The sequence below is a fragment of the Hibiscus syriacus genome, unplaced genomic scaffold (assembly GCF_006381635.1).
Source record: "Hibiscus syriacus cultivar Baekdansim isolate YM2019G1 unplaced genomic scaffold, ASM638163v2 tig00109945_pilon, whole genome shotgun sequence".
Classification (NCBI taxonomy): domain Eukaryota; kingdom Viridiplantae; phylum Streptophyta; class Magnoliopsida; order Malvales; family Malvaceae; genus Hibiscus; species Hibiscus syriacus.
Genome location: NW_024062535.1, coordinates 3,156,216 through 3,300,394, shown reverse-complemented (window position 1 = coordinate 3,300,394; position 144,179 = coordinate 3,156,216). Strand labels below are relative to the sequence as shown.

Sequence of the window (144,179 nt, the reverse complement as noted above, 5' to 3'; positions counted from 1 at the left end):
TTGAAAATAATGAATTTTTATTTGATAGATATGATATAATGATGTATTGATCTCACCTCACTAGTATTATTTCCTTACTAAGTAAATACTTAACGTGTGATTATTTCACCCGTAGGTTTTAGCAAGCAGAGTAAGGAGTGCATCTGACATCAAAAATTGATAGTCGCCTCATCAGTAACTGTAGGACAGCTATGTCGGTTTTTTGGATATTATTAGTCGGCATGTAATAGAATTACGATAACTCTCTGAAAAGTAATTAACTTATAATGATGTAGAAAGGATAAAATGTTTGAAAAGTAAATTTTTGTTTATATGCTAATGTTTAATGAATGTTTTATTAGTATTAAATTAAAATATTTTATGAAAATAAACAAAATTTTTTGAGTTTTCAAAAGAAGAAATGCTTTACAAGTGATGTGACATCATTATATCATGTACGGAAAGGTATATGGGAAATGAGCATTACATTTATTGGTATCAGAGCTATAGGTTTAGCCGATTCTTGGCTGAAATCGAGTGTATTTTAATGTAAAAAGGGTTTACATGCCACTAAGATGTCAATGTTACTAATAGGGTATAGTTAAAATGTGATTGATGTCTCTCCTTACTAAATTAAGTATTATCCTTATGCATGTTATATTAGATGTCGGATTCTAAGAATTCGAGAAGAGTGGCTGAACGAGAGAATAGAGATGGATTGGGTAGTGAAAGCTATGAAGAGAATATTGAGCATCCGATTCCATCTGAAAACGCCAGCGTACCGACACAGCAGTGTATGCCCGTGCCAGAGTTTGGAGCTTTTATGTAAGCTCTCGATGCCATCTTGAAACGGTTCCAACCTCCTCCACCTCCTCCTTTTCCTCCAGCACCATGAATGTTAATCCAAAAATAGTTAAGAAGTTTGAGAGCTTTTAAGTTTCAGGGAGAAGAGGGTAAAGGTCCGATGGACGCTGATTTATGGTTAAACGATGTTATGGTGATGATGGAAAGTATACATTTCTCAGATTATTAAAAGTTGGGCAGAGTTGTATCATTACTCTGAGGATCAGTTTGGGTGTGGTGGTCAAATACTACAATGTATGCATCACCTGGACAAGTGACATGGAAATTCTTTCAAGATGAGTTTAAGAACAAATTCATCGAGGAGTAGTTTATGAGGTCATTACTGCTGAAGTTTCTTAATTTGAAACAAGGCGATCGAGTAGTACATTAGTATGAGGCTGAATACATCAAGCTTAGTCGTCATGCTACTTAGGTAGCTCCTAATGATAAAGCCTGACATGATTGGTTCAATGAGGGTCTGAGGCCTAAGTTGAAAGAGATGATTTTGGCATTAAACTTGCCAAGCCTACAAGAAGTTATAAATCAAGCTAAGGCTATTGAAATAGCTCAAGAGAAGACTCTAGCAGCGGAGCAGAATATGAAGACGTAAAAAAGAGATTGAATGTCTTCAGCTTCCCATCATGCTAAGAGAGGCAAGGGATCGAGTTTCTGATATACTAACAGAGATATTTTTGTTGCAGCTTCTCAGAAAACTAAACAATCACAATCTGTTGCTGCTAGCTCAGGTAGAGCATATGTAGAAACAACTAATCCATGTTAGACATGTGTAATATTTCAAAGGGGACTGTGTAGATTGCTCTCTGGTGCTTATTTTATTGTGGAGGAATGGGTCACTATGCTAAGAATTGTCCACAGAAATTCGGAGAGATCAGTGCAAACTGAGAGATCAGTAGCAATACCTAATAGAAACAAAGGAAGATCCGACGGTCAATCTGAGTCTAGCAAGCGATAAGAGACTTAGGGAGTGGGCCAAATTTATAACGTTAAGACTAATGAGGATAGGGATGACTCGAAGATCATAACAGATATTGTTGAGACGTTTCTCTGCCCTGGCGATGGTGAGTGCAAATAATACACCTAGATGGTGTAACTAGTCTCGAAAAAGTAAGTGCTTATCTTCCATGAATCAGATTAAACACCTAATTATAGAGTCACCACCAATCTTTTAATTCAGTGAGATTGGTCACCAAAATGTCATATTATTTTAATAAAAATTCATAAGAATATTATTAAAATAATACAACTGGGGTCTACTTTACCAGAAAAATGAGTTCCGGAGTCGGTTACGTATGGAAAAGAATTAGCACTCCCACAACGCCCAAAACTAGTACCAATATTTATTAATTAAATGTCTTTGCAGTAAATGATAAATTTGTTTTTAATTTAATTTGCAAATAATAATAAAAAATAGAAATATTATTTCATACCAATAATCATTTTAAAATACCTTTGTAATTAATTAAGAAAATATTTAATGATCTATTGTATGAAATAATACAACTTAAATACATATATAAAACAATGATTAATATAAGAATCAAAATTATATGTTATTATATGAAAATTATCTCATACTTTATATTAAAAATATAAATATAAAAAATTAAAAGATATTAAAATAGGATGACTAAATTATAAAGTAATAAAACTATAATATCTAATTCAAAATATTATAATTATAATTACTAATAATAATTTAACCATAAATAATAATTAGGATTAAAAAATAAATAATTTAAAATTATAGTGACTAAATACGTAATTTTCCCTAAATATATAAATATACAAATAGGGACTAAAATAAAAATAAAACCAAATCTGAATGCCAAATTGGAATGAGTAAAAACCTGATAAAGTGATCAAATTGGAAAGCGTACAACATTGCAAGGACCACGAGTATGATTTACGCCTGTTAAAATTACACTGAACCCCTCTCCAAAACAACATAGTTTTGGGGAGGGTATTTAAAGGCCCTAACCGACCATTTATGGCCATTTCTCCCCATTTCTCTCATTTAGCTTCTATCTCTTAGAGAGAGAATCTCTTAAGTCTCTCTAGGATTCCCTCACTGGAGGGAATCCGTCCACCAATCGGCCACCATACACCGCTGATCGCCGCCGCCGATGGCTGGATTTTACAAAATTACACCAAATCGAAGCCCTATTTTTCCTACACCCAAATCCGTCCTTTACCCTTTCTAAAAATCCCTCAATGGCTCTAGATCTAAAGAAAACCGAAGATTTTACCTTTGGTTAGCAACGGTTTCTGGTGGCGTTGAGGACTCCTCGATAAGTTTCCCTTTTCGCTTTTCCCTTTTCCCTTTTCCCTTTTCCCTTTTCCCTTTTCTTTCCTTCGTAGTTTACTACTATTTTTGGTAGTCTCTCTGTTGTTGTTGTTGGGATACTTTGTTGTTGATGTGTGTTGCTTCTCTTACAGGTTAGGCCTTTTATAGGCCTCGATCATCGTTCATAATGATGGCTCTACCCGGTGAGTCACCGGATCTACAATGGTGACTCACCATAGTGAAGTGAGTTGTGCGGTTCTCGTGCACCTTCTGGAGTCTTCCATCAAGTCGGTGGTGGTGTGACAGCGTCGGAGTAGAACACTTGGACAGTTGTGGATCGTCGGTGGCACTGGAATGATAACCCTAGGGTAATGACGAAACCCTAGGGTTTTTGGAAGCTTTATCTGGACCCTCCATTTTCACCTTAATCGAACAGATGAGGAGGCTAGCGACGCTGGAGACGTTTGGAAACCCTAGCAGAAAACCCTAAATGGGTTTCGGGCCTACTTGGCTAACTTATTGGACTTCCGAGTCAATTTGTTGGGCTTCTGGGTCAAATATGTTGCTTCTCGGGTCTGGACCTCCAATTTGTATTTGGGTATGGGCCTGGATCTACTTGTTTGTTAGTCCTCTAGTTTGTAAATCAATTAGGCCTTCAGTTTATTGTATTGGGCTTTGTAAATGGGCCTCCATATCATTGTATTATTTATAATAATAATAATAATAATATACTAATAACATTATAATATATATAATAATATATTATTATAAAAACTCGGACGAAAACAACTATCAACAGCTTCCCCTCTTTGCTTTTTTTTTATGTTAACGAGAATAAAGCAAAGATAAAAAGACAAGAAGTTTTCGTCCACTTGACTACAAATTTTGATAAAAAGTCGTTCCACTACTCTTCCGTGGAGATTAAAATTAAAGAGTGTAAACATCCTACCCAAAGGTCTGACGGATGGCCTTAAGGACTTCTCATCTTGCTCGAAAGACTGATAGATAACCTGAAGGATTTAAACATCATGCTCGAAAGACTTACAGATGACCCGAAGGATTTAAAAATTCGTGATAAATAATTTACTAAGTAAAAGATTTCTTATTTTTCAAAAAAATTGTTTTCTAGAACATTAAATGAGAAAACTTTGAAAATCGCTATCTCATTTTCATGCGAAAATCATATGTAAAACATCGTACCCAAAGGTTTGACGGATGACCCTAAGGACTTATCATTTGGCTCGAAAGATTGGTAGATGACCCGAAGGATTTAAGCATCATGCTCGAAAGACTTACAGATGACCCGAAGGCTTTACAAATTCACGGAGAATAATTTATTGGGTGAGAAACTTCTTACTTTTCAAAAATTTCATTTTTGGAAAAGATTGAATAAGAAACGTTGAAAATCACTTTCTCATTTTTCAAGACAACTTGTTAGTTTGGGCATGGCAAAAAAATAATGCTTCTTCCATGGATTGCGTCCATCTTTTCTTCAAATGTATGCCTCTCTAAACATGACTCATGTGATTTGGATTTTACCTTATACTCGTAAGGTATTTTGTCCCTGCATCTTTTAATGAGAAATATATTTATGCAAATGCAATGAAATGCATGATCTTTATGCAAATGATGTTCTTATAAATGCAAAATATCGATTCAATCCTCAATTGATTCGATCATTCCTTTTCTGAATAATCATCTAATCATATTGTATCTTTGTATCTTCTTTTGTCATTTATGGATTCTTTCCATACTTAGAATTATGACTTTGTTGCCCCACTTTTCTTGATAACACTAGCTGTCTCTATCTAAACTTGAGTAGAAATCTAATAAAGCTTTGGTCTTTGAAATAAAAATCTATCGTCTTTGGAGAATGTAGAGATGACTATGCTAACTCAACAGAGATTAATCAGGATATCAGCCATGTCTGTTCTGATTTGACTCTTGAAACACTTTACAAAAAAGATTTATCCTAATCCCTTTCATGTCTTCTCATCTAATCAAATTTAATAAAAGGATTTATCCTAATTCCTTTCATGTCTCCACATCTAATCAGATTTCATAAAATGATTTATCCTAATTCCTTTTATGTCTCCACATCTAATCATTTCTCGAACAAGGTTCTTCATATCATATTATGTCAAGATGCTTAACAACAACTCATTGTTAATTCTTAGTTGGCTCTACTAGTTTCTTGTTGTTAAAGTTGCAACGTTATTTCGTGGAAAGATTTCTTCATCATTTTTCATTTTTGACCTTGGGATTGAAAAGGGTAATTTCATGTTAAGTCAGCCACATGATCGCAACATTGGTTCAACACCATAATTACTGGTTCATAAAACATTTGACAACACATTCATCTTTTCCTGTGGTTTCTGTGGGGATCTCTCCACCAGGGAATTTTTTGTATGGTGTTTAAATCTTTCAATGTCACAATTATACTTCAATAAAAATACAAATGGGATACTTTCACATGTTAGCACCATATCAAGGAACATTTGATAACACATTCATCCTTTCTTGTGGCTTCTGTGAGGATGATGTAACCGCATGGTGGACAAAATAGTGATGTATGATCAACTTAATTGTCATTTTTTTACCATTTTCAATCTTCATACCTTTCTGTTTCAGGAGATATATTTGCTCAAATCGATGATTTTTTCATAGGATGATAAGGGTCCAACATACTCCAGCATTTGCTTTTTCTTGGTGTGAGCCTTCAAAAATGTTCCAACATTGATGTGATCGTTCAAAATATCCTGTTGGATTCCTTTTTTCTGAAATAGGCCTTCAGTATGCCTTACATATATTATTTCTGACGGAAATGGGCCTTCAGCATGCCCCCACATTCCAAGTTGCAATGTCCATTCATGTTTCTCGTGATTCAACTTTGATAATGTCCCATCATGGGTACTTGTTGCTCTATTATTTCCAGATTTCTTGATCTTGAAGGCTCTCATTTTAGTTCTTACAGCTTAAAAAGTGAACAATCTTTCTGACATAAATGTTTGAGATATGTGCCTCTTCCGAATGAGATGATTATCTTCTTTGTTTGGTAGTTACACATGGAATATTATAAGTCCAATTCCCTAGACTTTGGTTTCTCAAGCTTCTTGCTTTCAACAATGTGAAATGCTTCATCCTTTTGGCCTTGCTAATTATTTTTCTCAAATAGGTAGAATAGGCATCAACTTGACTCAGGGTCCTTTCTCATTTGAGACAATCTTGTTTGAAAATACTCTTTCTCCTTTCTTTTCAAAGAATGAAAGAATTTTAGAAAATATTGTTCCTTCAGGTTCACAATAGAATCAAAACATAAGAATGAATTCAAAGAATATCAAAAGAATCAATAACTTTTACTATTTCAGAGTTATAGTTCTTTGACAAGTATCAAGATTGAGAGGTTAGTTTCAGGTTGGCTTCCCTATTTTCTATGGTTACATCTTAATGAAAATGTGACTCCTCTCTCGCTCTTTGTGAACATTATCACATGCCTCACTTTCTTGACTTGGTATCTTTAACCGGATACGTACAAAATGACACAATCTAGTATAACAATTACTAGACCTTCTAAAATACCTCCATTTCAATTCTCTAAAATCTTTGATCCTACCCAAAGCAACTTGAAAACATCGATCTAACAAAGAGATTTTTGTGTGCACATGTGTGAAATAGACTATAACAAGTATTTTTTCACTATCTTACAACTTCTTCTTTTTCCATTTTGGCCAGCTAAATTTTGTTTTATCGAAATTAGCCTTCATTGGGCTAGCTGAAGGGTTCATTTCATCCTAAAGTCTTCGACTTGATAATCACAGTGGAACAAACATTGAACTGTCAGGTACCCGAACAATGTCATGTTTTGAACATATTCTATTCATAAAGTCGGGGCTTTTGAGTTTCCTTTAGAACCGATTGCCTTAGTGGAATAGCTCAGCTTTTATTGAATACATGACTCTTACTTTTTTAAAAGAACTTGTTATAGTCTATGTGTTATTTGAACGTCAAAAATCTCATTACCAAATTTTAATTTACAAACAACTAACTTTGACCAGATTTGTCAAAGTTTCATCATCAAATCTCATTAATAAAAAAGTAATATAGTTAGCTTCGTAATGTTACACAAAAGATTTCCCACGTTGTATGCTTCTAAATATCAATACCAAGCCTTTTGTCTAATTTCTTATATTAGAGAAGGCTCTCTCATATTTGTGGAAAGGGTAGTATTTGGGATGCATTTTTTCTTATGTAAGGTCAGGGTCTTTTTTTTCTGGTACTCAATCTTGATACTTTTGTCAAAAATGTATAACTCTAATTGTAAAGATATTTTTAATCTAATGATACTCAAAGAACTTCAAGATTTCAAAATTGATTCAATGTTCATAACCTTAAAAGCAAAACACTTTCATTACAAAAGTGGGGGGAGAAAGGAACAAAAACATATTCAAACAAGATACTGCAAATAAGATAAAGTTCCATGACTAATGAAATGATCTCTTCTTTGATCAAGATACCACATTACTGTGATGACTATTAACTTAATCATTCTTTGATGCCCCACTTGAGTTTGTCATCCATTGTTACACAAATTCTTGTGTCAATGTCTCATTGTTAACAAGCATCTCCATCTCCTTTAACAGTGGTCTACAATTCCCAGTAGAATGCACAAATACCCTAAATGAAAATCACAAATACTATTCAGATCATAGCTATGAGCAAAAGGTTTGGTGGCACTTTCGTTGGCCTCAGTATGATGTATTGACCTTTAATCATATTAGGGTATAACTCTGTGATAGAAATTTGGAAAACTTCCAAAGTATTTCTTGATCGTGGGATTTTTCTTTGGTTGGTCCAAACCACTAATTGCTCTTTTTCTTTTGCGATTGCAGGGACTCTGGATGTGACATTCATTCACATCATCAGATTTTTCTTTTTGATAAAGTAGGCTTTCGGATGTGACTTGTAAGTTTCATTCTCTGATTGCATTTTCAATCAATTCTCCACTTGTCACAAGATACTTAAATCCATCCCTTGAACTTACCAGTATTAACTCATAGAAAGGAGCTAGAAGGGAGTCATGAAACATATATGATATCTCTCATTCTATCATGGGAGGTTGAACTTGTGCTACCACTCCTCTCAATCTTAAGGTATAATCTTTAAATCCTTCCTTGGCTTTCATCCTTATTTCTTGAAGATCTTTACGTTTGGGAGCTAAGCTTTTAACATATCAAAATTGTCCCAAAAATGCATCAACTAAATCAACCCAGCTCTTGATCTGTTCTTGGTCCAAATGATTATACCATACTACTGCTCGCCCAACGAGACTATCATAGAAGGAGTGAACTAACAAATCATCAAAATTTAGGTACCCTTCTATTTTTCTGCAGAACATCCTTAGGTGGACTAAAAGATAACTGGTGCCATCATATTTCTCAAAATCATGCATCCTGAATTTATTGGAAATAACCAAGTCTGGAACCAAACTAAGTTCTCTTGCTTCTAGTTCTTCGTGAGAGACATTAACATCTTTCATAGCTCTGATTATTTCCTCCATCTGTTTAAATTCATCCTCATATTGTGCATAGTTAATGAGGCTATTCTTTGGATTCGAATGGGGTGCCCCAGGGTTTGTTATCATCATCGATACATTAACCTGGTAGTATTTTTGCTCTTTAGCGATCATTTCTTCTTCATTAGCAGTCCTATTTTCCATTACTTGGACCATATGATTCAATCCATCTTGTAAAGATCCCAATGTTTCATTACTCGTATCTTGATGTACCCCGTCAAATTGTTCTTTCAGTTGATCTTGCAATCCCTCATGAAGTTGCCCCATTGTTTCCATGATGACATAGTAATATGAACGGATGATCTCTGTTTTACTGTTACAAAACCTTTCATGAATTATTTATATGTATGTAACAATATTTGAATAAATAAATGTGATGTAAATGCAAAAATGCAAAAATGGGAATGCAATTTGTGCAATGCAAATGTATGTATGCAAAAGGTATTATTCAAGAGTGATCATCTTAAAAGAACTTTTATTGAACACAAAGGTTTCGATACATCAAACAAATTTTTACATATAAGGGATAGCTATAACTCCCAATTTCTCTATTTCCCTAAAAATCCAAATTAATTTCCACTCGTGTTCATGTATAGAGTTGTCATTCTGCTTTAACTCATGTGTAAAACCATCTAAATCATTCAGTTCATTGCTCGCTTGGGCAGCAACTTCCTTTATGACATTATCTTTTTCGTTCATTTTATATGTCAATTCCTGTATTTGAAATAATATTGTTCATTTTTCCTATTAAGGGAATCTTTACGATCAATAATATCTTGTACAGGATCCAAAAATTTCATAAATTTCTTATTTTTGGTTTTAGTGTCTTCTAGTTCAACTTCAATTCCACACTGATGGACATGATGTGAATCCTCCATTTTGATTATGACCTTATTCAAAACTTGATTTTCGGCTTGACATCTTTCCAACTTGATGTCGGTTGTATCCGCATTTCTTTTGCAACACGTAGATCATGAAAAAACTTCTTACCATGATATTTATGTTTCTTGTAATTCTTTTTCAGTTTAGTGACCCCTGTTATCCACTCTTCTGGGGTATTTCCCAAACTGACCTTTTGAAAGGCTTGACTGATTCTTTGGAGATCTTCACGCATAGTTTCCATTTCTGCCTTCAATTTATTATTTTCAGTTTCCAAATGACGTATTTGAGCCTCATTCTTCAGCGGATTTCCTTCATTCTCGATGCTTTCGCTATTATTCTTACCTTTGACTACTTCTGGTATCAACTTGTCAAGATAATCAGTGACCAAACTAGATTGATCCTGAGTTTCTAAAGCTGGGAAATGACTCTTAAATGATGATGAATTCTGAATACATGGTTTTTTTTCATCTCTGGGAACTTTTACAATTATTTCCTTAGGGTCTCCTGACGAATTATTGGTATGGATTGTGACTGTGCAAAATTTATTACATTAGTTAAAATTAGAAATCCCTTGTATATATGAGATTGCAGGATTAGGTTCATTGAGCTCTCTTTCCATTTGTGTAGGAATCTCTTTTTGATTAGTCAAACAGATATTTTATCCATCATCTTGGACATTTTCTGCTTTATCTCTTGTATCTCCTTTCGCACTTCAACAGACATATAATCTTTTGGCACATAGCTCTCTTCTATCCTCAAATTTTCATCATAATGCCCTTCCCTTGCTGTGCTGTAGTTTACTTGATCATGAAACCCTTTATTTCTGATAATCTCTCTTGAATCAATACCTTCTGATTATGTCATGATTATGCAATGCGATCAAAAGAATTTAATATAAACAAGTTAGGGAAAAATAAGATCAATATAAAAAGAATCGTATTTGCAAATACATCCTATCTTCATGCTTTCTAGTTCCATGCTTTGTTTGGAAAAATAACCTAACCGCATGATTTATAGTTCGTATGCATTTATTCATAAAATAAAATAATAATGCGTAAATTACAAGACTCAACATGCTTTTCCTTTGTGTACTTAATCTTACAAGACTCAATCGGGTTAGGCCATACCTAGACTCTAGTTCTAGGTTTTGTTATATGGGTTTTAGCTCTAGAGTAAGAGGGGTCAACGAATTATCCTTTATTGGTGTCCCCTTAGACTGCCAAGCCCTCAATCCTAGTCCGTTACAGACTTTCGGATTAAGTTCAATTCGAAGGAACACACTTCCTTAAGCCCATACGGAGGTGAAAACCACACGGGGAACATAAGGTGTGAGCTCAAAGAATAGTCCCCTATCCCATACGGAGGTGAAAATGACACGAGGGAATAGTTTCTCATTCACTTAAACAGGATAAGAGCGGGGTTTTAGCTCATGTCATTAATGTAGTGCACAGTGGGTGGGAAAAGCATAAAATAAAAATAATATAAGTCTATTATTCTATTCTAATGGCCCAAATTTTAAATCTGTACACATAAAAACAAAAAGTTAGTAAAATAATAAAAATAATTAAAACAAATTAAAACAAGTTTATTATTTACTGCAAAGACAAATAATTAATAAATTGGTGGCTGGACTCTTATTTTTTTAAAAACATCCCCAGAGGAATCGCTAAGCTGTCGAGATGTTTCTCTGCCCTGGCGACAGAGAGTGCAAATAGTACACCCCAGATAGTGTAACTAATCTCGAAAAAGTAAGTGCTTATCTTTAATGAATCAGATTAACACCAAATTGTAGAGTCGCCACCAATCTTTTAATTCGGTGAGATTGGACACCAAAATGTCATATTATTTTAATAAAAATTCCTAAGAATATTATTAAAATAATACAACTCTGGTCTGCTTTACCAGAGAAATGAGTTCGGGAGTCAATTACGTATAGGAAAGAATTAGCATTCCCACAATGCCCAAAATTGGTACCGATATTTATTAATTAAATGCCTTTGCAATAAATGATAATTTTTTTTAATTTAATTTAAAAAATAATAATAATAAAATAGAAATATTATTGCATACCAATAATCATTTTAAAATGCCTTTTTAATTAATTAAGAAAATATTTAATGATCTATTGTATGAAATAATAAAACTTAAATACATATAAAAAATAATGATTAATATAAGAAGCAAAATTATATGTTATTATATGCAAATTATCTCATACTTTATATTAAAAATATAAATATAGTAATAATATAATAAATTAAAAGATATTAAAATAGGGTGACTAAATTATAAAGTAATAAAACTTTAATCTCTAATTAAAAATATTATAATTATAATTACTAATAATAATTTAACAATAAATAATAATTAGGATTAAAAAATAAATAATTTAAAATTATAGTGTGTAAATACATAATTTTCCCTAAATATACAAACATACAAATAGGGACTAAAATAAAAATCAAATCAAATCTGAATGCCAAATTGAAATGCGTAAAAACCTAATTGAGTGACCAAATTGGAAAGCGCACAACATTGTAAGGACCACGAGTATGATTTACCCCTGTTAAAATTACACTGAACCCCCTCCCCAAAACGACGTAGTTTTAGGGAGGGTATTTAAAGACCCAAACCGGCCATTTATGGCCATTTCTCCCCATTTCTCTCATTTAGCTTCTCTCTCTTAGAGATAAGCTCTCAACTCTCTCTAGGATTCCCTCACCGGAGGGAATCCGTCTACTGGTCGGCCACCATGCACTGTCGATCGCCGTCACGGTGGCCGAATTTTACAAAATTACACCAAATCGAAGCCCGATTTTCCTACACTCAAATTCGACTTGTACCCTTTCTAAAAATCCCTCAATGGCTCTAGATCTAAAGAAAACCGAAGATTTTACCTTCGGTTAGCGACTGTTTCCGATGGCGTTGAGGACTCCTCGGTAAGTTTCCCTTTTATCTTTTTTTCCTTCGTTGTTTACTACTATTTTTGGTAGTCTCTCTCTGTTGTTGTTTTTGGGATACTTTGTTGTTGCTATGTGTTGCTTCTCTTGCAGGTTAGGCCTTTTATAGGCCTCCATCGCCGTTCATAATGATGGCTCTACCTGGTGAGTCACCGGATCTATAATGGTGACTCACCATAAGGCAGTGAGCTGAGCGGCTCTCATACACTTTCTGGAGTCTTCCATCAAGTTGGTGGTGGTGTTACAGTGTCGGAGTGGAACACTTGAACGATTGTGGATCGTCGATGACACTGGAATGATAACCATAGGGTAATGACGAAACCCTAAGGTTTCTAGAAGTTTCATCTTGGCCCTCCATTTTCACCTTAATCAAACAGATGAGGAGGCTGGCAGCGCTAGAGACGTTTAGAAACCCTAGTAGAATAAATAGGTTTTGAGCTTGATAGGCCAACTTATTGGACTTTCGGGTCAATTTGTTCGGATTCTGGGTCAATTTGTTCGGTTTCTGGGTCAAATATGTTGCTTCTTGGGTCTGGACCTCCAATTTGTATTTGAGTCTGGTCTTGGATCTGCTTGTTTGTTGGTCCTCCAATTTGTAAATCAATTGTGCCTTCGATTTATTGTATTGGGCTTTGTGAATGGGCCTCCATATAATTGTATTATTTATAATAATAATAATAATATACTAATAACATTATAATATATATAATAATATATTATTATAAAAACTTGGACGAAAATAACTGTCGACAGGTACATTCCATCTTTTTGATGAGCTTGTATTTGTTTTAGCTGACCCTTGTTCTACACACTCTTATATTAGTAAAAAGTTGATTAGAGCTAGAGGAATTCCTTTAGAACCAATCTTTATTAAGATGATAGCGGTAAACCCCATGGGTCATAGTACAAGAGTAACTCGGGTATGTAGGAAATGCTCGATAAAGATTCAAGGGGTTGTGTTCTTGATGGATTTTCCCTTCGATGTGTTTGAAATCACTTTGGGCATGGATTGGTCGTCTCCACATCATGGATGGGTTGATTTTTGCAAGAAGCGATTATTCTTGAAGGATGCGGAAGGCTCCGAAATAGTATTGATTAGCGAAAAAGCAAAATCATCATTCAATGTGATATCAACCATGACTACAAAGAAAATGATATGAAAGGGATGTATAGCTTTTCTAGCTAATGTGATACACGCTCGAAAGATGGAAGTGAGATTAAACGATATAAAAATGGCTGTCCCTTTTTCCCATATGTATGGGGTAAGCGGGAGGTAAGATAGTAGGCTACCCCCAACACCAGGTTGAGAGCAACTTCCGTAAGAGACCTCCGAATTATGAAATGCCTTCCGTGGGACTCGATCCCACGACCTCAAGGTTAAGAACCATGTGCTCTACCAACTGAGATTAAATGATATCCCAATAGTTAAGTAGTTTCCAGAGGTTTTTTCAGAGGAATTATCGGGTTTACCTCCAGATAGTGAGGTGGAATTCAGGATTGAAGTTTACCCAGGTATCGAACCTGTTTCTATGGCTCCGTATCGAATGACTCCAATTGAAAAAGAATAACGGGTCTATTCGGTTATGTATTGACTATTGTCAATTAAATAAAGTAATGATAAAGAACAAGTATCCTCTTCTAAGGATTAATGATATGTTTGATCAACTAAAAGACACAACGGTGTTCTCCAAGATAGACCTAAGATCGGGGTACCACCAATTAAAGATCAAAGAGGATGATATTTCAAAGAAAACTTTTCAGACTCGGTAGAGACACAACAAATTTGTGGTGACGCCATTTGGATTGACTAATACTTCTACAATATTTATGGACTTGATGAACAGAGTATTCCAACCTTACTTGGATCAATTTGTGGTGGTATTTATAGATGATATTTTTTTGTATTCCAAGTCAAGAGATGAACATGATGCTCATCTTCGAGTGGTTCTTCAGACACTTCGTGAAAAGAAGTTGTATGTGAAATTGTCCAAATACGAATTTTGGTTAATTGAGATTGCTTTCCTTGGTCATATAGTCTCTGCGGAAGGTATAAGAGCATATTCCAAAAAGATTCAAGCTATAGTGGATTGGCAAACCCTAAATAATGTTTATAAAGTTCAGAGTTTCTTGGGGCTTGCTAGTTATTATAGATGGTTCGTGAAGAACTTCTCAATGTTAGCTTTGACACTAACTAAGTTATTACAGAAAGATATGCCTTTTGTTTGGATGGAGAAATGCCAAGAAAGTTTTGAAATGCTAAAGAGAATAGTAATAGAGGCCCCAATGCTTGGACAACCTGAGTGAGGTAAAGACTATGTCATTTTCAGTGATGCATCCCGTAATGCACTGGGATGTGTGTTGATGCAAGAAGGGAAAGTTGTGGCTTATGCCTCATGATAGCTAAAGAATCACAAGAGAAATTATCTGAAACATGACTTGGAATTGGCAGTATTTGTGTTTACTTTGAAAATTTGGCGTCATTATCTATACGGTAAGCGTTGCCATGTTTATACGGATCACAAGAGTCTAAAGTACTTGCTGACTCAAAAAGAGATGAATTTGAGATAGATAAGATGAATTGAGCTTTTAAAAGATTTTGATTTGATAATCGATTATCATCCAGGAAAAGCTAATGTGGTAGCTGATGCACTCAGTTAAAAGACTTTTGCAGCTCTATGGGCTTTGGATGTGCGTATGTCTTTAAAGGAAGATGATGCCTTGAATGCTAAACTTAAGTTAAAGACGATGCTTTTGGATCGGGTAAAAGAGCTGCAAGGCTGAGATGAGAAATGCTTGGCGAGAATGGATCAGGTCAAAAAAGAAGGGGTCAAAGACTTTGTAATGAGGGAGGATGGATGTTTATATTATCGTGGAAGATTTTGCATTCCCGACAATAATGAACTAAAGAAAGATATTCTATCTGAAGCACATTTTATTCCTTTGACGATGCATCCAGGAGGGAATAAGATATACCGGGATCTAAAAAGTCATTATTGGTGGTCTGACATGAAAAAAGTTATATAGGAGTTTGTTGCAAAATGTTTGACATGTCAGCGAGTGAAAGCTGAACATCAAGTGCCTTCCATATATCCATTCCTGAGTGGAAGTGGGAACGAGTTACAATGGATTTTGTTTCGGGTCTACCTTTGTCACCAGGTAAAAAGGATTCGATATGGGTAATTGTGGACAGATTGACCAAGTCAACTCATTTTATCCCAGTTCTAATAGATTACTCAATGGATAAGTATGCAGAGTTGTATATTAAAGAGATAGTTAGATTGCATGAAGTGCCTATATCGATAGTGTCCAATCGAGACCCAAGGTTTACTTTAAGATTCTGGAAGTCTTTATATGAGACATTGGGTACTCGATTGAACTTCAGCACTACTTTTTATCCGTAGACAGATGGCCAGACAGAACGAACTATTCAGATATTATAGGATATGCTAAAGGTATGTATGATTAAATTTAAAGGATCATAGGAAAGGTATTTGCCTTTAGCGGAGTTTGCTTATAACAATAGTTACCAATCGAGTATTAAGATGGCCTTGTATAAAGCTTTGTATAGGAGGAAGTATTGAACCCCATTAAGTTGGTTTGAACTAAAGGATCGAGACCTAGTTGGTCCGGAGTTGATAAAAAATGGAGGAGAAAGTGAAAGTTATCCAGGACAATCTAAAAATAGCCTCCGATCGACAAAAGTCTTATACTGATTTGAAAAGAAAAGAAATTGAATTTCAAGTGGGAGACAAGGTATTTCTGAAGATATCTCCTTGGAAGAAAGTATTCAGATTTGGGCACAAAGGAAAGTCGAGTCTGAGATTCATTAGACCTTATGAGAATTTGAAAAGGGTAGAACCAGTAGCATGTCAATTAGCTTTGCCTCCAGATATGGACGAGATCCACAATGTTTCTCACGTGTCAATGCTTAGAAGGTACCGATCAGATCCATCACATATCATCACACACGAAGAAATAGAAATCCGACCAGATTTAACATATGAGGAAGAACCAGTTCAGATCTTGGTTAGAGAAAACAAGAAATTGTGTAACCAGAGGATTCCTTTAGTTAATGTTCTCTGGCAGAACCATAAGGTAGAAGAAGCTACTTGGAAAAGCGAGGATGACATAAGGAAGCAGTTTCTACACCTCTTCGTTTCATCTACTTCTTTAAATTCGAGGATGAATTTTCTTAAGGGGGAGAATTGTAATACTCAAAATATCAGGTCATTGACTTTATTCAAAAGATTTAAAATTGGAGGATTAATTTGAATAATTATAAGGGATAAGAAATGATTTAAAAATAGTGTTTAAGACCAATTAGTAACAATGGATGAATGAAAAGGGCATTTTGGTCCTTTAAGTGGAAATAAATTTAAAATTCATTTTATTAGGGATTTAATAAGGGAAAAAGGGGAAAGTTAAAACTAAGCCATCTCTTTTTTCTTCTTCTTCTTCTCGTGTTCACGTGCTCTCCCCAAAGCCAAGGTAAGTTTTCTTTGAGTTAGTTTATTCTTTAGTTTATGGACAAGTTTTGAAACCTTAAGTGATATAGAGGCTTAAGGAAAGTTCAAGGATGATTAAAACTAAGTGATTAGTGAAATATTTGAGATTGAAGGAAATGGGTTTTTGAATGATATGTTGGAATATGAGTTTTTAATGATGTTTACTAGTATATTTAAATTGTAAAAGAAGTAAATAAGAGATTAGAAGCTTTGGATGTGATTAAAAACATGTTAGAAAAAGTGGTATGATTCTTGGTTTGAGATGTTCTTTCGAGATTTTAGATGTTATAAAGAGCTAAATGAAGGAAAGTTAGTTAGGATAAGTAAAGAAGAGTTTAATAGTATTGTTGGAAGTAAATAAGGGAATTTGACCAAATTTGGGTAAAAATCGAGCTGAAAAATGGAAAATCTGGGTAAGGGTATCGGTACTGGAAAAACAGTACCGATACTATAGGTTTAAATTTGGAGAAATCAGATGAATAATATCGATATTGATGCAATTAGTATCGATATTGATGCAATTAGTATCAATATTGATGTGGGTATCGATACTATGAGGAAGTATCAATACCATGGATTCCAGAATGCAAAAATGATATCGATACTACAAGGGAGTATCGACACCATGATATAGAAGTATCGATACCATAGTAGGGGTATCGATACTATTGAGTCTAGAAAATTAAAATTGGACGAATTTTGATAGAATTGAATATAATAGTACTTTTAAGTATTATTAAAAGTATATATGTTAGAGAGTATACAACATTGGTATGGTATGTATACTTAATGGATGCTTGTGTAGATCGTAACCAAGCTCCCGAGTCATGCAAGAAAAAGGGCAAAGATAAAGTTGCCGAATAGTTGGACATCCTTAAAGCATACTAGGTGAGTGCATTTATTATGTACATTAAGAGTTATAAATGCATGTTGTTAAAGGCATATGTTGCATTTGTATACCAGTACTATGTGTACTATAGGAACTAAGTATGCAACACACAGAATTCATCATATGTTGATGAACGATCGGATAGGAACTAAGTGTGCAACCCACATAATTCATAATGTGTTTATGAACGAATGTATAGGCACTAAGTGTGCAACCCACATAATTTAAAATGTGTTTACGAACAACCGTATATGCACTAAGTGTGCGACCCTCATAATTCATCATATGTTGATGAACGACCCCCCCATATACACTAAGTATACAACCCTCAAAATTCATAATGTGTTTATGAATGACCGTATAAGAACTAAGTGTGCAACCCACGGAATTCATAATGTGTTTATGAATGACCGTATAGGCACTAAGTGTGCAACCCATGAAATTCATCATATGTTGACGAACGACCTTATCGGCACTAAGTGTGCAACCCACGTAATTCATAATATGTTTATGAATGACCGTATCGACACTACATGTCCATCTCAAAGAAATTATAATGATTTGAAAATTTTTATTTGATAGATATGATATAATGATGTATTGATCTCACCTCACTAGTATTCTTGCCTCTCTAAGTAAATAGTTAACGTGTGTTTATTTCACGCATAGGTTTTAGCAAGCAGATTAAGAAGTGCAATTGACATCATAAATCGATAGTCGCCTCATCAGTAATTGTACGACAACTATGTCTATTTTGCTGATATTATTAGTTGGCATATAATAGAATTATGATAACGCTCTGAAAGGTATTTGACTTATAATGATGTAGAAAGGATAAAATGTTTGAACAATAAATTTTTGTTTTATATACTAAATTTTAATGAATATTTTATTAGTATTAAATTAAAATGTTTTATGAAAAGAAACAAAATTTTACGGGTTTTCAAAGGAGGAAATGCTTTAAAAGTGATGTGACATTTGTATCTCGTGTACAGAAAGGTATACGAGAAATGGGTGTTACAAAGTTTCCAACAAATAACCTGCTAAATAGTATTTCATACACCTAGTATACATATAAATCAGTATATTCCAAAATATCCATTCACAGCCCAATGTATGATAAATGAGAATGCAAGGTACACAATAACATGAAACTAACCATTTTCGGTATAGTATTCCCGTACGACTACCATCCTTGGACACAAAGTGCCAGAGTACACAAAGTACTACTACAAGTACACAAAGTACTACTCTAAGTACACAAAGCACTCTTAAAAAATGCAATAATGCATTTTCTAAAATCGATAGATATCCATCTCACACCAAGTATGCCAATTACATACCTAGTGCTACAGTACACAAAGTACTATTACAATACCACCTTATTTATGGTATTATTATTGCACCTATAACTCTCCATATACATACAATAGGATTTAAAATCCAAATCATAGGTTAAACATTTATTCTAAACCGTCAATAAATAATAATTTGTATGAAACACATCCATTCGTTTTAGGGCAGTTCATACCCTAAAATCATTTTCATAAACTTTATGAAAATATTTCAAAATACGGTAAAACATACTTTTATAAAAACATTCGAGGTTGGTCATCATAAGTCATCCTCATATCGTATAAGTACATCATAAATGCACTCACATGGTATGCCTCAATATGATGCCTCACTGTAGTCTGAATATTTCGTAACTTTATTATTGCCTTTTTGTTTGCTTGTCTCACGAATTTGATTACGATCTACACAAGTATCCATATTCACACATACAAATATAAAATACATGTTAGTATCCTTACTAACATTTATTCAAAATAATAATACTTAATAGTACAATTATTTTTGAATTCTTTTAAAAATCAACCTATCTTTTCCTTTTTATTCATAATGGGCCCTTGTCATAATTTCTTCAATTCAGTCCCAAATAAGCCCATTAAATTTCCAGCATTAAATTTACAACCCAATATCTTAACAATACCATAATTACCACTTAATCCACTAACTTTCTTAATATTCACCATTTTGTTCTTAAACTTTGCCAACTTTCCAAAATGGTTTAATTTCACATTCTAACTTCAATTCCAACCCTCAAACAGTAATTCCCAATAGTAGATATCAATTACTGAGTAATAACACAATCATCTCATGACTTTTAAAAAATGTCGAATAGGTCTCTTAACTTTTGAAAAATTACATTTTGGCCCAAAATTTTTCTAAGGATTGTATAACCTTCCAAATATCATATTTAAGCCATGTAAATTTTTCTATAATTTTTCCTAACCTATTACCTCTTGGCCGAATGCTTTAGGTGTAAATTTCTCATGATTTTCACTTGATTCAAGCATGAAACCAACCTCTATTCAACACTTCATGACCTCTAGAATCAAAACCCTAACTTAATTTCATCAAAATACATCTTTCCCCTAAAGTTACGGTTTGGACGAATTCAACATAGGCTTATTTAGCCATGTACAAGTGATTTTAATAAACGATCATGCTTGTATATGATTCTATAACCTCAACAACATCATAATCCTTCATCAAATTCATAAACCCTAATGTGAACACAAACCTTAAAATTTGGAATCTTTAAACACAAGAAAGATTAGCATGAAATATTGGTACCCAATGAAAGAGTTTTTCACGTAGAACAATTTTCTATTTCACGACATAATCCAAAATCCAAAGAAAATTACACAAAAGTAAAAAAGAAATTTTATCTTACATTAGGATGGTGTTCACGGATTAAAGATGAACATAGGCTAAGTTTCATGAAATTTCTAAACTTAATTTCAGTTAATTTATCCTTATTTAAGTGGTGAAACTAACATCGAAAAGTTCTTCACGAACCCTCGATAATAACCATCAAGTCCCAATAAACTCTGAACCTCATAAATATTCTTTAGGGGTTTCCAATCCACTATAGCTTGAATCCTCTTGGGATCTACTCTTATGCCTTTTACCGAGACAACACGGCCAAGGAAAGCAACCTCTGCCAAACAGAATTCACACTTGGACAGTTTGACATACAAAATTTTCTCTCGAAGAATTAGAAGAACAATACGAAGATGAGCATCATGCTCTTTCCTCGACTTTGAATATACCAAAATATCAGTAATAAAGACCACCATATATTGATCCAGGTAAGGTTAGAATACTCAGTTCATCAAATCCATAAATGCTACGGAAGCATTAGTGAAATCGTAAGGCATCACCAAAAATTCGTAGTGTCTATACCGAGTGTGAAAAGTTGTCTTTGGAATATCCTCCTCTTTAATCTTTAATTGGTGGTATCTTGACCTGAAGGTCTATCTTAGAGAAAACTGTTGTTTTTTTAGTTGATCAAACATATCATCAATCCTCAAAAGAGGATATTTGTTCTTTATTGTTACCTTATTTAACTATCGATAATCTATACATAATCGCATCGACCCATCATTCTTTTTTCACAAAAAGTACAGGTGCTCTCCAAGGTGAACATAGAAATAGGTTCAATACCTGGGTAAACATCAATCTTGAATTCCAACTCACGGTCTGGAGGTAAACCCGATAATTCTTCCCGAAAAACTTTTAGAAATTCTTGAACTATTGGAATATCATCAAATTTCACTTCCGATATATGAGTGTCTATTAGATTAGCCAGAAAAGTTGTACACCCTTCTGACATCATCTTCTTTGAAGTCATTGCTGATATCACATTGGATGGTGCTTTCGCTTTTTCACCAATTACTATGATTTCTGAACCTTCCACATCATTAAAAAATAATCTCTACTTATGATAATCAACCCATCCATGATGTGAAGACAACCAATCCATGCCCAAAATAATCGCAAACTCATCGAAAGGCAATTCCATCAGATTCGTTGGGAACACAACCCTTTGAATCTTTATTGGACATTTTTGTAGATATTTGAGTTATTCTTGCACTATTACTCATAGGGTTTACTAGTACCATCTCACTAAAGTTTGGTTCAAATGGAATTCCTCTAGCTCTAATCAACTTTGTACTAATATAAGAGTGCGTAGAACCAGGGTCAAGCAAAACAAATACAGGTTCATTAAAAAGATGGAATGTGCCTGTTATAATCTCTGGGTCATCCCGATCCTCATTGGTCTTGATGTTATAAACTTTGGCTACTCCCCATATCTCGGATCACTGGATTGAATCATATTATTCTCCAGATCTACCTCTTCCTTTACCTCTCTGAGGTGTTGATGTTGATCTCTCATTTTGCACTGATTTGTCCCCGGATCTCTTAGGACAATTTCTAACATAATTGCTCGTATCACCACAGTTCAAACAGGCACCACTATCAACTCTGCATACTCAAACATATAATTTGCCAAAGGTCTGACATGGGGTAGTTGATTCTCTGGATGCTTTACCTGAACTACTTGCAAAAGACTGAGATTGTTTACCCTTATGTGAAGTTGCAGCAGAACCATATCTATTATTATATCGAGAACCTAAACCATATCTATAAACGCAAACCATGCTCTGCTGCTAGAGTCTCTTCTTGAGCTGCCACATTGGCCTTCTCTGGATGATAATCGATTTTCACATCATAGTGTTTTAAAAGATCGATCCATATTCTCTGCTTCAAGTTCAACTCTTTTTAAGTCAACAAGTACTTTAGACTTTTGTGATCTGTATAGCACCGTTCACCATATAGATAATGACGCCAAATCTTTAAAGAAAACATGACCACTACCAATTCTAAATCATGCGTCAGGTAATTCCTCTCGTGAGCCTTTAACTTTCTCGAGCCATAGGCCATAACTTTCCCTTTTTGTATAAGAACACATCCCAAACCGTTATGAGATGCATCACCAAAAACCACATAGTCTTTACCCAACTTAGGTTGTACAAACACTAGTTCCTCTGTTAAGATCTTCTTTAGCATTTCAAAACTTTCTTGACATTTCTCCGTCCAAACAAAAGGTACAGCTTTCCTTAACAACTTGGTTAGCAGTGAAACTAACATTGAAAAGTTATTTACAAACCCTCGATAATAATCAACAAGTCCCAAGAAACTCTAAACCTCATAAACATTCTTTGGGGGTTTCTAATCCACTATAGCTTGAATCTTCTTGGGATCTACTCTTATGCCTTCTACTGAGACAACATGGCCAAGGAAAGCAACTTCTGCTAACCATAATTCACACTTGGACAGTTTGGCATATAATTTTTTTCTATCGAAGAATATGAAGAACAATACGAAGATGTGCATAATGCTTCTTCCTTGAATTTGAATATACCAAAATATCATCAATAAAGATCACCACAAATTGATCCAAGTAAGATTGGAATACTCAGTTCATCAAATCCATAAATGTTTTAGAAGCATTAGTCAAACCGAATGGCATCACCAAAAATTTGCATTGTCTATACTGAGTCTAAAAATCTATCTTTAGAATATCCTCCTCTTTAATCTTTAATTCGTGGTATCTTGACTGAAGTTCTATCTTAGAGAACATTGTTGTGCCTTTCAGTTGATCAAGCATATCATCAATCCTTGGAAGAGGATACTTGTTATTTATTGTTAAACTGTCGATAATCTATACACAATTGCATAGACCAATCCTTCTTTTTCACAAAAGGTACATGTGACCCAAGGTGAAACACTAGGTTTGATGAATCCTCAATCGAGCAGCTCTTGTAACTGGGCCTTTAATTCTCTTAGCTCAGTTGGGGCCATTCGATATTGAGCAATAGAAACATGTTCAGTACTTGGGTAAACATCAATCTTGAATTCCACCTCACGGTCTGGAGGTAAACCCGATAATTCTTCCCGAAAACTTCTGGAAATTCTTGAATTATTGGAATATCGTCTAATTTTGCTTTCGATATCTGAGTGTCTATTACATTAGCTAGAAAAGTTTCACACTCTTCTGACATCATTTTATTTATAGTCATTGTTGATATCACATTGAATGGTGCTTTCGCTTTTTCACCAATTACTATGATATATAAACCTTCCCCATCCTTAAAAAATAATCGCTTCTGGCGACAATCAACTCATCCATTATGTGGAGACAACCAATCCATGCCAAAAATAATCTCAAACTCATCAAAAGGCAATTCCATCAGATTCACTGGGAACAAAACCCCTTGAATCTTTATCGGGCATTTTCTATATATTTGTGTTACCCTTGCACTATTACTCATAGGGTTTACTGCTACCATCTCACTAAATATTGGTTCTAATGGAATTCCTCTAGCTGTAATCAACCTTGTACTAATATAAGAGTGAGTATAAACAGTGTTAACCAAAACAAGTACATGTTCATAAAAAAATGGAACGCACCTGTTATAATTTCTAGGTCATCCTGATCCTCATTAGTCTTGATGTTACCCATGTCTCTGGCTGCTGGATTGACTCATTATCCTCCGAATCTACCGCTTCCTTTGTCTATCTGAGGTGATGCAGCTGATCTCTCAATTTGCACTGATTTGTCCCCGAATCTCTTAGGACAATTTCTAGCATAATGGCCCGTATCACCACAATGGAAACAGGCACCACTATCAACTCTGCATACTCCACCATGTAATTTGCCACAAGTTTGACATGGGGTAGTTTGTTATCCGGATGCTCTACCCGAACTAGCAGCAAAATATTGAGATTGTTTACCCTTATGTGAAACTGTAGCAGAACCAGATCTATTATTATATCGGGAACCTGAACCCTTACCTCTCTTAGCATAATGAGAAGTTGAGGATGCTCTGAATCTCTTCCAAGTCTGCAAGCCCTGCTCTGCTGCTAGAGTCTCTTCTTGAGCTCTTTCAAATTCTTTAGCTCAGTTTATCACTTCTTACAGGGTAAGGAAGTTTAAAGCCAACATCATCTCTTTCATCTTAGGCCTCAATCCCTCGATGAACCAATCATGTCGAGCCCTATCATTGCGAACTACTTCAGTAGCAAAATGACTTAACTTGTTATACTCAGCCTCGTACTCATGTATTGCTCGATCACCTTATTTCAGATTAAGAAAATTCAGCAACATCGCCCGCATAAACTGCTCACCGATGTACTTGTTCTTAAATTCATCCTGAAGGAATGACCCTTATTCTACCACACACGGGCTGATCCTCAAAGTAAAGATACAACTCCGTCCAACTTTTCAGAGTCTGAGAAGTGAAGATTTTCAAGCATCACCTTGACGTTGTTTAACCATAAGTCAACATCTATGGGACCTTCATCCTTTTCTCCCCTGAACTCAGGTGCTCTCAAACTTTTCATCTCTTTCGAGATTAACATTCGTTGTGTTGGAGGAGTAGGGGAAGGCGGAGGCGGAGGAGGTTGAAATTGAGTCAATATCACATCGATAGCCTGCATAAAAGCTCTATGATCTGGCACTAGCATACCCTGATTTTTAATATAAAATCATATAAAATTTAAAATTTGGAAAGTTTAGAATGAATCATATAAAATTTGGAAACCAAAACAATAGGTCTCAATCTTGGAATATGGCATAACCAGCAAAACATTCATAAAATTTCCATGATATTGTCCATCACTTGAAATACAAGAAAGTGTCATACAATTAAAACATTGAAACAAATAATAACCAAAAGAGATGATAAATTTAAAAATTTAGAACAAACCGCAGAAAGCACTCGATCCTTGTGAATAAAATTGTTGAAAGGTCCTGTTTCTCTTGACTGGCTGATAGACTCAAATAAGTCATCCCTACCAGCCATGCAAGTGGCAAGCATCGACTTTCCATAGTTTACAGTTTCTCGAATCACATGTGCTATAACATGAACTCGTGCACCATCATCCAAATTTCCATACTGGGATCGTACAAGAAGCAAAGACCTACACATCATGTTATTTTAATATCCATCCTTAAAACTAAAATAACCTGTTGTATGACACAAAATTTAGAGACCTGGGAATAGGGTAAACACTAATACCAGATGAAGAGTTGTAGTCTATTTTTGCTTTCCTCATCATCGGTTTCCACAAAGAAAGGTAGAAGTGAAATGAATCGTTGGACACATCCTGATGCTCTTTCTAAGGAAGATTTGCAGAGATATGCAATTAATAGTCGAAACACAATTCTTGGACACCTTTCCCCCTTAAAGTCATAGCTTTATCAGCATTTTTATTTGTTCCTCCACTCAATGCATTGCCAAAGCCTCCGGATAAAACAACAGCAGCCATTTCTGTGGCAGGGATATTAAGAGATTCTACCAAGTCGCGTGCTCTTTGGCCCAAAGATGGACCGCCTGATATGGTAATTCTAGGCATCATTTTGCTCAGACCCTTTCCATTCATCACACAAATAACAATCCATAAATTGTCCAATAAGTTCCACCACTTGTCATTAGTTATGTCATCTTCAGTTGTTATTGATTGCTCGGAAGCCAATTGGTTTCTGACAAAGAAAGCTCGTCAATGTCGTGCAAAATAAAAGCAAAACACTATACAGTGACTACACAAACAAACTAATACCACAAATTGAAGAAATCACCAAATCTCAATAAACTATGCTTATTGAATTCCAACTAAAGCACAATATATTAGTTCCAAAGGCAATGGATAAAATCGAGCTAGCTGTAGCCATACACTTTGTCATCAAATTCTCCTCGCAAGACCTCATGTAATAAAGTCGTATAATCCTTTAGGCCTTCTACCATTACAGAATCCATAAATGACTCTGAACTAATAGATGGAAACTGTAAGGAAAAAATATAAAAATTAACATCATTCACTTGTGGAACAGCAAGATAACAAAACTGTCTGGCCTAAAATATTTATATGTTAAGAGTTAGTAAAACAAATCTTGATTAGTTGTTCATGACAAAATTGAAATCATAAATTTCTAGATGTTTTACTGTCTCAATTTCATATATTTGCAACAAACTAAAAGATTGAAATGATACCAGAAGTTTATTGCTAATTTCAGAGATAAGCATCTCATCAACCAAACGAAGAAAGTACAATATGTTGTCACGACAAGGATGTGAACTAAAAATATTCCCCTTGGAGGATAAATTACTAGCCGTTGAGTCAAGTTGTCATATACGTAAATCAAGCATCGGCATGATGCGCTACCCTAAAAATAATAGAAATCAAAGTAAATTATCCACCAATGGGCTAAAAAGATCTTAAATAGAAAAAATTAAATGAATATGCTCAGTAGTATGGTAAGAAGTTTGACGTACTTGCTCACAGTGCAGAAGAAGAAAATTCACAGTTCCCTCTAATTGTTGCCATCCACCTTTTATAAGTTTAATGTAGCGACAAAGGACAATAGAAAACACCTTAACCACAAGAGTTTTTTCATTTTCCTCGTCGTGATCATAATATCTTGAATCAGTCCTATAGTGTTTTACAACATCAAGTGTCACAGAAGCTGTTAACCAAGCATTCCAACCATATTCCTAATGTAAAACATGAAAAATTTAGAAACATTTTTAAAAGAAGACATTGAACAAATACATATGAATTATTAATTGTATGCAATACCATTAATGCTTCTATATTCAAAGAATTTGATTCAATAAGGTCAAGTAGATCTCTAATTATTTTTATTCTTGCAGATTCATCTTTGCAGCCAGATAGGAATCTGAAAATCAGAACCAACATTTGAGAAAGGGAAAAGTGAGAATTTTTTCCTCTCGTCCTCAGCCTGTTTATCATACTAGTCTTTTGTAATACCTGTAAACAAACAATTTCGAGGGACATGTTAGGTTTGGAAAATTATCAGAGTTATCCAAAACAGAGGCACGTGTTAAGAACAGCAAAAAGAAAAATTTAAACATACTAAACTAAAAGACAAATGAGATAAAATTTTCTCCATGATTGGTTGATCACCTGTTTGGGGCTAGCACCACCTATGAAAACGTCAAAGATGGTCGCACACAAATTGTCCGTCTGTGAAAACTTAAAAAAGCTGTCAGATATAGCTGAGAAAAGTGGTTGCAACCTTGAGCTGAATTTCTTGTTGTTTTCTGAAAGAGGTTTCGTTCTTCCTAGAAGAAGATTGAAAAACCTTGTCGCCTTTTTCTCTGATGGAAAACCAACCAAAAGTCTTCCCAAAAATTGTAAGCTGAGCATTCTAAATGGCTCATATTCCCTATGCAAAACAAAATTGGACAGTCACTATAAGACAACAACTCTTATTCATTGATTTAAAATAGAGCATGGTTATTGTTTCCCATCAATGCATTTCAAGCCTCCTAGAAGAAGGAAAATTCATTGATTTGTGAAACTATAAGCTCAACCATCAGTGTGAAAATACTTAAGCATGCACTTGGTTCATAAACATGAATATTTTCAGTAACTGCATATTGTTCTAATTAACAGTTAGAACAAAAAAATAATTTTAGAGTTCTAACAAAATTGCAATATGTAATAGCATCAGCATAGAATGAAAAAGATAAACATATCAAACAAAAGAATATTTTATTTTAAAATTGAAATTAATAGAAACATAATACGAAGATGTTTTAGAAAATAAGCATAATCTCTTCGCTAAAGATTGCAGCTTGTAGGGGAGAGATATCGAAGACATATGGCCAATTAGGATTTGTGTGGTTTATGCCAGGAGGAGGAAGACATAATTCATGCTTTACGCCGTTGTTCCTTTACTTTCGATATATGGCGTAAGTTGATTAACCCGGATAAGTTACATTATTTTATGGAATTACCTTGTCAGGAGTGGCTTAAAATGAAATGCTCAAGGCTATGATGATTTTCCTTTAAATAGCCGTTACTGGGACTTGCTGTTCGTTATTGTATGCTGGAAGATTTGGAAGCGACGATGTGTTGTTTTATTACAACAGGATTACGTGGAGCGGGGTGATTTGTTATCTCATTGCTTGCGGTTAAAGGATGTAGGTTATACGATAGAACTATATTGTATATTAGTTTGTAACCTAATAGAATTCTAACTATTAGAAAGGATAACTTCTAAGTAGTTTGCTTTTATTAGGAAACTTAGCTCTAACTTTGAGTAAAATTAAGATCTATCATTTTCTAATAAAACCATTATGGAGTTTTTTCTTTTCCTCAAAATATGCTGTGTACCGTATTCAACATGGTATCAGTTGGGCAATCGGTCCCTCTCCTCTACCCTTGCTGATCGCACACTTTCTTCTACCCTTGCCGATCGCACAAAATGTTTCCCCACCCTAACTGCCGATTATGACTTCCGCCTCTTCTACATCGGATGTCACCTCGAAAACCTTACCTCCATCGTCTACCTTGAACTTCTCCGATATCTCTTCTGCTTCCATCACATGTCACCGTTTGAATGGTGAAAACTATATCGCTTGGTCTCAATCTATCCACCTATACTTATACGGTCAGCGCAAGCAGCACTATTTGCTGGAGACCACACCGATTCATGCTACGACGGATCCTGAGTATGCGACTTGGTTCAGTGAGAATGCCATGATCATGTGCTTGTGAAACAACAACTGAAATTTCGAGTGCTTGTAAAACCCATCTCCCGTATCCATTTTTGTACAGGAGATACAAATGTCACATCACTTTTAAAATATTTGCTAATTTAAAAACCCTTAAGCAGTGTTTGGTTAGGGGAATGTTTGATTCTCATGGGAATGGAATCCACATTCCCCCGTTTGGTTAGTCGGGAATCTCATTCACGGTAATGTAAGATTACCAATAGTGAATTTTTTGGGGTATATTACTGGGAATGTCATTACCTCTCTTTCTTTAGGTATTGTTAGATTACCGGCGTTTTGGACTAAAATGCCCTTAATTTTTTTTTCAAAAATATCATTCTTCTGTCATTGAATAATAAAAATTCTATGAAGGTTAAATTATAAATTTATCCTTAAACTATTTTAGATTTACAAAAAAATCTATAATTAAAATTTTATATGAAGTTCAGGGGTTAGAATAAAATTTTTCTCTTTCAATAAACTTTTTTTATTTTCAATTTTGTAAAAAAAAATTATATAAATTTTATGAATTTAAATTTTTTAAAGAAAATATATAAATATTTTCCAACTTGTTAAAAAACAAATATATAATAAGGACAATTTGGTCAAATATACATTTCAATAATCTTTTATTCCTTTAACCAAACTCGGTAATCTTACATTCCTGCTAAACCAACCAAACACAAAATACAACATTCCCAGTAATCTTGTTTCCTGGTAATCTTACATTCCCACTGGTAACCTTACATTTCGTGAACCAAACGGATCCTTAAAATTTTGTTTCCAAATTTCTTAAAACATAACATTTGTTTTATGTACAACTAAAATATAATTTGAAATATGTTACGAGGTTCTATTTAAAAACAATTCAGAGCATTTTTTGTACTTTAATTACATGGCAACTAAGTTTTTAAAAATAATATAATACTCATCTTCCGTATACCTATCTGTACACGAGATATGAATGTCACATCACTTTAAAATAATGTTTGTCATTTGAAAACCCGTAAAAATTTGTTTCAATTTGATGAACCATAAAATAGGATATTTTTAAAAGCAACATACTAAAATTTTCACTTAATTACATTACAAAATGTTTACCATAATTTAATAGCATGCCAACTAAGTTCTTAATTTGAATAAGATTGTCCTACCGTTACTGATGAGAGTCAACTTTAATTGATGATACCCGCTGCTACTGCTACACTCCTTACTTAATTATCTTCGTCTTTACCTACGAGTGGAAACAACACACGTTAAGTATTTACTTAGTGAGACATAATATTATAAAGTAACCTTTATATATTTATAAAGGTGTCTTTTTATATTTATTTTGTACTAAATCGTATATTCGTTAAGGATTCTATGATCCTCCTAATTTAAACTGTATTTCATTCACAATTATCTTAAGTATTTTAGTATGCCTAGCATACCTATCCTCCTCTATATTTTCTTCTCCATTTATCTCTTTAGTCCTAAACCTTTATTTTCATTAATAACATCTCATCATGCTTATAATACACTATTATACCATTTCCATTATGACATCCTTTCATGCCTGTTATGTTCTGTATACGTTTTCTTTTATAACATACATTCATACTAAATATGCACTGTTGTACATTATATATATATATATCATCCCTTCATATCACTTATGCACCATTCATATCAAAATACATTAAAATTTCTTTATCCTCTTACTCATCATTGTTTAACCCTTTATCGAACTGGCATAATTGACACCTTTATGCCAATTGCACAGTTAAACTATTTTTCTTTTACTCAACGGTACTTAACCATTCATCTAACTGGCATATTTGACACATTTTTTCCAATTTCACAGTTAGGCCTCAAAGACACCTAGTCCTTCATCTGGCTGGCATATATGACACCTTTTTGTCATTTACATAGTTAGACCTTTACATCTTTTATTTTGGAATAGCTTCTATTCTAATACTTACTTTTAATATCAATTAACTCTCTTTTAATTTATTATAAACCTTATACATTTGCACCCTTAATGCTCACATGGTAATTTACCAATTTATTATTTCTATTCATTTACATAATCTATGTGGTGGGCATACCCATTGCCAATATATAGATCCATTTTTTCTTATTATGAGATTCTTACATTTATACACAAATGTTTCTTATATAGAAATTCATACACTTAGTATGATTTCCTTATCGTTATAGCACACAAAGTGCCCTTGTCTGGAAATTCATACACTTAGTATTATTTCCTCTTTTATCTTGATGATGCACCCATATGCATTTCAACTTTGGCATCCTTTCATGCCAATAATGCACCCATATGCATTATTTTGTTATGCTGATAATGTACCCATATACATATCAACTAAGGCATCCTTTCATGACATTAATTCACATATATGCATTATTATTTTATGCCGATAATGTACCAATATACATATCAGCTAAGGCATCCTTTCATGCCATTAATGCACCCATATGCATTATTCTTTTATGTCGATAATGTACCCATATACATATCAGTTAAGGCATCCTTTCATGCCATTAATGCACCCATATCAATTATTCTTTTATTCATTAGTTTTAGAGCATTTCATACTCTGAAACTCATGAATACAATTCTTTCCATACCTTAAATAAAATTTAGTAAATATTGTAAGACCTACTTTACAATTTAAATATTTTAATTGTATTGATTTCATACAATAAATGTACTCACCTTGGCCTTTCTTGATTCGAGTCAATACTAACCCTTTATCTCTCTCTCAATCATTCTAATTCTTCGATTGTTCTAGAACAGAGTTACTTTCAATATCTACATAATCATACATTAATACATATCAGTATTCCAAATGGCATACTCTAATCTTTTATTTCTTAACTAAAAAGGAAAGGCGAATTTCATTTCTTGTTTAAGTAGGTATCGGTACCCTCTATAGGGTATCGGTACATCCCTTGAATGAGGTATCAGTACCCTGCCTAGGTATCTATACCCATATTACATTCGATAATTTTTCGTTCAAGATGGTATCGATACCTTCGTTAAGGTATCGGTACCCGTGGTATCGATATAGTTCTTTATGTATCGATACCCTTTGAATGTCTTCCTAAATTTTACTCTTGAGGTATCGGTACCTGATGAATGGGTACCGATACCCTTTACCCAAAAATCACTTTTTAGGCACAAAAATTCATTGTTTTCATCTTCAATACTTCATTTTCCTCCCCTTTCATGTTCTTAACTCACATTCATATACTTAAAACCATTTATACTTATTTATCACATCTTAAACCTCAAAATCCTATTCTCTACATGAAATTCAAAAATCATACTCAATTTCCAACATGTTTTAAATCTAATTCTAACACTTAATATTCCTTAATTTCACTAATGACAAGCCAATTTTACCAATAAACATCCATAAACACTCCTATATTAACATCTCATTTAAAAACCCATTTTATAAAATCTCTTATATTTCTTCCATTTCTTAGTTTTAATCCCATTTAAACCTTCCTTAAGCTTCCACAACACTTAAGGTTTTAAAACTATATCATAAATTAAAGGAAAAACTAATAAATTGAAGGTTACCTTTGGAGCTATGGAGAAAAGCAAACCCACGGGAAGAATAAGAAGAATGAACTAGCTTCTTTTCTTCTTTTTCCATTTTTCTCTTACTTTTTATATCTTATAAATAAGAATTTTAAATTCATTTTTTTCTTTAAGGGACTAAAATGCCCTTTAAACCATCCCTTGTTACAATTTAGTCTAATTCACTAATCCAAATCATTTTCTCATCTTTTACCAATTATTCAAATAAATATTCAAATTTTAATTCTTTTCAATTTAGTCTTTGACCTAATATTTGGGGTATTACAATTCTCCCCTCTTAAGAAAATTCATCCTCAAATTTTAAAACTTTATGCTCTTACCTTAGTACTTCAACTAGAGAAATTATTTTGTTACGCATTTTCTGGATTTCTCTAATCCAAATCTGTATTGTTTCTTTTTCATAATTCAACTTTAATCAAATCCCCATTTCCCAAAGTAAAAACATGAAATGGATTTGATTGGTCATTAATAAGAAATGAAACATCCAAACATTATAGGTCTTGTGCGTTTCAAAACAATACTTCCAGAAAAACTTTATCACTTTTTTGCCACTCAACTACTTTTCTCTTTACATCAACATAAGACTTTTGTAATTAGCACCACTATAACATCGCTCACTATACAATTAATGATATCAAATCTTTTAAAGTACTTGACTACGACTGACTCTAAATCATGTATAAATAATTCCTATTGTGAGTCTTTAACTTTATTGAGGCATATGTCACGACTTTACCTTGTGCATAATCACACTTCCTAACCCGTTGATAAATGCATTAGTAAAAACTACATAATATTTACCAACTCCAGTTGTATAAATAATGGTATCTCTGTTTCTATCCTCTTTAGTATTTCAAAACTTTTCTGACTCTTTTTCGTTCTACAAAAAGACATCTTTCCTTAAAACTTGATTATCCGTAAAGCTAACGTCGAAAAGTTTTCCACTAACTTTCAATAGTAAACGGCAAGCCCTAAAGAAATCCAAACTTCATAATCATTCTTTGGGAGTTTTCGATTTAATACAACATGAGTTTTTCTTAAGATTTACTCTTATACCTTATGCCAAAACAACATGGTTAAAGAAACCATCTTTGCTAACTAGAATTTCACATCAGAATATTTTGGCAACCAGTTCTTCTCTAGAAGAGTTTTATTTAACCGTCAAAACCTATATATAACCACATAGATTTATCTTTCTTTTTGTTAATAGCACATATACTTCCCAAGATAAAATACTCGAGTTGATAAAACTTTTCTAATTCAACTCTTATAATTAAGTCTCTAATTCTCTTGACTCACTTAAGTTATTTAATACTAAATCATAGAAACATGTTCAATACCTTAGTAACTATTAACCTTGAACTATACCTTTCAATATAGATATAACTTAATAAATTTACCTACAATGACATCTATAAATTCCCAAATTTTTGTGAGATTATCAAACAATTCTACTTTAATTATTTTAGTATCCATATCATTAACCATAAAAGCTATATATATATATATATATATATATATATATATATCTTTCTAACATCATTTTCTTTACCATCATTATCGATATCATCTTGAGCGATGATTTTACTTTCTCACTAAAAACTATAATTTCCATAATCTCTACATCTTTCTGGAATAATCTTCTCTAAAGACAACAACTTATTTCCAATATGATTTTAACTCATCAAATGAAAATTTCATTGGTTCATTGGAAACTTAGCCCCTAATTTTTTTTATCATTTATTTACTACATGTCCAACTCATCTTTGCACCATGACCCAATAGGGTTTATTGTTATCATCTCACACGAGATTAAGTTAAATAGAATACTCTTATTTTAAAATCTTTCATTTCCTTTTTAAAGTAATACATATAACTTTTTCGGATTCCTTTAAAATATTCTCGAGCAGTTAAAACATATTCCATTTCAACTATGAAAATCTAATTATCGACATCATTTAATAAGAAGACTTGACAAGTTTGTAGTGAAAACCTCATAGCAATTAATGCTAAAATTATATTAGTAACCAATTTACTCTTTTTCCTATCATTCTGAACTTGCCAGTTTTCCAAGTTCTTGAGAATTAAATCTCAATTTTAAATAATAATTCATTTTCACAATTTACTTTCTAAAAATAACTCTATTAGATTCATAAAACGTAACATTTATTCTTAAACAACTCATGCTCAGTTGATCCACTAACAACTCCTCTTTCTAAAAACTTTTAGCGGTCAATGTACTTACCGCTTATTCATTTTCTCTTACTCAAATTAACCATACCTTACACACTTTAATGCTTCACTTAATTATTTCGCATTTGCAGAAACTTTGTTAAACGCTGGGGCATATTTATTTTTTTCTAGAGAATGGAGGAAAATCCCTAACAACTTTTACCCTTCTAAGACATGATACTGAAGTCATGTCGGATTCTTTTGGGTCGAATTTAATCTCAACCTTCTTTTCAATATCATCTACTTTTGTCCTTTGTTTTCAACATCTATTAGAAGATATATACAATAATAATAATAACACTCAATTTAGTAAGAAGTGGCATCTATCACACTCTAATTGACACTATATCAGTAACTTTGACAATCTTAATTGCATGTAATCCTTTTTCTCAGTTCAATTAAACCTGGTTTTGGTTGAGAATCGGCTTAACCTATAGCTCTGATACCAATAAATATAACACACATCTCCCGTATACCCCTTCGTACACAAGATATGGATGTCAACCCATTTTAAAATAATGTTTATCCTCTGAAAACCCGTAAAAATTTGTTTCAACTTGATGAACCATAAAATAGGATATTTTTAAAAGGAACATACTAAAATTTTCATTTAATTACATTACAAAATGTTTATCATAGTTTAATTACATGCCAACTAAGTTCTTAATTTAAATAAGATTGTTCTACCGTTACTGATGAGAGTCAACTTTAATTGATGATACCCACTGCTACTGTTACACTCCCTACTTAATTATCTCCGTCTTTACCTACGAGTGGAAACAACACACGTTCAGTATTTACTTAGTGAGACATAATATTATAAAGTAACCTTTATATATTTATATAGGTGTCTTTTTATATTTAATTTGTACTAAATCGTATATTCCTTAAGGATTCTATGATCCTCCTCATTTAAATTGTATTCCATTCACAATTATCTTAAGTATTTTAGTATGCCTAGCATACCAATCCTCCTCTATACTTTTCTTCTCCATTTACCTATTTAGTCTTAAACCTTTATTTTCATTAATAGCATTCCATCATGGTTATAATACACCATTATAACATTTCCATTATGACATCATTTCAGGCCTTTTATGTTCTGTTTACATTTTCTTTTATAGCATACATTCATACTAATTATACATTGTTGTACATTATATATATATATATCTTCCCTTTATATCACTTATGCACCATTCATATTACAATACATTAAAATTTCTTTATCCTCTTACTCATCATTGTTTAACCCTTTATCTAACTGTTATAATTGACACCTTTATGCCAATTTCACAATTAAACCATTATTATTTTTTCCAATTTCACAGTTAGGCCTCAAAGACACTTAGTCTTTCATCTAACTGGCATATTTGACACCTTTCTGTCATTTACACAGTTAGGCCTTTACATCTTTTTATTTTGGAATATCTTCTATTCTAATACACTTTTAATATCATTTAACTCTCTTTTAATTTATTACAAACCTTATACATTTTCACCCTTAATTCTCATATGGTAATTTACCAATTTATTATTTATGTTCATTTACATAATCTATGTGGTTGGCATACCCATTACCAATATAAAGATCCATTTTTTTCTTATTATGAGATTCTTATGTTAATACACATATATTTCTTATACGAAAATTCATACACTTAGTATGAATACCTTATCATTAATACACATATTTCTATACGAACAAAACTTAGTACACTGAATACCTATCATTTTAGCACACAAATGCCCTTATCTGGAAATTCATACACTTAATATGATTTCCTTATTATTTTAGCACACAAAGTGCCCTTATCTGGAAATTCATACACTTAGTATGATTTCCTCTTTTATGTTGATAATGCACCCATATGCATTATTCTGTTATGCTGATAATGTACCCATATACATATCAGCTAAGGCATGTTTTCAAACCAATAATGCACCCATATGCATTATTCTTTTATGCCGATAATGTACCCATATATATATCAGCTAAGGCATCATTTCATGCCAATAATGCACCCATATGCATTATTCTTTTATGCCGATAATGTACCCATATACATATCAGCTAAGGCATCATTTCATGCCATTAATGTACCCATATGTATTATTCTTTTATTCATTAGTTTTAGAGCATTTCATACACTGAAACTCATGAATAAAATTCTTTCTATACCTTAAATAAAATTTAGTAAATATTGTAAGACCTACTTTACAATTTAAATATTTTAATTGTATTGATTTCATACAATAAATGTACTCACCTTGGCCTTGCTTGAATGGAATACTAACCCTTTATCTCTCTCTCAACTGTTTCTAATTCTTCGATTGTTCTGGAATAGAGTTACTTTCAATATCTACATAATCATACATTGATACATATCAGTATTCCAAATGGCATACTCTAATCTTTCATTTCTTAACTAAAAATGAAAGGCAAATTTCATTTCTTGTTTATGTAGGTACATCCCTTGACTGAGGTATCGGTACCCTGCCTAGGTATCGATACCCAAATTACATTCGATAATTTTTTGTTCAAGTTGGTATCGATACCTTCCTTAAGGTATCAGTACCCGTTGTATCGATACAGTTCTTCATGTATCGGAACCCTTTGAATGTCTTCCTAAATTTTACTCTTGAGGTATCGGTACCTGATGAATGGGTACCGATACCCTTTGCCCAGAAATCACTTTTTAAGCATAAAAATTCACTCTTTTCATCTTCAACACTTCATGTTTCCTCCCCTTTCATGTTCTTAACTCACATACATATACTTAAAACCATTTATACTCATTTATCACATCTTAAACCTCAAAATCCTATTCTCTACATGAAATTCAAGAATCATACTCAATTTTCAACATGATTTAAGTCCAATTCTAACACTTAATATTCCTTAATTTCACTAATGACAAGTTAATTTTACCAATAAACATCCATAAACACTCCTATATTAACATCTCATTTAAAAACCCATTTTATAAAATCTCTTCTATTTCTTGCATTTCTTAGTTTTAATCCAATTTAAACCTTCCTTAAGCTTCCATGGTTTTAAAACTATATCATAACTTAAGGAAAAACTAATAAATTCAAGGTTACCTTTGGAGCTATGGAGGAAAGCAAACCCACGGGAAGAATAATAAGGAACTAGCTTCTTTTCTTCTTTTTCCCTTTTCCCTTACTTTTTATATCTTATAAATAAGAATTTTAAATTCATTTTTTCTTTAAAGGACTAAAATGCCCTCTAAACCATCCCTTGTTACAATTTAGTCTAATTCACTAGTCCAAATCATTTTCTCATCTTTTACCAATTATCCTTACTTTTTATATCTTATAAATAAGAATTTTAAATTCATTTTTTCTTTAAAGGACTAAAATGCCCTCTAAACCATCCCTTGTTACAATTTAGTCTAATTCACTAGTCCAAATCATTTTCTCATCTTTTACCAATTATTCATATAAATCTTCAAATTTTAATTCTTTTCAATTAGTCCCTAACCTAATATTTGGGGTATTACAAATAACACAGATTATCCTATTGTTACTAACGAGTCAAACCTTAATTGATGATAACTACTGCTACTATTGCACTCCTTACTCGACTAATCTCTGCCTTCACCAACGTGTGAAATCAACACATGTTAAATATTTACTTAGTCAGACATAATATTGTAAAGAAACAATAATGTATACATAAGTATATCATGATTTCTTGGTTTCAAACTAATTCATATCATCCATAAGGATTAGTTAGGTTGTTATTATCAAAACCAAATTTCTTTCGTACTATCAGCATAAATATTCTTAGTATGTCCAGTATACCTTTCTTTATGTACATTTTTCTAATTATTCTTTAATAATTATTCATTATTTTTAATTTATGGCATCCTTTCATGCCTTTAATGCACAGTTGTGCATTTTATTTATGGCATCCTTTCATGCCTTTAATGGATCGTTATACATTTCATTTATGGTATCATTTCATGCCTTTAATGTACCATTATGCATTTCAGTTATGGCATCCTTTCATTCCTTTAATGCGCTGTTATGCATTTCATTTATGACATCCTTTCATGCATTTAATGCACTGTTATGCATTTCATTTATGGCATCCTTTCATGCCTTTAATACACCATTATGCATTTCATTTATGTAATGAAAACATATTTAATACCATAAAACATACATTAAATTAAATCATTCTAATTTGAATCATTGTGAATCTTTTTCATCTCAAATAAATACAAATGTACTCACCTAATAATCCTCGCTAATAAGATGTAATGATGTCGGCTACTCATCAACTTTATCTTTGCCCTTTTTCTTGCTAGATTCAGGAGCTTGATTATGATCTACACAAGCATCCATGAAAGATATATACCATACCAAATATTAGTATATTCCCTAACCTTTATACTTTAATAATACTCAAAAGTACTATTATTTCAATTTCTATAATAATTTCAACTTATCTTATAGTTCCAGACTCAATAGTATCGATACCCCTACCATGGTATCGACACTTCTATACTATGGTATCAATATGCCCTTCTAGTATCAATACTATTTCTATATTCTGTAATCCATGGTATCGATACCTTTCTCTTAGTGTCGATACTTCTATATTATGGTACCGATGATACTCCCTTTCAGTATCGATACCATTTTTACATTCTGGAATTCCCTAGTATCGATTTCTTTCTCTTTGTATCGATACCCAAAGCAGTATTGATACTAATTGCATCAGCATCGATATTAATTGCATCAGCATCGATACTAATTGCATCAGTATCGATAATGTTCATCAAAATTCTTTAAATTTAAACCTGTAGTATCGGTACTGTTCTTCCAGTACCGCTACCTCTACTTAGATTTACCATTTTCAGACCGATGTTTACTAACTTTTCTTTTAAATCCCTTACTTTTACTTCCAACAATACTATTAAACTCTTCTTTACTTAACCCAACAAATATTCCTTCATTTAGCCTTTTATAACTTCTAAAATCTCCAAGGAACATCTCAACCCAAGAATCGTACCACTTTTCCTAACATGTTTTTAATCACATCTCAAGCTTCTAATATCTTATTTACTTCTTTGACAAGTCAAATATACTCATAAACCTCAATAAAAACTCATATTTCAATATTTCATTCAAAAACCCATTTTCTTAAATCTCATATTAAAACATCCACCTATTAGTTTTACTATGCTTAAACTCTTCCTTAAGTTTACACATCACTTAATGTTACAATAACAAACTAGAATCGGAAGGGAAAACTAGTTAAATGAAGTTTTCCTTTTGCTATTAAGGAGAGCAAAACCCACGGGAGGAAAAACAAGAGGAGTAAGTAACTTAACTTAATTTTTAACTTTCCCTTTTCTTACATCCCTCATAAAAGAAATGACTAAAGGACCAAAATGCCCTTTTAATCATCAATTTCTTATTAATTGGTCTTACTCATTCATTCCTGACACTTTAACATTTATCAAATTAAATCCTCAAAATTTTAAATTCTTTCAAAATAGTCACTAACCTATCATTTGGGGTATTATAATTCTTCCCCTTAAGAAAAATTCATCCTCGAATTTAAAGAAATACCTGAACCGAAGAGGTGTGGAAATTGTATTCTCATATCCTCATCTCTTTCCCAAATAGCTTCTTTAACCTTATGATTCTTCCAGAGCATTTTAACTAGAGGAATATTCTTGTTACGCAACTCCCTGTTTTCTCTAACCAAGATCTTCACTGGTTCTTCCTCATAAGTTAAATCTGACCGGATCTTTATCTCTTCAGGCGCGATGATATGAGATGGATCTGATTTGTACCTTCTAAGCATCGATACATGGAAAACATTATGGATCTTGTCCATATCTGGAGGTAACACTAATTGATAAGCTACGTTTCTGACCATTTTCAAGATCTCATAAGGTCCAATGAATCTCGGACTCAACTTTCCTTTTTGCCCAAATCGTAATACCTTCTTTCAAGGCAATACCTTCAAAAATACTTTGTATCTCACTTGAAATTCGATTTCTTTTCTTTTTAAAACAACATAAGATTTTTGTCGATCGGAGGCTATCTTCAAATTATACTGGATAATTATTACTTTCTCCTCTATTTCATTCATCAAATTCGGGCCAATTTAATGGTGTTCGACATTTTCTTCCATATAAAGCTTCATACGGGGTCATCTTAATACTTGACTGGTAATTGTTGTTATAAGCAAATTTAGCTAAAGGAAAATATCATTCCCATGACCCTGTAAATTCCATTACACATACCCTTAGCATATCCTCTAGTATCTGAATGGTTCGTTCTGACTGCCCATCTGTCTACGGATGAAAAGTTGCGCTAAAGTTCAATCGAGTACCCAATGCCTCATGAAAAGACTTCCAGAATCTTGAAGTAACATTGGGTCTCGAACGGACACTATTGATATATGCACTCCATGCAATCTAAATATCTCTTTTATAAACAATTCTGCATACTTATCCATCTATTAATCTACTCGAACTGGAATAAAAGGAGTTGTCTTGGTCAATCAATCTATAATTACCTATATGGAGTCCTTTTTACCTGGTGAAAAAGGTAGCCCTGAAACAAAATCCATTGTGACTCATTCCCATTTCTACTCATGAATGGATATCGGTTGTATCAATCTAAAATGCACATGATTTTTAGCTTTCACTTGCTGACATGTCAAACATTTTGCAACAAACTTTGATATAGCCCTTTTCATACCAGACCACCAATAACAACTTTAAATCATAATACGTCTTATTCCCGCCTAGATGCATCGTCAAAGGACTATAGTGTGCCTCGTAAAGAATATATTTCTTCAATCCCTCATTTTTCGCAAATACAAAGTCTTCCCCGATAATATAAACATCTATCAGCCCTCATTTTAAATTCTTTAGTTTCTTCTTTTTCTATTTGTGCCATCCTTGCCAAACAATTCTCATATTGACCTTGTAGCTCTTTTACCCGATCCAAAAGCATTGGCTTTAATTTAAGTTCAGTAATCAAGGCACCATCTTCCTTTAAAGACAGATGCACATCGAAAGCCCGTAAAGCTACATAAGTCTTTCGACTGAGTGCATCAGCTACCACATTAGCTTTTCCTGGATGGTAATTAATGATTAAATTATAATCTTTTAAAAGCTCAATCCATCTTCTATGTCTGAAATTTAGCTCTTTCTAAGTTAGCAAGTACTTTAGACTCTTGTGATCCATGTAAACATGGCAACGCTCATTGTACAGATAACGACACCAAATTTTCAAAGCAAACACTACCGCTGCCAATTCCAAGTCATGTGTCAGGTAATTTCTCTCATGATTCTTCAGCTGTCTTGAGGCATAGGCCACAACTTTTCCATCTTGCATCAACACACACCCTAGTCCATTATGGGATGCATCACTGAAAACTATATAATCTTTACCTAACTCAGGTTGTACAAGCACAGGTGCCTCTGTTACTATTCTCTTGAGCCTTTTAAAACTTTCTTGGCATTTCTCCGTCCAAATAAAAGGTACATCCTTTCATAACAACTTAGTTAGTGGAAACGTTAACATTGAAAAGTTCTTCATGAACCGTCTATAATAACCAGCATGCCCCAAGAAACTTTAGACTTCAGAAACATTCTTTAGGGTTTGCCAATCCATTATGGCTCGGATCTTTTTAGGATATACTATTATGCCTTCTGCAGAGACTATATGACCAAGGTAATAAATCTTAGATAACCAAAATTCGCACTTAGTCAATTTGGCATATAGCTTCTTCTCTCGAAGTATATGAAGAATCACCCGAAGATAGTCAGCATGTTCCTCTCTTGACTTGGAATATACCAAAATATCGTCTATGAATACCACTACAAATTGATCCAAGTAAGGTTGGAATACTTGGTTCATTAAGTCCATAAATGTTGCAGGAGCATTAGTCATTCCAAATGGCATTACCACGAACTAATAGCGTCTGTACCGAGTTTGAAAAGCTGTCTTGGAAATATCGTCCTTTTCGATCATTAATTGGTGGTACTATAACCTCAGGTCTATCTTAGAAAACACTGTTGCACCTTTCAGTTGATAAAAAAAATCATCAATCCTCAGAAGAGTATACTTGTTCTTTGGCGTTACTTTATTCAATTGATGATACTCAATACATAACCGCATAGACGCATCATTCTTTTTCACAAATAGAACCGATGCTCCCCAAAGAGAAACATTGGGTCTGATAAATCCCTTATCAAGTAACTCTTGCAACTGGGCTTTTAATTCTCTTAACTCCGTTGAAGCCATTCGATACGAAGCCATAGAAACAGGTTCGGTACTCGGGTAAACCTTAATCATAAATTCTACTTCACAATCTGGAGGTAATCACGGTAACTCCTCGGGAAAAACATTTGAAAATTCCCTAACCATGGAAATATATTTTACTCTAACTTCCAATATTTGAGTGTCTATCACATTGGCTAGAAACATTATACATCCTTTTGACATCATTTTTCTTGCAGTCATGGCTGATATTACATTTGATGGTGATTTCACTTTTTTACCAATCACTACGGTTTCTGAGCCTTCTACATCTTTTATAAACACCTGTTTCTTACGAAAATTGACCCATCCATAATGTGGAGACATCCAATCCATACCCAAAATGATTTCAAATTCATCGAAGGGTAACTCCATCAAGTTTGCCTGGAACACAATCCCTTGGATCTTTATAGGGCATTTTCTAAATACCCGAGATACTTTCGCACTGTGACTCATAGGGTTTACTACTATCATCTCACTAACAATTGGTTCTAAAGGAATTTCTCTAGCTCTAACCAACTTTGTACTAATGTATGAGTGTGTAGAACCAGGGTCAACTAAAACAATTACAAGCTCATCAAAAAGATGGAAAATATCTGTTATGATTTCGGGGTCATCCCTATCCTCATTGGTCATAATGTTGTAAATTCTAGTGACTCCCCGAGACTCTTGTCTCTGCATTGAATCGGATTGTCCCCTGGATCTACCCCTTCCTCTGCTTCTATTAGAGGCTACCACCAATCTTTCAGATTACGCCGAGTTATCCCCAGATTTCTTAGGATAAATTCTGGAAAAGTGACCAGTCTCGCCACATTGGAAACAAGCTCCATTGAGAAGTTTGCATACCCCACGGTGCAATTTACCACATGTTTGACATGGAGTCCTTTCCCTAGATGTTCTACACGAGCTAGCAGCAAAAGATTAGATTGCCTATTTTTCTATGAAGCTGCCGCAGAACTATCTCTATCAGTATATCTGGAACTGGAGCCCTTGCCTCTCTTAATATGATGGGGAGTTGAAGGCATTCCCACTATTTTCCCTGTCTGCAAACTCCACTCCGCAACTAAAGTCTCTTTTTGGGCTCTTTCAATAGCCTTGGCTCGATTTATGACTTCTTGCAAACTTGGGAAGTTCAAAGCCAACACCATCTCTTTCAATTTTGGCCTCAAACGCTCTATAAACCAATCATATCGTGCTTTATCATTTGGAACTACTTCAGTAGAAAAACGACACAACTTGTTGTACTCAGACTCAAACTCATGTACGGCTTGATCACCTTATTTAAAATTAAGGAACTTTAACAGCATTGCTCGTCTGAACTGCTCACCCACATACTTGTTCTTAAATTCTTCCAGGAAGAATTACCAAGTCACTTGCTCCAGTGGTGCATACATCGTAATATTTAACCACCCTACTCGAGTTGATTCTCTAAGTAAAGATACAGCTCCACCCAACTTTTTCAGATCCGAACAGTGAAGACTTTTGAGCATTAATATAACATCATTTAGACATAAGTCAACCTCCAAAAGACTCTCACCCTCTTCTCCTTGGAACTCTGGAGCTCCCAAGCTTTTCAGCTCTTTTAGGATCAACATCCTCGGTACTAGAGGAGCAGGGAGAGGTTGAAATTGAGTTAGTATGGCATCAAAAGCTTTTATAAAAGTTAAAAAATCAGGCATTGAAATCCCCTGATGTGCAGGCGCACTAGCATTTTTAGATGGGATCAACTGTTCACTATTAGCTTCGTAATTTTTGCTACCAGTTCTTTCTCTCATCTCTTGTTCCCCCATTCTTTGTGAGTTCAAAGATTTTGACATCTATTAAGATATACATAATAATAAGATTACAATTAGTAAGGATGTCATCATTCATACTCTAATGCTACCATATCAGTAACATTGACAATTTTAATGGATGTAATCCCTTTTTCTAATTTCAAATAAATCAGTTTCAACCGAGAATCAGCTAAATCTATAGCTCTAATACCAATAAATGTAACAACCATCTCTCGTATCCCTTTCCGTACATGAGATACAGATGTCACATCACTTTTAAAATATTTCCTCATTTAAAAACCCTTAAAATTTTGTTTCCAAATTTATTAAAACATAATATTTGTTTTATGTATAGCAAAACATTAATTTGAAATCTGTTACGAGGTTCTACTTAAATACAATTCAAAGCATTTTTTGTACTTTAATTACATACCAACTAAGTTTTTCAAAATAACCCAGATTGTTCTATTGTTATTGACGAGTCATCTTAATTCATAATAGTTGCTGCTACTGTTGTACTCCTTACTCGGCTAATCTCTGCCTTCACCTACGCGTGAAATCAACACACATTAAATATCTACTTAGTGAGACATAATATTGTAAATAAACATTAATGTATACATAAGTATATCATGATTTCTTGGTTTCAAAATAATTCATATAATCCATAAGGATTAGATAAGTCCCTATAATCTAAACCAAATTTCTTTCATACTATCATCATAAATATTCTTAGTATGTCCAACATACATTTCTTTATGGACATTTTTCCCATTCTTATTTAATAATTATTCATTATTTTCATTTATGACATCCTTTCATGCCTTTAATGTATCATTATGCATTTCATTTATGGAATCCTTTCATGCCTTTCATGCACCATTATGCATTTCATTTATGGCATCATTTCATACCTTTAATGCACCGTTATGCATTTCATTCATGGCATCCTTTCATGCCTTTAATGCTCTGTTATGCATTTCATTTATGTCATCCTTTCATTCCTTTAATGCACCGTTATGCATTTCATTTATGTAATGAAAACATATTGAATACCATAAAACATACATTAAATTAAAACATTCTTATTTGAATCATTGCAAATCTTTTTCATCTTAAATAAATACAATAAATGTACTCACCTAATAATCCTCGCTAATAAGATGTAATGATGTCGGCTACTCAACAACTTTATCTTTGCCCTTTTTCTTGCTAGATTCAGGAGCTTGGTTATGATCTATACAAGCATCCATTAAAGACATATATTATACCAAATGTTAGTATATTCCCTAACATTTATACATTAATAATACTCAAAAGACTATTATTTCAATTTCTATAACAATTTAAACATATCTTATAGTCCCAGACTCAATAATATCAGTACCCCTACCATGGTATTAATACTTCTATATTGTGGTATCGATACGCCCTTCTAGAATCGATACCATTTCTATATTCTGTAATTCATGGTATTGCTACCTTTCTTTTAGTATCGATACTTCTATACTGTGGTATCGATACTCCCTTTCAATATCGATACCATTTTGACATTCTGGAATTCCCTGGTATCGATACCTATAGCAGTATTGATACTAATTACATCAGTATCGATACTGTTCCTCAAAATTCTTCAAATTTAAACCTATAGTATTGGTATTGTTATTCCAGTACCAAACCCCTACCCAGATTTACCATTTTTCAACCTAATTTTTACTAATTTTTCCTTTAAATCTCTTACTTTTACTTCCAACAATATTATTAAACTCTTCTTTACTTAACCCAACTAATATTCTTTCATTTAGCCTCTTATAATTTCTAAAATCTCTCCAAGAAACATCTAAACCCAAAAATTGCACCACTTTTTCTAACATGTTTTTTAATCATATCTCAAACTTCTAATCTCTAATTTACTTCTTTGACAAGTCAAATATGCTCATAAACCTCAATAAAAACTCAGATATCAACATGTCGTTCAAAAACTAATTTCCTTAAATCTCATATAAAACATTCACCTCTTAATTTTACTATTCTTAAACCATTCCTTAAGCTTACACATCACTTAATGTTACAAGAGCAAACCAGAATTGAAAGGAAAAACTAGTTAAATGAAGTTTACCTTTTGCTATGAAGGAGAGCACAACCCATAGGAGAAAGAAGAAGAGGAGTAAGTAACTTAACTTAATTTTTAACTTTCCCCTTTTCTTACATCCCTAATAAAAGAAATGACTAAAGGACCAAAATACCCTTTCAATCATCCATTTCTTACTAATTGGTCTTACTCAATCATTCCTGATACTTTAACATTTATCAAATTAAATCCTCAAATTTTTAAATTCTTTCAAAATAGTCACTGACCTACCATTTGGATTATTATAGTGATGTCAAAGCAACGTACTCGAATCTGGACAACAAGGTTGCTCTCTTTGGAATTAAATGTAAAATTATTAATCTCAGATAGGAAAACCTGACAGTTACTCAGTATTTTACCTCATTGTTGCAATTATGGCAGCAAATTAATCTCTTTGAATCCCATGAATGGAAGTTTAGGTACAAAATGAAACAAAAAGTTAACAGAGTGTACTAAAATGAAACAAAAAGTAAACTTTAGGAATGTTTTTGAAAAAATTGAAAGTTTAGGTACTGAAACAAAATAAAATGATACTTTAGGGTAAACTACATGTTTAGCACCTAAACCATCACTTTTTATTCTATTTTAGTACTTAAACTTTCAATTGATTTCAAAACCATACCTAAAGTTTACTTTTTTTCATTTTAGTCCCACCATTAAAAAATTTAGGTACTAAAATGAAACAAAAAGTTAACGTCGGGGTACTAAAATGAAACAAAAAGTAAACTTTAGGTATGTTTTTGAAAAATTGAAACTTTAGGTACTAAAAAGAACAAAAGTGATATTTTAGGCATTAAACATAGTTTGCCCTTTATAACCGACAAAATTCATTATTGTAGGAGGTAAACTGTGTAGGAGGTCATTATACTATGAAATTAGTTCTATTTTAAGTACTGGGTAAAAATTTTAAGGGTAAATTATGCATTTAGTACCCAAACTATCAAAATTTTTTTGTCTATTTTAATACTTAAAACTTTTAATTTTTTCAAAACTATGCCTAGAGTTTATTTTTTGTTTCATTTTAAAACCCCGTTCAAAATTTAACATTAAGTTTTTTAAGAAAATTTTAAAGTTTAGGTACTAAAATGGGTCAAAACTGATAGTTAGGTATTAAACACAGGTTTTTAACATTGGGATAGTAAAATAAAGCAAAAACTAAATGTTATTGGTATAGCGAATTAGTAAGCTTTGTACTTGGTTCTTTTGGAAGAATTACGATTCTTCTTCCAAGGGGGCTCGGGTTAGTTGCAGTGCTACTGCTGTCATAAGTTGGAAAGAGGCTTAGGGGTCAAGAATTTTGAGGCCTGGAATAGTTCTTTTTTGATGCAACTCATTCAAACAATTTTAATGAATGATGGATCTTTATGGGTGGCCTGGAGGTAAGAGTATGTGATGAGGGGTAGTGATTTCTAGTCAGTTAGGCCTAAAGTGGGATGGAGTTGGATTTGAAAGAGGCTTGTGAAGCTTAGGGCTAGCATTTCGAATGACATTCTTTCTGATTATAACAGTATTTTGGGTGTTTTTAAGAATAAGGGGAGAAGATTTCTTGGCATAAGGTGATGTGGTTTGGTCTTCTGTAGAATATTCTAGGGGAAACAAGGTTTTGTGTTGGGGGTTGTTGCCCAAGTGCGGGATGATGTTCGTTGGAGGATGTCTGGTAAAAACATTAATAGACTAAGTCTGATCAATATGACTATTTGTAACGAGTGAAAGGTGGAGTAGCTTCAGTTATTGTGGGATTTTGGGTATTCGGGGTGTGGTTTTATTTTGTTTGGTTGTTGTTTATCGGTAGCTTGAGCTACATTCTTGATAAATAAAATTATGCATTTATCCAAATAATAATAATAATAATAATAATAATAATTACAGGTCCAAATTAGATCCTTGAGCATTTCGATGTATATTTTTTTGGTTATTCACCGAGTCAAAAGGGATTTCGATATTATTGTCCCATTATTAAGAAATACTTTGTAACCATGGATGCTACCTTTTTTCATATATTTAGTGGGAGTCATAAAATGAATATTAGTCTGCGGATTCACAACAATTTTTGTCTCTTGATTATTTACAGTCAACTCCGTTTGTTCAACAACCGGTACTGAACCAGTTAATCCATCCGAATTAGTTCACAAAAATACCCTAGCAAAATCGAACAACTATTTCACAACTACCAAAACAACCCACCAAAAGAAGCTTCCTTCCACTACCTCAGACCGAATTATGGACTTACACAAGACAAAAATTGCATGTTTCCAAACCAATACCTAAACCAAAATCATGAGTCTTCCAAACAACATAAACATTGTCATGAACTGGAACCAAACGAGAATCCTTTGGAGAATAACGGAGGTAATTAGAGTTTTTCCTCTGGATTAAATGTTTTAATTGATTATTACAACTTTCCAATTGCTCAAGGGAAAAGAGTAAGAAAATTCACAACGTATTCGATTGATAGATTTGTTGCATATGGAAAGCTAATGTCGTGTTTTAAGAAATTTACAGCAAATATAGATAGAATTACTATTCCAAATACAGTGGAGGAAGCATTGAAAGATCCTAAGTGAAAAAAGGTGGTAAAAAAGGAGTTAAAGTATTGGAAAACAATAATAATTGGTTGTAGTTGATATTCCAAAAGACAAGAAACTAGTCGGCTGTAAATAGGTGTTCACGGTGAAATACAAAGTCGACGGCAACATTGAAAGATATAAGGCGAGATCAGTGGCAAAAGAATTTACTCAATCCTTTGGAGTTGATTATCAAGAAACATTTGCTCCAGTAACAAAACTTAACACTGTGAGAGTGTTACTGTCATTGGTAGTAAATGAAAACTGGGTACTCAGTTAGACATAAAAATACCTTTTTAAACGGGAACTTGGAGGAGGAAGTGTATATGCGAATTCCACCTGGTGTGAAGAGTAATACAAGAAAAGCATGCAAACTATTGAAGTCCTTGTATGGACTTAAGCAATCTCCAAGAGCTTGGTTCGACAGATTTACAAAGGTAATCATTTAGGATGGTTACAAGCAATGTCAGTCGAATCACACCTTATTTGTCAAGAAAACCTCGAACAACAAAAAGAAATTTTAATTGTTTATGTGGATGATATCATTGTAACAGGTAATAATTCTACAAGAATAGAAAAACTGAAGAAGCTATTGGAAAAAGAATTTGAAACAAAGGACTTGGGTACTCTACAATATTTTCTAGGGATGGAAGTTGCAAGGTCGAAAGAAGGGATAGTAATAAATCAAAGGAAATATATCCTTGATCTATTATCTGAAACTTGAATGAAGGGATGCAAACCAGAAGAAACTCTCACGGAAGCAAAATTTAAACTAAGGAGGGAAGAATTGGGAAGTCTAGTGAACAAATAACAATATCAAAGGCTAATAGGTAAACTCATTTATTTATCACTTACTAGACCTGATATCGCATTTCCTGTCAACATAGCGAGTCAATACATGAATGATCCAAGGGAATAACATTTAGAGGATGTGAATAGAATTATAAGATACTTGAAAATTACACCAGGTCATAGGTTAATTTTCAGAAAGAATGATGATATAACAGTAAAGATTTTCTGAGATTCAAGCTAGGCATGCGAGTTAATTGATAGAAGGTCCACACACAACAAAAAATTTCTATTGTTTCAACAAAATTATTTATCACTAGAAGTACTAAATTTTCCGAGATATATTTATTTTAACCAATTTTATTTGTTACCATGTTTGTTAGAACAACCTTGTCATGTAAAGTATATTGTGACGAAATCGTGTTTGTTACTATTTTATATTATTTATTGTAACAATAAAATCTTGTTACTATAATTAACTGATCATGATAAAATATTTGTCACTATCAATTAACTATTTCATCAAAAGAATTACATTTTCTCATACTTAACTTATATTTTAACATCAAATAGAAAGGGTTTTTGTTGAGTTAATCGATCGAGGAATCGGCCAAAAGGGGGTGAATTGTTAATTAAAATTTTGGTGGAAGCTTTTGCATAAAATAGAAAATATTTGCACAGTGATTTATAGTGGTTCGACTTTCTCAACCAAAGTCTACGTCCACTACCTTAGCTATCCACACTAAGGATTTTCCAACAAATTCACTAATTTGTTATTTCTTTTGAGGACAAAGAGTAACCTTATATCTCCCTCAAGAATTATACCCCAAATTCTTGAGAACACTCTCTCTCTAAGAGAAATACACAAATTTGGAAACTTACAGAAAAACCTCACAAAGTAAGATGTTTGCACAATTCTAGAACAAAGAAAGAACACTCATAGATGAATAAAATTGAGCACAAAAAGTGTTCTTGAAAGCAAAATGAGTATTGAATGAAAATGGGCTTGAAATGCTCAAACTTGAGGTTTGATGCTTTCTGTTTGATTCTCTAGCTTCTCTTCTTAATTGTTGTTGATCAATGGCTCCTAAGCTTGTTTAAATATACCTTGGATCACTTCTGAACGTTGGGGATCATTGGTGAAGTCAATAGAGCCGTTATTATGTAATTATCATTTAAAAATCTGGTTGGGAGCGTAGGTGCATCGGTACACTTCAAGGGTGCATCGGTACACTATGTGTAAAATTCAAATATTTTGACCATTTTAAGACCTAGTGCATCGGTACACTTGGGGTGCATCGGTACACTAATTACATTTGATGTTTCAAAAGATCTAGGAGTGCATCAATGCATGGTATGTGCATCGTTACATAAAATGCATTAGAAATAGAGTGTGCATCGATACATCAAATAGTGCATCGGTACATCCCTTCATAAAATTAATTTTTGGCTCGATTTTGGTTTGAAATACTTTGTAAAAATTGTTTCAAAAATATTTTAAGTTTAAAACACAATTTTACACTTTAGTAAGGATTGAAATTGACCTTTGAAAAACTTGGAGTAATATTTTGATATTCGAATGACTTAATCGAATATACTTTAAAAATGATTATAAAATCTTAAAATTCAATAACACTTAATTTGTTATATCGAAACATCAAAATGTTTTCAACAAAATTCAATAAAATCTTAAAATTCAATAACACTTAATTTGTTATATTGAAAAATCAAATTTTATATGATTGGAAAATATTCATGTACCTATGGTAGAGGTTTTCTCTACGACCGGGTTGGTTAAAACATGAATTGAGAATGGTCATATTTGGATCTTTAGGATTTGGATTTGGATTGGGTGGAGGAATAGGAGGTCGGTTTTAACTCGAACAACTAGAGGATGTCATAGGGCGTTTAGACATGGTTAAAGGTCGGAATGGGTAAGATTACCTGCAAATTTGAAATAATTGTATGCAATATAATCAATCCCAAAACTCAATACGAGTATGCAATATTCAAGGTTCTCTAAACCGAATCCTAATGGGCAAAATTTTGAAAACTATTTTGACAAAACAATGTTTGAAAAAAATCATAGTCTGTATAGTTTTCATAATGATAATATAATTTAATCAAAAATAACACTTTTAAAATCAAAAACAAAATCAATTTTTTTATTTCAAAATTTTTTGAAAAATTGTGTGTTTTTGATGAAATTAGTTGTAAAATCTAGTTTAGAAACATCATATAATCAATGCCTGATATAAAGTTCAACCTAGAACTAATTAAAACTAGTCCTAAGTTTAAGATTAATAAAATAGTAGGTTTTTGAAATATTACCATGAAAATTCGGATTTAGTGAGAATGTGACGATTTTTGCACGAGTTTGATGATTCCAATAGGTTTAAAAGATGAAGAACTATTGGATTTCGACTATAGATCGAAGGTTTTGAGCAAAAGTGGAGATTTCGGTTGTGAAGATGAGGGATCGGTGCACCTTCATAGTGTATCGATGCATATTCAAGGGATGCATGTAACACTCATAACCCGTATAATTATACCTATACAGATTATAGATGTCACCCGAATTTTTAAAACCATTTTCCATTTCAAAATCGATTTAAAATTTATTTTCTTAAAACAGCAACTGATATTATAAAAATACCATATCATATAAATTATGTTTCGTTATAACAAATTTAATTCAAAAGATTTTTTTATGAACTATGAACAGTGAACAGTGAGGATATCGGTACCCCTATAGCATTCTGGAAATTTTTAAGCGTGGTTACTGCTCATCACTATTCACTGCTATAGTAACTACTACATTAATTTCCGAAAATACGTATAAATTCATAAAAATTAACCTTTCATAACTATAAATTTACCATTCTGTTTCCAAATTTATTCAACAAAACAAATTGAACATTAAAAAAATAAAGGCCACTAAAAAAAATCAATATTACACCATAGGATGTCTTACTGATATTGAAATATACTCTCTGATGCTTGATGTCACTTTGAAATCTTTATTCCACTACCGGCTTTTTACCTACGCGTGAAAATCATCACACGCTAAGTATATACTTAGTGAGGCAATTTAAAACAATAATCAGTGCAATACAATTCATGTATGAATTTCATTGTCAAAAACAAATGCCATAAAATCATGTTACAGCATATCCAATATTTTACCATGATCAAAATATTTATAATTGAATATAAAATTTCTTACCAATATACTTTCCATTTATTCCACAAGCTCATAAGCTTATTTGTATGCTTACTATTTATTCACCAATAAACCATAAACCATAGTCCATAGCCCATTATAAAACCCTGAGGACCCTAGGTATTCGAATAAAATACCTGCACCGTAGTGCTAAAACTACACTAAGCTTACGCCATAGTGCTAATCCAAACAATACACATAAGGTCATGCCCACCACCTACATTAAGCTTACGCTATAGTGCTAATCCGAACATGATACATAAGGTCGTATCCACCTTCCCGCACTTAGTGCCCTTTCACACTATAGAGCTATTATAAACCTGCAGCTGCTATACTATATGGCATGCCAACTATACCCTATCCCTCAATAACTTACTTGGGCATATAATCTATTTCATTCGATCCATCCATGGCAAAGTATATCATCAATATTTAACATTGGGCAGTTCATATCCGAAATAACATTCATGGTAAAATATCATATTTTTCCATAATTAATGCATTTTAATTTCATATTGTGACATATCAATGTCATGTCAATTTATAAAAATATGACATAATATCATGCTGATATAAACAAGGTCGACTTATCACAAATCTTCCTGATGATGTATAAAACATCCATGTATAATGTCATGCATGTATTGCACTAACCTTGACACTTTATAATTTCCAAAATATGTGCGTCACTATTGTTCATAATAAACCCTTTTTACACTTGACTTGCTTCAATCACAAATCAATCATGATCTGTATAAATCACAAATTCATAATGATACATATGTTAGTATTGTACTAACATAAACATATCCCAAAATAACTCCATAATATATTTGAAACTCATTATCTATCAAAATACTCAATACTTAATAATTCCTTTTTCACATTGGAACCAACTTTTCCAATTCATATAAAATGGTCCTTCACCATTTTATCACTTACATTCTAAATACTAAAAATTTCAGCATTGAAATTATTACCATTCAAATGCTTTTACAAAGGTACAATTACATTTAAGTACCCAATTATTCAAATGTTGAACTTAAATCACCAAACTTTTCAAACTTCCAAAATAGTCATATTTCACATCTAACACTCATTTAATTTCCAAAACAGCAATTTTCAGCATAGTACATCAATTATAAAATACTTACACAACAACCCATCAATTTTCCATATTCAGACAATTCGCACTACCTTTAAAGAATAAGAATTATGTATTGATATACACACTGGAATTCAATTACGTTTGTTCTGTTGAAAACTAGACTCGAATATGAATCTATCTATATAAATAAATCCTTATAATTCATTATGTACAAGTTATGGTGAATTTTCAAATTTGACCAACAGAATCTGTTTTGCAGAATATGCTGTCCAATTGTTTTCTGACCTTTCCTTGGTTTAAAATTCATATATTTTTGTATACACCTTGAAATTGATCACAGTTAGTTTAAAAAAAACTAGATCGATATATGAACACAAATATATAAAAATAACCTCCAAATTAGTTTTATATAATTTCTGGTGAATTTTTAAACTCGCTGCTAATTTCAAAATATAAATTGTTTTCTTTAACCTCATCCTAAGGTTCTTCATCAATTCTTACAACCAATTCTTTAAAATCACTTAACTCTTCATAACCCATAAAACACATGAAATCAACATCCCCTTCATCAACTCAAGATGAACTTGAACACTAACAATATTTTCATGCAATATTGGTACTAAATGATAGTGTTTTTCGTATATAACAATTTTCTATTTTCAGCATACTCAAAATCCTAAGGAAATTGCTTGAAATTTGAATTGAAGCTTTCTCTTACCTTAGGAGAAAACCCACGGCAGCTTTGGAGAAGAAGAGAGTAAATTTGGATGAAATGTGGGGAACATCTCATCTTAATTTACATTATATTCCACTATAAATGAATATAATATTCATTTACTTGAAATAAGACCAAATCACCCTTAATGAATCTTCTTATTCACCATAAAACCATGACAACTCATCCTTATCATATTTCAAAGTCAAAGCTGAATTATTTTGACTTTAATTTCCAAAATTTCCCTTGAAGTTTTCAAATCTTGCGTTTTAGTCACTAAATTCCACTGTTTCGGTTAAATCTGAAAAATTGCACATTTCCAACCCAAATTTATCAGATCCAAAAAATGCACATTTCCAACCCAAATTTATCAGATCCAAAATATTAAAATAATATTTCCAACCATTTTATAACATCCTTTAAATTGTTTTGTAAAATTCTAATTCGATCTGAATTACCAATTCCTTACCGGCTTTAACCCTTTTCTAATTTTTCTTTACTAAAATTATAAATCCAAAAATATGATTTCTATAAAATCCCACTCTCAAAAGTAAACCATCTATTTATGGAATAGAATTCTTTTTAGGAAATTATCACTTAATTCCCTACATGTTTTCCCAAATTTCTACTTTGACCATCAAACTTTTAAAATATTCATTTTGGTCATTATCTGAATTTTAAGGGTATTACAATGCATCGGTACACTTTCATAGTGTACTGATGCATAGTGAAAAAAAATGTTAAAATCCGTTTTAAACACTTAAAATGCTAAATTAATTAGCTCTAGTGGTATTGACAACTCAAAGATCGAAAATTAACAATGTTCAATCAAATAAAATCTATCCTTAAATTTTATTTGAACATATAATTAATTTTCACTAAAGATCATAAACTCCCCCTAACTATTAGCAAAGAATGCAATAAAAAATATTATTTTTATAAGCATTTTTCAAAAACAGTTAAAAGTGCTAAAATTATTTTTAAACAGTAAGTCAATGTAGGTCGGTCAAACCTAATTCTCTCCTAAGTATCCAAAATCTTTCTTTATCTATAGGTTTTGTAAAAATATCCGCTAATTGATGCAAAGTATCAACATATTCTAGAACTATATCTCCTTTTGTGACATGATCTCTAATGAAATGATGTCTAATTTCAATGTGCTTAGTTCTAGAGTGTTGGATGGGATTTTTATTGAGATAAATAGCACTAGTATTGTCACACTTGATAGGTATGGTACTAACTTCAATTCCATAATCTAAAAGTTGTTGTTTCATCCATAAAACTTGTGCACAACAACTACTGGATGAAATGTATTTCGCTTCAGTTGTAGATAATGCAACAAAATTTTGTTTCTTTGAAAACCATGAAATCAACATATTTCCTAGGAATTGACAAGTACCGAAGGTGCTTTTCCTATCTATTTTGCATCCTCCATAATCCGCATCAGAGAAAGCATGCAAGCTAAAGCTAGAGTCTCTAGGATACCAAAGTCCTAAACTAGGAGTGCCCTTAAGGTATCTAAAGATTCTCTTAACGGAAAGTAGATGTGATTCCTTAAGGCATGATTGAAATCTAGCACATAAGCAAACACTAAACATTATACTCGGTCTACCTGCGGTTAGATATAACAAAGAACCAATCATTGACCTATATAATTTAACATCCACATATTTACCTCCTTCATCTTTGTCAAGCTTTGTTGATAAGCTCATTGGAGTGGCATGGGGTTTTTCCTTTTCCAATCCAAACTTCTTAAGCATTTCCTTGATGTACTTTGCTTGATTGATGAAGATATCATCTTTTTTTTGCTTGATTTGGAGTCCCAAGAAAAATGAGAGCTCCCCGTCATGCTCATCTCAAATTCACTCCGTATTAGCTTAGAAAATTCTTGGCAAAGAGAATCATTAGTAGAACCAAATATTATATCATCAACATAAATTTGAACTACTAATAAATGTTTAACTTTATGCTTTAAAAACAATGTAGTGTCAACCTTCCCTTTTGAAAAACCTTTTTCAATTAAAAAATTTGACAATCTTTCATACCAATCTCTAGGAGCTTGCTTTAAACCATAAAGCACTTTTGTCAATTTAAAAACATGATCTGGAAATTTTGAATCTTCAAAACTAGGAGGTTATTCAACATACACTTCTTCTTTTATAAAACCATTTAAAATGTACTTTTAACATCCATTTGATATAATCTAAATTCATTGAAACATGAAAATGCTAATAAAATTCTAATTGCTTCCATCCTAGCTACGGAAGCGTATGTTTCATCATAGTCTATGCCCTCTTCTTGAGTATAGCCTTGAGCAACAACTCTAGCCTTGTTCCTCACTATGTTACCACTTTCATCAAGCTTATTCCTAAATACCCATCTAGTACCTACAGTAGATTTATTACTAGGCCTTTCAACTAATGTCCATACTTTACTTCTCTCAAATTGATTTAATTCTTCTTGTATAGCCATAATCCAATGTTCATCATCTAATTCTTCTTTGATATTCTTAGGCTCTATGCATTAGATAAATGCCACATAATTACATATATTTCTAAGAGAAGATCGAGTTGTTACCCCTTTGGATGGATCACCTATTATCTCACCATCATTGACATAGTTGTATTCTCTTGGGTAAGAGACTTCCCTTTCTTCAATGGTTGGATTCTCGAGAACATCATGAGTTTCCTCATCTTTCATTTCTTTCTTTGATGATGGTTCTCCAATGTCATGTCTAACGTCATTTGCTTTTATAATACATACATCATCATTAACACAAGAATGCTTCCTCGGAAGGGAATTATCATAAAAACAACATGTATAGACTCTTCTACCACTAAAGTTATTTTAATAAAATACTCGATAAGCTTTAGAATTTAAGGAATAACTCAAAAAAAATCCTTCATCACTTTTAGCGTCAAAATTTGCCAAGATTTTCTTTATCGGTGTTTAAAACAAAACATTTACATCCAAAATGATGAAAATAACTAATGTTAGGCTTTTTATTTTTGAAAAGTTCATATGGAGTTTTCTTTAAAATTGGCCTAATCATTACTCGGTTTATAACATAACAAGCGGTATTTGTGGCTTTCGCCTAAAAATATTTTGGCAAATTGTTTTCACAAAGCATGGTTCTAACCATTTATTCTAAAGTTCAATTTTCTCTCTCAAAAACTCCATTTTTTAGGGGTTCTTGGTGCTGAAAGATTAGGGCTAATACCATTTGAATTACAAAAAGCAGTAAATCCAAGATTTTCAAATTCAATACCATGATCACTCCTAACACTAGTTATGGAGTAACCTTTTTCATTTTGGATTACTTTTGAAAATGTGATAAATTTTTCTAATGCTTCATCTTTAGTACTTAAGAATAGAACTCAAGTATATCTAGAATAGTCATCTACTAATACAAAGCAATATTGTTTTCCACCCAAGCTAACAGTCCTAATTGACCCAAAAATATCTATATGAATCAATTGTAATACTCTACTAGTTGATACATCATTAATAGACTTAAAGGAAGCTCTTTGATGTTTTCCTTTAGCACAAGCATCACAAATTTTATCTTTATCAAATTTTAGCTTTGGAAACCCTCTTACTAAATCTCTTTGAATTAGTCTTTGTAAAACACTCATGCTTGTATGTCCTAGTCTCCTATGCCATAACCAACTATCATGTTCTTCCTTAGCAAATAGGCACAAGTTAGTCATATTTATTGTATCTAAATGCACCATGTAAATATTTCCTATTCTATGGCCAACAAGCACAATCTGATTAGATGCAATGTCAATGACTTTACAACCATTTGTTTCAAATATGACATTGTATCCTTTATCACAAAAATTTACTAATACTCAATAGATTATGATTTAACCCATTCACATATAAAACATCTTTAATTTGTATGGAAGAGGTATTACCTATAGTACCTATACCTTCAATGTGACCTTTTGAATTATCACCAAAAGTCACCTCTCCTCCATTTTTTTCATTAAGCTCGATGAATCGGATCTTATCTCCGGTCATATGTCTTGAGCATCCACTATCAAGGTACCATGAGTTTGAACTTGTTTCTCGTGCCTTGTAGCAATGCTCCTTTCCCTACAAACATAGATTAATTTTTTTTGGTACCCAATTTCTTTTGGGTCCATATTCATTAGTTTCTAAAATTCTAGTCCCCTTAGGTATCCATTTGTGTAGGATATCCTTATCTTTAGTAGTAATGAGTTCTTTAGGAACCCATATACTTCTAACGATTTTTTAATTAGAGGATCTTCGGGGACCTCTATGATTGTAGTTTTTAAAACTTTTTCTAACAAAGATGGATTTTGAACTTTCTCCATTTTCAAAATGTTTTGTTCCAACTTTATCAAAAGAAGCTTTAAGATCATCAATTTTCTTTTGATGATCGTCATGAACTCTTGAAAGTAAGTTATGCAAATCAGTATTTTTCTTTTCAAAATCTTCAAGTTTGATTTGTAATTCTTTGACCTTACTTTCAAGATCAATGTTGGTCTTGGATATGAGATTATTTTAGTTTTTCAATTTTGAAATATCATTTTTGTATTTTAAAAATAATTTCTCATAATCCGAATCCAACCCATTATATTCCTCTAATAGCTCATCAAAAGAATAATCTTCGAAAATTAAATAAGCTAGAGGTTACCTGAGAATCCTCCCCAAAAGCCATCAAGAACAAGTTTGCTACTTCTTGTTCCTCTTCATCGGAGGCTTCATCATCGCTCCATGTAGCCACGTGTGCCTTATGCTTCTTCTTGGATTAGCCCTTTTTCTTTAATTATGGGCAATCGTATTTGACATGCCCGGGCTTTTTGCATTCGTAGTAAATGATAGGGTCTTTCTCATTTGGTTCATTCTTGAAGCCTTCATTTCTTTTGAATTTTCTTCCTCTATTGGGCTTCATCAGTTTTCTGAACAGTTTGGCAAATAATGTCATTTCCTCGTCATCGACATCTTCATCAGAATCACTCTCATATTTTGTGGATTTAAGAGCAACTCTAACGTTCTTCTTCTTCTCCGTCTCCTTCTTTGTCTCATCCTTTTTCTTGAGGTCTACCTCATCTTGAAGCATCATTTCATGCATGTGGAGAGAACCAATAAGCTCATCGAGAGTCAAGGATTTTAAGTTTTTAGCCTCGATGATCGTCGTTTTATTTGATTGCCAAGATTTTGGAAGAGAGTAAACTAACATCCTCACAAGCTTCTCGTTTGAAACGATCTCTCCATATGATTTAAGACCATTGACAATCGTGGAAAATCTATCTTTCATAGCTTTGATATCTTCATCTGGTTTCATCCTGAAATTTTCATAGCTATGAGTTAGAAGACTAATTTTAGATTCTTTTACCTCGTTTATGCCTTCATGAGTGACTTATAGTTTATCCCATATCTCCTTGGTAATTGTACAAGATAAAACTCTCCCGTATTTTATTTATCTGGTCCAAGAGCACAAAAAATAATATGGATAACCTTTGAGTTGAGCTTGAATATTCTTGTCTCTCATTCACTCCACAATCTTGAATGAGTGGAAGGTATGATGTATTTGTCTTCTATGATATTTCATGCTCCCATGTCACTTTCTTGAATACCTCATTCTATTCTTCCAATAAGCGTAATTAGCTCCATTGAAGAAAGGAGGCTTGTTGACAAGCATGGAATCAAGACCGAAGTCATAGTTTGAAATGAAGGCCATTGATGACTTGAATATCGATATAACTCTTCCCGAATCGACTCAAGAGGGGATTAAACCTTCAAATGAGTGAGGCACTGATACCAATTGTTGAGTTAATCGATCGACGAATCGGCCAAGAGGTGGTGAATTGGCAATTAAAATTTTGGTGGAAGCTTTTGCACAAAATAGAAAATATTTGCACAGCGATTTTGAGTGGTTCGACTTTCTCAACCAAAGTCTACGTCCACTACCTTAGCTATCCACACTAAGGATTTTCCAACAAATTCACTAATTTGTTCTTTCTTTTGAGGACAAAGAGTAACCTTACAACTCCCTCAAGAATTATACCCCAAATTCTTGAGAACACTCTCTCTCAAAGAAAAATACACAAATTTGCAAACTTACAGAAAAACCTCACAAGGCAATATATTTTCACAATTCTAGAACAAAGAAAGAACACTCAAAGATGAATACAATTGAGCACAAAAAGTGTTCTTGAAAGCAAAATGAATATTGAATGAAAAATGGGCTTGAAATGCTCAAACTTGAGGATTGATGCTTTCTCTTTGATTCTCTAGCTTCTCTTCGTAAGTGTTGTTGATCAATGGCTCCTAAGCTTTTTTAAATACACCTTGAATCACTTCTAAACGTTGGGGATCATTGGTGAAGTCAATAGAGTCGTTATTGTGTAATTATCATTTAAAAATCTGGTTGGGAGCTTAGGTGCATCGGTACACTTCAAGGTTGCATCGGTACACTATGTGTAAAATTCAAATATTTTGACCGTTTTAAGACCTAGTGCATCGGTACACTTGGGGTGCATCGGTACACTAATTGCATTCTATGTTTCAAAAGAGTCAGGAGTGCATCGATGCATGGTCTATGCATCGGTACATAAAATGCATTTGTTGAGTTAATCGATTGATTGAATCGGCCAAGAGGGGGGTGAATTGGCAATAAAAATTTTGTGGAAGCTTTTGCAGAAAATTGAAAGAAATTGCACAACGATTTAGAGTGGTTCGACTTTATCAACCAAAGTCTACGTCCACTACCTTAGCTATCCACACTAAGGATTTTCCAACAAATTCACTAGTTTGTTCTTTCTTTTGAGGCCAAAGAGATAACCTTACAACTCCCTCAAGAATATACCCTAATTCTTGAGAACACTCTTTTCTCAAAGAGAAATACAAATTTGCAAACTTACAAGAAAAACCTCACAAGGAAAATATGTTTGCACAATTCTAGAACAAAGAAAGAACACTCAAGAATAAATACAATTGAGCACAATAAGTGTTCTTGAAAGAAAAATGAATATTGAATGAAAAATAGGCTTGAAATGCTCAAACTTGAGGTTTGATGCTTTCTATTTGATTCTCTCTTGATTCTAATTACTTGATGTTTCTTGTTGTTGATCAGTAGCTTCTAAGCTTTCTTAAATAAACCTTGAATCACTTCTAAACGTTGGAGATGATTAGAGAAAATAATATAGCCGTTTTAGTGTGAAAACAATTAATAAAACAGTTTGGAGTTTGGGGGGAATCGGTACCCCCTATGGGGAATCGGTTCCCTAAGTGTAAAATTCAAATATTTCGACTGTTATACAAGGGGGAATCAGTACCCCCTGGGGGGGAATCGGTTCCCTCCGAGCATATTGGAATTCTCGGAGCCAAACCATTCAGGGGGAATCGGTACCCCCTTAGGGGGGAATCGGTTCTCTCTGAGCAGTCTGGAATTTTTGGCTTTGAAATGGTTCGAAATACTTTGTAAAATTATTTTGAATTTGTTTTAAGTTTAAAACTTAATTTTACACTTTGAGTAAGGATTAAAAATGATCTTTGAAAGATTTGGAGTAATGTTTTGATATTCGAATAATTTTATCGAATATACTTAGAAAAATCATTTGAAAAATCTTAAAATTCATTTAACTTAATTTGTTATATCGAAATATCAAAATGTTTTCAATAATCTCCCCCTTTTTTATATAACAAAACATTTTAGTAATTTAAGATTTTGAAATCAAGTTTTGAAATTACTCCCCCTTTTTTAACACTAACACTTCCCCATTTATCATTTTTTTAACTTCTCCCCCTTTTTGTTAAATCAAAAAGACATTTAAAGAATTTAAACAAGGTTTTGAAATCATTTAGCAAATGATTATATAATATAAGTTGCTAAGATCACAAGCAAGAGAAACGTTAGCCATTAGTTTCATAATCAATATTCATAATTAATGTGAAATGGCAAAATTGGTCATATATCTAATCATGAAGTTAATGATGCAATAATGAATAAATTTAATCACACCAAATAGATAATTTCTAACCATTCATATATCCAAACAAATTCAAAGTCAAGCAATCCACAAATTCAAACATTCCAAAATATTCAAAATGTTAAAACAACAAGTTTGGAGTTCAAAGAAAAACATTGAATCACATATCCGGATCAGGAGGAGGAAAACGAGCTCGCATAGCGGCCATTTCGTTAGTGAGGTCATTAATACGTGCGTTGGTTGCTTCATTATTTGCACGCATTTCCCGAAGAATTTCTAATTATTGAGCTCCCATTGTGGATAAATGGGACTCTATAGAAGTAAAGCACGAATCCATAGTAGCGTATCGAAAATCGAATATCTCCATAAAGGATTGGAAATATGGAGGCATTGGATGCGTTTGTTGTGCTTGCTCTTCGGGCTGCTCCTCGGGCTGCTCAGGCTCATCTTCGGCTTCATCGATGTCTCGCATTAATTGCTCAAGCTCGAGATCTTCGCCAGCTTTGGATGGAGCTTGTGAAGAACTAGCTCCCGGAGTATTTGCAGAAGATCGAACCCATTCACCGGTTTCCTTATCCTTAATCTATCCCGCTCTCGTTAAGGAAAGAAGGTTAATTTGTTTCTTAAGGGGAAAAACGGAATCTAGACCGACTCTAAGCCCAGCTTTGGAAAACAGATTACTCAAAATGCAACCGTAAACAAGAGATGAACAGAGTTTTTTGTTAGGAACAAGATTTACGGTTTCAATAATTTCAGCAAAAATAATAGGAGGTATGTTGATTTTAATATTGTTTTCGAAATAATGTAACCACCAAAGATATAAGGCTCTAAGAGTAGAATAACAACCTCCGGATGGTCGAAACCACCAAGAAATCATTAGATGAAGAAAACGTTCATGAAGGTCTAAGACACTTGCACTATCCCTTCTTTTATAACGAGATCCTAAAACCTATTTTTCATTTGAAATACCATCATTATCTAGTCCGAATGTATTGGCTATGTAAGCCGAGTCAATATATAAGAATTGTCCTAGGAGGTAGGAACGAATTCCTATGGTTTCAGTTTCAGTTTGGTTTTTAACACAAACGGCATTAGAATAGAAAATACGAACAAGTTGATGGTAAACGATGGGTTCAAGGTCAAAGAGTCTATCAAATTTCCACTCTTTTATAAGAGGAAGATATTTAAAATTGATAGCTAATATAGCTTGACGAGAAGGAATATGTTCTTCCCGGATTTTGTAAGAGTCAAAATATTGATAATACCAAAAACGATGATTTCTAGGACCAGGATGATTGAAACAAGAATTTTGGATAGTCAAGTTAGGATCAATGGGATTAGGATTAGAAATTGGAATAGGAGGTGGATTTGGTTGATGGTGTGAGCGACTAGATGATGACCTAGCACGTTTAGGATTGGACATGGTTTAGGAAATCATAATAGAATTTATAACCTGCAATTTAGAAAACACATGTATGCAATTCAATCAATCCCAAAACTTAATTGAGTCCTCAATATTTCAAGGTTCTCTAAATCAATCCTAATGGGCAAAGTTTTTGAAAAACTTTTGAAAAATATGGTTTTGAGAAACAATATATGTATAGTTTTCATAACAACAACATAATTTAATCAAAACAAATTTGAAAATTAATTATTTTTTTTTATTTCGAAAATTTAGAAAATTTTGGAAAATTCTTGTGTTTTTGATGAAATTAGTTGTAATATCTAGTTTCTAATCACTAAAAAATCAATGCTTGATCTAAAATTCAACCTAAAACTAATTAAAACTAGTTCTATGTTCATAAATTGATAAATTAGAAGTTTTGGAAAAATACTTAGAATTATTTTGGATTTGAGTGAGATTAGATGAAGTTTGCACGTTTTTGATGATTCCAACAGGTTTAAAGGATGATATTTGAAGTGAATTCCGATTAAAAATGTTGATTTGAGGCAAAAATGGAGATTTGAGTGCTTAGAGGGTGAGAAACGGCGGACGGAAGAAAATAGAGGGTTTTTGAGGATTTTGAAGGGTTCTGCCCGTGTATAACCAGAACCCCAGGGGGGTATCGATTCCCCTGTGGGGGAATCGGTTCCCTAAAGGGGGGATCGATTCCCTCTGCACCAAAATGCTAAAATCTGATTTTAAACACCCAAAATGCTAAATTAATTTCCTCTAGGGTATTGGCACTCATATATTGAAAATTAATCATGTTCAACAATTCAATTAATCTTTAAACGATATTTGAACATAAAATTAATTTTTCATCAAGAATCATAAACTCCCCCTAACTAATAGCAATGAATGCAATCAAAAATTACTATTATAAACATTTTTCATTTATTATTAAAAGTGCTAAAATTATTTTAAACACTCAGTGAAGATAGATTGGTCAAACCTAATTCTCTCCTAAGTGTCCAAAATTATTCCTTGTCTAAAGGTTTTGTAAAGATATCCGCTAATTGGTGCAAAGTATCAACAAATTCTAGAACTACATCTTCCTTAGTGACATGGTCTCTAATGAAGTGATGTCTTATTTCAATGTGCTTAGTTCTAGAGTATTGGATGGGATTTTTAGTGAGACAAATAGCACTAGTATTGTCACACTTGATAGGAATGGTACCTACTTCAATTCCATAATCAAAAAGTTGTTGTTTCATCCATAAAACTTGTGCACAGCAACTACCAGCTGAAATGTATTCAGCTTCAGTGGTAGATAATGCAACACAATTTTGTTTCTTTGAAAACCAAGAAATTAGCATATTTCCAAGGAATTGGCAAGTACCGGAGGTGGTTTTCCTATCTAATTTACATCCTCCATAATCCGCATCAGAAAAAGCATGCAAGCTAAAGCTAGAGTCTCTAGGATACCAAAGTCCTAAACTAAGAGTGTCCTTAAGGTATCTAAAGATTCTCTTAACAGCTAGTAAATGTGATTCCTTAGGACATGATTGAAATCTAGCACAGAAGCAAACACTGAACATAATATCTGGTCTACTTGCAGTTAGATAAAGTAGAGATCCAATAATTTACCTATATAATTTAACATCTACACATTTACCTCCTTCATCTAATTCAAGTATTGTTTAAGAGCTCATTGGAGTGTCATGAGGTTTCCCATTTTCCAGTCCAAACTTCTTGAGCATATCTTTGACGTACTTAACTTGATTGATGAAGATGCCATCTTTTCTTTGCTTGATTTGGAGTCCCAAGAAAAATGAGAGCTCCCCCATCATGCTCATCTCAAACTCACTTTGCATTAGCTTAGAAAATTCTTGGCAAAGAACATCATTAGTAGAACCAAATATTATATCATCAACATAAATTTGAACTACTAATAATCTTTACCTTTATGCTTAAAAAACAATGTAGTGTCAACCTTCCCTTTTGAAAAACCTTTTTCAATTAAAAAATTTGACAATCTTTCATACCAAGCTCTAGGAGCTTGCTTTAAACCATAAAGAGCTTTTGCCAATTTTAAAACATGATCCGAAAAATTTGAATCTTCAAAACCTGAAGGTTGTTCCACATACACTTCTTCTTTTATAAAACCATTTAAAAATGCACTTTTAACATCCATTTGATATAATTTAAATTCATTGAAACATGCAAATGCTAATAACATTCTAATTGCTTCCATCCTAGCTACGGGAGCGTATGTTTCATCATAGTCTATGCCCTCTTCTTGAGTATACCCTTGAGCAACAAGTCTAGCCTTATTTCTCACTATATTACCACTCTCATTAAGCTTATTCCTAAATACATATCTAGTACCTACAGTAGATTTATTACTAGGCCTTTCAACTAATGTCCATACTTTACTTCTCTCAAATTGATTTAACTCTTCTTGAATAGCCATAATCCAATGTTCATCATTTAATTCTTCTTTAATATTCTTAGGCTCTATGCATGAGATAAATGCAACATAATTACAAATATTTCTAAGAGAAGATCGAGTTGTTACCCCTTTGGATGGATCACCTATAATTTCACCATCCTTGACATAGTTGTACTCTCTTGGATAAGATACTTCCCTTTCTTCAATGGTTGGATTCTCAAGAGGATCACGAGTTTCCTCATTTTTTGTTTCTTCCTTTGATGATGGTTCTCCAACGTCATGTCTAACGTCATTTGTATTTATTACACCTACATCATCATTCACAGAAGAATCCTTCATCGGAAGGGGATTATCATCGAAAACAACATGTATAGACTCTTCTACAACTAAAGTTCTTTTATTAAATACACGATAGGCTTTAGAATTTAAGGAATAACCCAGAAAAATTCCTTCATCACTTTTAGCATCAAATTTGTCAAGGTTTTCTTTACCATTGTTTAAAACAAAACATTTACATCCAAAATGATGAAAATAACTAATGTTAGGCTTTTTATTTTTGAAAATTTCATATGGAGTTTTCTTTAAAATTGGCCTAATCATTACTCGATTTACAACATAACAAGCGGTATTTGTGGCTTTCGCCCAAAAATATTTTGGCAAATTATTTTCACAAAGCATGGTTCTAGCCATTTCTTCTAAAGTTTGATTTTTCCTCTCAACAACTCCATTTTGTTGAGGGGTTCTAGGTGCTGAAAAATTATGGCTAATACCGTTAGAGTTACAAAATTCAGTAAATCCAAGATTTTCAAATTCAGATCCATGATCACTCCTAACACTAGTTATAGAGTAACCTTTTTCATTTTAGATTACTTTTGAAAACGTGATGAATTGTTCTAGTGCTTCATCTTTAGTACTTAAAAATAGAACCCAAGTATCTACCAAGACAAATGTATATTGTTTTCCACCCAAGCTAGTAGTTCTAGTTGGCCCAAAAAGATCTAAATGGATCAATTGTAAAACTATACTAGTTGATACATCATTAATGGATTTAAAAGAAACTCGCTTTTGTTTTCCTTTAGCACAAGCATCACATATTTTATCATTATCAAATTTAAGCTTAGGCAACCCTCTTACTAGGTCTCCTTGAATTAACCGTTGCAAAACACTCATACTAGCATGTCCTAGTCTCCTATGTCATAACCAACTATCATGTTCATCCTTAGCAACTAGGCATAAATTAGTCATATCAAAAGAATCTAAATGCACCATGTATATGTTTCCTATTCTATGACCAACAAGCATAATCCGATTAGATGCAATGTCAATGACTTTACAACCATTAATTTCAAATAAGACATTGAATCCTTTATCGCATAATTGACTAATACTCAATAGATTACGCTTTAATCCATTCACATATAAAACATTTTTAATTTGTATGGAAGAGGTATTACCTATTGTACCAATACCTTCAATGTGACCTTTTGAACTGTCTCCAAAAGTCACCTCTCCTCCATTTTTGGCGTAAAGCTCAATGAACCGGCTTTTATCTCCGGTCAAGTGTCTTGAGCATCCACTATCAAGGTACCATGAATTTGAATTTGTTTCCCATGCCTTGTAGCAATTCTCCTTTCCCTACAAACATAGATTAATTTTTTATTTTTGGTACCCAAATTCTTTGGGGTCCATATTCATTAGTTTCCAAAATCCTAGTCCCCTTAGGTATCCATTTGTGTAGGATATTTTTATCTTTAGTAGTAATGAGTTCTTTAGGAACCCACATAATTCTAATAATTTTTCCATTATAGGTTCTTTGGGGACCTCTATGATTGTAGTTTCTAAAACTTTTTCTAACAAAGTTGGATTTTGAATTTCCACCTTTTTCAAAATGTTTTGTTCCAACTTTATCAAAAGAAGCTTTAAGATCATCAATTTTCTTTTGATGATCATCATTGATCTTTGAAAGTAAATTTTGCAAATCTAAAATTTTCTTTTCAAACTCTTCTTGTTTGATTTACAAATCTTTGATTTTACTTTCAAGATCGTTGTTGGTTTTGGATATGAGTTTGTTTTCATTTTTCAATTTTGAAACATAATTTTTATATTTTAAAAATAATTTCTCATAATCCGAAGCCAACCCATTATATTCCTCTAATAACTCATCATAGGATAAATCATCAAAATCGGATGAGTTAGAGGTTACCTTAGAATCTTCCCCAAATGCCATCAAGCACAAGTTAGCTACTTCTTGTTCCTCTTCATCGAAACTTTCTTCATCGCTCCATGTATCCACATGAGCCCTGTGCTTATTCTTTGATTGACCCTTTTTCTTCAATTGTGGGCAATCATATTTGACATGCTCTGGCTTTTTGCATTCGTAGCAAATGATTAGGTCCTTCTCTTTCGGTTCATTTTTGAGGACTTCATTTCGTTTAAATTTTCTTCCTCGATAAGGTCTCATCATTTTTCTGAACCGTTTGGCAAACAATGTCATTTCCTCGTCATCTTCATTCGAATCACTCTCATCTTTTGTGGATTTGAGAGCAACTCCAATGTTTTTCTTCTTCTCCTTCTCCTTTGGTGTCTCGTCAATCTTGTCGAGGTCCACCTCATCTTCGAGCATCATTTCATGAGTGAGGAGTGACCCAATTAGCTCTTCAATAGTTAAGGACGTTAAGTCCTTAGACTCGATGATTGTCGTCTTCTTTGATTGCAACGATTTTGGGAGGGAGTAGACTAACTTCCTTACAAGCTTTTCATTTGAAATGATCTCTCCATATGATTTGAGACCATTGACAATCGTTGAAAATCTATCCGTCATAGCTTTGATATCTTCATTTGGTTTTATCCTGAAATTTTCATAACTATGGGTTAGAATACTAATTTTAGATTTCTTTACCTCATCGGTACCTTCATAAGTGACTTGAAGTTTGTCCCATATTTCTTTGGCGGTTGTACACGATGAAACTCTTTCGTATTCATCTGGTCCAAGAGCACAAAAAATGTTATGGATGGCTTTGGAGTTGAGCTGGAACATTATTGTCTCTCATTCACTCCACAACCTTGGATGAGTGAGAGGTTTGATGTATCCTTCTTCTACAACATTCTATGCTCCCATGTCACTTGCTTGAATGAAGTACATCATTCTATTCTTCCAATAGGCATAGTTAGCTCCATTGAAAAAGGAGGCTTGTTGACGGGCATCGAATCGAGACCGGAGTCGAAGTTTGAAGTGGAGGCCATTGATGACTTTGATTATAGATATAACTCTTCCCGAATCGACTCAAGAGGTGATTAAACCTTCAAATAAGTTAGGCTTGATGCCAATTGTTGAGTTAATCGATTGACTGAATCGGCCAAGAGGGGGTGAATTGGCAATAAAATTTTTTTGTGGAAGCTTTTGCAGAAAATTGAAAGAAATTGCACAACGATTTAGAGTGGTTCGACTTTATCAACCAAAGTCTACGTTCACTACCTTAGCTATCCACACTAAGGATTTTCCAACAAATTCACTAATTTGTTCTTTCTTTTGAGGCCAAAGAGATAACCTTACAACTCCCTCAAGAATATACCCCAATTCTTGAGAACACTCTTTTCTCAAAGAGAAATACAAATTTACAAACTTACAAGAAAAACCTCACAAGACAAATATGTTTGCACAATTCTAGAACAAAGAAAGAACACTCAAGAATAAATACAATTGAGCACAATAGGTGTTCTTGAAAGCAAAATAAATATTGAATGAAAAATAGGCTTGAAATGCTCAAACTTGAGGTTTGATGCTTTCTCTTTGATTCTCTCTTGATTCTAATTGCTTGATGTTTCTTGTTGTTGATCAATGACTTCTAAGCTTGCTTAAATACACCTTGAATCACTTCTAAACGTTGGGGATGATTAGAGAAAATAATATAGCCGTTTTAGTGTGAAAACAATTAATAAAACAGTTTGGAGCGTGGGGGGAATCGGTACCCCCTATGGGGAATCGGTTCCCTAAGTGTAAAATTCAAATATTTCGACCGTTATACAAGGGGGAATTGGTACCCCCTGGGGGGGAATCGGTTCCCTCCGAGCATATTGGAATTCTCGGAGCCAAACCATTTAGAGGGGAATCGGTACCCCCTTGGGGGGGGAATCGGTTCCCTCTGAGCAATCTGGAATTTTTGGCTTTGAAATGGTTCGAAATACTTTGTAAAATTATTTTGAAATTATTTTAAGTTTAAAACTTAATTTTACACTTTGAGTAAGGATTAAAAATTATCTTTGAAAGATTTGGAGTAATGTTTTGATATTCGAATAATTCTATCGAATATACTTAGAAAAATCATTTGGAAAATCTTAAAATTCATTTAACTTAATTTGTTATATCAAAATATCAAAATGTTTTCAACAGCATTCGAAATATGGTGTGCATCCATACATCAAATAGTGCATCAGTACATCCCTTCATAAAATTGATTTTTGGCTCGATTTTGGTTCGAAATACTTTGTAAAAATTGTTTCAAAAATATTTTAAGTTTAAAACACAATTTTACACTTTAGTAAGAATTGAAATTGACCTTTGAAAAACTTGGAGTAATATTTTGATATTCGAATGACTTAATCGAATATACTTTAAAAATGATTATAAATTCTTAAAATTCAATAACACTTAATTTGTTATATCGAAACATCAAAATGTTTTCAACAGTTTTCGTGACAAAAATACATATTGCAACAAAAATTATTTTCTCATTTTTTCTATTTCATCACTAAATGTAAATTACATAGACAAAATATTTGTTGAAATACAATATGTATTTTATCACAAAAATTAATTTTTGTCACAATTAACTTAAATTATAACATCGAACAAAAAAGATTTTCGTAACAAAAAGATATATTACAACAAAATTTAAGTTCTCACTACTTTTATTTCGTCACTAAATATTTCTTATAAATTTTTTGTGACTAAATAAATTTGTTATAAATCGTTATTGTGAAAGAATATATTTTTTCATAATTCAAATTTATCAAAAAAATTTATTTTGAGAAAATATTGTGACGAAACAAATTTGACATAATTATTTATTTTGACTAAATTTAATATGGTATTGTGACTAAATAAATTTATTATAATTTATTATTGTGAAAAATATTATTTGTCATAAATTTTCATATTTAGAATTGTTATTGTTATTTTGACTAAATAATTTTTTCATCATTTATTATTTTGAGAAAAATAGTGTGACTAAATAAATTTGACATAAATTCTTATTTTAACTAAATTTAATATATTATTATGATTAACTAAATTTGTTGCAATTAGTTACAAATAATTGTTATTATGACTGTATAAATTTGTCATAATTAGTTATTTTCAGAAAATATTGTAACTAAATAAGTTTTACATAATTTCTTATTTTGAATAAAATTAATATGACTAATTAGATTTGTTACAATTTGTTATTAAAAAATATTATTTTACATACTTTTTTTATATTAAAAAATTAATATTTTTTATAAATCTTATAATAATAATAAAACTAATATTATAGTTCTAATAATATAACTAATTAAATAGCATTAATATAAATATAAAATGTCTTGAACGAAATTTATTGAAAACATAAATTCTCTTTCTAGAAATAAAAATAAATTGAAGTCCGCCATGATGGTCCATAAATCTCCACACCTACCTTTGAATACAAAAAAGTTAAATTATATTAAATTATTAATAAATATTTTTAAAATGGCATATAGAATATATTTTATTATTAAAAATTAAATTATAATATTACTCCTCAATGATTATTTCAACTCATTGATTGTACATATATATATGTAAATATATGGTTATATTAAAAGTAATATTTAAGATAAAGTATAAAAAATGAACATAAATTTTTTTCTTGCCTTTATTATCAAATGGTTCGATTAGTGTTGTTTCACTTGGCACAATTTGCAAGTTGGATTGCATTGAAATTTGATTGAGCAAAATATCAATATTTTGATTGCTGGAAAATAACATTCTTTGAACCTATTAATATTATAGTAACTGAGTATTAGATATAAATGAAAAATTAATCCTACACCCCCAAAAAAATAATTCTCGAAGATAGCCCTAAAAACATGGAAATAAAAAAACAATCCAAAGAACAACATAAAATTTCACTTATCCTACACTTTCTTAGCTACCAAACATCACCCAAAAAAATTAACTAGAAAAATTGAAATTAATTCACCTTAAAACCGAGAGAGTAAAACTGAAACAAATTGATGAACAAAAAAATGGGATTGATTAAATGGAAAGTTCACACTACATAAGAAAAAAACATGTTTTCCTTTTAATTTTTCATAACATGGGCAAAAAATTAAAATTAGCAGCAAAAAAAAAATTTAGCAGCAAAAAAAAAATCAACAGTTCAAAATAAAACAAATAATTATCTCTCTTACCTTGAATGTTCATCAACTCATCATTTGCATTGGATTTTGATTGCTTTTACGAACTAGGATTTCCATAGTCAATGAGGCCACTCTCGCTCTAACTATAGACCAAATAAGTTTAGATCAAATATATATATAAAAAACTCATTGTTTTGGTTTTTCCCTTCACCCTGAAAGAATAAAGAAAAGGTTTGGGAAATGGCTTGAAACCGTCAAAGAAAACTATAATTAGAGTTCGAAAAAAAAATTTACAAAAAATAAAAATAAGTTTTTATTTAAAAGAAGATAGAGGAAAATTTCCAAGCCAAATTACTTATTTATTTTTTAAAAATATATTATTAGTATTATTATTTTATTAAGATAAGTACGAGAAATTTTAAATTCATAAAATGTATATTTAAAACCCTTTAAAATATATTTATATATATATATATATATTCAAAATCAAAGAAATAAATAATAATAATAATAATAAAATTTATAAATCAAAATTATATAATGAAAAAATAAAATAATAAACCCATAAATATATATAGCAAATAAGTTTTCATCTAAAAGAAAATAGAGGGAAATTTCCCTCCCAAATTATTTATTTATTTTTTGAAAAGATATTATTTAATAATAATAATAATAATAATATTAATTTAAATTATATATATATATATATTCAAAGATTTATTATTTTATTTTATATATTTTTTATTTTGACAACCCAAACGTGTGTGAAGTGCTTGTTGCATGATAGGATCTATGCTCCTACAAAACATAGACGTGTCTGGAGAAAGAAATATCTGTTTAAAAATCTACTTTGAAGAACTACACATTAATCCCATTAAATCAAAAAACAAACATTAATTCGGTTAATAATATAATATATAAATTATATTAAATACATAATTTTTCATCATTCGTATTAGTAAATAATTTTTTATAATTCGTATTAAAATAAAATACATGAATATATATTAAATAAAATACATAATCGATAATCCACATAAAACTGTATACAAAATATAATCTAAATAAATTATATGAAGTTAGACCTAACAAATTCAATTCGAATCAATAAAAATATTATATTTATAATTAAACATAATCACTATTTTATTATTTTCTTCTGATTCAAGAAAATATTATATTTATAGTTAAACATAAAATCTAGTTGAAAATTTTAATTGATAAAAAAATGCATAATTAATTTTTTACCAATTGAATAACATATTCACCGCCCCGATTCGATATCTGATATGACCCAACTCGATAATAAAATATTAGTTAATTTTTCATGTGACATAAATAAATACGAAACATGAAATAAAAGTTTGGTATTCGTGTCAACATGCATAAACATAAATTTCCACATCACATATACGAGAAACATGTGTTCTGTTCATGTAGTATGTGTCATCTCTGCCGTGTATCATTTTGTTAAATCTAATGTTGGGTATAGATATGATATTTGGTGTGTTATATATAATTTTAGATGTATAGTTAATTTTTTACTCATATTTACATGGCCTAAAATATTCTACTTAAATTACATCTTGGATATATTCGTGCAGGAAGCGATTGTAGACATTTAGAACAGTAAGTTACTTATATTTTTATATAAGGTAATATTTATTAATTAACATTTACTTACAAATATAATTCTCCTGCTCCCCTTTTATGCTCCTCTACATGCCCACCACTCATATTATAGCATGTATAATATAATTAACAATAATTCAACGGAAGTTTGTCATCTTTATTTTTTTATTTGATGTTTTTTTTTCCGTGTAAAATACATTGCTTGGTAACTTTTCTATAATTTTTAATTTTCAACAATATTTTATCAATTTTACAAAAATTAATTTGATTTATCTATTTTTCTCTAAATTATATTCTTTATCTATAATTAAATTTATTTTTTTATAAAATCTTGAATAATTTATTATAATTTAATTGGATTGATTTTATTTTGATTTTGATTTTAGATTTAAATTTTTTGGTTTTTATTTTAACAAAAATAGTTTCAGTTTATGGTTTTTCATATTACAAAAATATATTAATTTTTATTTAAGTACATAAAGTATTTTTTATTTAAAAAAGTATTTTTTTTTTCTTATGAATTGTAAATCATCTAAAAAGTATTTATTATTTTTTAATAAAATAATTTAAATATATGGTATATCAATTATTAATTATTAATTTTAAATGCTTAGAAAAACTTATTGAAATTTATCTCATATTGTCTCAAAGTTTTAACTAGAGCTATTTTTGTTGAAATAAATGTTAAAAAACTAAAATAAAAAATAGGAAAATTTATATATAATACATATACAGGTGTTTTAGTGAATCGAATTTCCATGTAATCTTTTTCTTTGTGTAAAAATAAGGTTTTTGATAACTATTTTTAACATTTTTAGTTTTTAATAATATTTTATTAAACTAAAGCTATAACAAAAGATATTGTAAACTGTTTAAAAATTATAAAAAAGTAAATTTAATTAGATGTACACCTAATTTTAAATAAAAGATATAATTACTGGAATATTTAAATCAAAGAAAATAAATATATTGAAGTTGATAAAATATTATCAAAAACTGTTTAATAATCTTTCACTAAAACATCAATATATATATTTAGTTCTTCATTTTCTTTTTTTGTTATAATACGTTTGACTTTCAATTTTTCCCCAAATATTGAAATCCCTAACTGTCTTTGTGCTCTTTTTGTTGTCATCGCTTCTCCCACGATGGCACAAGCAGTCACAGTCTCACCGACACACAGCTACAACTTAGATCCCACAACAGATGTACTTTCCTTTCCGCACATGTTTTTCTTTTTCTATTTACCAAAACTAATTTTGTTCATTATTCAATTCTCAAACGAATTTGTGAGATAAGTATATAGTTATTGAGTTTGAATTAATTGAAAATGGGTTAATAAAATAGATTTAGGCATAATGAATTTTTAATAGCATGTTCAAATAGAAAAGGATGCAACAATACTAAAACTCTCTAATAGTCTGTAAATGAATTCAATGACTTCTACGGATGTTGTGATATGAATGGTCATCTAAGGCTAAAATAAAACTTTTACTTACATAATTTGTCATTATATAACTTTTTGAAACAAAAAAATGGAGGAAAAAGTTATGACAATATATTTTATTACTATAATTAAAATTTATAACTACAAACACACAAAAACTTGAATATCATCATTTGTTGTTTTTTTTTTTTTTTTGTAACGATTATTAACACTTATAGTTACAAAACTTTTCACTATATGACCTTTTTGACACTTAAAATATAGAGGGAAATATTTATGACAATATATTTAGTCACTATAAATAAAATATATAACTGCAAACATTATTTTTCACTAAAAACGTGCATCTCATTATTTTTTGTGACAAGTTTTTTGTAACAATAATTATAGCTGATAATAACAAAATATGTTACTATATGATTTTATTTTTACACTAAAAATTGAAAATAATCATTTGTAACTATACATTTTGTCACTATAATTAAGATATATAAGTACAAATAAAATTTGTCACAACATATCTAAATCTCATTATTTGTTGTGACAATTTTGTTTTGTCATATTCATTAAAACTTTTAGTTACAAAACTTGTCACTATAAGAGTTTAATTTGGCGCAAAAAAAATTGAGGGAAACATTTCTAACAAAAATTGGTAACAAAATTTATTTTGTCACCATATATTACACATATTTACTAATAGTGACATATTATTATAACGATTTTAGTTTTTGTCATAATTGCATATATTTTTTTAACTTATTGTGATGATTATTTATTTAATTTGTCACGAAAAAGCTATTAATAGTGACAATATTTTTGACAAAATTAAATTTGTCACAATAGTAGAAATTCCTTGTAGTGACAACTGGTTATTGTTCATTTGTATGGGGAAATTTGGTCACTTGGAGAAGCAAAAAATAGTAGTGCAGAAGCAGAGTTTAGAGCAATGAAACTTGGAATCTGGTTACAAATATTATTAACTGAGTTCGGATTATGTTACAACAAGTGTTTTGAACTTCAGAGTGATAATAAATCTACAATAAGTATTGCAAAGAATCCTGTTCATCATGACTGGAGGAAGCATGTGGAGATCGACAAGCATTTTATATCTAAAAATGTGAATGGTGGATCAGTAAAACTCAACTATGTCTCAACAAGAATCAGTTATCAAATATTCTCACCAAAACGCTTCCAAGACTTACCTTCGATGAGATTACATCCAAGTTACGTCTTTTCAACATTTTCTCCCTAACTTGAGGGGGAGTGCAGGTTATTCAATAAAGTTATGAAGTATATTAGTTTGTAACCTAATAGTATTCTAACTCTTAGAAATGATAACTTCTAAGTAATTTGCTTGTACTAGGAAACTTATCTCTAACTTTATGTATAAATTAAGATCTATGTTTTTTCTAATAAAACATTATGAAGTTTTTCCTTTGCCTCAAAATCGGAGTTCGAACCCATTCGAAAAAACAGAAAACCAAACAAAGAAAATGGAGTGAGAAAGCACATACCGGAGTTCGAAGCAATCTGTGGAAGCCCGAAGGTCGTCGGTGTTCAAAATACCCGAAAGGTATAACTTCCATCTAAGGTTATTGGGGTTGTTTTAGGCTAAGAGGTGATGGTTTTTGAGTAGAGGGAAGGGAGAGGAACATTCTGGGGAGTTTCTCTTTCTCCGGTTGTCGTACGCCGCCGCGAGCCGCCATGTCTGACGCCGGCGACGACTATTTTTCTCTCCCCAACGAGGGGAGTTGAGAGAGTTTCAGAACTCTCTCTCTCTGATTTGCAAAAATGGGATGAAATGATAGAATGGGGAAGAATAGGTCGTGTTTTGGGCTTATATTCCCTGTGCAAAACGTCACTGTTTAGGTCAAGGGTGTCCGTGTTTTTGCAAAAGGGGCTAATTATTTGAGCCATTAATGAAGTTCTATTTATTTTGTTTCAAGCATTTAATTTTCAATATTTATATTTTAGTCACTATTTTAGTTTATTGCGTATTTTTCTTTAATATTCGAATATGGCCACAACATTTATAAATCATTTATTTTAGTCACTGTTTTACTTTTGGTTTAATTATTGTTTAGTCCTTTATGTTTTTGTTTATTTTATTTAAGTCTGTAAACATTATTTTTAGGTTAATTTTGTTTCTAGTCCTTGTATTATTTAATATTTATTGTATGGGCTATGGTTTATCTGTTTTTTTATTTTAGTCCTTTAAATGTCTATATTTTCTATTTAGACCCTTAAGTTTCTATTTTAGCTATTTTAGCCCTTCAAGTTTGGTTAAATATCATTTTGGTCCCGGAAATTATCCTATGTGCTTATTTTGTTTGCATTTTGTGTAATGTTTACTTATTTTTATTTAGTCATTTATGTATGAATATTTTACATTATGTATTTTTTATTATTAAATAAATATTATCCATGACTATTGCATGTAAATGTATGTTGTTATTTTGTTATTTAATATTTATTTCCTTCATGTTTTTATCTATCGTATGATATTCAACTACTTTCAAGAATAGCGATTTTGTAGAATGAGCGTGGAAAGCTTCACTTGGTCGAAGTGATGCGATCCGATACGGCATTTTAACAAAATGTGAATGTGAAATAAATTAATTTTATTTTGCTAATCAATTCATTTTGTATTTCACTTTGAACAATGTAATGTATGTTTTTAAATCACAATTTATCATTTTATGTAACTATCAATTTTCAATTTATATTTGATTCGCATTTTATCAAAGAGGGAATATTCTTTATAGATAAGAAATAGTCGAAATAGCTTTCCCGACGGAGGATTGCTAATTTGAAGGTTTCTTTTCGAGTTAAAGAATTTTCCTCAGCAATAGTTAATTTGAAGCAAATTAATTAAATTTCAATAAATGGATCATAATTTAATTTTTTAGTTGATTCATGATTTCCACCATTTTCGATAACGTGTAAGCCATTCAGTACTAGCTTTTGGACGTTGTGGGGGTGCTTACCCTTCCCTACACGTAATTGACTCCGAACCCTTTTAAATTGAATCTTTGTGAATGCAGATCGGTTTTTTGTCTTAAAATTGATTTTTTCTTAAAATTATTTTTAAAATACGTTTTTAGGTATTCGACCTACCTAACCCAAAGGTCAATGGTGACTCCTTTTTCATTTTATTCAAATTAATTCAAATCAACAAAATTTTTAAAATAAAAGTCATAACTGTTTTTTAAAACAATATTTAATTGTTTTTTTCAAAAAAATGGTTATGACATTAAGATCTATCTTTTTCTAATAAAACATTATGAGGTTTTTCCTTTGCCTCAAAATCGGTTGTGTATCGTATTCAACAAAGGATGATTTCATAGAGGCAGAAGAGCGTAGGAATGGTACTACTAGGATCCTGCAGCAGTAGACACGTTAATGGAAAAGACCTGCACTAGGCTCGGTGAAAGCAAATGCAGACAATGCAGTGGGATTCTCGTTGAAAAAGCAGCAGCAGGAGGGGTGCTTAAGAACTATCATGGTAATTGGATTCGGGGATTCTCGTGAAGCATTGGCGTTTACACTGCTTTGAATGCTGAATTATGGGCTATCCACGACACCTTGCTGCTCGCATGGAATATGGGATATCGAAAAGTGGAAATTGAAAGTGATTGTAGGGTTGCTGTTGATACACTTAATGCTTCAACACAAGGAAGGCGTGAATGTGCTATTGTGACAAGGATACGGGGGTTGCTGCTTCTAGAATGGGAGAAGAGGGTGCAATTTGTTCATCGGTAGGCTAATATGGTTGGAGACAAACTTGCTACAATGGCTAGAGGAAGAAGCATTGGACTGGTAACTCACATTAACCCTCCTCGAGAGGTGGAGGAGCTTGTAATGAGGGATTCAACAACCGCTGTTTAGTTCTGCTTTCTCAGTATTATCGAAAATAAAAAGATAGCAGATTGTAGCCGCATAACTTAGTTTTATTTTATATTTACTTTGTACTCTGTATCATATCTAATAAAATATTAGATAGGATATTAATTAAATTAAGTCAACTCCTCTCCTAGTAAGACACTAAATTAGAAGTATATTCCTATTACATCCTGTAAAAATCTGCCTATAAAGGTCTAGCCTATGTAATCGCTTTTTAAAGAGAAAATACAGATTGTTCCAAAAACTTTTCTCCGTTTCTGCATGGTATCATACTAGTATTGTTCTGGCCCTTCAATACTATGGTAGACCCACATTTTTCCTTAAAAATCAGTTCCAAATCAGATCAGCACTCATCATAAAATACCCTGCCCATTTCTTCACATATTCCTATAACCTTTCGTAAACAACATATGCACCAGAAGCAACACCAGTAGCAACACCAGTAGCAAAGGAAAAAAGAGATACAATTTTATCGGCACCAACATCAACTCCTTGCTCAACAACAGTTCAGACAGAATCAATTGTCGCTTAATAATCTGCAAGGTCAGCCTCAGCAGAAGTTTAAACCATTAAATACTTAGATGTAGTTTTCTTGACCCTTGGACCATTAACAATTTCTGCCAGCGGATCATTAGCAGACAAATCTTGTGCAGACAAATCTTGGATAGTGGAATCTGGAGCCTCAAACCATACGACAGATTAAAATAGTGTTCAACATACTAGATTTATATCTCATCGAGGTATTGTTCCTTTTGCACCTACCGCATATAACAAAACATCTACAACATGGATAATAAACTCCAGAGCATCAGATCACATGATATGTGATAGCAGTCTATGTTAGACCTTTCGATCACTAAAAACACCTTCCAATGTTAAGATTGCACATGAATTTTTTTCCAAAGTTGAGGGGATTGACACCATTCAACTAAAACAAAACCTCAATCCTTCATCTGTGCTTTATGTTTCTCACTTAACATGCAATCGTCTATCTGTTAGCAAGCTTTCCAATGATTTCAAATGTTACACTAAATATAATTCAAATTGTAATCACCATTTTTACCTTCTCATTCCAGCAGCTCCACGTTTCAGCTTCAACAGTTGCCAACAACTCCAACAACGACAACCTTCCGGCCGTTCCTCTACTCTAACTGCTCTGCCGCCTCTACTCCAACTGCTCCGCCGTTATGTTCCCCAATTAGCTGCTACCACGTCACCACAGCCGCAATGAAGATTCCAGAAGAGATGAGGACGACCGCACACTTCATTGAAGCTAAGGTGAGTCACCATCGTAGATCCAATGACTCACCGAACAAATAGCGTTTTGAAATCCTATAAAAAGGCCATTTAACCTGCAAATAAGAAGAAAAAAAAGAAGCAAGAGAACCAATCTACCACCACCAGTAAAAAACCGAAAGGAAAAAGGAGAGAGCTTACCACGGTCATCAGAAAACCAAAATATCGAAGGTATAAATTTAGATCTAGAAAATTCTATGAGTTTTTAGGAAAAACGGAGGCCGGATTCGGCTTTAGGGTGTTCCGATCTACGATTTGGGAGTATTTTTATATTTTTCGGCCACCGTAAATAGTGGCCGACGGCTAAAATAGTGACAGTGGTCGACCGGTGGCTAAGTTTAGAGAAGTGAGAGCTTCTCTCTCTTTAGAGAGAGAAGCAAAATGAAGAAATGAGGAATTTTGAGAATTTTAGGCTATTTAAGGTCTATTTATACCCTCCTCAAAACTACGTTGTTTTGGGGAGGGACTTCTGTGTAATTTCCATCTAGGAAGAATCACGTGTGTAGACATCCTAGTTTTGTAACTTTCTATTTCAGTCACTAAAATCAACTTCTAATTATTTCAATTCGGCTTTATAGTTTTATTTAATTTATAATTTAGTCATTATTATTATACTTACATATTTATGGTAAATACTTTATTTAGTCCCTGGTAATTTTAATAAAATTTATTTTAACCCGGATAATTAATATTGAGGCTAAATTACACTGTTAGTACATATCTTTTTTAATAATTCAAATTAGGATCTTTAGGTTTTATATTTTATATATTTGTCACTGTTTTTTTTATAATTTTCATTTTGTCTATTAATTTATATATCTTATATTTTAATCCTATAATTTTAGTTTTCTTTATTTTTTTCATTGTTTTATTTATTTATATGTTTAATTGCAATTTAATTTATATTATTATCATTTCAATATGTTTAAATTATTACTTTAATCATTATTGTTATTATTATTATTTAGTCATATTAATTTATTTATTTTATTTTTTATTAAAATTCTATTTATAAATTTAATTTTAAAAATTACTTTTAAAAAATAATATTTTAATATATTTATTTTTCAATATTAAGAAATGACAGTCTTAAAGCAACTGTATGTCCATTTTCTGATATTTTTAAATAAATAAATAATTTACTTTTATAAATTATATATATTAATCTATTTTTTTATTTTTAGATAAATGTTTTATTAATATTTATTTATTTTTTTAATACTAAGAAAAGAGTTGTCTTAAAGCACCTAGATCTTTTTCTGGTATTTCTAAATAAATATCTTATTTATAAGAATAAAATTATTTTGAAATAACAGGATTATAAATTAAATACATCTTTGAATATTTTAATTTCTAATAATAGAGACAATTTATAATTAATAAGTACCAATTTTGGGCGTTGTGGGCGTGATAATCCTTCCCCAAACGTAATCGACCACGAATCCCTCATTATTATTAAAAAGAACGAATTTTTGGTTAAAATGCAAACCAGTTTATCTTTTAACTGATGTTTTCTTAAAAACTCTTTTAAAAGATAATTTTTAGGTATTCGACCTACCTGATCCAAAAGGTCGATGACGACTCCCAAAACATTTTAAAAAAATCATTTATTCACACATCACTTTTCTCGCCAAGTAAAAATTTCGTGCCCGGACAAAAATCGGTTACGACAGCTTGGCGACTCCGCTGAGGACCTAGTCAAGCTTTAAAATCAATTATAAATTGTCTCTATCAATTAGAAATTAAAAATTTATATTTATTTAATTTATAATTCTTTTCTTGCAAAATTTTTATTACTTATGATTTTCATAATATTCATTATATTTTAATGTTTTTATTTTATTTTCATATATTAAATTTCATATTATTTGTTTGTAAAAGGTTTGAATATTTCTCCTCACACACAACACTTGCATTGCATAACATAAGCTTTATAATCAAGCTTGTCCTTTTTAAGTGGGAGTGAAAGCGACGTCTTCATGAGAATTTATTCTCCGTGTCAGACCTAGAAAGTAACTTTCAGGGTTCATATGTCCTATGTCTTAGTGAGAATTTATTCTCCATGTCAGGCATAGGGAAATGTGTCCCCTCGAATTGAACTCGATCCGCTTAAGTCTGTAATGGAATAGGATTGGGGGTTTGACAGCCCAAGGGGGCACCAACAAGGACAGTTCGAGTACCTTTACTCCTAGAACTAAAACCCTGCATATAATAAATCCTAGAAATTCTCCTGATCTAAGACAATGCTGAAACCCTGTCCGTAGATGTACACAAAGGAGAAATAAGTTCTAATTTTTGTTTTTTTATTGATTTTATTTTTTCTTCTGAATAAATGCATGTGAACTAGAAATCATGCAATTAGGTTAATTTTTCCAAACAAAGCATGGAACTAGAAAACATGAGGTTAGGATATATTATATACCATGATAGATATAATCTTTTCTTTCCATTAATTGGTACTAACCAATTTATTTTTCATTTCTCATTTTTATTTTGATTTCTTTTGTTTGCAACATGATCATGGCATAACCAAAAGGTGTTGACTTGAAAGACTGTTCATCAAATTGGAAAGAATTCATAAATGGATAAAAAGTTTTATGATCAAGCAAACTATGACGCAGCCAAGGAATGACACCCTGAGGGAACTCCGAAGAGAGAGGAGAGTTATGCATTCAAAGATCTTATTATATTAATATCAAAAGTATTACACGAAGATCCTGCCAGATTGATACCAAAAGCAGTCTACGGTAAGAGCATCAGTCGGGGCATTCAGAATAAAAGAGGTTTTTATGAAGCTCAAGTATGTTATTTGAATGATTAAAAAAAGAAATTGAGCAAAAAAATAGAAACCATACATGGAGATTTCCAGAAGATCAATCAAGCCTTTCAAAATGCTGGCATAGGAAATACCCCATAAGAGTGGATAACAGGGGTCACCAAACTGAAAAAGAACTGCAACATATATGAATATCTTATCCAAGAACTTGTTGGACATAAAGATTCTATTACAAGGGAAAATGAGCAACTCCGAGAATTGACACAGAAGATGAAGGAAAAAGAGAATGTCATAGAAGAAGCTGCAGTCCAGACAAACAATATTGCCCATAAGCTGATAGACCAAACTGACTTTACAAGGAATTAAAGAAGACTGATAATTCAACTGTTGAGCATGAATGGAAACTAACTTGGCTTCAGAGAAGTTAGGAGGGAAAGTTATTCCCTATATGTAAAGTTTTAAAGATAGGACTGAAAGTTGTCCCCTATATGTAAATTTTTGTTTGATGCATGGAAACTTTTGTGTTCAATGAAATCTGTTCTAAGATGATCACTCTTGAGTAACACATTTTCATTTGCATTGTGCATCTTTGCATTTTGCATTTATACTTTTATTGCACAATTTGCATTTTTATTTTTACATTCACATATTTACATTTGCATTTACATTTTGCATTTTGCATTTTTTCATTTTTATGTTTGTATTTACATTTTCATTTTTACATTTGCATCTTTGCATAATTACATTTTATTTCAAATTATTTTACATGCATTTAATCCTGAAAACACGGGAATAATTCGGGGAGGATTTTATGACAGAATTTCTGAAATCAAAGTGGAGCTAAACTTGGTCTTCCTAAAAGAAGGATAATAGCCATGAATGAGATTTTAGCAAGGGTTAGTAGAATTGAGAAACTGCAAGAGCAATTTATCAAGACACAACTAGAGATGACTGATCAAGTAAAAAAGTTCAAGGATGATTCAAAGGAACAACTGACCAAATTAATGGACCTGGTGAATATTGTAATCCATGGAGAGAAACCCTTAGAGGATCCTGTTGTGAAAGATTTGAATGGGATTATGAATGATGAAGCTGATACAATGGAAACAAATGATCAGAACTTTGTCAGGGAATGTGGAAATTTGATAAATCTCCAAAAATCGGGTATGACCCTAGAAAATGACACAAAGATCAAGTTGAAGAGAAGCATGGAAGAAGTTTCAGTGCCATTGAAGAAAGTTAAACAAAGCAAACATCTAAATCATCAGTCACAAGGTCTTCAAGAAAGCAAAGTAAACAGTTGTAATGTGACAGTGATGTAAGGGGAAATTCTACCCAAGTTTCCTTCAGTTTCATACAGCAAGTTATATCCTCAATTACTCAAAGCCCATCTTATTGGCCCATGTCAGGCTAAGCCTTTGTTGCCTCCTTATCTTATATGGTATAATGAGAAAGTCTTTTGTGAATATCATGTTGGAATCCGAGGACACTCCATCGATAATTACGGTAACTTCAAACGACAAGTTCAAGACCTTTTAGTTCATAAAATAATTAGAGTGGATGTTAACAATCATTCCATTTTGATCAAACAATTGGGATTCAAACCTCAAAATGAAGTTAACAAGGTCAAGGTAAATGAAGATCATACAGCAGAAGTTATTGAAAAGAAAAAGGGCAAAATTGAGGAATATGAAGTATGTATGACAGATTCAACTCCTGATACTTCTCTGATGCTAAAAAATGAGAAAGAAATGAAAAGAGAGGTAATTTGAGACTGACCCACATGTTTAAGAATAAATGGGAAAATGTAACTCTGAAAAAACCTCAAACAACTGTATCAGATTTTCTGAGGACAAGTGAAGCAGTGGGCAATATAAAGAGTCTGGTGAATACTACTCCAATCACAGCTGCAAGATGCATTCAGAATCAGAACAAAACTGTCATCACCAAAGGAAGTTGTTCTGAATATAAAATTGAGCCCAATTTCCACTCGGGGAAGAAAAAGATGATGATAGAGACTATTCAAGAAAAAGCAAAGATTTGTGCATTTGAGGGTTTATCCAAAGAAGTTGACACAAAATATGATCAAGAAATGGGGGAAAATGAGGACAAGAACCTTAGTCCGATTACACACCCAACATTATAGGAATAATGAGGCATGATAAATAAACAAGTGGAAGTTGTTATCTACCACTGTAGTACCTTTCATTTTCAGTATTTTGTTTGAACTTGTTTTTTGTTCCTTTTCTCCGCCTTTTGTACAATAAATAATTTTTTTTTGCTTTTATGGTTATGAGCAAGGAATTAAGTTTTAATCTTGAAATTCTTGAGTATCAAGTATATTAAATATTCTTTTTTAAGAGTTATAGATCTTTGGCAAGTGGAAAAATTATATCTTCCATATCCTATCCAACGCCAATTACTTAACCCTTACCAAAACCAAATCCTGACACTGCAATTATCTAAGACTCTGAAGAAATGTCTCTACCTATTTTTTGAGAGACCAACTCCAGATGTTTACTAGTTTATGATACTACCTTCCATCATATACATGACTTCATAAGTCACACTTTTGTCATTCCAAATACAAAACCATCATACTGGTAAAACCAAAAGACTTCAAAAGAACCAAACTTTCAATTATCCGTGAATCTTCCTGCAAGAAAATATGAGATGAGGCATCATGGATCAATTTATTGAAGATAATTTCGAGTGATTGGGGCATACTCAAAGAAAAAAAAATGGATTGATTTAAATAAATATATCATGCATTAATTACATTGTTTTCATGTAAATGAAAGTTAATCTTGAATATTTATCCCCCTAGAGGTACATCTTTTTACAAAGATTTCTATGTATGAGACGACTGAACTTTGCGATTAAGCATACAAACTCAGTGAAATATCGCTAAAAGATGAATGGGGCAGTTGAAGGATCAAATAAAAACATTAAGAGGATCATTACAAAGATCACTGAAACTTACAAGGATTGGCACGAGAAGCTACCTTTTTCCTTATATGCATATCAAAATACTGTTCGAACATCACTGGGGCAATACCTTATTGTTCATCTTTACCGATTTAAGTTAAGATCCCATCACTTTGTATATTGAAGGAGGCAAAATTGGAGGAGGTTGAAGGGATCCAAGCTCAATTTGATCAATTAAACCTTATTGATGAGAAGAGATTGAAAGCTATTTACCATGGGTAGATGCATCAGAAACAGATGATGAAATATCACAACAAGAAAGTACATCCTTGAGAGTTCCAAGAGGGTGATCTAGTTTTTTTTTTAAAAAAAAGAGATCTTGCCTATACATAAAGACTTCCATGGGAAATGGATTCCTAATTAGGAAGGGTCATATGTTGTAAAAAAAGGGTCTTTTCCGGAGGAGAATTGATTTTGGCAGAAATGGATGGGAAAGTTCTGATAAACCAAATAAACTCATATTCTATCAAGAAATATTATACTTGAATAAGAGGAAAAAAAGGGAAAAAAGGAAGGAAAAAAAGAAAAAATTGAATCAAAATAGGCGACTCATAGAGCCTCAAGTTACAAGGTTGATCAAGTACAATTAGTTCAAAGATTCATATTCAACAAGAAGCGCAAGAAATACTGGAAATGAATGAATCTTATGGAAAAATCCCCAGCAAAGCAGATCTAAGTCAAGCAAAGCAAGATTGAAGGCATCTAATTAAAAGAAAATATCTTCATAATTCATTCCGCCTCTTAAGATTGATTTTTATTTGCAAAAATTGGGTTTTAAAATCTTTAATGAATGATATGAAAAATGATAAAAGGGGGGTTCAAGATGTAAATTTTGAATAACATCTTGAAACCAAAGGAGGATTCGAGTTAAAAACCTGAAAAGGCGGCTCGAATATTAAATGGTGCAACAATGACATAAGAGATGATCTTAAGCTCTTAATGAATCACCACACATCCCAAAGATGTTCCTGAGAGTCTGGAAACAAGAAGTATTTCTACGAGATGAGCATAACAACAAGAAGTATCTCTACCAGATAAGCATAATAACCATTTCTTCAAGTTAATGAAAGCCCAAAGAGACATATATACTGGACTAACCTGAGAAACCCTACTTTACCAGAATCAACCTACACCTTAAATCAGTCAATAATTTTGACACTTGCCATAGGACTATGATTTTTGAATGATTTAAAAGAGTAGTTGATTTATTTTATATTCATTAATTTCATATATTATGATTTGATTCTATTGTGAACATATAATAGGCAATATTTTACAAAATTCTTTTATTCTTCGATAAAGAAAGGAAAAAAACATTTTCAAACAGGACAATCTCAAATGAGGAAGGTCATTGAAGCAAGTTGCATGGTCTACCTTTATTGTAGAAAAAGAAAGTGATGCCAAAAAGATGAATCATTTCATATTCTTGAAAGAAAGTGGTCCAAGAAGCCAAAAAGTATGGAGAATTGAATTTATAATGCCCTTTCTTGTGACATTATCAACAACTCATCAAGAATGATTACCTTGTACTAAAGGGACATACTGAAAACCCATTTCAACTAAACCTTTCCATGGTTCGGGAAGAATGGGATATGGAGGTGTCTATCTTGAAGTAGTAGAAGAGCCAGTCACTATAGTAGTCATTGCAAGAAAATGCACCAAAAAAAATCTTCTAGTTCATCCCGATGAAGTTTATTTCTTCCGGTAAGAATGTTACACTAGATTCCACCGAGAACAAATTCAAATCCGCCAAATCTATTCATTAATTGTTCCAACCGATACCATTCAGTTCTTGCACATTTCAAGGATATGCCAAGATAGTAAAAGACAACCTCTGCATCACTGATTCTAGAGAAAAGAGACAGAACATTGATACCACTGGGGAACATGTCTCTAGCAGATCCTCTTCCTCGTGTATAGTTTTTAAGATAAGCCTAGAAGCATTTCCACCTCATCAAGTATAAGTGGAACAACTTTATTCCTTCCAACCCATACCAGATTCCCTTTTCGGCATTCATCAAGAACATACTTCTGGACACTCGAAAGTGGTTCATCATCATAAGCTTCAAGAGCCTTACGAATCCTTTCTGTCAATTTGGCACTTCCTGTACATAAACAGTTCAACTTTGTTTTTGGAACCCAGGAAGGCTACCATTTTTTACAATGGAAAAAATATCATGTATGGTGCGTGGAGGAAGCGGAATAAGAGGAAATTTGTTCTCAATTGGCAAATTATGAATATAGCCCTTTTCCATGCAACAACATAAAAATACTTCGAATCTACAAATTCTGACTCTACATCGTATAAGTACCCTGACATTTTGGTTCAAACACCAACTAGAACAAGTACCACGTTCTCGTAGTAGAAATAAGGAGGCACAATAGTATCTTCTAGAAGTGTTCTTTGAGTTATCTGATCTGGTTCGGTAGAAACCCCAAAACCAATCATTGGATTTGGAAGATGAACTGCATGATCGCCTTCATTAAGAAGCTTCTTTTCAAGCTTTCTCTTCTTCTTCCTTTTCCAAAAATCATAGCCTGAATTTTACTTTTACTTGTAATTGGGGTCATTGCATAATGGTTTCCTATATTCTACCGGAAGAAGTGCGTCAGTAGCCTTAGCCATTTGAGCAGCACATATATAAAATCTGTCAACTCTGCAATTGATGAATCCGGGCCACATCTCTCCATGGCTATTGAAGCCTCAGCCTCTGAGTACCCCATTTTCGGCAAGTATAACAGTTTATTCTCCTCGTCATAATAAGAATTCAGGATTTCTTCGATATCAGAAGAACTATCAATATCTGTGAAATCATCGTGAAAGATTGCTTCATAATCAGATGAGTAGTTATCAGAATCAACATGTTGCATGAGTGCGGACTTTTCAAGAACATGTACCACTGTATATATAGTCTTGTTATTGCATCAAAGTAAGATTATTGTTCACATAAATTAGTTTCTCTCCCATATAAAAGTATATTCCAGAAATAGCCTTCACTGAAAACAAGGTTCACTGTGTCAGCCTGGAATGAATTACCAAGAGATTTATACCACTCTGTCCGACTAGATCCCTCTAGATCCAAAAAATGGGCACATCATTCAGAAGAGACACATATCTCAGATATTTTCGTCAAAATGATTGAGTATTTCTTAAGTTTGTGACAACATGAAGAGAATTCCTCAAATTACTTGACAACTGCTGTTTAATGACACCAGAATGAGAGTATTCAAGATAAACAGATTTGAGGCATAGACAAAGCTGTAAGTACCCACAACAGTGCATTGTCAAAATTAGAACTCGTGAGGATCATAATATTGAAATCAAAAAAACATTGAAAGTGAATCTGAAGCAGAAGGTTGGGGTCATTTCGAAGGCCCAATTCAGACAGATCCATTTCAACCATAAATAAAATGTTGGGACATTTTGAAAGCTCATTGCAATAGAATATTTGGGCATTTTTGGAGGTTCAGATTAACAAGAAGCAAATGATGGAGCATGCTGAAAGCCCATTTTAATCATAATCAGGAATATTGACACATTTTGAACGTTTGTATTAGTCAATGCTGGGCATGCTGAAAGCCCCATTTCAATCAGAATCAGAAGCATTGATGTATTTTGAACGTTCATATCAGCAAATCTTGGGGTATGATGAAGGCCCATATCATCATGTGTCAAGATCATTGACTTGAGCAAATATTTCCAATGAGACAGAAAAGTATGAAGAATGAAAATGGAGAAGTAGTGGTAGTCGAGATGACTATACATAATTACTTCATTCATCAAACAGCTGCATTAGGGTCCTGATGTTGAACAAATATTTACTCAACAAGTATGGTTTCAAATACCCAATCTTCTTAACCATGTGTCACATGAAAGGGTGCTCTTTGTTAAGCTACATCATGGTTGCATGAATAAAGATGGTCCCCAGGCAGACCATTCGATCCAGGGTTCAGTTCCTCAAAATATCAACTTTGAATTTTGTATTATGTGTGTCGGTGATGATTGGAAATATTTCTTTGAGATTCCTGGCAGTTAGTTTCAATCATGTTGTTGAGGTTACAAAGTCATTTTTCACATCAATTTTGCTTACTTGATGACATTGAATAAAGAGGCTCAGCTTACGTATATTACCCTTTCCTGTTGTTATTAGGGTTATCATTGCCAGTCAGGATGAATTGAGTTTTCATCTATTTGGTTTATCATGTGCGTTTCATCTACAGCAACAAGAATTCCATGAACTTCCTTCTGTATATGGATTCTATAGCTGATGTGAGCATTACGGAAGAAAACGTGATCAGTATCACACTTGCCTTGCTCAAGATGATATCAAGATCAGTTGGTATCTCTTATTCAATTCGACATTAACATATTTTGTGAATTTGACCAACTTTTTGGTCATGAAACACACAAACATCTCACTTCTATTCCCACTGAGTTTTGTTCTCAAGTGGTCTTGTGACATCATACAAAAGCTTTGAATACTGTGCAAAGAGCTTCATTGAACAGAAATCCATGCAGAAACCACAGAAAAGGATGAATGTGTTGTCAAAAGCTTTACGGAAATCCGGGCAGAAGCCACGAGAAAGGATGAATGTATTGTCACATGTTTTACAAACCAGTGATTATGGTGCTGAACCAATGTTTCTATCATATGATGTTTTCATTTATTGATCTGAAATAAAGTTTGAATTCTTCAACCCCAAGGTTAGAAGTGAGATATGATGAAGATTTCTTTCCCCGGAAGGGAAGCAGAAATTTTAGTAACAAGAAACTAGTGGATCCAACTAAGGTTGAACGACAGGTTGTTGTTAAGCATCTCGACATGATATAGTCCAAGTTGCCTTGTTCGAGATCTGATTAGATGTGAAGACATGAAAGGAATTAGGATAAATCCTCCTTGTGATGTGTTTCAAAAGTCAAATTAGAACAGACTCTACTCCCCTAATTAATCCCCGCTGAGTCAGACATATCTACATATACACTCTTTAAAGATGATAGATTCTCTTTTCAAAGATGATAGATTCTCTTTTCAAAGATGAACACTTTATTGGATTTCAACACAAGTCCAAACGAAGAAAGCCGATGTTATCAAAGACAATAATGGAGCATCAAGGTCATAGTTCTGACTACGAAAAGAGTTCCATAAATTTCTTCTAAGACTTTCATGAGACAAAGGAGACACAAAGACACAAGTTGATCAAATGGTTCTTCAGCTTTATGGCATATGTTGCTACACTGATATCAAAAGGTAACCCTGGCAATAAATGATGAAGTGAAGGAAGACCGAGTTCACCACTTTGAAGTCAAATGAAGATTGCATAAACATTCATGCATTCATAATAACATCATTTGCATAACAGAAAATGCATTACATTGCTACATTTAATTGCATTCAAACATAAGGTTTTTTCAGATATTCGTATGAAAAAGAAGATTCATGATGAAAAATACCTTACAAGAATAAGGTAGAATTCAAAACCTTAAATGCAGGAATCATGCAAACATCTGAAGATAGATGGACGCAATCCACATAAGAAACATTATTTTGAAATTAGGCTTGTTACCCAATCAACAAGTTATTTTGAAAAATGAGAAAACGATTTCCAAAGTTTCTCATTTAATCTTTTTTGAAAATGAAATTATTGAATAGTAAGAAAACGATTTCCAAAGTTTCTTACTTAGTAAACCATTTCCCAAATTTGTAAGTCCTACAGCCATCCATAAGACCTTCAGTGCAAGATGTTTTAAAATAGCAATTTATCTCACTTGAGATTATTTTTCTTAAAACAAATTGTTTCTCGCTTGACAAAATTTCACTCGAAATAAAAATTTATCTCACTTGAGATTGTTTTTCTTAAAACAAACTATTTCTCAATTGAGAAAGTTTCACTTAAAATAAATTTCATCTCACTTGAGATTGTTTTTCTTAAAACAAATTGTTTCTCGCTTGAGAAAGTTTCATTGGAAATAGCAATTTATCTCACTTGAGATTGTTTTTCTTAAAACAAATTGTTTCTCGTTCGAGAAAGTTTCACTCGAAATAACAATTTATCTCACTTGAGATTGTTTTTCTTAAACATTTCCATAAGAAGTTTGTAATAAGAAGAACTCATCTAAAGAGGAAGAAGAAGTTCAAAATCTGAAGAACGTATACAACCTTTTGCTAGACTCTATCGCAGAAGGAGATAGAGCAGCATCAACATTTCCAGAAGGAGTTTGTAATAAGAAGAACTCATTTGAAGAAGAAGAAAAAGTTCATAATGAGAAAAACTTTTAGCTCAAGTTTGAACAATTCAAGGTAAAAATGGTGATTTTATGTCTTTGCTCCATTCCTGTTCTATAGCAACGAGCAAAGAGGGGCAGGTGTAATCACCATTTTTACCTTCTCATTCCAACAGCTCCACGTTTCAGCTTCAATAGCTGCCAACAGCTCCAACAACGACAACCTTCCAGTCGTTCCTCTACTCCAAATGCTCCACCGCCTCTACTCTAACTGCTCTGTCGTTATGTTCCCCAATTAGTTGCTTCCATGTCACCACAGTCGCAATGAAGATTCCAGAAGAGATTAGGACGACCACACACTTCATTGAAGCTAAGGTGAGTCACCATCGTAGATCCGGTGACTCACCGAACAAATAGCGTTTTGAAGGCCTATAAAAAGGCCATTTTACCTGCAAATAAGAAAAAGAAGAATAAGCAAGAGAACCAATCTACCACCAACAGTAAAAAATCGAAAGGAAAAAGAAGGAGAGACCTTACCACGGTCATCGAAAAATCAAAATATCAAAGGTATAAATTTAGATCTAGAAAATTCTAGGAGTTTTTAGGAAAAACGGAGGCCGGATTCGGCTTTAGGGTGTTCCGATCTACGATTTGGGAGTATTTTTATATTTTTTTGCCACCGTGAACAGTGGCCTACGACCAAAATAGTGACTGGTGGTGGTCGGAATAGTGACCGGCGGTAATCGGCCGGTGACAGGCGATGGCCGACCGGTGGCTGAGTTTAGAGAGAAGCAAAATGAAGAAATGAGGAATTTTGGGAATTTTAGGCTATTTAAGGTCTATTTATACCCTCCTAAAAACTACGTCGTTTTAGAGAGGGACTTCTGTGTAATTTCCATCTCGGAAGAATCACACGTGTAACCATCCTAGTTTTGTAACTTTCTATTTCAGTCACTAAAATCAACTTCTAATTATTTCAATTCGGCTTTATAGTTTTATTTAATTTATAATTTAGTCACTATTATTATACTTACATATTTATGGTAAATACTTTATTTAGTCCCTGGTAATTTTAATAAAATTTATTTTAACCCGGATAATTAATATTGATGCTAAATTACACTGTTAGTACATATCTTTTTTAATAATTCAAATTAGGATCTTTAGGTTTTATATTTTATATATTTGTCACTATTTTTTTATAATTTTAATTTTGTCTATTAATTTATATATCTTATATTTTAATCCTATAATTTTAGTTTTCTTTATTTTGTCATTGTTTTATTTATTTATATGTTTAATTGAAATTTAATTTATATTATTATCATTTCAATTTCAATATGTTTAAATTATTAATTTAATCATTATTGTTATTATTATTATTTAGTCATATTCATTTATTTATTTTATTTGTTTTTTTATTAAAATTCTATTTATAAATTTAATTTTATAAATTACTTTTAAAAAATAATATTTTAATATATATTTATTTTTCAATATTAAGAAAGGACATTCTTAAAGCAACTGGATGTCCATTTTCTGATATTTTTAAATAAATAAATATTTTACTTTTATAAATTATATATATTAATCTATTTTTTATTTTTAGATAAATGTTTTATTAATATTTATTTATTTTTTAATACTAAGAAAAGTGCTGTCTTAAAGCACCTAGAAGTTTTTTTCTAGTATTTCTAAATAAATATCTTATTTATAAGAATAAAATTATTTTGAATAATAGGATTATAAATTAAATACATCTTTGAATATTTAAAATTCTAATAATAGAGACAATTTATAATTAATAAGTACCAATTTTGGGCGTTGTGGGGGTGATAATCCTTCCCCAAACGTAATTGACCATGAATCACTCTTTATTATTAAAAAGAACGAATTTTGGTTAAAACGCAGACCAGTTTATCTTTTAACTGATGTTTTCTTAAAAACTCTTTTAAAAGATAATTTTTAGGTATTCGACCTACCTGATCCAAAAGGCCGATGGCGACTCCCAAAACATTTTAAAAAACCATTTATTCACACATTACTTTTCCCGTCAAGTAAAAATTTCGTGCCCGGACGAAAACCGGTTACAACACAAATCTTTATGAATTTCGTGCACTAAGCCATAGGAAGGTGATTGACAATGCTAAGCTTTGTGCTAGATTCTACCTACTGAAAGAGAAATCACCTCCTAAAAGATGAGTTCACTCGAATTTTTCTTTTTAGGTTGTTTCTATAACCCCTAATACTTCAAAGTTTCTGTCCAATGATATTATTTTATGACATTTTAGGCTAGGATATCCCAATTTCTATTATCTTAAAAAATTCCCAAGTTATTTATCAATAAAACCCCCCATTCTTTCTCGTGTTATTTGCAAATGGTCGAACATACAAGAATTGTTTACCCCAAAACAAATTACACAACTCAAGACCTTTTTTCAATTATTCTCAGTGGCATTTGGGGCGTTCTAAATTTAAAAACCTCAGAGAATCAGGTCGGTTCATATCATTCATAGATGATCATTCTAGAACAAAGACATCCTTAACAAGAGACGAAACTGAAACTGATGAGATATTCCAAAAACTTTTACGCTATGGTAGAAAATCAGTTTAAAACCCATATTTAAGTCCTTAAAATTGATAACGATAGTGAGTACTTTACAAAAACACTAGGTTTCTATTTTAAATAAAAATGCACAATTCATGTAAGCTCATGCGTTAATATATCACAACAAAATCATATAGCTAAAAGGAAAAATAGACATCTCATAGAGGTTGTCAGATACTTATTGTTTTCCATGAGTGTTCCTAAACATTTTTTGGGAGAAATCATTTTAACTACTACATACATTACCAGTCGAATGCATAATAGAGTTTTACACTTTAAAAACCTCATGACGTCCTTTATCGACAATTCTCTCACTTGAAGTTAGTTTCTTCCGATCTCCTAATAAAATTTTTCAGCTATTCAACATTAGTTCTTGTTTGCACGAACTAAAGTGGCCTCCGTGATAAAAGAATTGTTGTTATTCTTTGAGAACCCGAGTTTGAGCATCATAGATACCAAAGGTGTGAGAGATCAATATCGAAAGGTTGAGAGTTTATCTTTAAATAGATACTGACATGTACTTACCCCGTATTATTAAAAAAAAAACATTTGTTCATGTTCTCCAGCAATTTAGAACAAACTTGACCTGGATTCATCAAACGTGTCTTTCTAGGTTACTCATCTATTAAGAAGCTATAAATGTTACTCTCTCATAGCCCAAAAAATGTGTACTTTCGTGGAGGTTACCTTCTTTGAAAACAATCCTTATTTCTCCATATCTAAAATCCAGGGAGAGAATTCTTGAATTTCACCTTCGGGACAACCTTAAAACATTTCAGCCCACACACACCTTCTTCCAAAAGAACTCGAGACCATCGAAAGAAATCCACGCTCTCCACAAAAATGAACCACCTCTCCTCCAAAAAAGCAGCACCTTCTAATACTCCTCAACCACCCTCCCAAACTCAACTTAAAAAATGAGGATTTCGTGTTTATACGAGGGGAGAGCGACCTAATGAAAATCTAGAGAAAACCATACAACAAAGAACATTCCAAGAACTCTAAATGGATCTTTCTGCCTCAGAAACTGACACGATAATGGAGTCTTTATCTAGTGAATGGATATTTACAGTCGAATATAATATTGATATGAGAGTTGAAAGTTTCAAGGTAAGACTGGTGGTAAAAGGATTCAACCAATCCTATGAAATTGACTACCAAGAGATCTTCGCATCAATAGCAAAATTGAGATTCAAAGATCGGTTGAATGACACCCTATCAATGGGTGATCAATGGATTTTATGTAAGTATACTTACAAGGCGGATAAGAGACAAATCTTTGAAGCTCAACACCCATTGTTCATCCATTAGGAACTATCAAGTCTGCTCCGTTTGCTGTTATCTCCAAACCAACAGAGAAAATCTATCAAGGTTAGAATTATATTAGTATTATGTCTTCCTTGTAAATCTACTTATATAAGGTCTAAAACATATGTAATCGTTTTTAAAGAGAAAATACAAAGAATTCAATTTCTTCTCTATTCCAGAAACTTTCTTCTAAATTTTACAAAGATTACTTCCATGGGTTCAATGACACCCTATCATGAAAAACATCCTTCTAAGTATATTAAATCCAGACCTTTCCTCTCGAAGATGGATTTTGGAATAGGTTATAGATGCTAACAATGTCTATACCCAAAGAAAACTCACAATAAATGGAGAAGCACAATGGTAAAACAATACAGGAAATGAAACTTGATGTAGGCTAAGGAAATACAGAAAAGTTTGCACATTATAATTCATAATAAAATAAAATACATGAACATATATTAAATAAAATACATAATTGATAATCCACATAAAAACTGTATACAAAATATAATCTAAATAAATTATATGAAATTAGACCTAAAATATTATATTTATAATTAAACATAATCATTATTTTATTATTTTCTTCTAGATTCATGAAAATATTATATTTATAGTTAAACATAAAATATAGTTGAAAATTTTAATTGATAAAAAAATTCATAATTAATTTTTTTACCAATTTAAATAACATATTCACCGATCCGATTCGATATTTTATTTAACCCAACTCGTTAATAAGATATTAGTTAATTTTTCATGTGACATAAATAAATATGAAACATGAAATAAAAGTTTGAGTATAGATATGAAATTTGGTGTCACTTCTGTTCATGTAGTATGTGTCACTTCTGTCATGTATCATTTTGTTAAATCTAATGTTGGGTATAGATATGAAATTTGGTGTGTTATATATAATTTTAGATGTATAGTTAATTTTTTATTCATATTTACATGGCTTAAAATATTCTGCTTAAATTACAACTTGGATATATTCGTGCGGGAGTCGATTGTAGACATTTAGAACAGAAAGTTACTTATATTTTGATATATGGTAATATATATTAATTAACATTTACTTACAAATATAATTCTCCTACTCCCCTTTTATACTCCTATACATGCCCACAACTCATATTATAGCATGTATAATATAATTAACCAATATTTTAACGGAAGTTTGTCATCTTTATTTTTTATTTTTATTTGATGTTTTCTTTTTTCGTGTAAAATACATTGCTTGGAAACTTTTCTATAATTTTTAATTTTCAACAATATTTTATCAATTTTACAAAAATTTAATTTGATTTGATTTATCTATTTTTCTCTAAATTATATTCTTTATCTTTAATGAAATTTATTTTTTTATAAAATTTTGAATAATTTATTATAATTTAATTGGATTAATTTTATTTTGATTTTTATTTTAATTTTTTTGGATTTTATTTTAACAAAAATAGTTTTAGTTTATGGTTTTTCATATTACAAAAATATATTAATTTTTATTTAAGTACAAAAAGTATTTTTTATTTAAAATAAGTATTTTTTTCTTATGAATTGTAAATCATCTAAAAAGTGTTTATTATTTTTAAATAAAATAATTTAAATATATGATATATCAATTATTAATTATTAATTTTAAATGCTTAGAAAAACTTATTGAGAATTTATCTCATAATGTCTCAAAGTTATAACTAGAGCTATTTTTGTTAAAATAAATGTTAAAAAGTAAAATAAAAAATAGGAAAATATATATATATATATGGGTGTTTTAGTGAATCGAATTTCCATGTAATCTTTTTCTTTATGTAAAAATTAGGTTTTTGATAATTATTTTTTAACTTTTTTAGTTTTTAATAATATTTTATTAAACTAAAGCTATAACTGTTGAGTTAATCGATTGACTGAATCGGCCAAGAGGGGGTGACTTGGCAATAAAAATTTTGGTGGAAGCTTTTGCAGAAAATTGAAAGAAATTGCACAGCGATTTAGAGTGGTTCGACTTTATCAACCAAAGTCTACGTCCACTACCTTAGCTATCCACACTAAGGATTTTCCAACAAATTCACTAATTTTTTCTTTCTTTTGAGGCCAAAGAGATAACCTTACAACTCCCTCAAGAATATACCCCAATTCTTGAGAACACTCTTTTCTCAAAGAGAAATACAAATTTGCAAACTTACAAGAAAAACCTCACAAGGCAAATGTGTTTGCACAATTCTAGAACAAAGAAAGAACACTCAAGAATAAATACAATTGAGCACAATAAGTGTTCTTGAAAGCAAAATGAATATTGAATGAAAAATAGGCTTGAAATGCTCAAACTTGAGGTTTGATGCTTTCTCTTTGATTCTCTCTTGATTCTAATTGCTTGATGTTTCTTATTGTTGATCAATGGCTTCTAAACTTGTTTAAATACTCTTTGAATCAGTTCTGAACGTTGGTGATGATTAGTGGAGTCAATAGAGCCGTTATTGTGTGAAAACAATTAATTTTCTGGGTGGGAGCGTCTCATGCATCGATGCATGATCAAGGATGCATCAGTGTAAAATTCAAATATTTTGACCGTTGGGACACTTAGTGAATCGGTGCACTAAGGATGCATCGATGCATAAAATGCATTCGATGTTTAAAAAATAGCCTAGTGCATCGATGCATGGCTTGTGCATCGATGCATCAAATGCATTCGATGTTTGAAAATATTATGAGTGCATCGATGCATGGAGAGTGCATCGGTGCATGAAATGCATTCGATGTTCAATTAAATCATAGGTGCATCGATGCATGGTTTGATGCATCGGTGCATCCCCTTGAATAATTGTTTTAAGGCTTGATTTTGGTTCAAAATACTTTGTGAAAATTGTTTCAAAAATAGTGTAAGTACAAATCACAATTTTACACATTTAGTAAGGATTAAAATTGATCTTCAAAGACTTGGAGTAATAATTTGATATTCGATAAATTGAATCGAATATAAATTTTAAAATCATTTGTAAAAATCTTAAAATTCATTTAACTTAATTTGTTATATCGAAATATCAAAAATGTTTTTAACAATCTCCCCCTTTTTGATATAACAAAACACATGGGAAATTTTAAGATTTAGAAAATTATTTTTGAAATCAGCTTTTGAAAAATTACTCCCCCTTACTATGACACACATCTTCTCCCCCTTTTTGTTAAATCAAAAAGACTCTATAAAATGTTTTAAACAAGAATGTTTTGAAAAACTTAAGCCAATTGATTTATTAATTATAAGTTGCTAAGATCACAATCAAAAGAGAGGTTAGCCATTAGTTCCATAAATCAATATTCATAATAAAATGTGAAATGGCATAATTGGTCATATATCTAATGATGCAAAAATAAATAAAGTTCAAACCAAATATATTAAAATAAGTTTAAACGTCCAAGCATCCAAAACAAAAAAATATCCAAACAAACATAAACATCCAAATCAAAAAGTTTAACAATCCATGTATTTAAAGTTCAAAACCAAACATAAGTAAATAGAGTTCAACCATCCATAGCGGGATCGGGAGGAGGATGAGGATATCGAGCTTGCATCTCGAGAGAAAGACCATCCAAACGCTCGTTCATCTCTCATTGTTGAGTTCCCAAGGACGTAAGGTGGGACTCAATGAAAGAAAATCGAGACTCCATGGATGTCGTATGCAAGGAAAAAGACTCCATAAAAGATAGAAAATATGATGGCACAGGGTCTTCTTGTCGAGAAGGTTCCGTAGCCGGAGGAGCATCGTAGGGAACTTCCTCATCAATGTCTCGCATGAGCTGCTGAAGTTCCGGATCGTCGTCCGTATCTTGTGCCGGATGAGGAACGCGAGAAGAGCTAGGAGCAGCTCGTGAAGAACTAGCTCCCGGGGTTTGCTTACCGGGTCGAAAAGACCATAATCCGGTGTCCTCATCCAATTTCCAATCCGATTTCTTTAAGGATGTGATATTGATTGGGTTTTAGAGCGGGATAGGATTGTCGAGGGAGACATCTAGGCCGAGTTTGATAAACAATTTTCTTACTAGACAACCATAAGGTAGGGTTTCTACATGCTTTGAAGGAATGCTGTTTATGATATCGACAAGCGCGCTAAAGACAATATGTGGAAAATTGATTTTCTTTTTGTTCTTTATACAGTGCATCCACCATAGGTCCCTAGTACGTAGTGTGGAGTACCGACCTGCGGATGGTCTAAACCACCAAGAGATCATTAAGTGAAGAAATCGATCGTGGTGAGACCTAAGGGTACTGACACTAGCATTAGGGAGATATGGATATTCCACATCTTCCTTCTCATTATACAAACCATCATCATCTAAACCAAATTGTGTTGCTATAGCTTGGGAGTCAATAGTAATATATCGTCCTAATAGATAGGATCTAATCGCTATAGTACCACACTGAGTTGTGTTCTGAATACACACCGCATTGGAATAAAAAATGCGGATAAGTTGGTGAAAGACAATGGGTTGGAGAGAAAATAGTTTATCAAATTTCCATCTTCTAAGAATTGGGAGGTATTCAAAGTCAAGTTTTATCATAGCTTGTAGTGAAGGAATACGCTCTTCCCTAATACGATAGGATTGGAAGGAGTTCATGTACCTAGAGTACAATTCATCCCTACGGTTTTTAGGCATGTTAAAACAAGTACTAATAGGGGATGAAGGAATATTGGATGAATTTTGGGGTCTAGGAGCGGGAGGACAGTTTTGGTGAGACCGACTCGAGGATGACCTAGGGCGTTTGGGATTAGACATGGTTAGGGAAATTGGAAAGGAATATCACCTGCAATTTTTAAAACACATGTATGCACAAAAATCAATCCCAAAACTCAAATGAGTCCTCAATAATTCAAGGTTCTCTAACATAATCCTAATGGGCAAAGTTTTGAAAACTATTTTAAAATAATATCATAATATGTATAGTTTTCATGAAAACAACACAATTGAATCAAAAACTATCACTAATTTTAATTTTTTTTTAATTCGAAATTTAAAAAAAATTGAGAAATTGTGTGTTTTTGATGAAATTGATTGTTAAAACTAATTTAGAATCATCATATAACCAATGCCCGATAATAATTTCAAACTAGAACTAATCTAAACTAGCCTTAAGTTCAAAAATTAATAAAATAGAGTTTTTGTAAAAATACCTTGAAAAATTCGGATTGAGGGGAATGAGGAGTTGTTTTGTGCGATTTAATGATTGTAGCAGGTTTGTAGGATGGAAATCTTGAAGAATTCGATGATTTCCCGAAGATTTTGAACAAAAATAGAGATTTGAGGGAGAGAGGGGTCGAACGGTCGGTTTGGAGAGTTTTGGGGTTTTAAAAAAATGAAGAAGATGAAGCAATTTAACCTAAAACCCGACGGATACATCGATGCATGGTCTTATGCATCGATGCATATTCAAGGCATGCATCGGTGCATCATGCGGATGCATCAATGCACATTCAAAGGGATCCATCGATGCATTGTTAAATGCATCGGTGCATGAAGCACAAAAATGTCAAAAATCCGTTTTAGACACTTAAAATGCTAAATAATTTGGCTTTAATGGTATTGGCAACTCATATATCATAAATTAATTATGTTCAATCAATCAAATTAATCTTCAAACTTTATTTGAACATAAAATTAATTTTCACTAAGAATCACAAACTCCCCCTAACTAATAGCAAGAATGCAATCAAAAATTATTATTATAAGCATTTTTCATTTATTCTTAAAAGTGCTAAAAATTATTTTAAACACTAAGTGAAGATAGGTTGGCTAAACCTAATTCTCTCCTAAGTGTCCAAAAGCTTTCTTTGTCTGAAGGTTTTGTAAATATATCCGCTAATTGGTGCAAGGTATCAACAAATTCTAGAACTACATCTTCTTTAATGACATGGTCTCTAATGAAGTGATGTCTTATTTCAATGTGCTTAGTTCTAGAGTGTTGGATGGGATTTTTAGTGAGACAAATAGCACTAGTATTGTCACACTTGATAGGAATGGTACCAACTTCAATTCCATAATCAAAAAGTTGTTGTTTCATCCATAAAACTTGTGCACAACAACTACCAGCTGAAATGTATTCGGCTTCAGTAGTAGATAATGCAACACAATTTTGTTTCTTTGAAAACCAAGAAATCAGCATATTTCCAAGGAATTGGCAAGTACCGGAGGTGCTTTTCCTATCTAATTTTCATCCTCCATAATCCGCATCAGAAAAAGCATGCAAGCTAAAGCTAGAGTCTCTAGGATACCAAAGTCCTAAACTAGGAGTGTCTTTAAGGTATCTAAATATTCTCTTAACAGCTAGTAAATGTGATTGCTTAGGACATGATTGAAATCTAGCACATAAGCAAACACTAAACATAATGTCCGGTCTACTTGCAGTTAGATAAAGTAGAGATCCAATCATTGACCTATATAATTTAACAACTACACATTTACCTCCTTCATCTAAGTCAAGCTTTGTTGAAGAGCTCATTGGAGTGTCATGAGGTTTCCCATTTTCCAGTTCAAACTTCTTGAGCATATCTTTGACGTACTTAGCTTGATTGATGAAGATGCCATCTTTTCTTTGCTTGATTTGGAGTCCCAAGAAAAATGAGAGCTCCCCCATCATGCTCATCTCAAACTCACTTTGCATTAGCTTAGAAAATTCTTGGCAAAGAACATCATTAGTAGAACCAAATATTATATCATCAACAAAAATTTGAACTACTAATAAATCTTTACCTTTATGCTTCAAAAACAATGTAGTGTCAACCTTCCCTTTTGAAAAACCTTTTTCAATTAAAAAATTTGACAATCTTTCATACCAAGCTCTAGGAGCTTGCTTCAAACCATAAAGAGCTTTTGTCAATTTTAAAACATGATCCGGAAAATTTGAATCTTCAAAACCTGGAGGTTGTTCCACATACACTTCTTTTATAAAACCATTTAAAAATGCACTTTTAACATCCATTTGATATAATTTAAATTAATTGAAACATGCAAATGCTAATAACATTCTAATTGCTTCCATCCTAGCTACGGGAGCGTATGTTTCATCATAGTCTATGCCCTCTTCTTGAGTATACCCTTGAGCAACAAGTCTAGCCTTGTTTCTCACTATATTACCACTCTCATCAAGCTTATTCCTAAATACCCATCTAGTACCTACAGTAGATTTATTACTAGGCCTTTCAACTAATGTTCATACTTTACTTCTCTCAAATTGATTTAACTCTTCTTGCATAGACATAATCCAATTTTCATCATTTAATGCTTCTTTAATATTCTTAGGCTTTATGCATAAGATAAATGCAACATAATTACAAATATTTCTAAGAGAATATCGAGTTGTTACCCCTTTTGATGGATCACCTATAATTTCACCATCCTTGACATAGTTGTACTCTCTTGAATAAGATACTTCTCTTTCTTCAATGGTTGGATTCTCAAGAGGATCATGAGTTTCCTCATTTTTCGTTTCTTCCTTTGATGATGGTTCTCCAACGTTATGTCTAACTTCATTTGTATTTATAACACCTACATCATCATTCACACAAGAATCCTTCCTCGGAAGGGGATTATCATCGAAAACAACATGTATAGACTCTTCTACAACTAAAGTTCTTTTATTAAATACACGATAGGCTTTAGAATTTAAGGAGTAACCCAGAAAAATTCCTTCATCACTTTTAGCATCAAATTTGCGAAGGTTTTCTTTACCGTTGTTTAAAACAAAACATTTACATCCAAAAGGATGAAAATAACTAATGTTAGGCTTTTTATTTTTGAAAATTTCATATGGAGTTTCTTTAAAATTGACCTAATCATTACTCGATTTACAACATAACAAGCGGTATTTGTGGCTTCTGCCCAAAAATATTTTGGCAAATTATTTTCACAAAGCATGGTTCTAGCCATTTCTTCTAAAGTTCAATTTTTCCTCTCAACAACTCCATTTTGTTGATGGGTTCTAGGTGCTGAAAAATTATGGCTAATACCGTTATAGTAACAAAATTCAGTAAATCCAAGATTTTCAAATTCAGTTCCATGATCACTCCTAACACTAGTTATAGAGTAACCTTTTTCATTTTGGATTACTTTTGAAAACGTGATGAATTGTTCTAATGCTTCATCTTTAGTATTTAAAAATAGAACCCAAGTATATCTAGAATAGTCATCTACCAAGACAAATGCATAATGTTTTCCACCCAAGCTAGTAGTTCTAGTTGGCCCAAAAAGATCTAAATGGATCAATTGTAAAAATCTACTAGTTGATACATCATTAATGGATTTAAAAGAAACTCGCTTTTGTTTTCCTTTAGCACAAGCATCACAGATTTTATCATTATCAAATTTAAGCTTAGGCAACCCTCTTACTAGGTCTCCTTGGATTAACCGTTGCAAAACACTCATACTAGCATGTCCTAGTCTCCTATGCCATAACCAACTATCATGTTCATCCTTAGCAACTAGGCATAAATTAGTCATATCAAAAGAATCTAAATGCACCATGTATATTTTTCCTATTCTATGACCAACAAGCATAATTCGATTAGATGCAATGTCAATGACTTTACAACCATTAATTTCAAATAAGACATTGAATCCTTTATCACATAATTGACTAATACTCAATAGATTATGCTTTAATCCATTCACATATAAAACATTTTTAATTTGTATGGAAGAGGTATTACCTATTTTACCAATACCTTCAATGTGACCTTTTGAATTGTCTCCAAAAGTCACTTCTCCTCCATTTTTGGCGTTAAGCTCAATGAACCGGTTTTTGTCTCCGATCATGTGTCTTGAGCATCCACTATCAAGGTACCATGAATTTGAATTTGTTTCCCATGCCTTGTAGCAATGCTCCTTTCCCTACAAACATAAATTAATTTTTGATTTTTGGTACCCAAATTCTTTTGGGTCCATATTCATTAGTTTCCAAAATCCTAGTCCCCTTAGGTATCCATTTGTGTAGGATATTTTTATCTTTAGTAGTAATGAGTTCTTTAGGAACCCACATATTTCTAACGATTTTTCCATTAGAGGTTCTTTGGGGACCTCTATGATTGTAGTTTCTAAAACTTTTTCTAACAAAGTTGGATTTTGAATTTCCACCTTTTTCAAAATGTTTTGTTCTAACTTTATCAAAAGAAGTTTTAAGATAATCAATTTTCTTTTGATGATCATCATTGATCTTTGAAAGTAAATTTTGCAAATCTAAATTTTTCTTTTCAAACTCTTCTAGTTTGATTTGCAAATCTTTGATTTTACTTTCAAGATCGTTGTTGGTTTTGGATATGAGTTTGTTTTCATTTTTCAATTTTGAAATATCATTTTTATATTTTAAAAATAATTTCTCATAATCCGAAGCCAACCCATTATATTCCTCTAATAACTCATCATAGGATAAATCATCAAAATCGGATGAGTTAGAGGTTACCTTGGAATCTTCCCCAAATGCCATCAAGCACAAGTTAGCTATTTCTTGTTCCTCTTCATCGGAACTTTCTTCATCGCTCCATGTAGCCACATGAGCCTTGTGCTTATTCTTTGATTGACCCTTTTTCTTCAATTATGGGCAATCATATTTGACATGCCCTGGCTTTTTGCATTCGTAGCAAATGATTGGGTCCTTCTCTTTCGGTTCATTTTTGAGGCCTTCATTTCGTTTGAATTTTCTTCCTCGATAAGGTCTCATCATTTTTCTGAACCGTTTGGCAAACAATGCCATTTCCTCGTCATCGTCATCGTTATTCGAATCACTCTCATCTTTTGTGGATTTGAGAGCAACTCCAGTATTTTTCTTCTTCTCCTTCTCCTTTGGTGTCTCGTCAATCTTGTCGAGGTCCACCTCATCTTCGAGCATCATTTCATGAGTGAGGAGTAACCCAATTAGCTCTTCAAGAGTTAAGGACGTTAAGTCCTTAGACTCGATGATTGCCGTCTTCTTTGATTGCCACGATTTTGGGAGAGAATAGACTAACTTCCTCACAAGCTTTTCATTTGAAATGATCTCTCCATATGATTTGAGACCATTGACAATCGTTGAAAATCTATCCGTCATAGCCTTGATATCTTCATTTGGTTTCATCCTGAAATTTTCATAGCTATGCGTTAGAATACTAATTTTAGATTTCTTTACCTCATCGGTACCTTCATGAGTGACTTGAAGTTTGTCCCATATTTCTTTGGCGGTTGTACACGATGAAACTCTTCCGTATTCATCTGGTCCAAGAGCACAAAATATGATATGGGTGGCTTTGGAGTTGAGCTGGAACATTCTTGTCTCTCTTTCACTCCACAACCTTGGATGAGTGAGCGGTTTGATATATCCTTCTTCTACAGCATTCCATGCTCCCATGTCACTTGCTTGAATGAAGTACATCATTCTATTCTTCCAATAGGCATAGTTAGCTCCATTGAAGAAAGGAGGCTTATTGACGGGCATCGAGTCGAGACCGGAGTCGAAGTTTGAAGCGGAGGCCATTGATGACTTTGATTATCGATATAACTCTTCCCGAATCGACTCAAGAGGTGATTAAACCTTCAAATGAGTTAGGCTCTGATACCAATTGTTGAGTTAATCTATTGACTGAATCGCCCAAGAGGGGGATGAATTGGCAATAAAAAATTTGGTGGAAGCTTTTGCAGAAAATTGAAAGAAATTGCACAGCGATTTAGAGTGGTTCGACTTTATCAACCAAAGTCTACGTCCACTACCTTAGCTATCCACACTAAGGATTTTCCAACAAATTCACTAATTTTTTCTTTCTTTTGAGGCCAAAGAGATAACCTTACAACTCCCTCAAGAATATACCCCAATTCTTGAGAACACTCTTTTCTCAAAGAGAAATACAAATTTGCAAACTTACAAGAAAAACCTCACAAGGCAAATGTGTTTGAACAATTCTAGAACAAAGAAAGAACACTCAAGAATAAATACAATTGAGCACAATAAGTGTTCTTGAAAGCAAAATGAATATTGAATGAAAAATAGGCTTGAAATGCTCAAACTTGAGGTTTGATGCTTTCTCTTTGATTCTCTCTTGATTCTAATTGCTTGATGTTTCTTATTGTTGATCAATGGCTCCTAAACTTGTTTAAATACTCCTTAAATCAGTTCTGAACGTTGGTGATGATTAGTGGAGTCAATAGAGTCGTTATTGTGTGAAAACAATTAATTTTCTGGGTGGGAGCGTCTCATGCATCGATGCATGATCAAGGATGCATCGGTGCATCAGTGTAAAATTCAAATATTTTGACCATTGGGACACTTAGTGCATTGGTGCACTAAGGATGCATCGATGCATCAAATGCATTCGATGTTTGAAAATATTCCGAGTGCATTGATGCATGGAGAGTGCATCGGTGCATGAAATGCATTCGATGTTCAATTAAATCATAGGTGCATCGATGCATGGTTTGATGCATCGGTGCATCACCTTGAATAATTGTTTCAAGGCTTGATTTTGGTTCAAAATACTTTGTGAAAATTGTTTCAAAAATAGTTTAAGTACAAATCACAATTTTACACATTTAGTAAGGATTAAAATTGATCTTCAAAGACTTGGAGTAATAATTTGATATTCAATAAATTGAATCGAATATAAATTGTAAAATCATTTGTAAAAATCTTAAAATTTATTTAACTTAATTTGTTATATCGAAATATCAAAAATGTTTTTAACAATAACAAAAGATATTGTAAACTGTTTAAAATTATAAAAAAGTAAATTTAATTAGATGTACGCCTAATTTTAAATAAAAGATATAATTTATGAAATATATAAATCAAAGAAAATAAATATATTGAAGTTGATAAAATATTATCAAAATCTGAAAATTTAAAAAAAAATTATCAAACGACTTATTTTACACAAAACAAAATGTTAAATAATCTTTCACTAAAACATCAATATATATTCAGTTATTCATTTTCTTTTTTGTTATAATACGTTTTACTTTTATTTTTTCCCCAAATATTAAAATCCCTAACTGTCTTTGTGCTCTTTTTGTTGTCATCGCTTCTCCCACGACACAAGCAGTCACAGTCTCACCGACACACAGCTACAACTTAGATCCTACAACAGATGTACTTTCCTTTCCCCACATGTTTTTCTTTTTCTATTTTATCAAAACTAATTTTGTTCATTGTTCAATTCTCAAACGAATTTGTGAGATAAGTATATAGTTATTGAGTTTGAAGTAATTGAAAATAGGTTAATAAGATAGATTTAGGCATAATCAATTTTTAATAGCATGTTCAAATAAAAAGGATGCAATAATACTAAAACTCTCTAATAGTCTGTAAATAAATTCAATGACTTTTACGGATGTTGTGGTTTGAATGGTCATTTAAGGCTAAAAAAACTTTTAGTTATATAATTTGTTATTATATAACTTTTTGAAACAAAAAAAATTGGATGAAATAGTTATGACAATATATTTCATCACTATAATTAAAATTTATAACTACAAATATAATTTATCATAAAAACTTGAATATCATCATTTGTTGTGATAATTTTTTTATAATAATTATTAACACTTATAGTTACAAAACTTTTCACTATATGACCTTTTTTACACTTAAAATATGGAGGGAAATATTTATGACAATATATTTAATCACTATAAATAAAATATATAACTACAAACATTATTTTCACTACAAACTTGCATCTCATTATTTTTTGTGATAACTTTTTTTGTAAAAGTAATTATAGTTTATAGTAACAAAACATGTTACTATATGATTTTGTTTTTACACCAAAATTAAAATTAATCATTTGTAACTATACATTTTGTCACTATAATTAAAATATATAAGTACAAATAAAATTTGTCACACATCTAAATTTCATTATTTGTTGTGACAATTTTTTATGTCATATTCATTAAAACTTTTAGTTTCAAAATTGTCACTATAAGAGTTTAATTTGGCGCCAAAAAATGGAGGGAAACATTTGTGACAAAAATTGGTAACAAAATTTATTTTGTCACCATATATTACACATATTTACTAATAGTGACAGATTATTATTATGATTTTAGTTTTTATCATAATTGCATATCTTTTTTTAACTTAATGTGATGATTATTTATTTAATTTGTCACGAAAAAGCTATTAATAGTGACAAAAATATTTTTGACAAAATTAAATTTGTCACAATAGTAGAAATTCCTTGTAGTGACAACTGGTTATTGTTCATTTATATGGGTAAATTTGGTCACTTGGAGAAGCAAAAAACAGGTTGTGGTATCTCGAAATAGTGCAGAAACAGAGTTTAGAGCAATGACACATGGAATCTATGAAGGAATCTGGTTACAAATATAGTTAACTGAGTTGAGATTATGTTACAACAAGTGTTTTGAACTTCAGAGTGATAGTAAATATGCAATAAGTATTGCAAAAAATCCTGTTCATCATGACTGGGCAAAGTATGTGGAGATCGACAAACATTTTATCTTTGAAAATGTGAATGGTGGATCGGTAAAACTCAACTATGTCTCAATAAAGAATCAGTTATCAGATATTCTCACCAAAAAGCTTCCAAAACTTACCTTTGATGAGATTACATCCAAATTGCGTCTTTTCAACATTTTCTCCCTAACTTGAGGGGAGTGTAGGTTATACAATAGAGTTATGAAGTATATTAGTTTGTAACCTAATAGAATTCTAACTCTTAGAAAGGATAACTTCTAAGTAGTTTGCTTCTACTAGGAAACTTATCTCTAACTTTGTGTATAAATTAAGATCCATCCTTTTCTAATAAAACATTTTGAAGTTTTTCCTTTGCCTCAAAATCTGTTGTGTATCGTATTCAACAAAGGATGATTTCATAGAGGCAGAAGAGCGTAGGAATGGTACTACTAGGATCCTGCAGCAGGAGACACGTTACTGGAAAAGTATGGGATATCGAAAAGTGGAAATTGAAAGTGATTGTAGGGTTCCTGTTGATACACTTAATGCTTCAACACAACGAAGGGGTGAATGTGCTATTGTGACAAGGATACGGGGGTTGCTGCTTCGAGAGTGGGAGAAGACGGTGCAATTTGTTCATCGGGAGGCTAATATGGTTGCAGACAAACTTGCTGCAATGGCTAGAGGAAGAAGCATTGGACTGGTAACTCACATCAACCCTCCTCGAGTGGTGGAGGAGCTTGGAATGAGGGATTCAACAACCACTGTTAGTTCTGCTGTCTCAGTATTATCGGGAAAAAAATATAGCAGATTGTAGCCGCATAACTTAGTTGTTAGTTTTATTTTGTATTTAATTTGTACTCTGTATCATATCTAAAAAATATTAGATAGGATATTAATTAAATTAAGTCATTTCCTATCCTAGTAAGACACTAAATTAGTAGTATATTCCTATTATATGTTGTAAAAATCTGCCTATATAAGGTCTAGCCTATGTAATCGCTTTTTTAAGATAGAAAATACAGAGAATTCAGTTTCTTCTTTGTTCCAAAAACTTTTTGCTCTATTTCTGCATGGTATCATACTAGTATTGTTCTGGCCCTTCAATACTATGGTAGACCCACATTTTTCCTCAAAAATCAGTTCCAAATCAGATCAGCACTCATCATAAAATACCCTGCCCATTTCTTCACATATTCCTATAACCTTTCATAAACAACATATACACCAGAAGCAACACCAGTAGTAAAGGAAAAAAGAGATACAATTTTATCGGCACCAACATCAACTCCTTGCTCAAGAACAGTTCAGACAGAATCAATTGTCGCTTAATAATCTGCAAGGTCAGCCTCAGCAGAAGTTTAAATCATTAAATAGTTAGATGTAATTTTCTCGACCCTTGGACCATTAACAATTTCTGCCAGCAGATCATTAACAGACAAATCTTGGATTGTGGAATCTGGAGCCTCAAACCATATGACAGATTAAACTAGTGATCAACATACTAGATTTATATCTAATCGAGGTATTGTTCCTTTTGCACCTACTGCATATAACAAAACATCTACAACATGGATAATAAACTCCAGAGCAGTCTATTTTAGACCTTTCGATCACTAAAAAACCTTCCAATGTTAAGATTGCATATGAATCTTTTTCCAAAGTTGAGGGGATTGACACCATTCAACTAAAACAAAACCTCAAACCTTCATCTGTGCTTTATGTTTCTCACTTAACATGCAATCGTCTATCTGTTAGCAAGCTTTCCAATGATTTCAAATGTTACACTAAATATAATTCAAATCTTTATGAATTTCGTGCACTAAGCCATAGGAAGGTGATTGACAATGCTAAGCTTTGTGGGGGACTCTACCTACTGAAAGAGAAATCACCTCCTAAAAGTGGAATTCACTCGATTTTTTCTTTTTAGGTTGTTTCTATAACCCCTAACACTTCAAAGTTTCTTTCCAATGATATTATTTTATGACATTTTAGGCTAGGATATTCCAATTTCCATTATCTTAAAATTTTTCCCAAGTTATTTATCAATAAAACCCCCATTCTTTCTCGTGTTATTTGCAAATGGTCGAACATACAAGAATTGTTTACCCCAAAACAAATTACACAACTCGAAACCTTTTTCAATTATTCTCAATGGCATTTGGGGCGTTCTAAATTTAAAAACCTCAGAGAATCAAGTCGGTTCATATCATTCATAGATGATCATTCTAGAACAAAGACATCCTTAACAAGAGACGAAACTGAAACTAATGAGATATTCCAAAAACTTTTACGCTATGGTAGAAAATCAGTTTAAAACCCATATTTAAGTCCTTAAAATTGATAACGATAGTGAGTACTTTACAAAAACACTAGGTTTCTATTTTAAATAAAAATGCACAATTCATGTAAGCTCATGCGTTAATATACCAAAATCAGATAGCTAAAAGGAAAAATAGACATCGCATAGAGGTTGCCAGATACTTACTGTTTTCCATGAGTGTTCCTAAACATTTTTTGGGAGAAATCATTTTGACTACTACATACATTATCAATCAAATGCATAATAGAGTTTTACACTTTAAAAACCTCATGATGTCCTTTATCGACAATTCTCTCACTTAAAGTTAGTTTCTTCCGATCTTCTATTAAGTTTTTTCAGCTATTCAACATTTGTTCATGTTTGCACGAACCAAAGTGGAGGTAAAGGAATTGTTGTTATTCTTTGAGAACTCGAGTTCGAGCATTATAAATGCCAGAGGTATGAGCGATCAATGTCGAAAGGTTGAGAATTTATCTTTAAACATATACTAACATGTACTTACCTCGTATTATTAAAAAAAAACATGTTCGCGAGCAATTTAGAACAAACTAGACCTGGATTCATCAAACGTGTCTTTCTAGGTTACTCATCTATTAAGAAGCTATAAATGTTACTCTCTCATAGCCCAAAAAATGTGTACTTTCGTGGAGGCTACCTTCTTTGAAAACAATCCTTATTTCTCCATATCTAAAATCCAGGGAGAGAATTCTTGAATTTCACCTTCGGGACAACCTTAAAACATTTCAGCCCACACAAACACCTTCTTCCAAAAGAACTCAAGATCTTCGAAAGAAATCCACGCTCTCCACAAAAATGAACCACCTCTCCACCAAAAAAACAGCACCTTCTAAAACTCCTCAACCACCTTCCCAAACTCAACTTGAAAAATGAGAACTTCGTGTTTATACAAGGGGAGAGCGACCTAATGAAAATCTAGAGAAAACCATACAATAAAGAACATTCCAAGTACTCTAAATGGATCTTTCTGCCTCAGAAACTGACACGATAATGGAGTCTTTATCCAGTGAATGGATATTTACAGTCAAATATAATATTTTGATAGGAGAGTTGAAAGTTTCAAGGTAAGACTGGTGGTAAAAGGATTCAACCAATCCTATGAAATTGACTACCAAGAGATCTTCGCATCAATAGCAAAATTGAGATTCAAAGATTGGTTGAATGACACCCTATCAATGGGTGATCAATGGATTTTATGTAAGTATACTTACAAGGCGGATAAGAGACAAATCTTTGAAGCTCAACACCCATTGATCATCCACTAGGAATCTATCAAGTCTTCTCCGTTTGTGGTTATCTCCAAACCAACAAAGAAAATCTATCAAGGTTAGAATTATATTCTTATTATGTCTTCCTCGTAAATCTACTTATATAAGGTCTAAAACATATGTAATCGTTTTTTAAGAGAGAAAATACAAAGAATTCAATTTCTTCTATTCCAGAAACCTTCTTCTAAATTTTACAAAGATTACTTCCATGGGTTCAATGACACCCTATCATGAAAAACATCCTTTTAAGTATATTAAATCCAGACCTTTCTTCTACAAGATGGAGTTTGGAATAGGTTATAGATGCTAACAATGTCTATACACAAAGAAAACTCACAATAAATGGAGAAGAACAATGGTAAAACAATACAGCAAATGAAACTTAATGTAAGCTAAGGAAATACAGAAAAGTTTGCACATTTAAATCTTAATGCTGAAGGCGTACCTCTGCAACAGATTGACAAAAATGCGACATCCACCTATAAGATTTACTTGTTCAAGGAAGGAAACAAGTAACGTTTTTTTGAGAAACTGCACGTATAACCATATGTAAAACATCCTCAATGCATGCCATATCATGGCCTGTTTCAAAAAAAGCTATAAGAGCTTTTATATCTGGTGCTGCAATATTTTGCCTGCATGCAACAGTTTAGTAGGCGATAAATAACAAAAATGTTATATAATAATGTGTGAATTAAAAATTGAATAGTTTATGTACAACAAGAAACAGAAGATGCTTGAGACATGTACCTGAGGCTCATTTCACCAAGACTTAGTAAAAGAAGACGGCTTTTATGTATTTCTACTAGGTCTTTCTCCAATAACTTGATTAGTAATAATGTAAAAGAGGCCGGCCTCCGATGGCAAACCCAGATTTCACATCAACCCAGAAACATTGCTGTATTATGTCAATGACACGTGGAAACCGGCACAAATTTTTAAGCTGTCTGGGATCATTCTCAAACTGTTCAATTAGAAACATGTATAGTTCACGCTGCACATTGAAAACAGTGTACAACCAGGTAATGGGATTAAGAAAAATAGAAGCTATGACTTCTTTTACAAGCAGCTCTGCCAACCCTAAAGAGGAAAATAAGACATTATTATTAAAGGGTACGAATAGAACTACAAGTATTATCAAAGAAAAAGTAAAAACCATAGGGTTCAACATGCATACCACAGGAGGATACAACATCAAACAAATTCTTCAATGCTGAGAGAGTTTCCATATTGAGTTGCTGAGGTGGAACTGATTGCAATAAAAATCCCAGAATTGAAAAACCAGAAAGAAGATGCATATGTTGTTGGTTTGCTAAATTCTCATCTAAGACAGATGCAACAAGGTCAGTTACTTCAGCGGTCAGACGCTCCTTTGCAATTGGGAGGTTTTTGCTTTCTAAAGCTTTAGTTTCATCATTTTCATATCTATCGGATTGAGTTTTAAGAGGGAAAAACACTGAAAAACCTCCAACACAGTAAATTATCTCTTTGAACAAGCGCCGGGAGCATAACTGCGTACCATCCATTATAGTAGCTTCGAATAAATTCTTATCCAATGCATTATCCAATAGAGGTGAAACATTGAACAATTTCTTGCCATCACTTGCCTGAAAAAAGGAGTTGCATTAGATTTCAGCTATACAAACACAAAAGCAGGTTGTGTGCAGGGACAGATCATAATGGTGGGCGAACTTACAAAGTTTAGGAGGGGCGGAATTGTAAAATTGAGTAAATTACACGTTTAGTACGCCAACTATCACTTGTGTTCCGTTTTGGTCATCAACTATTTTTTTATTCAAAATTATACATAATATTACTCTTTGATTTCATTTTGCCCACCCACCCTAAATTAAAAACTTAATAGAACTGCTAATGTGGTATTTTTATTTTTATTTTCAATGATGACTAGACATTATCATACGTGACACGTCAACATCACCATTAATTTTTTAATAGAAGGTGACTAAAATGAAATCAAAACATAATGTTAGGCATGATTTTGAAAAAAATAGTTAGGTGACCAAAAAAGAACAAAAGTGATAATTAGAGTATAAATGTGTAGTTTATTCTACAAAATTTTAAAGGGCGAAAACAAATTATTAATAGAAAATAAAAAGAAAAAAACAAAAAAAATATATAAAAATTTGAAATTTCCAGAGGAATGACTGCCCTTACCCGCCCCTTCAATCCATCCCTCTGTGTGTGCATTCATGTCCCAGATAGGTAGAGATAAATAACCTGTGCATTGAGTCCAAACAAAATTTTTGATGCAAGACCATCTTTCTCATAAAGAATTCCACTAGGAAAAGGGTTACCACCAAAAGCATTAGCTTCATTATCAAGGAAGGAATACATGTAGCTTGGTCCAAGGGAATGTACAGCCTTGACTTGGTCAGATGAAATGGCATCAGCAAACAAATAAAGTGAACCAATCTGATCAAAAAAGGGGGGAAATTCCTGGATGGAGTCCTGAGTAATATCTTCATTTTGAGGCAAGTTCCTTTTTGTACCGATGGAGCAGTTAGTCAATACTTCATTGACTTTTGCATATCTAAGGCATGATTATGACAATCACTAATCTGGGTTGAGGAACTATGTTACTCTTGAAAAGTTTTTCTTAATGATAAAAAATAAAAAATAAACTGAGAATGAGTAAAGGTGGCATGGCATGTTACCTGCATCTTTCGGGGGATACAAGACTGCCATCAAGATAACATCTAAATAAGCTACCTCCAGAAAATGCTCTACTAATTGTATGAGTAATACAAAGAAAGTGACATTTCCCGCTGACTAGATTAACATGTGCATGAACACAAAGTTGTTTCAGATTGATAGACTGTGAAAGACATGAAAAATGTATCAGTAACTGCCTGAAATTAGCAGTGATGCACAAAGACATAAGAGAAAACAGGCAAGCCCTTTCTACTTGCTGCATTATTTATATAATGTAGGCATAACGAAAAATTTACTTCCAATTTTTGTATAAATAGTCACTTTGCCAACTATTTTTTTTAGTTCCAAACATTTCAATTTTCGATCAAAACAAACCCTGTTAGATAGAACCCGTTAATTAACTAACGGTCAACACATGTTATTCACATGGTGTTTTTATATGTGTTCAATTACTAGTGTGGCATGTTCCATGTCACACAAACTGGTGACATAATATGTGTCACATCATCAAATTGGTGACGTATCTTGTACCATGTCTGCAACTGAACTCATGTAAAAATATCACATCAACAACATATGTTGATTGTTAGTAAACTAACAATTTTCATTTAACAGAGGATGTTTTGACCAAAAATTGAAACTCTGCTAAATATTTGTGCAAACCTTGGGGAATAATTTATTACGTTGGAATAAGAAATAAGGTTTGAAAGAACCCCTAGACACAAATATGTTTTACCTCATATATAAGCTTGTCTTCTGATACTGATGCTGAGAAGCCTCTTCCATTTTCTGTGAGGAATTGAAAAGTCCCATTGTTCCATTACTGGGGAAGTTCTCCATCCTAAGCCAACATGAAAAAGAAAAACCCTTGAACAAATGCCAATGCACAGGTGTTTTAATTATGATTCCCTACAAATAATGATATAGGAATTCAAATCCGTAATAAATGAATGAAAAAGGGTCTTAAAGGACTTGTAACAATAAGAATATCAGAAGAAATTACTATGAACTATGTGTTATAACCATTTAAAAAAAATTAAATATTATTTAAAAAACGATTATGACTTAATTTTGGAAAAATGAATGATTTTGGATTAATTTGGATTAAATTGGATAGAGTCACCATTGACCTTTGGGTTAGGTAGGTCGAATACCTAAAAAATGCCTTTTAAAAAACAATTTTACGAAAAATCATTTTTTAAGACAAAAATAGTATGTGTTTACCAAAGATTTGATTTAATGGATTCGGTTGTCGGTTACGTGTGGGGAAGGGTAAGCACTCTCACAACACCCAAAACTGGTACAAAATCACTTACACGTTGTCGTAAATTGTGGAAATTACAAATCGAATATAAAGTTAAAATATGATCCGTTTATTGAAATGTAATTAATTTACTTTGAATTACATATTTATAGAAAATCCTTTTACACGATAAGAAATATTAAAATTTGCAATCCTCCGTCGGGAAAACTATTTCAACTATTCCTCATTTGTTAAAGAATGTTCCGTCCTCATTTATTTTAAAATTATGAATCGAATATAAATTGACTATCGACCTTTGCATAAATTAAATTGCTATATAAAAATACATTGAATCATAAAAAGATTTAATTAGTAAAATAAATTAAATTTATTTCAAGTCCCACTTTGTTCGAATGTCGTATCGGATTGTACCACTTCGATCAAGTGATACTCTCCACGTCCGTTCTACAAATACATGTTCTTGAAATATTCAAATAATATTAATATTTAAGGAAATATAATAGAAACAAATACAATGATAAATGTAAAATAAAATATTTACAACATAAAATAATTACATTTATTTAATATTATACCTAAAAATATACATGTTAAATATATACATTCATAAGGGATTAAAACAAAACAATAAAAAATTTAAAGGACCAAAATATGATTAACAGAAAATTAGGACCAAAATAGCAAAAAATAGAAACTTAAAAGACTAAAATAGCAAAAACAAAAACTTAAAGGACTAAAATAGTATAAACAGAAACTTAAAGGACTAAAATAGCAAAAATAGAAACTTAAAGGACCAAAATAGCATAAATAGAAACTTAAAGGACTAAAATAGAACAAATAAAAATTTAAAAGAATGAATCATAAATATACATAAACTAGAGCCAAAAATAAAAATATTAAACAGTACATGTACTAGAAATAAAAATAACCCATAAATATCATTAATGACTAAAATAAAATAAACCAGAAACATGGAGGATTAAATAATAATTAAACCTATATATTCATACCAAATCAGTGACCAAAACAAAAGATTCACAAATCTGAGGGCCAAATTCGAACATCAAACAAAATTACACAGCACATGTAATCAGTGACTAAAGTAAACTATTACAAATACCGTAGCCAAAATAAAAATCTAATGAAAATGTAATAATTAACCAAATAAGGACTGAAATGAACTAATAAAGAAAGTAGACTGCTTAAGTACAAATAAAATAAAGCACGATGACCCAGGCCTAAATACGAACATTTCAACATTTAAATATAAATAAGGATGAAATTAAAACTTAAATGAAACATAAGATCGAACTAAAAAGGAAATAACATTACATTGATGGTTAAAATGGAAAGGTTACAATGTATGGAGGACCTCTCCTGTAGATATTCCATACGTGAAAATTGCTTCCTGGATCCTCCTTAAAACGACACCGTTCTGAGTTATATATATAAGCTAAAAAAATGGGTCCAAACCGACCCACTTTCCTCATTTTCATCATTTCTCCATTTCATGAAAGAGATAGAAAAGAGAGAACTCTCTCAAAAGCTTCAACCGGAGGCTTCATTTCCAGAATCCGGTGACGCCTCCACCATGCCGGTCGCCATTGATCGGCGACAATCGCCATCCACCGACGTCGAAGAAGAGAGAGGAAGACTTTATTCGAATCGACTTATCGCCATGGATACGGGTCCGAGCTTAGTTTGGCTTAAAAATAGCTCAAACGTCATAGATCTATGAAGAAACCTTTCTTTTCTTCAGCTCTGGTGACCCTCGGCTCATCAGCGTTCGACCAAGGTATGAACCTTCTCCTTCTCTCATTTCTTTTTTCTCTGTTTCTTTTTCTTCTTTCCTTTTTTTCAAAAACCCGCCGAATACCCTTGACCTTCTCTTCCTTCTGTTTTTATTTTGATGCATGTGACTGTTGGATGTGAGTGTTGTTTCCCTTGTATTACCGAGAATATAGGGTATGAATGCCCTATTTTAGCTTGAGTGACAACCCCCGATTACATCGGATTTCCCTGGATATCATTAATGCTTCTCCATTTATTTTTAATTTTTCTGACTTGGATTTGATTTTTGGTTGACTAATGGTGATTGATGTGGTTACTGTTCGAGGGATGGGCTCTGATCTGCTTGAGAAGCACTCAGCGGCGGCTTGGGGGTCGACGACGGAACTCATGTGGCTGGGAGCTAGAAGGCCAAGAGGCGGTGATAGCTTGATATATTTAGGGTTTTAGACCCTAAATAGGTCAGGTAAGATCTGCTAAGTGGCTTGGTCGGTTCGGGTTTTAGTTCGGGTCAGCAGTTGGGTTTAGGATCCCCATTAGGCTGTATTAGGGTCTTGTAGTGGTTGTTGGGCTTCATGTAATGAGTTGGGGTTGCTAGGTTGTTGGGTTGGTGTACTGGGCCTATGGATGGCCTGCAAAATCCAATTGTAATAATAATAATAATAATAATAATAAATTAATAATATTTTTGGTAGACTCAGACAAAAATGGGTGTCTACAACTGCCCCTCTTTGCACATTCTTGTTTTAACAAGAATAGGGAAAAGATGAAAAAGACAACAAATTTTTGTCTAGTTCTCTTTTCTGATTTTGAAATTGGATATGTTTGGTATTGGGGACAACACAACTCATACGTGATGAAGAGTTCTGGTCGTCTAAGGGTGACACAACTCCTACGAGATGAGGAGATCTGATCGGGGGATGACACTGTTCCTATGTGATGAGGACGTCTTGGCCATCTTTAAGGAGGGTGATAACACGATTCCTACGTGATGAGGATGATTGTTTATCTAGGAGTCACACGGATACTACGTGATGAGGAGGTCTGGTCGGGGGATGACACGGTTCCTACGCGATGAGGACGACAAACCATCTTTAGGAATAAAGTTTCAAGGGAAACAGACTCAAAGATGATGCTTCAAGAGAACCTGTCTCAAGGGAGAAAATTCGTTTCAAGGGAAACAATCTCAAATATGTTTTCATGAAAAACTGTCTCAAGAGAAACAAAACATGGTTTCAAGAGAAACAGACTCAAAGATTTTTGTTTCAAGAGAAACTCTCTCAAGGATGATTTATGTTTCAAATGAAATAATTTCCAAATTTGGTGTTTTGAGGAAAATTGTCTCAAGTGAGATGAAATTTGTTTTGAGAGAAAATTGTCTCAAGCGAGACAACATTTTGTTTCAAGAGAAACAACATCAAAGGATACTGCTAATCTGCTTGTTCTTGTTGGTGGAGGAAATGCCTTCAGAAGATCTGATCATTCACATCAGGATGTTGAATCCCCTAAAGATGCCCCAACATTCGATGTTGAATCTCCAAAGATGCCCCATCATTCATCATTTCTTGCTTCAACACTGATTCTAAGCATGAGATTTGTGTCTGAGAGCCATATGTCAACTACTAAGATCCACTCCAGAGAGATTGTCTTGTTTGAAAAACATTTTTCTTCTTCTTTTATTTTCAAAAGTCTGAAAATATCAATTAAAAGGTTATTTTGAAAAATGTTTAATCAAAGATTTGAAAATATTGCCCCTTTCTAGGTTTTACAACTGAGGTAAATCATAAAACAAGAGTTCATTGGATATCAAAGAATTATTTACACTTTTAATCCTTAAATAAATTATATCTATTTGACAAGTGTCAAGATCAATGCTATCTTTGTGGTATGGTTAAGTAAGGAAAAGATAAAAAAAGTCTCAGGTTATTGTCTTAGGTCAAAGGTTTGGGTATTCTTATTTCTTTGATGTTCAATGATCTGATGGAGTAGCTTCTATGCTCATTTATTGGAAGTGTTATCCAACTCCTAGCTCTCATGATCACACTCAGGTTGTGCAATGTTTTATCAAGAGATTTGTGCGATCGCCTCCTATGCAATAGTTGTACAGTCTTTATATTCGAGCCGTATTTTCAGGTTTTCAACTCGAATCCTCCTTTGGTTTCAAGACGTTATTTAAAATTTACGTTTTGAACCCCTTTATTATTTTTTCTCTATCGTGCATTAAAAATTTTAGAAAACCTTTTGTAAATAAAAGATTAATCCTGATGGGCAAGATGAAATCTAAAGATAGTCTCTTTTGTTTAGAAATCCATGTATGATTAGAATGAACTTTTAAGGAATGTAATGTAGGCCATGGTTCACGGTTATGAAAGAAAGGGATAAATAGGCCCAAACACGTGTTTAATGGTTATTAAACCAATGATCAATTCATTATGATGATTTCAATCTTGTCTTGCTCGATTTGAATCTGCTCGTATGAGTCTTTTATTTTCTCTTGATGTTCTTAGATCTTCTGGTGAACTGATTCTAAAATGATTGGGCTTGATTAATCTTATGGTTTGAAGCTTAATGCATCCTTTGACTCGAGGACTCTTTGCATGTGTTTCTTGTCCCTTTTTCTTTGTTTAATTTCTCTTTGTTTTTTCTTCTTATTTGATTTGATTTGATCTTCACACTTTGCATTCGGTTCACCATTCAGTATCTTATCTGGATTGATGTCTTCACTCATGCGAGCAGATTTCCTTCACCTTGCCCCCGGTGTGGAGGGTGATTCTTGGTTAGGGTTGAATCAGAAGAAAATATAACTCAGGCTCAAATTGGGACACGAGGGATATGTATTTTCTCCTTTTGTGAAGGTATAATGAAAGAATGTCGTTCATCATTTCATACATAGAAATCCTTGAAAAAGAGGTATCCCAGGGGGATAAATTTTCAGGATTAATTTTATTCACATGAAAACCATATAATTAATGCATGATAGAATTATGTTGAATTAATTCTCCTTTTTCTGCTTCTTACTCTCAGCATGTCTCAATCGTTCAGGCTCATCTTCCAGAAGTTGAGTCGAGATGCTCCATGTTATGTCTTCTTATAGGAAGGTTCACGTTTAAGTGAACATCATGTACTCAATGCCTTCAGGTTTTATTGGTAGAAAAAATGTTGGTTTTGAGTCTAAGAAGATGATGGTGTGATTTTATTGGCTCAAGGAAAGGTATGTGTATGACTTTTGGGTCTAAAAAAGATAAAGGTAATATTTCAAAGTCTCAAAGATGGATAATGCCAAAATTTGGTCTTTTGGTAGTGACCATCAATTATTTCTGGTAAAGAATTGAGATATTTTATTTTAGGGTTTTAGACATGATAAGAAAGGTTTAATATTGCCATATGTCAAAAAATCTATAATTCTTGAAGAATTAAAAGAATCTGTAATTCATTTGATATTCAAAGAACTAAAGATTAAAACTCGTTCAATTATTCAACCTAGAAGGTAGCATAAATTAAGTCATCAAAAGACATATTTAAGCAAATATTAAAGACAGAATAAAAATGAGTTCAAACAAAACAATGCTCTCAATGCAAATGGTAGATGCAATACACCCCATCCTTCTTCGATTATTCATGCCCCTAAATCTATCAGGTTATGGATCTTGAGCTTCAATGCCTTACAGTTTTCAGTGGAATGTCTGGAGCTTCCTATACAACTTCAACATCATAACCCTTAAGATATGGGACTCTTTTCTCATATCATCTTGGAAGGCTCAACCTTGGAACCAGCCAAACAAGCTCTCATCGTACTGATTTCAGCTTCTTGCTTCTATTCTCAATGTGGTCACGTGATCAGGATCACTTCTATCGAATTCTCCATAAATTGATCCCATGTTTTTATGAATGATGCATGTGAAAATGTTTGAAGGAATGCTATGCAAAATGCAATCATGCAAATGCAGATGCAAAAATGTTGATCCCAACGATGAATATCGTACAACAATTTTCACTAGAGATAAAAGTCTTCACATTACAAGACAATCCATTTTACAAACATGCTTTCACTTAGATATTGAGTCTGGAGTGGATCATTCTTTGTCTAAGATCTTCGTCCTTGAAAATGATGTCCCTTAAGCGCTCTGTAACCTACCTCTATTAATGCTCCGATGGTGCTGAAGTCAGTGCGTTGCTCCTTGGTGGTTAGCGATGGAACGATCGTAGATAAGGATCTACTACTGGATTACTCCTCGGATCAATGGATAATCATTTCAGTCTCGAATGCTGCACGATCTTCGGGCAAGTCTCGCTCTTGTATTCTGAACTTTTTTTAGCCATCTGTGCATGTCTGTGTACGCGATTGCTTGATTGAAAACTTTTATCTCTTCTTGTGAAAATTTTCTCTTGAATATCCCCTTATGGATCAACACTCTTGTATTATGTCATTAAGATGCAATGCAATGCAAAGAGGATGAAAAATGACAAAAACAAAAGAAAAGAAATAAGTTAGTACATGTAAGATAATTAATACGGATAAAATGTTATTCAGAGATAAATATAACACCTACCCTGTCATAATATCTACCCGAACATACTTACAATAGATAATAATCCTACCCCAACAAGCTTTCTACTCAAAACTGATTATTTCAAGAAAATAATCCTAATTGCATGGTATCTAGTTCGCATACTTTTATTCGAAAAGAAAATATATTCTATGGACTTAAAGAAAAAGATAAGGGTTTAGAAACGCTCCTCCTTTGTGTACACTTAGTTTGGGTACCTACTGACAGACAGAGGTTTGGTATGTCTATACCTAGAGTGACCGCTCAATGGTTCACTATATGTATGGTTTCGGCTCTAACAGGAAAAGGGTACTCGAATTGTCCCTGATGTTAGTGCCCCCTTAGGCTACCAGACTCTCGATCCCCACCCATTACAGGTTTCAAACGGAATGAGTTCAATTTGAGGGGATTCACTGCCTAATACCCATACGAGGAATAAATCCATACGAATGTATAAGGTATGTATCCAATGGGTTATTTGCTAAAACTCATACAAAAAATAAATCCTTACGATTGTAAATCATTCATCCCGACTAATTTGGATCAAATCTCGGGTCTAGAGCTTATGTTATGCAAATGCATGTGATGTGTGTGAGGAGGAATGTACAAACCTTCGACTCAAAAAATGAACAAATAAAAACTCTCAACAAAAACTTGGACAGAGCTAAAAGAAAAAATTAAAATGTTAGTATGACAATTAAAAATATAGAAATTAAAACTTCAATAAATGGATCATAAGTTAACTAAAGACTCGAGCTCATAATTTCCACCACTACGACAATGTGTAAGCGACTTACAACCTGACTCTCTAAAAAATTCTCTGGCAGAGTCGCCAAGCTGTCATAACCATTTAAAAAAAATTAAATATTATTTAAAAAATGATTATGACTTTATTTTGGAAAAATGGATGATTTTGGATTAAATTGGATAGAATCGCATTGACCTTTGGATTAGGTAGGTCGAATACCTAAAAAACACCTTTTAAAAAACAATTTTAAGAAAAAGCATTTTTTAAGACCAAATGGTTTGTGTTTACCAAAGATTCGATTTAATGGATTTGGGAGTCAATTACGTGCGGGGAAGGGTAAGTACCCCACAACGCCCAAAACTGGTACTGAATCGATTGCATGTTGTTGTAAATGTTGGAAATTACAAATTGAATATAAAGTTAAAATATGATCCGTTTATTGAAATGTAATTAATTAAATTTGAGTTACTTATTTATAGAAAATCCTTTTACACGATAAGAAATATTAAAATTTGCAATCCTCTGTCAGGAAAGCTATTTCAACTATTTCTCATTTGTTAAAGAATGTCCCATCCTCATTTATTTTAAAAATACGAATCAAATATAAATTGACTATTGACCTTTGCATAAATTAAGTTGCTATATAAAAATAAATTAAATCATAAAAGATTTAATTAGTAAAATAAATTAAATTTATTTCAAATCCCACTTTGTTTGAATGTCGTATCGGATTGTACCACTTCGATCAAGTGATACTCTCCAAGCCCGTTCTACAAATATGTATTCTTGAAATATTCGAATAATATTAATATTTAAGGAAATATAATAGAAACAAATACGATGATAAATGTAAAATAAAATATTTACAACATAAAATAATAACATTTATTTAATTTATACCTAAAAATATACAACATGTTAAATATATACATTCAAAAGGGACTAAAAAAGAACAATAAAAAATTTAAAGGACCAAAATATAATTAACAGAAACTTGAGGACCAAAATAGAAAAAAGTATAAACTTAAAGGACTAAAATAGAAAAAACAAAAACTTAAAGGACTAAAATAGAAAAATATAAACTTAAAAGACTAAAATAGTATAAACAAAAAATTAAAAGACTAAAATAGCAAAAACAAAAACTTAAAGGACCAAAATAGCACAAATAAACACTTAAAAGACTAAAATAGAACAAATAAAAATTTAAAAGACCGAATCATAAATATACATAAACTAGAGCCAAAACCAAAAATATTAAACAGTCCAGGTAGTATAAATAAAAATAACCCATAAATATCATTAAGGACTAAAATAAAATAAACCAGAAACATGGAGGATTAAATAATAATTAAACCTATACATTCATACCAAATTAGTGACCAAAACAAAAGATGCAAAAATCTGAGGGCCAAATTCGAACATCAGCCAAAATCACACAACACATGTAATCAGTGACTAAAATAAAACTATTACAAATACCATAGCCAAAATAAAAAAACTAATGAAAATGTAACAACTAACCAAATAAGGACTGAACTGAACTAATAAAGAACGTAGTCTGCTTAAGTACAAATAAAATAAAGCACGATGACCCAGGCCTAAATACGAACATTTCAGCATTTAAATATAAATAAGGTTACAATGTATGGAGACCTCTCCTGTACATATTCCATACGTGAAAATTGCTTCCTGGATCCTCCTTAAAACGACGTCGTTCCGAGTTATATATATAAGCTAAAAGATGGGTCCAAACCGACCCACTTTCCTTATTTTCATCCTTTCCCCATTTTCTAAAAGAGAAAACTCTCTCAAAAGTTTCAACCAGAGGCTTCGTTTCCAGAATCTAGCGAGGCCTCGGCCGTGCCAACCGCCATTGATCGGCGACGATTGCCGTCTGTCGACGTCGGAGAAGAGAGAGGAAGATGCTATTCGAAGTGTCTTCTCGCCATGGATGTGGGTCTGAGCTTAGTTTGGCCTAAAATGGCTCAAACGTTATAGATCTATGAAGAAACCTTTCGTTTTCTTCGGCTCCGGCGACCCTTGGCTCATCGGCGTTCGACCGAGTTATGAACGTTCTATTTCTCTCCTTTTTTTCTTTGTTTCTTTTTCTTCTCTCCTTTTTTTCAAAAACCCCTTGAATACCGCCTTGATATTCTCTTCCTTCTGTTTTTATTTTGATGCATGTGTGATTGGTGGATGTGAGTGTTGATGTCCTTGTATTATCGAGAATATAGGGTATGAATGCCTTATTTTAGCTTGATTGACAACCCCCGATTACCTCGGGATTTCCTTGGATATCATTGATGATTCTCCAATTATTTTTTTATTTTTTTAACTTGGATTTGATTTTCTTCTGGCTAATGGTGATCGATGTGGTCATTATTCGAGGGATGGGCTCTGATCGACTCGGGAAGCACATGGCGACGGCTTGGGGGTCAACGACAACACTTACAAGGCTGGGAGCTGGAAGGCCAAGAGGTTGCGGCGGCTTGATGGCTTGATACATTTAGGGTTTTAGACCCTAAATAGGTTAAGTCAGATCTGCTGAGTGGCTGGGCTGGTTCGGGTTTCAGTTCGGGTCAACAGTTGGGTTCAGGATCCCCATTGGGCCGTATTAGGGTCTTGTAGTGGCTGTTGGGCTTCATGTAATGGGTTGGGCTGCGGGGTTGTTGGGCTGGTGTACTGGGCCTATGGGTGGCCTGTAAAATGCAATTGTATTAATAATAATAATAATAATAATAATAAATTAATAATATTTTTGCTAGATCCGGACAAAAACGGGTGTCTACACTATGCTCACAAGGCGACAAAAAGGACTTAGAGAGTCATTTCCATTGAGATCAAAGAATAAAATTGGTCCCTTCTCATTTAGCATCGATAAAACAGTAGTCAATAATAATGAGCAGTATTGTTGTTGAGTCCCCAATATCCTGAATCAATTGTGCTATTTTCATAATGACACTTTCATCACCTTCTTGGACAAACCAATCAAGAAGAAAATTAAGCATTCCTGCCACAATGCACGATGCTCGATTCGAAAGGGAATCTCTAAGCAGTTGTTGAAACAAACCGAGACCATAATGCCGCAAAGATTCACTGCTATGGCCAATCACAAAGTTGCATGTAATGACATCAAATTTAAACGACAGCCAGTTATAGTACAAATCATCTATCAATAGGAGATTTCGTAACAACCAGGAAAATGAATTACTAACCTTCTGCAAAACACTCAAAAACAGTTTGATCACATCTTCATTCTGAATCCAAGTATAGAAATGTATATGAGAAGAAAGGCGGTGGTAGTATGGGGAAAATGACAAAAGATTACATAATTTAGTTCACAGGCAAGGGCATAACAATGTATCAAAGAGGCTTTTCAGAAGATAAAATCACCTTTATATGAGAGCTTTCTTTTATATCAAACTTTCCATCAACTAACATATCAAGAAGTGCATTCAAAAGTTGTTCACTTGGTTGCCATTGACACACGTCTAACTGCAAACTTTGCAACGTCTGATAACCCTTGCCAGCAAGAGCTCTTAAAGCTGCCTGCTAAATTAATTAATAAAGCATTCAATTATTCCAAAAAGAACTAATGAACATGGAAACAAAGAAAAAAAAAGAATGAAAATTACCTTTGAGGCATCATTCCTTGCAAGCAAATAGGTAAGGGTTTGTAAAACAACCAAAACCAAACTTTCTCTATTTTCCTCTTGATCAAGATCACCATTCAGTAAAGAGACATGTAAAAAGAATCCTCCATGTAAGGTATGGCTCATAAATATACCGGTAAAGAGGACAGGGGATGGGGGTGCAGAGTGAGCGAAGCGAACATCAACTGTCCTTACAAAGAAAGTCTCGTAGAGGGGGTTACGATTATGTGGGTTGGGGGTGCGGGGGTTGTGCCCCCTTGGTACGGTACAGGGTTAATTTTATAATTATGTACCAAGGTTTTCTATTATAAATAGAGATGTAACCTAAACCTAGAAGAATGGAATAAAAATTTTCTAGCGCCGCCTAGGCACCGAGGACGTAAGCACATTGCCGAACCTCGTTAAAATTCTCGTGTTCTTTCGTTTACTTTGCCCAATTTATCAACAATTGGTATCAGATGTCAGGAGAAAAATACGAAGTCGCGAAATTCGATGGTCTGGGTAACTTCGGATTATGGCAAACGAGGGTGAAGGATCTGTTGGCGCAACAGGGGATCCTGAAGGCTTTGCGACCTACAAAGCCAGCGTCGATAGAGGAGGAAGATTAGGAAGAATTACAACAACGAGCGGCAGGAACCATACGATTATGCTTGGAGGACGAGGTTATGTATCACGTCATGCATCTATCGTCTCCAGACGAAATTTGGAGGAGGTTGGAAAGTCAGTTTATGTCCAAATCCTTAACGACAAAACTGTATCTAAAGCAGCGGCTGTATGGGCTGAAGATGCAGGACGATCATGATTTGGCGCAACACGTGAATGTCTTCAATCAAATCGTTTCTGATTTGACTCGGCTTGATGTAAAAATTGAGGATGAAAACAGAGCGATGATTTTGTTGTGTTCGTTACCTCCCTCTTACGAACACATGGTGACTACTCTTACATATGGGAAAGTGACTATCAACGTTGAGGAGATTACTGCAGCCTTGTTGGCTCACAACCAGCGAAAGCAGAATGCAGGGGAAACCTCTCAAGTCGATAGCTTATATGTCAAGGGTAATCGAGACTGTGGACGGAAGCCAGAGAAGACAGGGTCTGACAAGCGGAATTCCAGATCCAAATCTTAGGATAAGAAGACAATTAACTATTACAAGTGCAAGGAGGCGGGACATATGAAGCGAGACTATCTGAAGTTGAAAAAGCAGACTGATGAGAAGCGTGATGTTTTATCCAAGTCTGTGAACGTGGTCGAGGATGACAATTCTGATTGCAGTGAGGGTGATATGCTTTCTATTTCAACGACTCAATTGACGAATGCGTGGATTCTTGATTCTGGATGTTCTTATCACATCATGCCAAATAAGGAATGGTTTTCGACATACAGGTCGGTTAATTCTGGTTCTGTTTATTGGGTGATGATCGATGTTGTAATATTGTTGGTATTGGTGATGTCAGAATTAAGATGTATGATGGCTCTGTTCGGACGTTGAGTGGTGTTCGACATATCCCAGATTTGAAGAAGAATTTGATTTCTTTGGGCACTTTGCACAAGAATAGTTTTATCCCTAAGGCTGATGAGGATAGGGAAACCATTTGGATTGTTAAAGGTGCTTTGACTGTGATGAAAGGAAAGATGACTGCAGGAAATATTTATAGATTGTTAGGGAGTACCGTTGCAGGTGGAGTTCATTCTGTTGAGTCCTGTGATAATACTACAAAACTGTGGCATATGCGTCTTGCTCATCTTAGTGAACGTGGTATGAAAAAATTACACAAAATAAATCTGTTGCATGGTGTCAAAAGCTGTAAGCTCGATTTTTGCAAGTATTGTGTTCTTGGTAAACAGACTAAAGTCCGTTTCAAGACTGCGAGGCACACAACTCAAGGGATTCTTGATTATGTGCATTGTGATGTATGGGGGCCTTCCACGACATCGTCTTTGGGTGGATCTGGGTATTATGTTACTTTTATTGATGATTTTTCACGGAAAGTTTTGGTGTATTTTTTGAAACAGAAATCTGAAGTTTTTGAGGAAGTTCAAGCTTTCCACAGCTGAGGTAGAAAACCAAACAGGACGAAAAATCAAGTGTTTGCGGTCTGACAATGGTACGGAGTACACAGATTCACATTTCTTACACTTCTGTAAGGAGCACGGGATTAAGAGACATTTTACAGTGCGCAAGACACCACAACAGAATGGTGTTGCGGAACGGATAAACAGGTCATTGAATGAAAGAGCCAGATGTTTGCGGTTGAATGCGGGGCTTCCCAAACACTTATGGGCCGAGGCTGTTAACATGGCGTGTTATCTTATCAACAGATCGCCAAGGGCATCATTGGCTGGGAAAGTTGTAGAAGAGGTATGGACTGGTCATGATGTTAGTTTTGATAACTTACGGATTTTGGTTGTCCTGCTTATGTGCATGTACATGCTGATGAGAGATCCAAACTTGATGCAAAATCGAAGGAGTGCATTTTTCTGGGTTACAAGAAAGGTGTCAAAGGATTCAAGTTCTGGGATCCAGTTGCGAAGAAAATTGTGATCAGTAGAGATGTTGTTTTTGTTGAACAATCCATGTTGCAACAGAAGAAAGACACGACAGTGGTGGATTTCGAGCAGTTTCCAGTTGAGAAACCAGAAACATCTCAACTGACTTCTGGTGGTTCCACTACGGATGATTTGCAGGATTATAGTCTCGCCAGAGACAGGGTGAGACGAACGAATATAAAGCCTCCGAGTAGATTGGGTTTTGAAGACTTGGTCTCTTTTGCACTTATTGTTAGCAGTGATGATCCGATTACTTTTCATGATGCTGTTACTAGTCAGGAAAACGACAAGTGGATGGCAGCCATGGTTGAGGAGATGGATTCTTTGAATCACAATCGTACATGGGAGTTGGTTTCCCTTCCTGAGGGTAAAAAGCCGATTGGTTGCAAATGGGTGTATAAGAAGAAACCAGTAGTAACAGAAAAAGAGGGGGAGAAGTTCAAGGCTCGTTTGGTAGCAAAGGGTTTTTCACAGCAGAAAGGAGTTGATTATGATGAAATCTTTTCTCCTGTGGTCAGACATAGTTCAATCCGAGCAGTACTTGCATTGGTGGCCAGTTGGGATTTGCATTTAGAGCAGATGGATGTTAAAACTGCTTTTTTGCATGGTGATTTAGAGGAGCAGATCTACATGCGGCAACCTGAAGGTTTCACTCAACCTGGAAACGAGCATTTAGTTTGCAGATTGAATAAATCTTTGTACGGGTTGAAACAGTCTCCGAGACAGTGGTATAAACGGTTTGACTCCTATATGATCAAGATTGGCTACAACCGATGTGAGTATGATTGTTGTGTCTATGTTAAGAGCCTTGATGATGGTTCTTTTATTTTTCTATTACTGTATGTTGATGATATGTTGATTGCTGTGAAGAACATGGATGATGTTATCGGTTTGAAAACTTTATTGAGTCAGGAATTTGATATGAAAGATTTAGGTGCTGCAAAGAAAATTCTTGGAATGGAAATTTGCAGGGACAGAGACTCAAGGAGATTGTGGCTATCTCAACGGGTTATGTTGAAAAAATGCTAGAAAGGTTTGCGATGAGCAGCGCAAAACCAGTTAGCACTCCATTGGTGAACCACTTTAAGCTCTCATCAGAACAGTGCCCTAAGACAGATAAGGAAGCTGAAGATATGGCAAAGGTTCCGTATTCTAATGCTGTTGGCTGCTTGATGTATGCAATGGTATGTACTCATCCTGATTTAGCTCATGCTGTTAGTCAAGTTTGTAAGTACATGTCTAAACCTGGTAAGCAAATTGGGAAGCAGTCAAGTGGATCTTTCGGTACTTAAAGGGTACTGTGGGACATGGAATTGTTTTTGGTAGTCAACGAGATAATCCTTTGGTTGTAGGATATGTGGATTCAGACTATGCAGGTGACTTGGATAATAGAAGATCTACGATAGGGTATGTTTTTACTCTTGGTGGAGGACCTATTTGTTGGAAGTCTTCTGTTCAATCTGTTGTGGCACTATCTACAACTGAAGCTGAGTACATAGCAGCGGCTGAAGCTGTAAAAGAAGCTTTATGGCTCACTGGTTTAGTGAAGGAGTTGGGTGTTCAGCAAGGTGGAGTTCAGCTGCTCTCCGACATTCAAAGTGCTATTCACTTAGCTAAGAATCAGGTATATCGTGCTAGAACTAAGCACATTGATGTACGTTTTCACAAGATCAGAGAGTTGGTTGCATCTGAAGAGATTTTGTTTCAGAAGGTACACACTGATGAGAATGCCGCTGATATGTTCACCAAGCCAGTTACGACAAACAAGTTCAAGCATTGCTTGGACTTGTTGAATGTTTCAAGTTGTTAAAGAACTAAGGTAACCCAACCCACATTGAATGTTTCCTAAGGGGCAGGATATTCGCCAAGGTGGATATTTGTAAGGTATGGCTCATAAATATACCGGTAAAGAGGACAGGGGATGGGGGTGCGGAGTGAGCGAAGCGAACATCAACTGTCCTTACAAAGAAAGTCTCGTAGAGGGGGTTACGATTATGTGGGTTGGGGGTGCGGGGGCTGTGCCCCCTTGGTACGGTACATGGTTAATTTTGTAATTATGTACCAGGGTTTTCTATTATAAATAGATATATAACCTAAACCTAGAAGAATGAAATAAAAATTTTCTAGCGCCGCCTAGGCACCGAGGACGTAAGCACATTGCCGAACCTCGTTAAAATTCTCGTGTTCTTTCGTTTACTTTGCCCAATTTATCAACAATTGGTATCAGATGTCAGGAGAAAAATACGAAGTCGCGAAATTCGATGGTCTGGGTAACTTCGGATTATGGCAAACGAGGGTGAAGGATCTGTTGGCGCAACAGGGGATCCTGAAGGCTTTGCGACCTACAAAGCCAGCGTCGATAGAGGAGGAAGATTAGGAAGAATTACAACAACGAGCGGCAGGAACCATACGATTATGCTTGGAGGACGAGGTTATGTATCACGTCATGCATCTATCGTCTCCAGACGAAATTTGGAGGAGGTTGGAAAGTCAGTTTATGTCCAAATCCTTAACGACAAAACTGTATCTAAAGCAGCGGCTGTATGGGCTGAAGATGCAGGACGATCATGATTTGGCGCAACACGTGAATGTCTTCAATCAAATCGTTTCTGATTTGACTCGGCTTGATGTAAAAATTGAGGATGAAAACAGAGCGATGATTTTGTTGTGTTCGTTACCTCCCTCTTACGAACACATGGTGACTACTCTTACATATGGGAAAGTGACTATCAACGTTGAGGAGATTACTGCAGCCTTGTTGGCTCACAACCAGCGAAAGCAGAATGCAGGGGAAACCTCTCAAGTCGATAGCTTATATGTCAAGGGTAATCGAGACTGTGGACGGAAGCCAGAGAAGACAGGGTCTGACAAGCGGAATTCCAGATCCAAATCTTAGGATAAGAAGACAATTAACTATTACAAGTGCAAGGAGGCGGGACATATGAAGCGAGACTATCTGAAGTTGAAAAAGCAGACTGATGAGAAGCGTGATGTTTTATCCAAGTCTGTGAACGTGGTCGAGGATGACAATTCTGATTGCAGTGAGGGTGATATGCTTTCTATTTCAACGACTCAATTGACGAATGCGTGGATTCTTGATTCTGGATGTTCTTATCACATCATGCCAAATAAGGAATGGTTTTCGACATACAGGTCGGTTAATTCTGGTTCTGTTTATTGGGTGATGATCGATGTTGTAATATTGTTGGTATTGGTGATGTCAGAATTAAGATGTATGATGGCTCTGTTCGGACGTTGAGTGGTGTTCGACATATCCCAGATTTGAAGAAGAATTTGATTTCTTTGGGCACTTTGCACAAGAATAGTTTTATCCCTAAGGCTGATGAGGATAGGGAAACCATTTGGATTGTTAAAGGTGCTTTGACTGTGATGAAAGGAAAGATGACTGCAGGAAATATTTATAGATTGTTAGGGAGTACCGTTGCAGGTGGAGTTCATTCTGTTGAGTCCTGTGATAATACTACAAAACTGTGGCATATGCGTCTTGCTCATCTTAGTGAACGTGGTATGAAAAAATTACACAAAATAAATCTGTTGCATGGTGTCAAAAGCTGTAAGCTCGATTTTTGCAAGTATTGTGTTCTTGGTAAACAGACTAAAGTCCGTTTCAAGACTGCGAGGCACACAACTCAAGGGATTCTTGATTATGTGCATTGTGATGTATGGGGGCCTTCCACGACATCGTCTTTGGGTGGATCTGGGTATTATGTTACTTTTATTGATGATTTTTCACGGAAAGTTTTGGTGTATTTTTTGAAACAGAAATCTGAAGTTTTTGAGAAGTTCAAGCTTTCCACAGCTGAGGTAGAAAACCAAACAGGACGAAAAATCAAGTGTTTGCGGTCTGACAATGGTACGGAGTACACAGATTCACATTTCTTACACTTCTGTAAGGAGCACGGGATTAAGAGACATTTTACAGTGCGCAAGACACCACAACAGAATGGTGTTGCGGAACGGATAAACAGGTCATTGAATGAAAGAGCCAGATGTTTGCGGTTGAATGCGGGGCTTCCCAAACACTTATGGGCCGAGGCTGTTAACATGGCGTGTTATCTTATCAACAGATCGCCAAGGGCATCATTGGCTGGGAAAGTTGTAGAAGAGGTATGGACTGGTCATGATGTTAGTTTTGATAACTTACGGATTTTGGTTGTCCTGCTTATGTGCATGTACATGCTGATGAGAGATCCAAACTTGATGCAAAATCGAAGGAGTGCATTTTTCTGGGTTACAAGAAAGGTGTCAAAGGATTCAAGTTCTGGGATCCAGTTGCGAAGAAAATTGTGATCAGTAGAGATGTTGTTTTTGTTGAACAATCCATGTTGCAACAGAAGAAAGACACGACAGTGGTGGATTTCGAGCAGTTTCCAGTTGAGAAACCAGAAACATCTCAACTGACTTCTGGTGGTTCCACTACTACGGATGATTTGCAGGATTATAGTCTCGCCAGAGACAGGGTGAGACGAACGAATATAAAGCCTCCGAGTAGATTGGGTTTTGAAGACTTGGTCTCTTTTGCACTTATTGTTAGCAGTGATGATCCGATTACTTTTCATGATGCTGTTACTAGTCAGGAAAACGACAAGTGGATGGCAGCCATGGTTGAGGAGATGGATTCTTTGAATCACAATCGTACATGGGAGTTGGTTTCCCTTCCTGAGGGTAAAAAGCCGATTGGTTGCAAATGGGTGTATAAGAAGAAACCAGTAGTAACAGAAAAAGAGGGGGAGAAGTTCAAGGCTCGTTTGGTAGCAAAGGGTTTTTCACAGCAGAAAGGAGTTGATTATGATGAAATCTTTTCTCCTGTGGTCAGACATAGTTCAATCCGAGCAGTACTTGCATTGGTGGCCAGTTGGGATTTGCATTTAGAGCAGATGGATGTTAAAACTGCTTTTTTGCATGGTGATTTAGAGGAGCAGATCTACATGCGGCAACCTGAAGGTTTCACTCAACCTGGAAACGAGCATTTAGTTTGCAGATTGAATAAATCTTTGTACGGGTTGAAACAGTCTCCGAGACAGTGGTATAAACGGTTTGACTCCTATATGATCAAGATTGGCTACAACCGATGTGAGTATGATTGTTGTGTCTATGTTAAGAGCCTTGATGATGGTTCTTTTATTTTTCTATTACTGTATGTTGATGATATGTTGATTGCTGTGAAGAACATGGATGATGTTATCGGTTTGAAAACTTTATTGAGTCAGGAATTTGATATGAAAGATTTAGGTGCTGCAAAGAAAATTCTTGGAATGGAAATTTGCAGGGACAGAGACTCAAGGAGATTGTGGCTATCTCAACGGGTTATGTTGAAAAAATGCTAGAAAGGTTTGCGATGAGCAGCGCAAAACCAGTTAGCACTCCATTGGTGAACCACTTTAAGCTCTCATCAGAACAGTGCCCTAAGACAGATAAGGAAGCTGAAGATATGGCAAAGGTTCTGTATTCTAATGCTGTTGGCTGCTTGATGTATGCAATGGTATGTACTCATCCTGATTTAGCTCATGCTGTTAGTCAAGTTTGTAAGTACATGTCTAAACCTGGTAAGCAAATTGGGAAGCAGTCAAGTGGATCTTTCGGTACTTAAAGGGTACTGTGGGACATGGAATTGTTTTTGGTAGTCAACGAGATAATCCTTTGGTTGTAGGATATGTGGATTCAGACTATGCAGGTGACTTGGATAATAGAAGATCTACGATAGGGTATGTTTTTACTCTTGGTGGAGGACCTATTTGTTGGAAGTCTTCTGTTCAATCTGTTGTGGCACTATCTACAACTGAAGCTGAGTACATAGCAGCGGCTGAAGCTGTAAAAGAAGCTTTATGGCTCACTGGTTTAGTGAAGGAGTTGGGTGTTCAGCAAGGTGGAGTTCAGCTGCTCTCCGACATTCAAAGTGCTATTCACTTAGCTAAGAATCAGGTATATCGTGCTAGAACTAAGCACATTGATGTACGTTTTCACAAGATCAGAGAGTTGGTTGCATCTGAAGAGATTTTGTTTCAGAAGGTACACACTGATGAGAATGCCGCTGATATGTTCACCAAGCCAGTTACGACAAACAAGTTCAAGCATTGCTTGGACTTGTTGAATGTTTCAAGTTGTTAAAGAACTAAGGTAACCCAACCCACATTGAATGTTTCCTAAGGGGCAGGATATTCGCCAAGGTGGATATTTGTAAGGTATGGCTCATAAATATACCGGTAAAGAGGACAGGGGATGGGGGTGCGGAGTGAGCGAAGCGAACATCAACTGTCCTTACAAAGAAAGTCTCGTAGAGGGGGTTACGATTATGTGGGTTGGGGGTGCGGGGGCTGTGCCCCCTTGGTACGGTACATGGTTAATTTTGTAATTATGTACCAGGGTTTTCTATTATAAATAGATATATAACCTAAACCTAGAAGAATGAAATAAAAATTTTCTAGCGCCGCCTAGGCACCGAGGACGTAAGCACATTACCGAACCTCGTTAAAATTCTTGTGTTCTTTCGTTTACTTTGCCCGATTTATCAACACTCCATCTCTAAATAAAGCTTGGTAAAGCTGATGAAACATGAAATTTGTAAGAAATGTATAGAACACAATCCCAAGTTGCCAAGACAGCTTTAGATAAGAGCATCACGAAATTATTCAACATCAATCCGAGTTACATCTATCATTCCAACCAACAGATTAATAGACAATTCGATGAAGCTTTTCTCCTTCTCCTTTATATGAGTGAAGGTTTCTAAATATTTTGAACATACATTCAGCATTGCTTTACGATCTTCTTCGGATAGTGTTACAGCCTAAACAAATGGAAAGGAACAGGTCTATCTGTTACCATCTTAGTGTAATAGTAAACCACAAATCTTTGTAACAATATCAAACATACCTTCATGAGGTCAAGAATATATTGAAGAACACGTTTTCTATAGTCTTCTTCCCAGAATAATTCAAACAAACAGTCGATGCCAGTAGAATCATGCAGAATTAAACTCCTAGCATCATTTGCTACCGAGAAAAACTCCTTAAAGATTTCCGTGCATGTTTCTATGCCTTCAGTCCAACTTCGGAATGCCTCTTGCATATGAAAACTCTCACAACCATAAGATGGAATCCCTTTCAAATCATTATTACCAATCATAGGGCTAGTGTTCCCTGACTGTTTTGATTACTGGGCCAGAATGCAAGCAACTTTAAGAACCCTGGAAAGTGCATTGAGTGTCTTAAATGAAGCAACCGTTTTTTCTGCTGATAGTTGTAATATTCGAAGCAAACGTTTTGCAAGAACACTAGCAATCTCAGGGTTACAAGTACATTGTTCAAGGGCATCTAGTAAAGTAGACAATTCAGGCTGTCAAAACATGGAGAGAAGTTAGAAGTTAAGCAAATTCAGATGCTCAAAAATACAACCTAATGAAGAATAAATATTTTATGTTACTGCTACAAGTGTAGAACAAACTAGAACATTCATACTTACCAAGTTATGGACACTTTCATTAGAACTTGCCACCGACTCCACAAATGTTATCACTTCCAACTGAATAGTTTCAACACCACTATACTTTAGTTGAACAAAATTTCTCCGACACGTATAATACTTTTCAAGAGACCCCTCATCGTATGTGCTAAACTCTTCAGAAAATTCTTCTTTTGAAGATCCAAAATAGAAAAAGTTCTCAGAGAAGATAAGGTCCCATATTCCCTCTTTGCGATACACTTCGAGCAATCCTGGAGAAGAGCTAAGAACCTTCCTGAAGGCCTTCGGAACATAATGCTGCAAGGTAATGACAAAGACCCTTCGGGAAGAGAAACAATGGGGTAAAAAGGTAATGAAAGAATTCTAAAGAAAAATATAATCATCACTAGGAGTCTGCATACTGCTAAATAGAAACAAAAAATCAATGAGAAACCTTACCATTAATGACTTCGAGATTTATTTTTATTTGAACAAGCCTTGATAGAGGGGAAAACTATAAGCAGAACCTTAATGACCAATTTAACTGAAAGTTCAACATAAAATGAAGAAACTGATGTGGGAATCTGACAAGAGGTTGTTTGGTCATAATGAAATTTAATATCTTCTGGAGCAAAAAGGAATGAACGAAGAACCCTGCTCAGCTTGACAAAATAATCATTCCAAAGCTGAGAATAAGATGCCATCTTAGGTAAAGGAACAGAAGACTTCATCAAAGCTGAGAGCAGGTGAACAAAAGCCATTAGTTCTGGACTCTTTCATCTTCACATAGGAACTGCAGGTTATTCACATTCTCAAGTATGGCATGCTAACAGATAACATAATAAACAATTGTATGTTCAAGAAAGTGGAATAATTGCTGTTAGGTATGTTCAAGAGAGTGGAATAATTGTATGTACCAGGTTTTTTTATTATAAATAGAGATGTAACCTAAACCTATGAGACATTGAATAAAACTTCTAGCGCGTCTAGGCACCGAGGACGTAAGCACATTGCCGAACCTCGTTAAAATTATTGTGTTCTTTCATTTTCTTTACCCGATTCTTCAACAATTACAACTAGCATACAAAATATTAAGAAACTTCATTTTCACAGAGACACAATTAGAGTATTAACTTGCAAACAACAAAGCTCCATAAGATTCTAAATACGAGAGAAGTCATATACAGGATACAAAGCTTCCCTAAGAACTTCCAAAGACAGAGCATGGAGCTCAAAATTTCCTGCAATGTGTTTTGCTCACTGCATAAAAATTAACCACCAGAATAAAAGATCGAGAAAGAGAAGTAGGAATAAAATGTTCAATGAAAACTTCAGACAATTTTCTTCAGGCATTGAAAGAATAAACAACATTAAATTTAAGGCTTTCAAAATGGAAAGAATTAATGAAAACATTTTTTATGATCATTGTGAGTTTCAGAGAAACTGAAACTGTCTCTAGGAATTTTATTTACTTCTCACTTAACTTAAAAAGTAAAGAGACTATTCTAATTTATAGAACTCTGCAACAAGTAATTGTAACAAACTATTTCAAATTTAAAATTTAAAACTAAAACTAACAACCTAAAGTTTAGGGATCTCTAACTGATAGAATATATAACCAACACCCCTCAAGCTGGGGAGTAAACATTGTAGAGCCCCATCTTGTATGTAAGCTCATCAGAGGTGGTTCTTAGAAGTGTCTTGCGGAGTATATCAGCTAGTTGTTGGTGAGTGAAAACGCAGTTGAGTTTAACAATCCTATTTGTAACCTTCTCTAAAATGAAATGACGATCTGTCTCCACATGCTTCTGTCATGGTTGGAGAGGGAAGACGAGAGGTAGAAGAGGGAAGACGAGAGATGAGTATCAAGGAAGGATTGGGAGAATTGGGGGAAATGAATATTAAAGGGTTAGGGATTGAGATTGAATTGGGAAATAATTACCTGAGGGAAGGGCACGTGAGGAGCACGGGGGGCATTAAAACAATCACCCAGCAGATCCAGGGGGATGGTCCAACAGATACAGGTAGAGCACAGGAAGCCCAGAAGAAGCCCGATCTCTGTTATGATAACAAAATTGGTTAATAAGGACCTTTAGCTGGCATAACAGATTCTATTATGAGTGTATGTAAATAAAATGGCTATGTAAACAGAAAATAGTTATGAAATGAATGAAAGAACTTCCTTCTATCTGAATTCTCTCCTAATTTCTCATCTTTATTTCGAATTCTTCTCTATTTCTCTTCAAATCTATAATAAATTGGTATTGAGAGCCTGATTTTTCCTGGCTATTGACGCGGTAATGCCAAAGAAAAACCAGACGATGACTGAATCATTCGATTTTGCAGCACTACAGAAACAATTGAGGACTTGACTGCTTTGATTAAGCAGTCTTAGGATGAAACTAAGGTTCCTAAATGGTGGGAGAATCAAGAGGAGTATATCACAACCTTGGAGTCTAGAATGGCTACAAATCAAGGGTACGTGGAAGAGCTTTTGAGGATCTTGATTGGACAAAAAGGAGATCAAAACCAACCTGATGAGGAATAGGTATAGACCCCTATTTCATCTAACATGAGTGGGAAGCAAGCTGTACATGTTACTGTGATTAATGACAAAAATAGGTTTATTTATAAACCTGATGAGCCTGGAATTCTAAAATCTAATCTAAATGAATTGCCCGCTCATATAACCAGCTTCAAAAATGATAATCAAGTGGGGGAGAATAGTGTTGTTAAGAACAATACAATGGGTTTAGATATGGATAGAAGAGGTACAAGGGGTCTTGTAATACTTCAGGGATTATATTGCACAGGCCTAAACTCGAGTTACCTTTTTTTGAAGGTAGTAATCCAAGAGGTTGGATACATAAATGCCTTAAGTAATTTTCATTATGTAGTATTGTTGAGGAGAAAAGAGTAGAAGTAGCTACAATGTACTTAACAGGTAAAGCAAAAATTTGGTTTGATGGCTACATCATGCAAAAACAGCATGTTACATGGAATGAGTTTGAGGGAGACCTATGTCATAGGTTCTGTGATAAGGCCTTTGCTGATATAGTGGAAGAGTTTACAAAGTTGGTACAAAAAGGGTCTATGGAGGAGTATCAAGACAGTTTTGAAGAACTACAACCTCATATGCTTTTACAGAATCCTACTCTAGGTGAGGAATTCTTTGTCTCTCTGTTTATTAGTGGATTAAGAGATGATATTAAACATAGAGTCAAGTCCCTAGACCTTAAGACATTATCTAAAGCATACATGCAAGCTAAACTGTATGAATTGTCTGTTGAATTTGAAAGTAAAAGAATGAGGACAACTTTTAGAAACCTACCCTACCCAAATTCCCTACCTGTTTCTAAACCAACTCATTTACCATTTCCACAAAAGAGTTAAACCACTTTGCCACCAAAACAGAATCTAATAGAGTACAAAAGACAAAATAATATGTGCTTTAAGTGTGGTGAGAGATTTGTTCCAGGCCATCAGTGTAAAATAAAACAATTGAACATGATGATTGAAGAGGAAACTATTCTACCTTCAGATACTCTACCTACTAATTCAGAACAGCCAGTTCTACAGGAGGAAGAGAGCTTAGAAATATCTATGAATGCTATAACTGGGTGTATTGGCCATAACACACTAAGAATTCAGGGTAGTATCCAAGGCAAACCATTGAATATTCTAATTGACAGTGGTAGTACCCACATTTTTTTAACTCCATAGTGGGCTGAGGCTGGTATACAGGTGAATACACCTTACCCTTTGGCTATTACAGTGGCTAATGGTCAACAACTCTATAGTTCAGCAAGATGTAATAAAGTTGAATGGCAAATGCAAGGACACTCTTTTGTTCATGATTTCAGACTTTTACAGTTTGGAGGGAGTGATATAGTATTGGGAGTAGATTGGATGAAACTATTCAGTCCAATCTTGATGGATTTCAACAAAATGACTCTCAGTTTTGTTCACCAAGATGAACAAATTGTTATACATGGTCAACAACAATCTCAATTTTTGCAGCAAATTCTAGGAACTTCTTTATTGAAAATGACAGCTTCAAATTCTGTTATTTTAGGACATGTTGTATTATAATCTATGACAAAAGCCTTTAAACCTATTCCTGCAGCTATTCAGTCTCTCCTAGAAAAATACAAGGCTATTTTTGAGGAGCCAAAAGGTCTTCCACAAGTAAGAAACCATGACCATGGTATCCCTCTTAAACCTGATTCAATTCCTATCAATCTCAGGCCCTACA

The 144,179-nt window shown here is 33.2% G+C and overlaps 1 pseudogene; it reads right to left on the bottom strand.

Annotated features, from left to right (window-relative positions):
* Positions 1-25,042: 25,042 nt before the first annotated feature.
* LOC120210925 lies at positions 25,043-141,739 on the bottom strand (annotated as a pseudogene).
* Positions 141,740-144,179: the final 2,440 nt, after the last annotated feature.